The sequence below is a fragment of the Nelusetta ayraudi genome, unplaced genomic scaffold, assembly GCF_046127955.1.
Source record: "Nelusetta ayraudi isolate G7.1 ecotype Tasmania unplaced genomic scaffold, CSIRO-AGI_Nayr_v1 ptg000042l, whole genome shotgun sequence".
NCBI lineage: Eukaryota > Metazoa > Chordata > Actinopteri > Tetraodontiformes > Monacanthidae > Nelusetta > Nelusetta ayraudi.
In genome coordinates this window covers 1083279-1187500 of record NW_027466092.1, presented here as the reverse complement: position 1 = coordinate 1187500, position 104222 = coordinate 1083279, and the positions used below count along the sequence as shown (strand labels likewise).

General features: G+C 47.7%; 7 protein-coding genes across 10 annotated transcripts in view; 3 read left to right on the top strand and 4 right to left on the bottom strand.

Annotated features, from left to right (window-relative positions):
* The window catches only part of LOC142893191 (melanopsin-A-like), a 22976-nt gene extending 9834 nt beyond the window's left edge, over nucleotides 1–13142 (top strand). The window contains exons 4-11 of the mRNA XM_076033509.1: nucleotides 942–1145; nucleotides 3552–3723; nucleotides 4330–4491; nucleotides 5634–5741; nucleotides 8274–8445; nucleotides 8532–8720; nucleotides 11505–11576; nucleotides 12514–13142. Of these exons, the coding sequence (XP_075889624.1) occupies nucleotides 942–1145; nucleotides 3552–3723; nucleotides 4330–4491; nucleotides 5634–5741; nucleotides 8274–8445; nucleotides 8532–8720; nucleotides 11505–11576; nucleotides 12514–12735 (1301 nt within the window). The 3' untranslated portion in view covers nucleotides 12736–13142. The remainder of the gene's footprint in view (nucleotides 1–941; nucleotides 1146–3551; nucleotides 3724–4329; nucleotides 4492–5633; nucleotides 5742–8273; nucleotides 8446–8531; nucleotides 8721–11504; nucleotides 11577–12513) is intronic.
* Nucleotides 13143–17394: 4252 nt separating this feature from the next.
* On the top strand, nucleotides 17395–27529 carry ldb3b (LIM domain binding 3b). 2 transcript variants are annotated; one of them, XM_076033507.1, is made up of 9 exons: nucleotides 17395–17867; nucleotides 21091–21242; nucleotides 21691–21766; nucleotides 23748–23770; nucleotides 24403–24600; nucleotides 25408–25431; nucleotides 25929–26095; nucleotides 26234–26270; nucleotides 26889–27529. In XM_076033507.1, the coding sequence occupies exons 1-9, from the start codon at nucleotides 17760–17762 to the stop codon at nucleotides 26983–26985; spliced, it is 882 nt and encodes a 293-aa protein (XP_075889622.1). In that variant the 5' UTR covers nucleotides 17395–17759; the 3' UTR covers nucleotides 26986–27529. The 2 variants fall into 2 exon arrangements, with proteins under 2 accessions (XP_075889622.1, XP_075889623.1); XM_076033508.1 differs by lacking the exon at nucleotides 25408–25431.
* Nucleotides 27530–28624: 1095 nt separating this feature from the next.
* On the top strand, nucleotides 28625–35282 carry sncgb (synuclein, gamma b (breast cancer-specific protein 1)). Of its 2 annotated transcripts, XM_076033569.1 has the most exons (6): nucleotides 28625–28935; nucleotides 31032–31061; nucleotides 31950–32065; nucleotides 33167–33184; nucleotides 34410–34451; nucleotides 35005–35282. In XM_076033569.1, exons 1-6 carry the CDS (start codon nucleotides 28815–28817, stop codon nucleotides 35011–35013), a joined length of 336 nt encoding a protein of 111 aa, XP_075889684.1. In that variant the 5' UTR covers nucleotides 28625–28814; the 3' UTR covers nucleotides 35014–35282. The 2 variants fall into 2 exon arrangements, with proteins under 2 accessions (XP_075889684.1, XP_075889686.1); XM_076033571.1 differs by lacking the exon at nucleotides 33167–33184 and having other exon boundaries at nucleotides 28637–28935.
* A 2861-nt stretch (nucleotides 35283–38143) lies between these two features.
* glud1b (glutamate dehydrogenase 1b) lies at nucleotides 38144–50639 on the bottom strand. Its single transcript, XM_076033499.1, has 13 exons — nucleotides 50076–50639; nucleotides 46552–46632; nucleotides 46304–46359; nucleotides 45707–45770; nucleotides 44630–44724; nucleotides 42569–42748; nucleotides 41462–41599; nucleotides 41221–41358; nucleotides 40991–41071; nucleotides 40763–40886; nucleotides 39958–40049; nucleotides 39692–39754; nucleotides 38144–39090 (listed from the first exon to the last, which is right to left on the bottom strand). The coding sequence occupies exons 1-13, from the start codon at nucleotides 50470–50472 to the stop codon at nucleotides 38971–38973; spliced, it is 1629 nt and encodes a 542-aa protein (XP_075889614.1). The 5' UTR covers nucleotides 50473–50639; the 3' UTR covers nucleotides 38144–38970.
* A 6208-nt stretch (nucleotides 50640–56847) lies between these two features.
* Nucleotides 56848–63446, bottom strand: epas1a (endothelial PAS domain protein 1a). 2 transcript variants are annotated; one of them, XR_012927657.1, is made up of 10 exons: nucleotides 62224–63446; nucleotides 61371–61537; nucleotides 59641–59867; nucleotides 59361–59445; nucleotides 59135–59235; nucleotides 58866–59029; nucleotides 58190–58296; nucleotides 57782–57950; nucleotides 57246–57577; nucleotides 56848–57004 (listed from the first exon to the last, which is right to left on the bottom strand). XR_012927657.1 is itself a non-coding variant. In XM_076033495.1 (9 exons), the coding sequence occupies exons 1-9, from the start codon at nucleotides 62247–62249 to the stop codon at nucleotides 56947–56949; spliced, it is 1104 nt and encodes a 367-aa protein (XP_075889610.1). In that variant the 5' UTR covers nucleotides 62250–62550; the 3' UTR covers nucleotides 56848–56946. The 2 variants fall into 2 exon arrangements, 1 of the variants encoding a protein (XP_075889610.1); XM_076033495.1 differs by lacking the exon at nucleotides 57246–57577 and having other exon boundaries at nucleotides 62224–62550.
* Nucleotides 63447–63582: 136 nt separating this feature from the next.
* Nucleotides 63583–90760, bottom strand: prkcea (protein kinase C, epsilon a). Its single transcript, XM_076033494.1, has 15 exons — nucleotides 89421–90760; nucleotides 77695–77758; nucleotides 73270–73435; nucleotides 73010–73044; nucleotides 71963–72051; nucleotides 71749–71878; nucleotides 71495–71637; nucleotides 71184–71286; nucleotides 70194–70414; nucleotides 69145–69318; nucleotides 68893–69047; nucleotides 67898–68036; nucleotides 67045–67233; nucleotides 65195–65341; nucleotides 63583–64982 (listed from the first exon to the last, which is right to left on the bottom strand). The coding sequence occupies exons 1-15, from the start codon at nucleotides 89763–89765 to the stop codon at nucleotides 64833–64835; spliced, it is 2250 nt and encodes a 749-aa protein (XP_075889609.1). The 5' UTR covers nucleotides 89766–90760; the 3' UTR covers nucleotides 63583–64832.
* Nucleotides 90761–93006: 2246 nt separating this feature from the next.
* On the bottom strand, nucleotides 93007–96059 carry six3b (SIX homeobox 3b). Its single transcript, XM_076033493.1, has 2 exons — nucleotides 95103–96059; nucleotides 93007–93824 (listed from the first exon to the last, which is right to left on the bottom strand). Exons 1-2 carry the CDS (start codon nucleotides 95795–95797, stop codon nucleotides 93686–93688), a joined length of 834 nt encoding a protein of 277 aa, XP_075889608.1. The 5' UTR covers nucleotides 95798–96059; the 3' UTR covers nucleotides 93007–93685.
* Between the last annotated feature and the right edge of the window lie 8163 nt (nucleotides 96060–104222).

Genomic DNA, 104222 nt, shown 5'->3' with positions numbered 1-104222 from the left:
CAATTGTGTTCTGACTGCTCAGCTGACTGTTTTTGGGTCTTTTTGGTCATTTCGGTGCTGAATTGGATTTAAACCTGCGTTGAGACTGTTGTAAGATCATGGCAGAGGCTCCTTGAAGCAACAACCAGTCCGGGTTGTTGTCCTGCTGGACAGACACTCCGACTCTGGTGCCTGACGCTGAACTCGACACAAAAAAGCTGCTGGAGGAGTGTCAGACCGCTGTCCCTCTCTGGAGAGAAGGTGCGAGCTGGTCTGGACTTCATTAGCGTCAGCAGAGAGACTGTCAAACAGAAGAGGGAGGGGGGGGGGGGGGTAGGAGTGGGGATAACGAGCCAATGAGGTGACGGCATGAAGGGATGGACACCTGCGGGGCTGCATTCAAATCTGCACTTTAGTCTTTTTTTGTAAATTCACAGGGTGACAGCCTGAGCAAAACCAGGTGTGGTTTGTTAGCACAAGCTTCACAGTAACCTGCTGTAGATGTTTTGTTTATTGAACATTCATAATTAATATGTTCACACTGAATCGATGTTGCACACCCAGTAGCCTTGACTTCTCACCTCGTCCTCTTTCCTCCTGAACTCAAGCCGCAGTGCACCCGACTTTTATTGATATTTCAGCCTCATCTATTAATTTCCACCCGGCGTCATTATCTTTCCTCTTCTTACTTTTAATCCAAAAAAGGCAATTAAAGCCACGACAGTGTCCTGAATGAGCAAAACTCGCTTCAGAAGCATCAGAAAATGAAGCCGAAGGCCGGTGAACATCTCCAGTGTGAAAAATCTGATGGTGATGATGATGATGATGATGACGTTGAAGGTTGTGATTATGTAGATGGTGATGATAATGACGATGACGGTGATCATCGTGGTGGTGGTCATGGTGACGATGGTGACCATAATGATGCTGCCTCTGCACCTCTGCTTCTCCGCCCCCCGCAGGTTGCGAGCTGTACGCCTTCTGCGGCGCCCTCTTTGGGATCTGCAGCATGATGACGCTGATGGTGATCGCCGTGGACCGCTACGTGGTCATCACGAGGCCGCTGGCCTCGCTGGGCATCATGTCGCGGCGGAAGGCGCTGAGCATCGTGGCGGTGGCGTGGCTCTACTCCATGGCCTGGAGCCTCCCTCCCTTCTTCGGCTGGAGTGAGTAGCACCTCCCCTCTAGAGGGGTGGGGGTGTGGGGGGTCCAGTTCGTCCCGCTGCTTCCCCCTCCTGCGTGTGGCCGTGTCAGACCGCCGTCACAGGGTCCCCATCAGTTTTATCTGCTAATTCTAACTTCATCCAGTTGAACGTCTTATCAGCTCAGAGATGGACCGGCGGCGGCCTCCCGCAGGCCCGCCACGCCACTTTTTCCACTCAACATCATTACAATCATCAACGTCTTCTCAGAGAAAAACTCCGTCGCTCCTTCTGCCGGCTGCACTGAAACAGTCAGTTTCCTGAAATCAGCCTTCTGTGATGTCACAAAGGGCACCGATAGCGCCCCCTAGGTGAGTGACCATTCACCGAGGGGTGAGTGACCACTCACCTAGGGCCAAATGTAGGCTCCGCCTTCTGGGATCGCCCTCTTTTTGTCCCCTTCCACGCATCCAACAACGCAGCAGGCGGTTGTAAACAGAGGGCTAAATACGTACTTTTCCCAACATGTAGAGAGACTTTCCTTCCTCAATGATTTTTGGCTGCTTCACTCGAGTCTGCTGGTTAAAAAAAATCAAAGTCTGGAAAGCCGTTATAACACGAGGTCGCGGTTTGATGCCCCTCCGTGTTTATTTTCCTCTCGCTGGCTCCCCTCGACTCGGCATAAGGTGAGTTTGTTTGAAAACAGACGTCAGCGAGCGGGCAGGTCGGTTCCTCAGAGCCAAGAGTTGGACTGGAACCTGAGCCCAGGCACTGCGTGTCCGAAAATGTTCTGAGCGGAACGACAGGAAGTCGCTCTTTGTTCTCAAGAGTGAGACAAATCAGCGGTCCGATCCAAACAGGAAGTCCATTATGAAAGAGACAGTGAGTGATCAAAGCCCAGCCGCCGCTGGCAAAACACAGGAACTGCACCGCGACTACAGTAAATATAATACTCGGAATTATTATTATCATTATTATTATTATTATTATTATTATTATTATTATTATCATTATTATTATTATTATTATTATTATTATTATTATTATTATGAACTTGATAAATCCTGCTCTGAGGAGGCTAGGGAAGCAGTTTTCGGCGGGACAGGAAGAGAACCTGTTGTGAGGCTCCTGCTCCGTCACCTTCATGAACTCTGGATTCTCTGGTTGTTATTCTTGGGACCCCCGCTGGTCAAACAGCTGCATAACACGTAATAAAAGTGACATACAGCTTCCTTCCACGCCGTCGATTCTTAGAAAAATCCTGCGTGTGCGCATTTGCGCGTGCTTTCTGTTTATGCATATGAATTTTCTTTGCTGACTTGACGCACAATCAAGTCCTTGGAAACGTCCCCCGTCTGCTGCATGTTAACTAGCCTGAGTGAAGCTGCAGCAGCAGCCGCAGTAGCTCAAATTGTTTTCTGACACTTTGTCCATCTGCACGGGTCACTTACCGCGCCGCTGTCATTCATTAAAGCCTGACAGCGGGTTCGATTTAAAAATCTGTGGAAGATTCCAGTAGACGTGATGAGTTTCTGTGATGCATTCACAGAACCTCGGGATTCTCTGCATTGAAAACTCTCGCAAATTCTTCTTTGCGCTGACTGGCAGGGCAACATTAACAATCATCCAGTTGTGACAAAATGTTCCATGCCAACGAAGCAACATATCAACACGCCAAGCAAGCATGTCCAGCTTAACAGATGAGTGATGATGTAGCGCCGTAGCGAGGAACGTGTTAGCCGCTAGCTGGCTAACCGTGACATGTCGGTTGAGGTTTGAGGAGTTATATTCATTCAGTTTCCACTCAGGTTATCGCCGTGCTGGACTACATAGTGGTGGGAACACATGAAGAGCAGCACACACACACACACATATATATATATATATATATTTTTTTTTTTAAGGTCATACGTACGTAGGGCGCTCCCTGGTGGCACTGTTTTTTTTTTGTTTGTTTGTTTAATTCTGTAACGTGTTATTGATGTTTTGTTGGAAGGGGGTAGGTACAAAAAATACATTAACTGAGTGAGTAAGTGAGTGAGTCAGCCAATCAATTGAAGATAAACCAGACAGAAACCATCTCTGGAGGCATTTCCGTTTTGTTTTGTTTTGTTTTGGCTTTTTTTTGTTTTTTATTCCCTGACTGTTTTAGTCATCAGCGCTCAACTTCCCTGCAAAAATAAAAAAAATTGTATCAGTGTTAAGTTTCCGAATGCGGCGGAGGCGGCAGCGTCCGGATGGAAGCAAGGAGACTGCTGATGAGGGAAGTCGAATTTCAGATGAGGCAAAAGTGAGAAATTTCAGCTGAGCCTTCACCCTCATCAGAGGAGCGAGCTCAGAGGTCGGCAGGGGGGAAAGCGGAGGAGGCAGTAAGGTGGGAGGGGCCACACAACTCACCTGGTCTCATGGTCTTTGTTGCCTCTGCGGCAGGCGCCTACGTCCCCGAGGGACTGATGACCTCATGCTCCTGGGACTACATGACCTTCACGCCCTCCGTGCGCTCCTACACCATGCTGCTCTTCACCTTCGTCTTCTTCATCCCCCTCTTCGTCATCATCTTCAGCTACTGCTGCATCTTCAGGGCTATCCGGCACACCACGCGGTTGGTACACACACACATACTCAAACACACACAGGCATACATGACACACACTGTTTGCCGTTAGTCACGCTCCTGTTTGTTCGACCCCAGCAGACAAACACACAGGGCTGCTCTGATACTGACGGTTGACGGCGCTCCAATTGATTTTTTTCCCCCTTTTTTCCTGCTGATGTCTCCCTTCACCTCCACGTCAAAGCTCCCAGAATCCCATCTGCCAGTGTTTTCTCTGCCTGCAATCAGGGTCTCTATCCCACAAATGAAATGTCCGACCGTGGCTTCCACTGCACCACATTTCGGAAAATCTGCCCTTTGGTCTCCTTCCAAATAAGTAGAAAGTCCAGCAAACCATCAGGCGGCTACAAACAGAGGGCTAAACATGCTGTTTTATTTACATCTAGAGAGGATTCTGGGTAATTAAGCGTAGTCTGAATGTCCTAACATGGATCTTTGAGCTGCATCAGCGTCTATCCTAAACAAACCAGAAGATCCAATGAACCTGGTCGTCAATAGAAACCACTTTTGAAAAGGATTTAATTCTTCTGAAATTATGATGTGTGTGTGTGTGTGTGTGTGTGTGTGTGTGCGTGTGCGTGCGCACTGAAACAGAGCCATAACAAAGATCAACTGTGAAGGAACCAGAGACTCGGCTAAAAGGTTCCATAAGATGAGGAGCGAGTGGAAGATGGCCAAGATCGCCCTCATCGTCATCCTGCTCTTCGTCATCTCCTGGGCTCCCTACTCCTGCGCTGCACTCACCGCCTTCGCCGGGTAGGTCACACATGTTTGAGTGCTTGCTTGCAAAAAAAAAAGAATAATAATAATAATATATTTAGTGTCAGAACGTAGAAGGTCCACTGAGTGGTGAAGGTCCAGGAGGTCGGACGTGAAACTTCTGGAATTCAAAACATCTTGACTGAGAACTGGTGGTTCTGTTAGAATGCAGTGTTTCCAGCATCTCCAATGATTCCAGTGTTTCCAGTTTCTCTATTGTCTCCAGTGTTTGCAGTGTCTCCAGTGTCTCCAATATTTCCAGCATCTCCTATGTTTCCAGTGTCTCCAGTGTCTCCAGTGTTTCCAGTCATTTACCTTCATCGCATCAGAGCAGAACTGCAACATTTCGATTCATGCAACATTCAAACAAAAATTGGGTGTGCAGTTTCTCCGACCCTTTCAGACGGCTGGATCTCTCGAGTCTAAGCTTCTCTAAAAGCTTGTTTTTTTCCAGTTCTGCACCAATCAGCATTCTTCAGACAAAGGTGGAGCTACAGCCTGTGACATGAAATAAGAAGCTGCTGTTAGCGTGTAAACAGTTGAGCAGCACAGAACTAATGGCACTGAAGACGGTGGACCTGCTTTAGTTAGGCTCCGCCCAACATCACCGATTGGTTTATTGAAAATGAAAAATCAGAAACCGTCCAGCTATTATTTCTCTGATCTCTCTGAGGGATGTTTTTTCAGTGAGCTCTTCATCAAATCCAGCCAATAAACCAGGGGAAGCAACACCCACAGGGGGCGCTGTGCAGGACGAGATCATCGTTCCTTATGATTAATTCCTCAGTAAAAGTTTAGTGGTGTTTAATCTGAGGTCAACACAACCTGCAGTCAAGTCAAACAAACCTGTGAACAATGCAAGTCTGCTGCTCAGGTGGTGGAATGTTAATCTGAACTAAGATTAGTAAGAGCTGGTTTTACAGCGGGATTACACGGCGCTTTGTGCTGGGGGTTTTTCTCCCTCCTCCTGCTGAACACGACTTCAGCCTCAACACAAACACAAACTTTCCTGACATCAATCCTGCAGACCGAGAACAACAACAGCAAAACGCCACTTTCTCCCCTCTTCTCCTCATCAACGTGTCTCCTTTTCCTCTCTTTGCCCCGCCCACACCTGCCCCACCCCTTCCCTCCTCCAGGTACGCCCACCTGCTGACGCCCTACATGAACTCCATCCCAGCCGTCATCGCCAAGGCCTCGGCCATCTACAACCCCATCATATACGCCATCACGCATCCCAAGTACAGGTAGGGTGCCGAGCGGACGCACACCTGGAGGGGCGTGGCCTGCAGGTGCACGAGTTAGCTATGCTCATCCTGTCTTCCTGCGGAGCGGCGCCACCTGGCTGCCACCACATCAGCATGCACACCTAAATATCGATACCTGGCTACCTACTGAAATATTTTGGAGTATTTTTATTTTTCATGTCTTGTTGATAAAACACTCAAAGATACACAGCAGCAGCGCGTTACACAATAATGAACCCCTTGTGACATCACAGAGGGCCCACCGACTGCTACAGTTGCAGTATTTTCAGCACACACGCGGTGTGAGCCAGCAGGAAGAGTGGGTGAGTGAGTGACAGATTTTTTTTTTCTCATATCTGTTGGAGTTCAGCTCCGTTGATTAGCGACAGGAAACACAGACGGAGATGATTTTGGAGATTAGGAGACCTTTAATTTCAGCTGTCTGTCATTGATTGGCTGAGACAATCTGATGGGGTGAATTCAGTTTGATTCCCTCTGACTCTCCGACAAGCGATGATAGGACGGTCAGGGCAGATCCTGGGGGGAAGGGGCGTGCGTGTCAGTTCGATTGGCAGTTCGAGAGTCGTCTTCTCTCCAGCTGCGTTTCCATCACCCCTTGAATTGCGCAAAACCTAAATATCGCAGTAATGCAATTGGTAACGTAAACACCTACATTTTGAAATACCTCTCACATATGGCCAAAAGGTTTTGCCGCTCGCTTGAGGTGCTTTTTCAGACGTATCAATAGAGAGGTATAAAAAACATTTACATGTCCCCGGGCGTGACGTACGCGGTCACGTGGCCAGTTCACTTCAAGTGAAAATGGCGTGTTATGATTGGACGGAGGATGAAACGGAATGGTTTTTTTTACAAGTAATCAAAGAGAAAAATATAACAACCTTTCTTGACAGCAAACAAACATAAACAAACAGAAGCAAACAATTCTCGTAAATCTCAGGGGACAAAATTTTATGAAAATTACGATTATTACCATTCAACGGAAAAACCTGCAAATTGCAGTTGTACTGGAAATGCAGCCACTGGAGGAGAGACTTCAGTGTTTGTCGTCTGAGAGGCTTCTTGCGGTCCAACATTTTGTCACTTTGTTCAAAACCGTCCTGAAGTTTTTCCACCTTTCAGTTCAACAACAAGGAAAAAAAAAAAAAAGAAATAGACAAAAACAGTAAAAAGAAAAAAAGTCCCATTTTGGTTCTCGGAGCACAAATGCAACGAATCAAGGCGAAGCTCTCACAACGTGTCCAACTGCTGCCATTTGTGTTGACTTGTGGGCTGCGAAGACAGATTGGTGCTACATTCAGAAGCAGCAGCAACAACAACGATGGGTCAAAACATTTTTCCACTTCCAGTTCACAGCAAAAGACTTGACAGCTTCAGCCAGGGTAAAACTAAAAAGAAATGCGTGTGTGTGTGTGTGTGTAATTCTTGATTTCCCCATGGAAATTAACATTGACAACAAGTGTTTATGGTTTGTTTGTTTCATTGAAACACTAAAATATAATATCAGGTAATTTATCCAAAATTGTCCACTAAGTGTGATCAGGATAATTTATTGATACACTGAGTTAAAATAACAAAGGGCAAAAAAGAGACTGATTTGTCCCTGGCCATTAATAGTCAACATGATGCTCTCAACCTAATGTTTAACTGTGGGAACTGTGTTGTTGGGTTGAAGGCCTCTCCCTTTTCCTCGCCAAACATGAGCAACGTCCATTCTGCAAAATCACAATTTTTCTAAAGGTTTTTTGGTTTTTCATGATAAAATTTGAACCATCTCGTATTTCCTGTTCGCCACACCGTCGTCCTGGAGCTCCACCCACCGCACCAGTCTGCCGTCATTTATGGTCTCTTCAAACTATCTGCAGCTTCAGCGTGAGGAGCAGCCACTGCTAATGTGACTCATATGATTAATCAACGATTCCTTCATCCATTTCCGATTTTTCTTCTCTTGGCAAACCCAGGACAACTAATGTTACCCAAGGGTCATTGCCATTAGCGTGAAATTAATGTATTTAATAATCAAAGAAAATTAAAAAGTCAGCTAAAGGTGAAATTAGAAAACGTCCTCCTGATCTTGTCTGAGATTTCTCCGCACCACCGGGTGGAAATATCTCTTAATTTCTTTAGATTCATCTCAAGTAACAGCAGACAATCTGCAGACAGCCTGGAGAGACTGGTTCCCGCCAGTCCAGGCTGCTAAACTGAACTAAAGTCTTTCTAAAGCCAGTCATTTGTTTCTTAGTTCTTTCAATCCCTTCTAGTTTGGATAAAAAAAATCATCTCTACTCAAGCGTCCTGGCTAATCTCCTTAGCAGCAGCTAGGCTTCAGTCACATCTTGCCATTTTTACATCAAGGGGCGGGGTTTGAGCAGTCTAAAGTGAATCCTAAGAGCGAGCAATAAACGCTTTCTGCAGGGAGGCTGCAAGCTGGACGACACGGAAGAAATTCCAGGATGAGAAATGCTAGCGCTGTTAACGTTAGCGGCGGGTCACATTCCAAACCTTTTTTCTCAGGTCGGCGCTCAGCAAGTACGTCCCCTACATCGGCGCGCTGCTCTGCGTCTCCGGCAGAGATCGTTTCAGCAGCAGCAGCTTCCAGTCCACCCGCCGCTCCACCCTCACCAGCCAATCAGAGAGCAAAGGCGCCGCCAGGGCCCGCAACTCCTCGGCCTCCGACAGCGAATCGGTGAGTGTGTGTGTCGGGTCTCTCGCCCTTCCACTTCCTGCCGCAGCGTCCGACCCTGCGCCACCACCGCTCTGCCTTGACCGCAGGCTCGCTTCTCGGACATGGAGGAGGAATTCTCTTGCCGCTCGCCGATCGGCCGCCAGGTTTCCACCGACGGCAAACAGGTTCGCCATGCCAGCCAGAGGTCAAAGGGCAGAGTTCACAGCATGAAGTTTGACCGAGCCGCCGCCCAGAACCCTGCCGAGCCAGTCATCTGTCTCCTCACACAGATCAGGGTGAGCAGCTGTGAGCCAATCATCCTCTTCCTCCTCCCCACTCTTTTTCCTTTTCTTCGTCTTCCTCTTCTTCTGCTTCTTCTTCTTCTTCCTCTTTTTTCACCATGATTTAAAGCTCTCAACTAATGCAGTACTTAGCCAGTTGTAGAGGTTATCTTGGCTATATGGTCCCTGAAGTCTCCACTTTACTATTTTCTTGTTTCAGTCAGCTGGTGATGGAAAGGGTGAAACGAGGTGAAATGTCCCTTTATTTTCAGTCTAGACCTGGAAAACCAGCCCCTCCCAATATTCAGGGTCTATTTAGAGTCCCAACCTTGATGCTGAGTGCAGGGCAGGGAGCCACTGGCTCCTGTTTTTAATATTCTTTGGTCTGACCCGACCAGGAGTCGAACCCATGACCTCCCGGACTCTGAACGCCTTACTTCACCTCAGCCCTTCATCTGTGCAGGGGTCACGACTGAACCAATGCAGTGCATGAGCTCAACAGCCGTGTCCTCACTTCACACCACTCGTTATAATTGATGACGTGACTTCAAAAGCAATCAGACAAAGCTGATCTTTTTTTTTTTTAAATGCAATGCACCTTGACCTTTAACGCCCAAGCACAGCTGCCTTTGGGCTTTCCCAGAGTGCACTCTGACCTGCAGGGGGCAGATGTGACCCTTGACTGGTGAGTCACTGCTGGACAAGTAACTCCAGAGATTCTTTTTTCAAATCTGAGGATTTCAGGAGGTTTTTAAAATTGTGCGGTTGATGGTTTAACACATGCACTGATATCATCCCTCTCTGTTATGGTCAACTTTGGCGGATCTTGATGTGTTTTCAGTTTTTAAAGAGTCAAGCTGTGAGACAAAGTTTTGCGGCCCGGCAAGTGGAAAGCGCCGGGTCATCCTATGTGGGACACCCGATATATAGAGCATTTCCGTCTCTGTGTAATCATCTTAGCAGAGCAGAAAAATACAGGCGAGCCACGTCAACACACGCGTGCATGCACGCGCGCGCACACACACACACACACACACGCACACACACACTCTCGCACACACTGGGGGCTTTGTGGCTGGCGGGCCAGACTCACCCAGAACTCGATTGCACAGAGTCCGAAGATTAATCCAATAATCTGGGTTGTTAATCTGCGGCTTGCATGATGCTGCGACATGTTTCAAAGTAGCGCTGCTGCTGCGGTCGCCGGCAGAAGGTGGAAGATTGTCGAGGATTCTCTGACCTCCATCGTCTGACCTCGTCTGTAGGTCCCTGCAAACAGCACACAAGCACACTTTTGCTTTTATCTGCCGGCAGACTTTTCTGTTGAGCTGCCGCAAAAACCATCAAAAAGGGAGGAAAAAAAGTTTAAAACCTATTTATCGCTGTTATGATTCAACATTCGACCATCTGTGCAGAACCTGACCAGAACCTGGTTTCTACAGTTTTTGTTCACATTTTAGAAAACTGGGTAACTGTTTTTTCTTGCAGGTATTAAAGGAGGAAGCGGAGGTGAACGCGAGGTCGGTCGCTTCACTTCGCTCAATCACTCTGCCTGCCGCAAAATAAAAAAATCATCTGTCAAACAAATAAAACATCAGTCACACTGGCTGGGTTTCCACAATCTTTGAAAAGGTGCAAAAAAATAAAAAAATAATGGCACAATAAAAAACTGCCCCTCAAATATTGCTAAAAAAAGGACCTTTTACAGGCATTTTGATATGAAAAATACATTGCATGGAATGGAAGCGCAATAAGTGCAATGGAAACAATTTTTTTTGCATTTACACCACAAAGGATTCAACGTATAATACCCAGCCAATAGCCAGTCACTCACTTCTGTGTAGGCACCAGTCAGGAGCAACCAGAGTCGCCACAGCGTTGCACAGATCAATAAATGTTGCCTGGGTTCATCTGGAAATGTCGACTCCTCTGTTCATCCGTGAATACCTCGTTCATAACCCTCTCACAGAAATTCTTTATACTTGGCCTTAGACACACACACACACACACACACACACACACACACAGACTTTGAACTCTCAATCGTTGTTGTCTCTTATTCAATATTATCGATTCGACCGCATCAATGTGATGAAAAGCCGCAGCAACACAAAACGCATCTCTTCCAGCAGCAATTTGACTCAAGCCAAAACACAGCTCAATTAAAAAACGTGGAAAACACAATTATACTTTCTTGAAATTGCAGAAATTATTATTATTATTATTATTATTATTATTTTGCGGGGGGGGGGGGTTGGGACTGTCATGGTAACCTATCTACAGTCTCACATTTGTTGTGCCAATCGTGAACATAATTTAATTTTTTTCTCCGAGTTCAACCAGTCCCACACCAGTCAGCGCTGTTAGAAACTCTGCAGCAACCTGAAATTGGCGGAGTGAGAAAAAATGTTTTTTTCAAATCTTGCAACGTCAGTAAAAGACCAAACAAGATGCTAAAAATAACCTGTGTAAACTGCACTTAACGTTAAATATGTTCAGGCTCCAACAAAATGTCAAATGAACAAAATGAAAGTGAATATTATGCTGTGAACATTCCAGACACTCCTCCTTCCGCGGCTGCCTTTGCAAACCTTTGTGCGCTTCGAAAAGGCCTCTTTGTCGCTCGGCTAGATGTTTGTCCCGCTGCCGGCGGCCCGTGTGACCCAGCAGAACAGGCCGGGAGGGAGGAAACATCTTCTGACTGGTTGTTTTTGAAGTCAGACGGTGAGCTGGAAGGCTCCAGCGGTCCTGTGACGGTGAGAGACACTCAGCCGCTCTGTCCCTCTGCTCTCTGTCTAGACGCTGGCGGAGACTGAAGACATCTCCATGTCCGACATCAGTCTGCAGCCCAGCAGGCACCTGCCCTCAGCGGTAAGACCTCGAAAAAAGGAAGAAAACATTTCAAAAGCAAATGCAAGCATCTAACGAGCAAATTTTGCTTTGATGGCAGGACAGATAAAAACGCTAATCATGAAGATTTCAGGATTGGTAATGAAGAAAGTTCTATTTATAAAGACACAGCATCTATTGATTTGTCACCTGACGACGGTCCAAAGGTGAAGGTCAATTTTTAATCTTGAGCATCAGAAATTACAAGGAAGAAAATATGAATTTGGTGTCATTGACTTCATGGCTACACACTCTGCACCACCTGATGGCGGTAGTGCACCAATAAATGATGTGCATTAGAGGTTTTGAGCTGGTGTTTAAAATTAGCCAGGGTCAGTGAAGGCACCACGTAGTTCAGGTGCAGAGGAATGGAAAAAGCCTGCTCACCCCACATGCTGAACTTTGACCCCCAGGACTTCCAACATAAGGGAAGCTGAGTACCTCAGGGCCCTTCTTTGAACCTGAACTTCCACATGCGGTGGTTTAAAAGGCACAAAGCACAAATTGTTTTTGAGAAAAATCACTTTTAACCTCTGCAACAGCAGGATCAGATTCAGGACCAGAACCAGGATCAGAACCATGACCAGAACTTGGTCCACAACCAAGATTAGAACCAGAACTAGAATCAGAACCAGAATAGTTTATCAATCTCCAGGAGAAATTTCTGAAGTTACAGCACTCTTAGCTAAACGCTAAACGCTTTTGTTCATTTTTAATATACATTGAAGAACAAAACAAGTCCAGTTGCCCAAACTCAAGATGACCTGGATGGCTGAGAACCTTCACAGATTGAAGAACATGTTTTCTATAAATCCCATGATGTAGTTTTTTCCTCCAATGAGGTGGGTCACCAGAACACTCGGATCGAGAAAAAAAAAAACCTTCAACATCTTCCTTCTGTTCTGCTCCCTCGGTGCAGCTGGAAGGCACAGCGAAGGCGGCGAAGGAGGAGGAGGCGGAGTCAGACTCTAGCAGCGGCCGGAGGACCTCCTCCTCGGTCATCGTCACCTCCATCTCCAGCCCGTCCATCCTGCACAGCCCGCCGGCATCCCACGGCAGCCTCAAATCAGCCAAGACCTTCTGCCCGCTGGTGAAGGAGCCGCTGGACCTGGTGCAGCTGGAGAGCACGGCGCTGCCCTGAGCGCTGACTCACCATCCTGGAAGAAAGACAAAAAACACAACCACAACAACCACAACAGCAATGTGCACAGACACTTTTTCTGGACATATCACAACAGGGCTGGAAATCAGAAACATTCACAGTGAAGAACTCAGATGGTTGATTTTAGAAGCTGCTGTTGAAGGTCCGCAGCTCCAGGAAGCTTTTCCAGATCAGCAGGATGTCGATTGGACGGCAGATTGTTGCCTCTACTAGCCCCGCCTACCGATTCTAGCTGACCGTTGGCCTATTGAGGCAGTGGGTGGATGCCGGGGGTGGAGGCTGGAGGTGGAGGCTGTGGGTGGAGGCTCTTGGTGGAGGCCGTGGGTAGAGGGAAAGGGGTGGAGGCCGTAGGTGGAGGCCAGGGTTGAGGCTAGGGTGGAGGCTGTGGGTGGAGGCCAGAGGTGGAGGCCAGGGGTGGAGGTTGCGGGTGGAGGCCGTGGGTAGAGGCCGTGGGTAGAGGGAAAGGGGTGGAGGCCGTAGGTGGAGGCCAGGGGTGGAGGGAAAGGGGTGGAGGCCAGGGGTGGAGGTTGCAGGTGGAGGCCGTGGGTAGAGGGAAAGGGGTGGAGGCCGTAGGTGGAGGCCAGGGTAGAGGGAAAGGGGTGGAGGCCAGAGGTGGAGGCCAGGGGTGGAGGCTGCGGGTGGAGGCCATGGGTGGAGGCTGTGGGTAGAGGCCGTGGGTGGAGGCCAGAGGTGGAGGCCAGGGGTGGAGGCTGCAGGTGGAGGCCAGAGGTGGAGGCCAGGGTAGAGGCTAGGGTGGAGGCCAGGGTAGAGACCGTGGGTGGAGGCCGTGGGTAGAGGCCATGGGTGGAGGCCAGGGGTGGAGGCTGTGGGTGGAGGCCAGGGTGGAGGCCGTGGGTGGAGGCCATGGGTGGAGGCCAGGGTGGAGGCCGTGGGTAGAGGCTGTGGGTGGAGGCCGTGGGTGGAGGCTAGGGTGGAGGCTTGGGTGGAGGCCAGGGTGGAGGCCGTGGGTAGAGGCTGTGGGTAGAGGGAAAGGGGTGGAGGCCAGAGGTGGAGGCCAGAGGTGGAGGCCAGGGTAGAGGCTAGGGTGGAGGCCAGGGTAGAGACCGTGGGTGGAGGCCGTGGGTAGAGGCCATGGGTGGAGGCCAGGGGTGGAGGCTGTGGGTGGAGGCCAGGGTAGAGGCCGTGGGTGGAGGCCGTGGGTGGAGGCTAGGGTGGAGGCTTGGGTGGAGGCCAGGGTGGAGGCCGTGGGTAGAGGCTGTGGGTGGAGGCCTTCTAACCATCATCCTCTGTATGCTGCTTGTCTTTACCTGGTGCAGGTGACAGTGGGCGGGTCTAGGAGTCACTCGAAGTGTCCTCATGCTTCCTCGCTGCCTTGCCAAATGATAACCAACCGACGACTCCTCTGTCTTTAGACCTTTTGAGCTCCTCCCACACTCTGACTGGCTTCAGGGAATCCCATTGGACGACAGGAAATCACGGTGCTGCCCTGTCAGTGAGTCTTACACCTGGACTGCCGGGGGTTCTAGTCCCGCCCCTGCACTTCATTGTCCAGCCACAAGGGGTGGAATGTCGTCGATGCAGATTTGAGGGTTTTTTTTGAAAATTGCAAAAAATCTTTTGTCGCTCTGCCAAGAAATTAGAAAAAGGAGCAGACAGACAACAAAAAAAGGAAACAGCTTGCAGACACTGCCGGAGTCGAGCCAGCACACACACATGCAGCAGGAGTGTTGGTTCAATTCCCTCACTGAAAACACCAACTGCTGCTTTTTGTCGAGTCTTTTTTCATTTTTTTTTTAAATATCTACATGAAAACGGTACTGTGAGGTGTTTTTGTTCTGTGATTAGTTTTCGTCCTGACGTCGTCACATCCCCACTAGATAGAAACCATCCAAAGGACATTTTTCTTTATGAAGCAGGTAAAAAATTAAAAAACATTTTTTTTAAATAAAATCCTTTTATAGCAAGTGACGGCTACCAGGAGCTGGTTGCCATATCGCTGCCCCCTAGTGTCAGGAGGCGGTTCTCGCGGCCTCCTGGACGGCGGCTCTCGGCATCATCGATATTTCTTTCCACCAGAGGGCAGCGCGACACACCCATCTGACAAATCAGGTCACAGAATGTGTGACCAGGAGTGATGCGAGGCCACAGGGTGAGAGTGAGTCCGCCCCCCCCACACTCCCCCTGACTGATCCCCACTCGGCCGGATTAAACTGACCTCCCTCTCTCTCTCTCTCTCTCTCTCTCTCCCCCCTTCTCTCCTTCTCTCTCTCTCTCTCTCTTGAATCAACGCTTTCCTCTGTCACTTCTGTCCCTTGCAGTTCCCCCACAGGGTTTCCTGTGAGTGCTGCACCAAATGACGACGATTGTTAACAATATCAATGTTCTTGTGATTCAGATATAAACTCTACGTGTTTCTGCTGCCACGTGGTCAAACTGGAAGTTCGGCGAGTCGACCGGCACGTCACTCGCTCGCTCGGCCCACCCACTGCCATGAATGTACCAAATGACCCCAACAATGACTTCCAGTTGTGGGATTCGGATAAAAAAAAATCACAAAAAAATATATATACACAACATGAAATGACATGAAATCCAGATTCTATGAAGTGATGTTGATTTTTTTTTCTTTGTTCAAAATGGTTTTGTGTTGTTATTTATTTTTCTAAATAAATTTCTTGTCCTAAAAGTGTGGAAATATCATTTATCAAATCTATCAATCTATCTATCTATCTATCCATCCATCCATCTTTCTCATCTATCAACCTATGTATCTTTCTCTCATATTTATCTGTTTACAGCGTCTGTTTTTCTGTTTATGTATCCATCTGTCAATCATCTATATGTCTATATGTCTATCTGTCCATCTATCATTTGTCTATCTGTCCATCTATCATTTGTCTATCTACCCATCCTTCTATCTATCTACCATCTAATCTATGAAATAAATTATCCAACATTGTTGGTGCCTCGTGGAGGTCAGAGGTGTGGCTTTGAGTGATGGGCGGAGTCAGTTGCAAAGTCAAATCACCCAAATTCAGGGAGGGAAGAAGAAGAAGAACGCTAGTTTTACCATTGTGTGTCGGTGAGCTACAGCGTGTGTCATTGTGTGTCAGTCACATCATCTCCATTTCACTGCCAAAGATGATTCTCATTATAAGTCTTTTTCAGATTTCAGTTCAGTTCACGACAACAATTGTCGAACCATTTCAACTCCCAGTGTGTGTCTGTGGTGAGACACGTCCTTCCTCCACTCCCGCTGCCCCGGTTCCTCAGAGCTCCACAGCCTCCAAACCTGTGGGACTGAACTGCCATCCTCTGTCAAGCCGTCTGTCCATCACTGAAGAGGAAAACAACTGGTGGAACAACTTCACCTGACGGAGACGCCGGAAGGAGTGGTTGTCATCGCACTTTTTTGGAAATAAAAACTCTGGTGGGTGGGGGCTGGAGGGGTGGGATGGGAGGGGCCTCAGGAAGGACTGGAGGTGATTGGATCAATGTTCTGCCGCAGTAAAGAAACAAAAGACTGCCTCCAGACAGTTCCTCCTGATGCCAGTGGTGCTGGTGGGTGGAGTCTAACTACATCGTGTCCACAGCCAATCAAAAGCCTTTAGTTCCTTTCTCTTCTTCTACTTCTTCTACTGAGGATGTTGTCATCTATGCCTGCAGCATCCAGACACTGTTCACCCCTGCAGCAGCTTCCTGTTCCTGTAGCTCCGCCTCTTCCTCCTCAGAGGACACTGGCTGCTCCTGGAATAACACTGATTGGCTGAAGGAATTTCATCTCTCAGTCTGGATGATGATAAGAGAGCCTCTTGGGATCAGGTGTTTTAAAGGTCCCACATCCATTATGATTCCAAACACAACATATTGACAAAAAGACTTGAAGGTCCCTGAGGTTCCATGTTCCCAGTGGAGCAGCCCTGCAAATCAACCAAGAGCAGATTTAGCCCTCAGTTTCCAGTTTGGGGGTGTGGTCACTGACATTGGTGAGTGGGGGGTGGGGTAGAAGCACCCTGTGTGACATCACCAAGGGCATGGATTGTAAAGGATGGCCTTTCCTCATACATTGGGTGTTTAAGTGACAGGTAAGTGGTAGAAAATACTGGAAATGTGAATTTGGCTGAATTTGCCACTTTAATCGTCAAACCCACAGTATGATGTTTGCTGGCGCCCTCTCTGGTGGCTGCGGCTCGCTGCCAGCTGAATCTCTGAATGTCTCAATGACACAAGGCAACGGTTCGTGCAGAGGTCGTATTCCTGTGGCTCATTTGGCCGCCACCTCTCCGGAAACAAAAGGCTGGCGGCGCCGAACAGCAGCTGACGGCGGCCTGCAGATAAGAAGGTGCCGGCGGCGGTGATGGCAGTGGCGTGGAACGGCACCGAGCGTCAGGAGAGCGAGGACAAGAGGAGAGGGAGAATGTGTTGCAGTCAGAGAGGTCTATATTGGCGAGGTGAATCGGCACTGAGGCATTCTGGGAGCCTCATGTTACAGGCCTTATAAGGGGGCTGGGACCCCGCGGCTCGGCTCACCTCCGCTATTCTTAGAGCGAGTGTCCTTCCACCTCAGCAACCCTGCAGGCAAGAAAAACTTCCCTCCTCTAAAACTTTTTGTGCCTAAAAAAATAAATACTAAACTCTTTGCATTCTGCAAATTGTGTTTCCACTTTTGGCTCCGAGCTGATTTTCTCCTGCTGTGCGTCTGTCCGTCCGTCCGTCTGTGCGTCTGTGTGTGTTTATGTCCCAGAGGTTCCACAGAGGATCCTGACCCACCCACCTCCACCTCCTCCACCTCCACCTCCACCCACCACCTCCACCCCAGGGTGTTTGTCCTGAGAGCTGGGAGCAGGCACGCTGCTGAAGCCCGGAGGCTCACCGAGGAGAAGAAGCCGACCAGCCGACGTGGGAAGAGGTGCAACCAGCGGGGCGAGTACCGGACCAGACCAGACCAGACCGGACCGAAACGGACTAGACCAGGACCTGGCAGCAGGAGAAACCGCCGCACTTTGTTTGCCGTAGAGTTTTTGTTTCCACCGTTTCCCCACATGGAGGCGAAGACGAGCTCGTACACAGTGACTCTGAACGGCCCGGCGCCGTGGGGCTTCAGGCTGCAGGGAGGGAAGGACTTCAACATGCCGCTCACCATCTCCAGGGTAAGGACGGACGGACGGACGGACTGACGGACGGACAGACTGGGTCGTCGATGGGGGAGAGGGGACAGCTACCAGACACAAAACCGTGCACCTGCAGTCGGCCCGTATGCATGACAAAACAAAACACATCGACTAATGGGTCAGGTCATAAACAAAAGAGCTGGGAAGTGAAGAGGGGCAGCAAACACAAACACAGAGGCTGATTTGCTGCTGCGTTCAGCCTCATTTTGAGTGATTTTTTGGTGATTTCCTCTGGAAACATTTCTGAGGTTGTGAATTTTTTTGGGGGTTGAACTTCTTCGTTCCTCCGTGCTGACATTTTTTGGAAGAGTCGCTGTGTTGACAGACCTGCTGCACTGTGAGGCACATAAACCCCTTAAAAACCTAACTTACAGCATCTCCATTATTTACAGATTTATAACAAAAACAAATCTTTGTTGAACCTTTGGACTTGTGTCATGGCACGTGCACGCTGGACATGTGCACGAGCAGGTGTGATTGGAGCAAACGCGCCACCAGCCCTGTTACGTAATGTTGCAGGCTGTGGGTGACGATGATGGTGGCGGTGGTGGTGAAGGGGTAGGGGGGCGGGGGTCTCCCTGGGGAACCTTCAGGAATCGAGCCGATGGAGAGTTTTTCTGCGGTTTCTGTTTGATAACCTCACATCCATGTTTAGAAAACCTTTTCTTGATTTTTATGGTGAGGCATTAAAATGAGGTTGAGCCATTTCTGAAAGATGGACTGGTCAAACTGGGAGTTCTCTCCTCTCTGGCTTCACTGCTGCTAATTGAACCTCAGAGTGAAGCTGCTTTTCTTAGATTTCCAAGTTCAGCTCTTGAAAAACTCCAATCTGAACCCACTTCAGCTGGTCTGAGTGGAAGTGGACGGACCAATCAGCAGTGTCTGAGGGAAAAAATAGAGACGGGAGAACTTAAGAGGCAACCAATGGGAAGTGACCTCCGCTTGTTGTGCTGTAATGTGATTGGTGCCTGCTGAAGGTGACACACAGGTTTGTCGAATCAGACAAAGAAATCCCAAATAAATGGACAGGCAAGTCGAATTTTGTGTGTTGTAAATTCAAGATGTGTTGGATCGACTAAGAGAGAAAGAAGTTCAATGTCAGATGGTGATAATGGTGGTGGTGGTGGTGGGGGAGGGGGTTGTGATTCGTCTAAGAAGAGCTATTAAGGGGGGGGAAATAGGAGTTTTTCAGCAAAATGAGCAGCAATAAGATCCAACAATTTGCCAGTGGACTGATTTGACTGAGGCTGTAAAGTATCTGAGGCTGCTGGTGTATTTCCAGTGTTTCCTTTAAATAGCCCTGCTAGGAGTTCTGGCCGAGAATGAGGAGGAGGCTGTTCCCTGCAGAGAGCTCCATTCCAGCCTGGACCAGATTGAGTTTCACCCAACCAGATAGAGAGGAGGAGAGAGAGAGAGAGAGAGAGAGAGAGAGAGGGAGAGAGAGGGAGAGAGAGAGAGAGAGAGAGAGGGAGAGAGAGGGAGAGAGAGAGGGAGAGAGAGAGGAAGGTGGAGCTCACCTGAGAACACCTAAGGCCTCTGTGCAAATGGATGCCCGGCTCGGCTCAGCTCGGCTCGACCTGGACCGAACCAGGCCAGGCTGGAGTTCCTGGATTGGCCTTTGTTCTGTTGCTACACGGAGCTCCAAGCTCCAGGTTCACAAGAAAAACCAGAGCGTCATCACGGTTTGACGCCAACTCCTGCTAGGAGAGGAGAGAGAGGGATGAAGGGTCCTGGTGGACAAGCTAACCTAAAGCTAAGCTAAGGCTAAAGCCAAGAAACAGTTGTCCCTCCCCATCCTGCACGAGCAAAACCTCCTCACGTGCCAACTTCCTCATCTTCATCATCCAAAAGTGTCACATCGATCTTTCCCTGAGTCTGATACAAACACTTCTATCTAGATGAGTGGAGTGATGGAAGGGCGGCACAGGAAGTGGAATCACCGAAGGGCCTTTTTTAAACCTCCACGTGAACCAGAACTATTTTTAGTAGTAGCAGCAGCAGCATAATCAGCCTCTTATAATAACTCTGTTTTGTTGAGACGCTCACGTGTTCTGACATTGTTATTCAAAAGTGGAATTCTTGAAGCTCCAATTTCACCTCTGACAGGTTCTGACGAAAATGAAGTTCAGGCTGAATTAGACTTGAACGTCCAAAATTCTGTCATGAGTGAAGTTGGCTACATAAAACGGAAAAAAAAAACAGTCGCATCCTCTCAGCTCGACTCCACAATTAGAAGAGCCAACAGGGGGAGCCACTGAAAAATAAACAAACAATTCTGCAGCTGTTTTTGTTTTTTTCAGGAAATTTTTGACTGCTGGGTTTTTTTCTTAATCTGAAAGCAACAATGTTTACAGCATTTGGAAAGTGTAATGTGGAGATTTTTTTGTATGACTAAACAACATTTAATGAATAAACTCACCAACAGATGCTGCTGGTTTCTCACTTGTAAGGAATCCACTTCCTGTTTGTTGACAATCTTGTCTGAAGCCTTGGAAGAGAACAGAGCAGCATGATCGGCCAACATAAACTCTTAGCCTCACACACACACACACACACACACACACACACACACACACACACACACTCACACAAGCTGACAAAAGTGTGATTACTGTAATTTCAGGAGAAGAAAGACTGAGTTGCTTTCTGCATCGAGGAAGTCTTGTCTGAATGTCAGTGGCAGGTGTGTGTGTGTGTGTGTGTGTGTGTGTGTGTGTGTGTGTGTGCCTGCCTGCCTCCATCAGGGCCATCACCTATTTTTAACTCTTTACGAGTTGACTGTAAACTAAGAGCTAAAAGCTTCTCTGGGGCTGCTGGTTGGTTGTGGAGATGAATGAGATGTTTTGGGTGAGGCAGCTGGAGAAATAATAATAGCATAATTACTGTAAGTGCAGTTTTGAATTTGGCTCGTTGGATTCGAACATTGACGTTGCTCCTATTTTTCTCCCAGCAAAAAAATTTCACCTATCTTTAATTAGTTTTTTCTCACCTCCACACTTTCCAAGACACAACTATTTCCCTTAATTTGAAAGAGACTGAGCTTAGCAACAGAAGGAATCTGTCCCTCGTTCATAACCCTCGCTCTAGCAGCATTCCTGCTCAGGTTTGCTGTAACTGCATATGTTTTTTTTCCTGCTGTGTTCCCTGAGGAATCTGTGGCAGTCCCAGTGATTCCCCCCCCACCCCTCTCTCTCCTCTATAGATAACTCCGGGCAGCAAGGCGGTGGGCGGCAGCCTGGCCCAGGGTGACGTCATCTCGGCCATCGACGGGGTCAGCACCGAGGGGATGACGCACCTGGAGGCCCAGAACAAGATCAAGTCAGCCACGAACAAACTGACGCTCACCATGATGAAGTAAGTGGCCAGAAGGTCCCAGAGTGGGACCTTTAAAGGGGCCGGGTGGAGTCGATGCGGTAGAAAACACAGAGCATGTTTCTTCTGTTTTGTAAGATAAAGTCGTTGAAGATGAAATCGTTCTTTTCTGTTTGTTTCAAAAGAGTAAACCTTTAGGTGAAGAACAGCTTTATAGCTGAAAGGAAGTGGCCAAACACATTTCTTCAGTAGCCCAGCAGGTGGAGCTGCTCAGTTTGGTGGTTTTACTCTTTCATCACAGCTGCAGTGAGCCTTCTGACCATTACATGGTGCTAAAATCATACATGAAAGGCCTTTAAAGGCTGAGCTGGCGTGTCAGCAGTTACTCCCAGAGAAAAATTATGCCGCTTTATTTTTTTCTGGTGGGTAAAAGCATTAAAAATGATTCACCGGCAGTTTGTTTCATCGTATTTCTCCATCCGATCCTCAGATCAAGACGTCCAGCACCGGTTCCCACAGCCACTCCCAGGATGGATTCACCAATGCCAGTCATCCCCCACCAGAAGGTACACACACACACACACACGCACGCACGCGCACACACGCACGCGCGCACGCGCGCACACACACACACACACACACATCTGCACAAGTCAATGTGCAGCTTTGTAACAGTCAGTGGAAGAGTCCTGCTGCCCCCTAGTGCCAAATTTGTGAAGTGCAACAATGTGGACACTATATTCCATCTTTCTTCAAGATGAAAAAAGGGAAAATAGAAGTTGCAGAATGTTTGGTGACACTCCACCGGACAAAACCACAAGATCTATGGTTCTTCTTGAAGGTTCCTCCCTCCTTCACTCCACAGTGATGTAGAACTGTAGAAAACGTGGTCTTCAGAACCACGTCCAGTGCATGATGAGAGTCTGGTGGGAGTTCAGCCACCTCAGGAGTGATGGTATGAGGGTGTAACCTCAGACGGAGGAACTCCTCCATGTTAATTAAGGGCACCATCTCCCAGAAGCAGGTATCAGTCCTGCTAATTCCTCCTCCCTCTGGAGCCCGGCGACCGAGCGCCAGTCAGGTTTCAGGGAAACGTGCTCAGGGCCACGTGGCGGGACGATGAGGTCAGCAGGAGATATCCGGGAGCAGCTGTCCGGCTCGGCTACCGGAATGTTCCGCACGCCGTGATCCCTCCGATGGAGGTTCTGCCGAGCTTCTGTCACCACAAACTCCCTCTTTATCTTCTGCGGAGTTGATTCTGCCGATACCGAGCTCGCCGGGAATGTCAGATATGGCGCCAGGAGCATCGAACCAGGCTGGAAATGTTTGGTGGTCGACCAGCAGCATCAGATGGAGCGCCACACGCAAAATCATTTTGGATTTGTGTGTCTTCTTGCATGTTTAAATCGGGTGCAGAATTCGCAGAAAGTGTTAGAGAGCTGAAGGCTAAAGTGGGAATGAGACTGGATGGACTGGATGGACTGGACGCCTGTCCAGTTTAAATCCTCCACAAATGTCCCTCAAAGCTGGTTGGTCATGGAATCCATTGCAGTTTATCTCTGTTGAGGTTTTCTTTAAGATGGATAATCCAGATTTGAGGGTTGAAATCTTAGCGATCCAGCTGACATATGAGGTGATGAAAGTTTGATTCTTGGGCCACACAAAAATCACCTCCAAAAAGATTTTTGCTTCCAATTTCACTCTGACCTCAAGGGTTTTACTGCCGTGTGACCTTCTCAGACAGGAAATACTGGCGGAACCTCGGTGTGACAGTTGCCCCAAAGGATTGCATTGCAGAGAGCGGAAGGGGCTCTTACCTGGAACATTTTTTTTTTAAACATGGACATGACGTCCAAACATCACATCCAAAGTAATAATAAATATGGAGAATTTTAAGTGTTTTGCCGTTTGATGGCCAAGTTTAAAAATTAGCAACAACAAAACAACAATGAGAACAAAACCCTGAAATAAAATAATATCCATTCATATCTTCAGAGTCATCAGCCAAATCCTGTTGTCTAAGACTTCTCAATATACAACACGAAAGTGACATGTCACTTTTCTGAGTACTTTAAAACATGTTAGATATTCAAAGCTGAGGTTAAACAGTTCTAAAGGCGGCTTGTCAACTTCCAACCCCGGCTCAAATTCCTTCATATGTAACAGCAGCTCCCCTGACGCAAGTGGATCAGGTGTTGCGCGTACGTGTGTGTGTGTGTGTGTGTGTGTGTGTGTGTGTGTGTGTGTGTGTGTGTGTGTGTGTGTGTGTGTGTGTGTTCAGTTGTGTATATTTGTGGCCATTCTGTACTAAATGTGTCACTGTCCCGTCACGTGACCGAGGCCCCTTTGCGGCTGTCAGTCAGCAGCAGTGATGCAGGAAGACGACAGACTCCTGTTATTCCCACCTGCACTCGGATTAATGCCACAAAGCTGCATACTTTCCTACAGACACAGATGGCGCTATTGTTACCAGTAAATACCGCCCAACCTCACCCCTCTCTCTCTCCATCTCTCTCCATCTCTCTCTCTTCCTCTGTGGTGTCGCAGGTCATCGCCAACACAGCAGCCAAGTCAGTACCAGTTCAGCCGCTGGCTGTTTTCGGCGCATGATGTCTGACTAAACTAAACTGACTGTAGCTGTGATTCTAAATTAGTAACGTGGTTAATTTGTATGTATGTGTATATATACATATATATACATATATACATATATATATATGAATATTTATATATAGATATATATAGATATATATAGATATATTTATGCATTGCACTGTGATGACTGAAAAGTTTCTTATAAAATCGTGCTAAATTTTTCATGTTTCATGCTGGAGTTTATTTTGAATATTTTTTGACTGTGTAGTTGCATTCTAACCTTGCTGTTTGCATGTTTTCACAGCATTGTGATGCATGTGACACAGACTTTGTGTGCGTGTCTGTGTGGGTGTGTGTTTCTCAGCTGTCATTTGTTCAGAATCACAAACAAAAGCCAACAGTTTGTGTTGTGTTTGTGAAAAGTTGTGATTTTGTGAAGTCTGACTGGAGTTGTGATGAACTCCCCTGACAGTGCCACCTGTCTGCCAGCTGTCACACAGTCACGCTGATCCAGTTTTTTGTGCTTTCTCTGAACCCGACCGCTCATCCTCCACCCCAAAACACCTGGAAACCCCTCTGGGCTGACCTCTTGACCTCTGACCCACAGCATGGAGTACACCCCCAGCTTCAACCCCATCGCCCTGAAAGACTCCGCCCTCTCCACCCACAAGCCCATCGAGGTGAAGGGCCCCGGCGGGAAGGCCACCATCGTCCACGCCCAGTACAACACGCCCATCAGCATGTACTCACAGGACGCCATCATGGACGCCATTGCCGGCCAGTCGCAGGCCAAGGGCCACGAAGGGTGAGCAGTCAGTGTCCTTGGTGGGCGGGGCCAAACAGAGCGCTGTGGGGTCGCAGACCAAAAGCGGAATACTTTCTCACCTGTTGCAGATGGGTAGAGCTGAGAGAAAAACACAAATCGAGATGGAGAAACACGCTTCCTTGCTGCTGGTGCAAGCAGGCAGAACTCAAATCACACCAACTGTAAACGTTTTCTCTGGTTACTTCACACATCCTGCAGCTCTTGTAGAGGGCAGAAACCTCAACCTCACTACAGCCTGAGAGGGAAACCACAGCATGAGGGAGGAACCAGAGCTGCACATAGCAGGGGGGAGGAGCTCAGTGCATCATGGGAGGTTCCGCAGGCAGTCTGGACCAATGGCGGGGTTGGTTCACAGGTCACCTGGTTCAGTGTGAGCCTCATCAATGCACAAACCCATCCAGGATGGCAGCCCTTCGATCTTGACTTTGACTGCTGCGTCACGGCCTCTAACTCCCATGATGCTCCAGAAAGCATCAGCCAATCAGAATGAACCCAGACACAGCATGTTATATGTGGCCTTTAAAACATTTTCAGAATGATTAAAAGTCCATCACTTAAAAAATGTACTACATGATGATATGAAGCAGCAGCAGCAGCAGGTGAGAAAGTGCAGCAGCCGCAGCAGCAGCAGCAGCTCCAGTAGAACCTCCAGTCCTGCTGTCCAATCACGTCGCAGGCTTGTCTGTCCGTGTCGTCCCAGTCCAATCAGTGTTCTCTGCCTCTCTCCCTCCACCTCCACCTGTGGCCTCCTCCTCCTACTCCCACCCTCTCCCGCCATGACCTCAGAGAGGAGGTGGGCTCCCCACTGGCGTAAGTACAGCAACAAACCTTGCGTCTCCCTCTGCTAACGGCTTGTTCGCCGCTTCACCTGCCGCGCCAACTAACATTTCACCGTGAGTGTGTGTGTGTCCAAGGTTTGACCAGTCGGACTGAGATGTTCCTGGGACAGAAGCACTAACCCATCGTGAACAGAAGGACTTTAATCAACATGCGAAAGTGTTTTGTCGTTGTTGTCGTTGTCGTTTTCTTTCTTTCCCTCCATCAGCCGTATTTTAACCAAAGGTTTTAGATTCTGTGGATTCTGTTTTGTGTCTTGGCATGTGAAACGTTCTGAACGTAACTTTCTCTGGATTTGATTTTCACTGACTCTCTTGATTTTGATTTTTTCCTGAGTGTGAGTTCCTCCCCCTCCTCCTTCTCCACACACCACCTCTTCCTCCGCCACCTCTTTCTCCTCTCCCAACTCCTCCTCCAATTCCCTACCTCCACCTCCTCTGCCTCCTCTAATGCTGTTGTCCCTCCCACAGTGGTGCTCTTCCAGTCAAGGACCCGGTGGTGGACTGTGCGTCTCCAGTCTACCAGGCGGTGATCAGGCCAGGAGAACCTCAGGACATGTCTGAATGGGCCCGCCGTGCTGCCAACCTGCAGTCAAAGAGCTTCCGGATGCTGGCCCACATCACCGGCACCGAGTACCGTCAGTACCTGCCTTCCCTCCTCCTCTTCCTCCTCCTCCTCATCCTTCTCCTAAACTTCCTCCTCCTCTGAGCCCCACTTCCTGCTCAGAGACACATTTCTCAGGTGTTAACGGCTCCTCTCGTTTCTCCCCATACAGTGCAAGACCCAGACGAGGAGGCCCTACAGAAGTCCAGGTGAGCGGGGAGGGTAAACTAGGAGCTAAATCTTCTGGTGGGTGAGTGTGTCCTCTACACTGAGCACGCTGGTGATGGTGTCACATTTACATGTAGTCGTGCACTCCATATGGAATATAAAAACTGTCCAGAAGGCCCATATAAATCCAAACAAAGTCCCATCACACATATTGTTTTCAATATTTTTTCCCCCTGAAAACTAGCATGTTACAGTAAAACAAACCTTCATCTACTCTTACATGATGACAACACTGAAAAACACACTGATAAAGATCATCCCGACATCAGTGTAAATGAATTTAATTAAAGGAAAAAGAAATAATTATTGATAAAATCCTACAAGTCATGTTCACGCGTGACACTACTACAACCAGTGTGCAAAATACATGGAATCCAGGGGGGTTGCACCCTCCAGATGTACCCATGAAACCCCCCTGAAAGCCTCAAACCAATTTTTTAATGAGGTCTCATATTTTTTTCAAAAAGTTGAAAAGATATATACATTTTTTCAAAGTGCTGTGACAAAACCACCTCTCCGCTGCTAGAGAGGTGGTTTCTCATTGGTCTGAGTGTGTCACCTGATGTCTCGACCGCCGTTCTTCTCCCGCCTTCTCCCAGAGACAAGTTTGAGTCGGAGGTGAAGGGGCCGCGCTTCGCCAAGCTGAAGAACTGGCACCACGGACTGTCGGCACAGATCCTCAACATCCAGGAGTAGAGAGGAGCAGAACATGGACAGAGAATAGCTGAGAAGACACAAGGAGGAGCAGGGCTATAATCACTGAGAGCAGGACAAGGAGGAGAAAGAGGAGGAGGAGGCTCCACGGGGGGGGCGCTGTAGGCTAGCCGATTAGCAGACTGTGAGACATTTACTGTTAGCGTGAGAATGCTACGTGTTCACCGGCTTGATTAACTGTTACCTGTCACTGTGTCTGTCAGCTGCTAAAACCTAAATTTCGCTTTTTCTTTCTTTCTTTCCGTCTTTCCTTCTTTCCCTGTTTTTCTTTTCTTCCTGTTTCCTGGGTTCAGTCCCTCTAAAACCTAAAAAAGAGGAATATTGTAAAAAGTGTTCAGGGGTTTGGATGGAGTAGCACACTGGCCACCAACAGGGGAGTTTGGACACCGTGTGTGAGCGTGTGTGTGTTGCTTGGTTGGTTGGTTGAACAGACAGACACACAGCGAGATGCACAGATGTAAAGGGGGGAAATGCACTCAGACGATGTACCGATACGGATGTGATTAAATCTTTTCTTTAAGCCACACCGCCCAGTGTTTGTCTGCTTTGCAGCTGTGAAGAAGAAAAATCCAAAACAAAAAACACAAATACATCATCATCAAATGCCATCAGTTTTACCACGGTAGCTGCGTCACAGCGCAATGCGTGCACCAGCCACCAGAGGGCAGCAGGAACCTGCCTCACAGGCAGCCTGAGGCAGGGCGACACAGCGGCGAAGTGATCCTCGGCCGACAGGAAGTGTCAGATCCATCCCGCTCTGGTCCGCCTGCTGACATATATATATATATATATATACATATATATATATATATATATACATATATATATATATATATATATATACATATATATATATATATATACATATATATATAAATATATATACGTGAGTTATATCCAGAGAACTGCTGAGTCGGGACGTCTGAGGGAAGTGGGGGGGGGGGGGGGGGGCAAATGAGGGGGAGATATGAGTCACGGAGGAGGTGATGACGAAGCATATTCCCTCCAAATAGCTGCAGGTGATCTCCCTTTTCTCCCCTCATGCAATTTAATTCAGCTCAGTGAGTGGAGAGAACAACATACAGAGAGGGAAATGATGAGGATGAGGATGAGAATGAGAGGGGAGAAATCTGCTGGATATGTGGTGCAAAGACACGACAGGCAGACAGAGGGTCTCACTGGGACTTCAAAATAAAGCATCTCCTCTGCTGGCTTTTCTTTTTTTCTTTTTTCTTTTTTTTTTTAAAAAAAGGTGTGTCTAAAGCAGCAGCAGCAGGAGCAGCAGCAGCCGCCAGTCATGTGGAGTCATGCAAGCGGCAAACAGGAGGCTGAGCCGAGTGAGAAAGGGGATCACTGGGTAGGGATGGAGGGATGAATGGATGGAGGGATGGACCGACGGACGGACGGACGGACGGGCAGATGGATGCAGGAGCATGCAGCGTGACTTCAAAAAAATGCTGCAGCATCCGCTCGACTCCACCCCCTCCTGTTCTCGGCATCTCGTGCATACTGGATGCTGCGCCTCCTCCCCTCCCCCTCCTCTCCTCTCCTCCTCCTCCACCTCCCCACCCAATCAGGCTGCGTGCTGTGCAGTCAGAGCACTGAGGGGTGGGGGGAGGAGGAGGAGGAGCCAGTGCCGAACACTCACACACACACACTCACACACAGAGTGAAATCTCCTGTCATCTCCTCTGCACGCTCACTATAAGCAGCAGCAGCAGCAGCATCACCAGCAGCAGCAGCAGCAGCAGCAGCAGCCAACCAGGCCCGATCAGGAGCAGCAGGACATCCCAGACGTCTCATCACCCAAAATGGATGCACTGATGAAGGGCTTCTCCATGGCCAAGGAGGGCGTGGTAGCCGCCGCCGAGAAGACCAAGGCTGGCATGGAGGAGGCGGCGGCCAAGACCAAGGAGGGGGTGATGTATGTAGGTAGGTGGCAGACTTCCTTCCTGTCAGACTGGCAACTCGGGGTGGTGGTGGTGGTGGATGCAGGGATGGATGGAGGTCAGGCTGAGGGGCGGCGGCTGGGAAAAAGTCCGAAGCAGGGAGCGGGACAGCTGGTGGTGCAGGGCTGCGGGGGTTCGGGGACGTGACGGTGGATTATCCAGGTCAGGACGAGCTGCTGCTCAATCTTTCATGCAGGCCTGCCGCCATTTATTCACACCTCAGTGGTTTGGCTGAGCGCCGAGAGACGCCGGCAGCCAGGAACACGTCTTCACTTAGAGGAGCTGCACAATCATAACCCCCAACCTACCCACCACCACCACCACCCCCCGACACACACGCACACCCTCCAAAAATTAAAAAATGATATATATAATTTGCAAATGTGTCCTTTTTACAAGAAGCTCCTAATGTTTTTTTGGGTGGGGGGGGGCTGCTAGTTCCTGCAGCTAATGCGACACATCTCAAGGTTACCCGCAGGCCCGGCGGAGGGAGAAGGGAGGGGAGGGGTGGGGTGGGGGTAGGTGGGGGGGCGAGGAGCAGCCGCTCGTCCCGTCGTCACAGAACCGCTGTGACATCACAGCAGGAAGTGGAAACAAAGATTTAAAGAAATCAGAAAGGATGCGAAGACGAGGAGGGAGGGTCAGCTGAGCACTGCAGGACACCCCCCCCCCCCCCAAACCCCCACCACACCCACCCAGACACACAGACAGGGGTGAATGGAGGCTGTGGCTCTGGTGGTTCCTGAGTGGCAGATTGAGGGACAGAAAGAGACGGAGGGATCACGTGACGGGACGATGGTGGAGGCGGAGGGGTGGGACTCAGGTTGTGGGGGGAGGAAGGGGGGGAGGTGGGGGGTACACCCTGTGAGAGCAGACAGTCTGTCACAGACCTGCTGTAATTTAAGGTTTGAAGGGTTTTGGGGTTTTATCCCATTGCAACAGATTCAAAATGCCATCTTCAAATCTTTACTTTACGAAATGATCAGAATATTGGAGGAGTGGAAGCATCTATGTTTGGATTTTGTTGATGACACAATTTGAAAAATAATTTTCATCAGTTTGATTTCAAGATTCTTTAATCATTCGCCTCCTTTCTGCTTTTCTACATAATAAACCTGAACACAGAGGAGGGTAAAAAAATGTAAAAAAAAAAAAAAAAAAATCTATTTCTATCTAATCTTTAATTACAGGATTTATTCATGAGCTTCAGAGCCGCCACCCTCTTAAATAATTTATTATCAAGTGATTCCAGAAGCTGAAAACGCAGCTCTCCATTGATGTCACAGTCATTTCAATAAATCTCAGATTATTCAGTAGCTGCGGCGACAGAAACCTGGACGGGAAAGAAGCTTTGTCATTGCAGTGTGTGTGTGTGTGTGTGTGTGTGTGTGTGTGTGTGTGTGTGTGTGTGTGTGTGTGCGTACTGCAGCACTGCTCAATACTCAGGCACGTGTCTTATGTAGCGCAGGGAGCGTGCACAGTGGAGGAGGAGGAGGAGCAGGAGCAGGAGGAGGAGGAGGTGCAGACGGCCAGTCTCTCGGTCGCTCGGTTCCAGCAGAGTCAGCAAACACACGTCCAGCCGCTCCTCCTGAACCTCTCCTCTCCTCGCTTCCTGCTTTTCCTGCCGTTGTTCCCTCCATCGTCTCTTGGAGCGAACGTGCTCCTCCGTGGCTCCTGCGGATTATATAACCAGATTTAATCTGCTGGGATCATACTGTCATAACCGGCATGGCGCCGGATGGAGACGAGCTGCTGCCCAAAGGCTCTTAAATTCAAAACATGCACGTTGCTCATCCAGGGATGAAAAATTTTAATATCAAATTTGAAAATTTGAAATCATTAAATCAGAAGATCCAAATCATTTCAGACTGCAGCTTTTCAGGAATGTTAACGAGTTTTAAGATTAGCATCCGGGTCCTAAATATTTTCCATCACTGTCCAAATTAGTATTTATTATTGGCATTTACAGCATTTTTTATTAATAAACGTCTGCTGGGCTCATTTAGTTCACGGCTAATAATTCAGATGAGTCATTTTTCCTGGATGAATTTTAATTCTGACCTTCTGTTTGACTCTTAGGCAGTAAGACGAAGGAGGGAGTAAACACAGGTAAGAAAACATCTTTAAACAACCTGTAAATAGACTGAAGCTGTAAATCAAAGAAAACAAGTTGGACTTTAATTAATTCGCCTCAGATGTATTTTTTGAGACGACACGTATTTGCTGCCATTTTATTTTTTACAGCTTTCAGTCCCACGTCACGTTTTTGTGGCTTCACTGTGGGGATTCTCTTGGATTCTCTTTTGATTTTGTGTCGCTGGTCGTGCCAGTTGAAACTCCAAACCAGCCAGCAAATTTCACATGTTGTGGTTCTGACTCAGATAAGATGTGGACTTTTGAGAGAAAAACAGAAATATTTCCTAGGTGGCCTACTTGTTAGTGGCTGTATTTACCCAAAATAGCCACATGGGGGTGTAAACTTTAAGTCCGTGTAAAATCGTTTTTTGTTATTTTCCGAGTGAGGTTTTGAAAATGTGGTTTAAAAAAAAAAAAAAAAAAAAAAAATAATTGTGCTAACGGCCCCTAAAATGGCAAGACGTGTTTTTAATTGAGCTGCTTAAGCTGCTTTTAAGTCAAACCTTAAAACAGAGGCGACTTTCCTGCTGCTTTATTTATTTGCAACACGCAGATTTATTTAAATGGTGTGATGCATTATTTATTTTTTCTATTTATATACCTACTTTCTAAAAAATATTTCAGGGTAACCATACCAGGGAAATTATAATTTAATTAGAGTTTTTTTTTCCGAAGGTGAACTTGTTAGCCGAGTGATGAAGGCCGACTGTTAAAGTCAATTTTGGATGTGAGTGACACAGTGTCCAGTCTGTCAGCACGAGTGGGGATCGTAGACGTGTGTTTCTGCAGAGGACTGTGTTGTGTTGTGTTGTGTTGCATAGTGTTGCGTTGTCGCTCACGCTCCTGCCTTGCTGTCGTCAGTGGCCAACAGGACCGTGAACCAGGGCAACGTGGCCGGGGAGACGGCGGTAGCAGGAGCCAACGAGACCGTGGAGGGAGTGGAGAACGTGGCGGCCGCCACCGGCATGATGAACCCGGTGGGTGGAGCCTCCCGACCCGCTGATTTAATGCAGCGGATAATAATCCTTCGCTGCTCATTTATCAGAGAGCTGCTGGGATTAGAGCCGCAAACAGTCACCTTTAATACGATCTATAAGCACCATCAGGCGTTTCATCCTGGTGCTTTCACACTGAGCAGTTACAGCACGCAGCCATTTAAAGGTCCCGTATTCTGCACCAATCCTCAAGTGCTCCGCCTTTGACAAAACAACAGCGCTGAAAAGAATCAGCCCTCTATGATGTCACAAAGGGCACCAAGTCTCAGTCACTCAGTAAGTGACCACGCCCCTAGGGCAGAGTTTAGCTCCACCCCCAGAGATCACCCCGTTGAAGGTCCTACAAAGCAACAGTTTTCAGCAGCAGGCTGTAAACACAGGGCTAAATTTGCTGCTGTCTGAAGATTCAGAGGATAATAATAATCAGAAGTGATTGGCTGCTCCACTGGAGTCCAGGATAGAACATAAGGGTCTCAAGCTGTTGTACAGTACATGGGCTCTTTAATAGCTTTAATTGTAGCTGGCAAAACTTTTTCAGACATTTTAATTTTATCTATTGTTTTATTTTTCAGCACCGTTAGAACAAGAAAATCAGGCTTGTCTCTTTAACCTCATGGACAATTTGGGGTGTTGTGGGTGTCAATATTTATTTTTGTTTATCACTGCAGTGCCTTGAGACTTGTTTGTCTATTTCACACTCCTCAAAAACAATAAAGACAATTTAAAAAGAAAGAAAGAAGCAAGGCTTGTTAAACTCACCCAGACCTGAGGAGATAGTCAGCAGCTGGAGATCAGGCAGCACAGTTCTGGTCCAGACTTCACACACTGCCGGTAATTAAAATATGGTTCAGCAACATTGTTTCCACTGTGTGGCCCCATTTCCATCACCTGTTTGTCAAATGTCAGATGTCACTGCAATATTCAAGGCACACATGATGTTCTGTGTGTGTGTGTGTGTGTGTGTGTGTGTGTGTGTGTGTGTGTGTGTGTGTATTATCACAGTGTGTTGTTCACTGATGTCACTCACCTTTTTGCTGATGATGTTGTTTGTGTCTCATCTGTGTTTTTTTCCTCATCCAATAGGAGGAGCCTGTATATGAGGTGCCTATTAGATAGGGCAGCGCGTGTGCTTGTGCGTGTGTGGGCAAGGGAGGACTGATGTGAATGTAAAATTTCTGCATGTCAGCTGCTGCAACAACAATAACAACGATGACAACAGTTTGTGAAACAGTCTTACAGTTGATTACGGCTCTCTAGAGTCGTTACTGTAAATGAATAATTAATTTTTAAAAAATAGAATCACTGGAAACAGTTCATCTGGAAAACAGCTCACAGACAGCTTTTGGCCAGTAGGGGGCCTTAATAGTAAAAAAAAAATAAATAAAAAAATAAAAAGTGAAGGTTGGACAGCATGTATGTGAAACTGGTAGCAAGCCAATCAGATTTCTAGTCAGCTCAGCCGATAGCAGTGATAATGTTCCTTACTGGCAGCTTCTCAGAGACCAACTGACCAGATGAAGAGGTTTCAAGACAGATCGGCAAGATTTTTAACATGATATCTATAAAAATCAGGCTGCCTTGTGGTGATTTTCACAGTTTACGTGGACAAAAACTCTAGATAATAATAGTAACATTGTCTCACGTATCATGTCTCAATGTTTATTAGTGGTTCCATCAGGGTTGAAAGTTGTGCAATAGATGAAAGAAAAGTTCCACTGCTGCCTCCCAGCGGCTGTTTCACAAACTGCTGCTAAGCAGAACAACAGTAACGCCTCCGCAGTACTAACCGAGCGGCCGGCAAGTGCACCTGCTCAAACTCCCTGCACCGCTCAGCCGCTCAACGTGCTCCGCGACTCCTAAACTTGGGCTGGGATAACATGACAGCGAGCAAATACTGCGTTTAAACTGATAAATTACCACAGCTATAGATGTGCTTATGTATAAATTCACCTTTTTAAAACCAATTAAACTGTTTTCTTGTAATGAGACTCCACACTTGCAGGGGACACTGTGGCTACTGTGATATGCGCAGTGCATAGAGAACCGGCTTCTGTAAAATGAATGTTAAATTCTTTAATTCCTGACGAATTAAAAACAACCTAGTGTTACTGTTCTTAGTCGTGTTGCATCTAAACAATGTGAAAAACTCCATAAGACCTGCGACAATCCAGCCAGACAGAAACTAACCGCCTGCCAGACACCCAGCGGTGAAAACGTTAAAGCATGTTTCTGCTTTGCCAACATCTCATCCTGGCTGCCCGAAACCTCCCCCAACTCTTGCCCTGACTCTGACTCTTGTTCCCGTATTTCTTTCTGTGTCCTGCAGGGGGAGTACGGCGGGATGGAGCAGGGCGGCGAGGGAGGAGAGGTAAGAACGTCTGAAATCGAATCGCATCAGAGCGGCTTCACTTTTCACATGGAGCTACATCGCTGAGTCATGAGTCACGGACTGTGTGAAAAGATGGGCGGAGTTTCGCCTTTCAAAAAAGGAGGAAATTGCGGAAGTACCTGAAAAAAAAAAACTGCATTCTATCATTTAGTCAGCAGCGGCCGCCAAAGTTGGTTGCAAAAGGACTAAAAATGAGTGGCTGTGAATACGGAGAGGAGCCCAAAATCCACACCTTTACAAACTGGTTAGCATGCTTTTTGGAGGTCAAACAACAGCTCAGCCAATCAGTTCTCATGTCAACAAAACCTTTGACATTTTTTATTCGTTCAATAAAATTGTGAGGTTTTTTTAAGTGAAGTGGCTCCTCCCACTTCAGGCTCGGCCAGACGTGAGGTTGCTGAGATCAAACTGTGAACCGTGAATCTGAGCCGAGTCGCTCATCCTCACTGAACGTTAGATCAGGAAGTCACCGATGACAGGAAGTAAGAGTCTCCTTCTCTCTTTCCTCCCACCCCTCTCTCCTCCTGTGCAGGGATACTGAGAGTCCTTCGGGAGCTCCGCCCACTCCCCAGTAGCCCCGCCCACCCAGCTTCCCGTGCCTCGCCGTACCAGACGTATCCAGATGTTCGACATATTTTTTTGTGACTTTACAGACGGGAAAAAAACGAATCGACAACAGACTCTTGAGAATTCTACGCCACCACCATCACATTCCCACCCACCTCCCCCCGTTTCCCATACCGTCACTGTGCGATAGCGCCCCCTAGCTGCGGACACACACACACACACACACACACACAAACACACTCATCCACAACGGTTTCTGCTAGTCCCCCCCCTACGTTTGTTGATGTCGTCCTGCTGTTGACCCCGCCCCCTTCCACACCTGCTGACCTATGTGGCAGCTTTACTCACTCGCACACACACACACACACACCTCAAGTCATGAGACACAGTTGCTGCCAGCACACACATACACACACACAGACACACACAAGACAAGAACAAGTCAAACTGTGAGTGTGTAAATACAGCAAAACCGAGACAGAGTTTGTGTATCAGTGTGTGTGTGTGTGTAGGTGAGGTTGTGTGTTAACCGCCATCTGTGGTTGGTGAGCGCTTTGTGCATGTATGGGTAGTGGGTGGGGGCCCGGGGGGGGCACAGTTGTCACTGTGGCGTGTGTGTGTGTGTGTGTTTGCATACGTGTGCTTGCGTGCGTGTGTGTGTGTAGTAGCCACTTAGCAATGATAGAGTGCATGAACAGCATGTAGACAGAACCGTGTTGTGATGTTGCAGTGTAGCGCCAGCTTGTCCAGTGTGTAGCTTTTCAGTGTGTGTGTGTGTGTGTGTGTGTGTGTGTACGCGTGTGAGACACGTGGTTTTTTTTTTCTGTTAAGCACCAAGCAATAAAGCAGTGTTTCAACTAGAACTGTGCGTTTGTGCAATACAGGCAACTGCAGTCAAGAGCCGTTCAAGCGTGAATGAGTCAGTGAGTCGTCACTCTGTTCCGACTCTTTTAATCGAGTTGTTCGGATCTGCAAGATTAACGACCTGAAACCGCCGAAGAGGTGAGCAGGAAACCTGGCCGTCAGATCAGCCCCAGTAAGGACCACAAAAACACATTGTTTTTTTCTTTAGCTGATCGCTGAGTCGACCCTGCAGTGAAGATTGTGGTTTCGGTTCGCGGCGCCGAGTGGTTGCGTGTCGCTGCAGCTCTCCACAAGGGGGAGTCGAGGGTCTTTCCTGCAGCAGGAAGCAATAAACGGTCGTGTCCTTTTTTCAGTGCGAGTTGTGCATATTTGAGAGTGCAGGCAGACACGCTAGTCACTCAGAGATTACAGATCAAAACGAAAAACCTACACAACACATCCACGGTGTCGGCAAGGACCCAGGAACCTGATTCGTTCCGTCCTGATTGGCTGTTAAAACTTACAGGAACTGGACGGTTGTTGTTGTTGTTGTTGCTGTTGAAGCGTGGTCGACATCCTGTAATTGTGACCCGGTCACATGGCCTGGTCACATGGTGCAACGACAATCACCCAAAGCTGGATATCAACCAAAAAAAGTGCACGTACGGCGATGTTCTAAACACGGATGTTGCTGCAGAGAAGATCCGATCCCTCAACACACACACACACACACACACACAACACACACAACACACACACACGCACAACACACACACACACGCACACAGGAAGAAGGGAGATTGCGCGATTTTGTCATAGCACCAGACTCCAGCATAACTTCATCAGCACCAAAACAGTTTTTGGCCCAATTTCTTCTGGTCAAAGTGGAACATCCGAATCTAAAAACAAGACCAGCCATTTTGCGTTTAGGTGAGCAAGGAGACGATGACACAACCTCCGTCCAATAAGGTCAAAGGAATTAGAGCAGGAGAAAAAAGAAAAAAAAGAGAAACCCCAAGCAGCTCTTACTGTTGTTGCTTCATTGTGTTTGTGGAAAAAGTGCTTTGCATGCTGTCAGAAGCAACTTATATAATAAAATATAAAATGTAACGAAGGTGTGTGTTCTGAAAAGTGAAAAAAAAAAAATCAGACTTCGGCCTTTATTTTATTCTGGAGGTGTTTCAGTTTCATGTGTAGCTGTGTTTTCAATTCTATTGGCCGTTGTTGTTAAACCCCGCCCATCCACTGTCTCAGCCAATGAGATGAGCCCCTTCTAAACCAGCACGACAACACCATCCACCGAGTTTCTGCCTGGCATCACTGTTTGTGTGTGCGCGTGTGTGTATGAAGTGTATATGTGTGTGTAGTATATATATATATATGTGTGCGTGCGTGTGTGTGTGTGTGTCTGTGTGTGTCTTTCCACAGAGCCCATATCTGCCAGCAGAGGGAGTGTGTGAAGTGAGGACCATTAAAAAGGAAAAAAATACACAATCCAACCGACTGCATGTTGCCTTACCACGCAACCTGTCGCACACACCCACCCCAACACAGCAGCCCAAACACACACCTACATAAAGACACAATGTTTAAGCTGGCATCAGATTTGCTGATTTTATAAGTAAAAAAAAAAAAAAAGGTGAACAGCGACGGTGAAATTAAAAAGGTTTTGTTGAAATCCACAAAGTGTGTGAAGTCTTTTTGAAGAGCACAGCCGAGTGTGTGGCAGCAAACAGACAAAAACCAAAGAGAAGGTCGAAAAGATTTGAAGTCAAAAATGTTCTCAGACACAATTCAACTGTCAAAGGTTCATCATGTGCAACATTGACAAGGATAACAGATGCAAATGAAAATCAATTTGTAAGTTAAGTACACAAATGCTATCATCATCATCATCAATAATAACAACAACAAGAACAATAATGATAACAATCGAGTCTTCGCCTTGCGAAGACCTGCTCGGATTTGAGCAGGACTTCGCTGAGGCTCAGCCCCGAATAATAACAATAATAGCAGGCAGCCATATTTCCTGTCAAGATCGAATTTCAGTGTTGTTCCAGTGTCTTTTCTGATAGTCATACAATAGAAAAAATAAGGGTTTCATTTTTTGTAATATACATTCCTGACACTAGATGCAATTAAAGCCCACAGACTGGAGATTCAATGTAAACTACCATTCAAGACGCTGTAGAATCTGCTGCAAGGTCTACAATGAATGTTTTGCATATGTTGTTTGTGACGTAAATGAAGCAACAAGACTGTTTGTTCAGATTTTTCCATAGAATTTTATTCGTTCCGAGAAATGCACCAAATAAAAACATATGAAGTCATAACTCCTCCAAAACAACTCTGGCATTGAGGAACAGGACGATTTTACACTGAGGAAAAAGAAATTTTGGCGAGAGGATGGGCGGAGCCTCGGCTCCTCCTCTTTTTGCATTCAGCAAGCAGGAGGAGGAAGAGGAGGAGGAGGAGGAGGAGCAGCAGGAGCAGCAGGAGCAGCTGGAGGACAACAGCACAGCTAAAGAGGGAACAAAAATCTCCATGCTCGGGATCCTAAACACTGCTGACTTCTAAACTAACGTTTGCGCCTGAAGAGTGAGGAGGCGAGACGAGGCTCTCTCTCTCTCTCTGCACATGGACCGCAATTTCAATTCCCTTTTAGTCAAACCGCGGGTTGGGGGGGGACGGCGGCTCCCTGAAATAAGGCATCTGTAGTTCCGTCACGGAGACAGAGGGGAGGGGGGGCAAGCGAGCGTGACAAACATAGCTGGAAGAACACATATAAAAAGGGCTGCGGGGTGGACGGGGCTCTACCTTCGCTACTCTACACCCCTGGGACGACCACGCCCACAGGGGGCGTAGCGGCGGCGGTGGCAGTGCTGGCGATGGTGGCAGCGGCGGCGGGGACGACGCGAGGACGGCCGCCGTACGTGCGTGCGTGCGTGTGCGTTTTCAGGAAGAGCCGAAGAGCAGCAGGAACACAGTGATATGTTCTGAAGGCGGGAGAGGCTGATTGGCGGAGGGAGGGGCGGGGACTGGGAGTGGGAGGGGCATAAATCAAGTGCAGGTGACTGGGACTTCCTGTTTATGTGAGGGTCAGCCCAGCCTCGTTGTACACTTTGAAGACCTTCTCGATGGCGTTGACGTAGGCGGCCGTCCGCAGGTCCAGACCCAGGTTGTACTTGGCGGCCGTGCGCATGATTTGCTGCAAGAAGGGGGGAGGAAGGGGACAATCAATTAATCAATCAATCAATCAATCAATCAATAGGCAGAGGAGGCATTCAGAGTGTGCGTCAATGTTGAAAATAATTAGAAAAAAAAAGGAAAATCTCAAAAATTAGAATAAGTTGTAAAACTTAAAGATAAGGATAAAAAAATGTAATTCTATAAAAATAATATTTTACTTAAAATACTCTGTTCTTATTGTTCTTCAGACAAAAACTTAAAACATTAATAATACACATAATTCCTCATAGTTATTGCTGTAATTATTATTTTCATCATTGTCATAAATATTGTTACTATTAAATCCTGTTTGAGTTTGTATTATAAAAAAAGAATCTCTTACTTATAATAATAACCGTATTTTCACTGTTCTCAAGACAAAATCAAAATTAATATTCATATGGATAAATCCACATAGTTACTGTTGTAATTATCATTTCGTCAAGTTAATAATTATTGTTACTATTAAGTCCTGTCGCATTAGTACTTTTAAAGACGATTGTAAAAAAACAAACAAATCATCTACTGCACACGGCGTGTGATGTTGTGCGACAGCGTGTGCTGGTGTGTGGGCCACTCACCCGGGCCGACCTCTCCATGGTGTAGGCCAAGCCAGAGTGGACGATGTCCTTCTCAGACGCACCCTGCAGAGGCACAGCAGTGTCAACGACAGCGGCACTCAAGCGGCTCTACCATCCTCCAGCACCTTCACGATGGTCCATCTGATCAACCTCCCACCAGCGAACCACCTCACGACTCCAAAAGCCACGATACATCGTCATCCGCTAAACTCTCATTGTGTGCGTTTTCAGGCGGCTGCGCATGAGTGACATCACAGGTTACTCACAGCGACTCTGGCCTGGAAGTCGGCGGTGGGGACGACGGGGATGGGTCCTCCCTGCTTACCGAACTTCCTCTCTAGACTCTCCTGCACCGACACTGGAGCGCGGAGAGGAGGAGAAGAGAAGACGAATCAGCAGCCGTTTCAGTCAACCAAAGGACAGAAAATATGTCAAGTGGAAACGTGTCAGTTTCAAAACTGCATTTGCAGGTCCGTTGATGTACAAGAGGAGTCATGTGACCTGGTCTCCAAACCGGACGCGTCTTGGTTTGTATAAAATGAGGTGTGTGTTTACAGAGGAGATCAGTTCTGCTGTTTGGGTTTCTTTTATTGTTTTTATTCTGTGATTGTCATTTTATTGTTTTTATTCTGTGATTGTCATTTTATTGTTCATTTTCACTTTGCAGCGCCCTAGAATACACCTGGTTTAGAAACGGGCTCATCGAAGATGGAACTGAATGTTTTTCTCTGAACTTAAGATTTTTTTTTAACAACTTTTTTCATTTTTTTTTTTTTACCAAAAACGGAACAAAGTAGAGTTATCTGTGTATATCTGCAAGTCTTTTTTTTTTTATAATTTCTCTAAAGCAATGCTGTGTTTATTAGTGTTAGCTTAGCACGAACAGCGCTTCCTCTGACCACAGTGTAACCATCAGACTAAACGGTCAACCTGGGGCGAGCTGGTGTAAAACCAACAACTAAACTCAGTGGACGACAAACAGCACTATGGACGTGGGGGAAAATTCCAAATCAACGCTATGTTTTGTTTTTTTTTTCAACTGTGTCCGACTGAAACCGAATCTGGACTCACTGAGCAGGTGGTAGTTGGAGTCCCTCTCGTACTTGAAGGTCAGTCTTCCGTAGCTGACGTGGTTCAGATTCTTCAGCCACTCGAAATAAGACACGGTCACACCACCAGCGTTCAGGTACATGTCCTGCAGGGGGCGACACAGCAGACTCAGGACACAATTTGCCTCAATGCTTGGACTGAGTGTGTGTGTGTGTGTGTGTGTGTGTGTGTGTGTGTGTGTGCACCTACAGGAATAACCATGACGTTGTTCTCCAGGAAGATCTTGTCAGCATCAGGGGTGGTTGGACCGTTGGCTCCCTCAGCGATGATCTGATCCACACCAGAACAAAAACAACTCAAACTCAGCCCCTCGCACAGCTGCAAACACTCGCTTCGGGCCATTCTGAACAACTTGACCTCAACGGGCCCTCGGAAAGCAAGGCAGACGATTGCTTGACCTTCAAGTGACCTTCGCTCACCTTGGCCTTAATCCTGCGAGCGTTGTTACGGTTCAGCTGCTTCTCTCCGGCGGCGGGGATCAGGATGTGGCAGTCGGCCTCCAGAATGTTTCCTTCGTAGGGTTTGGCCCCTGGGAAGCCCACAATGGTGCCGTGGTTCTGCAGGAAGCAAAGTTGTGAGGAGGAGAAAGGATGAAGCTCAAGTCCAGGGACGTTAACGGAGAAAATAAAGTGAGGAACAGAAAAAGAAACTAAGCGGTACCAGTTTGTAATCCTCCAGCTGTTTGGGGTCGATGCCTTCCGGGTTGTAGATGGCTCCATCGATTTCACCGACGCCAACACACTTGGCCCCGAACCTGTGCAGGTACCTCATGGAGTGCAGACCCACGTTACCGAAACCCTGAGGGAGGAGAACAAACAAACGCGTGAATAAATAAACGCCATCGACGCAGTGATCTTCATCGCAGCACACAGCAGCAGTTGGCCTCCTCACATTGACACCAGGCACTCTGCTGCCACCGTGTGGCTGATTTGGATTACAACCTCCCTGAGGTCTTTGACTGTAATCAATTTTAACTTGTCACAACTTCATTTGGCCCACAGGCCAATTCAGTTTAAAAGCTCACACAACCACTGCAAATGCAGTGAAAAAATTATTTATTAAAAAACCAAAAACAAAACAATGTCAGAGAAGCACGTAGGAGCTTCTTGTGCCCCAAACCAACCGAAGAGTATCAGAACTAGAGGTGTCGTAATGAGCCCAACCACTGAACCTGAACTGAAGGTTGAAAAGCCTGATGGAAGGTGGGATAAAAGACTTTGAGCGACCATTTGAATAAACCACTGTATAAATGGCAACAGCATAATGCGACATCCTCCATGGATGATGCATTATGTCACCCATGTGACATCACCACCACCACCACCACCACCAGCAGCAGCAGCAGCAGCAGCAGCAGCCTGGATCCAATGAAAGAAAATGCCCTTGTTCAGACGCGGATTTCAGATCTGCTCTCTCTTCACCCGTCGATAAACCTCCAAGAAAAACTAATCAGAGCAGGATCTAATCTCCACGCCCCACGCTATCCAACACACTCACACAGAGCCATAATCTTTTCCACACTCACGTCACACACTTGAGCCGCTGTTGTCGGATAACATCCTCGCGCTACGTCAAATGTGACCCTTAAACCCAGAAAGTTCCCTCCACGACGTCGTTACAAGACCGAGGGCTTTTTTTTGGCTCAACAGTTTTTTTATGAAAACAAAAAGGGATCTTCATAATAAACGACACAGATGTCGCGGCTTCAAAACCCTCCTGGTGTAGCCGAGCTCAGACTGCATGAGCGAGGAGCGACTGCGCTGGTACCTGCACGATGAAGGTCTTGTCCTGGAAGCCTGGCGTCAGGCCCAGCATGCTCATGTAGGAGGCCTCGTTGATGAAGTTCTCAATGCCGTGGAAAACCCCCCGACCGGTGGCTGAGATACGGCCGTGGATTCCCCCCTGGCTGATGGGCTTCCCCGTCACACAAGCGTGGGCGTTGATGTCCTGCATGGAGGAGGAGGAGGAGGAGGAATGTCAGGAGCTGATGTTGTTGAGGAGAGAAGGAATTTCCCCCTTGGCAGCAGCAACACAAACAACACAAACACTGGCAGCCGACGCTTTTTGACCTCTTCGACAGAATTTCAAGGAGATGAAGTAGCTTTTTAAAAATGTATATGCACAGACACTACCAGTCAAAGTTTGTTTTTCAATTCATTTTCATGACTATTCACATTGCACATTCTCACTGAAGGCATCAAAACTATGAGTAAACACTAAATCTTTTGAATTTAATTCATTTAATTTCAGATTCTTCAAAATAGCCGTTTATGTAAAGCATATTTAGAGTCATTTTGCAATTTCTTTTGCCAAGTAATTGCGTATATCTTGCTCATATATTTGATGTCTTCAGCAAATTACTACAAGGTAGAAAGTAGCAAAGAAAGAAAAAATGTTGCATCATAAGACGTGTACAAGCTTTTGACTGGCAGTGGATGTAAATATTGAAGTATCAAGGCAAAAAGATCTCCTCGTAATAAATAAAGTGAACATCTTGGAAAAATCAATAACGTGAGGTGGAATATTTCATTGGGCAGTAATACAGATTCACTTTTAGTCCAATTCTCAAGGCACTAAACCATAACGTTGCCTTTTTCTTTAGTGCTTTCAAGAGACTTCCTGTCTGCACTCTGCACGATACAGCACTGGAATCTATAACAAGCTATTTTATTGACCGCTAATGTTCCGTTGCTGTCATCTGGACGGCCTGCATGGCCGCACTGAAGTGTGCGAGTCTGACTGAGTCGCTGCTGTTTGTGTTTGGCAGGTCAGGAGGAAGCAGGACCAGCAGGTCCATTGTTAACACTGTGAAAGAGCTCAGCATAAATCAAGTCCCAGTGATCCCAGTGCATCTTTACCAACCAATCCATCAACTGGGCCGGACAAAGAACTCCACCTGGGTTCTTTGTTCGGTGAGTAGAAACGTTTTGAAGGACGACGATGGAATTCCAGAGACTGTGAAGAACGAACAAAGCTGGACTCTAAGCGATGTTGAGTCCACTTGTTTTTTCTCTCTGCATGCATGTGTGTGTGTGTGTGTGTGTGTGTGTGTCCTCAGATTCCAGCCGAGGCGTTAACGGATTGACAGGCACTGGTATCGCTGCTCGTGACGCCTCACCAGCTACCCTGAGTCCTCGGCTCCCCTCTGGATGCCCACAGCAGGAATGCCTGTGGAGTGCACATGGCCAGCAGGGGGTGTCTGCGGGTACCGAGCAGCAGTGGAGGAATGAGTTTCCTGGAGCAGTCTGGCACACAGGACGGGGCACGCCCAGATTTGCTTGGCTGGAGTTCAACGCTTGTATCGCAACAGAAATAATGTTTTTGAGGGGTTTTTTTAGTTGTGTAATGAAGATTTTTCTGCACTTTGTTTTTCAATCTTTCTGTGAAGCGAATCTTTGCCGTAAAGATGCAGAAAGTTACTCACTAATGTAGTTTTGTATACATTAAACCTGGTCCTGCTCGACTGACTCCGCAAATCAATGTGCGATGTTTTGTTTTTACCCCGTTTTGTTCTTACCCTGGTATGGAACACCCAGTTTGTGTTTCTGAGAAGCAACACACACACACACACACACACACACACACACACACACACACACACACACACACACACACACACACACACACACACACACACACACACACACACACACACACACACACACACACACACACACACACACCTCAGTGTGTGAAGCTGCCGTACAGACAGTGGACAGTGTGACTCAGACGCTGGATGGAGAGGGGAGGGGTCACAGACCGCAGCTCATGTGACTCATGTGCCGCTCGGGCTTTTCTGTCCAGGGGGGGGGGGGGACAAGAACTCACCGTGTGTGCGATGGTGTTGGCGTAGGTGTCTGCGATCCAGGACATCTCCCTCTCGCCGGTGCTCATGTCGGGGGCGGGGACATCGATGCCGGGTCCTGGTCGACACACACAGAGACACACGAAAGAGGTTCACCAGGCACCAACTGCCAACACACTCATATCTCCTTCCTGTTGACAGCTCTGCAGTCAGCTCCAGGTCATGTGACTGCAAGGAATGAAATACGAGACCTGGGCTGTGTCTGCGTCTGTGTCTGTCGCCCCCTGCTCGCTATATAGTCACTGTATAGGGGCCGGGCCAGGCCAGTTTGTAGTGGTGTCTGAATTCTGAGTGATGGCTGGTATTCACTGTATAGTCTACTCAGTGAAGGTAGTGTGCGACCAGTGGTCGCTAACCGGCAATATATCCCATCATGCATTGCGCTCACGCTGACCCAAAGGTTGCAAAGACGAGAGGCGCCAAGCTATACATTTTTAAGAGGGCCGACACTGCGAGCGCGATGACGTCATTATGGGGTGGGTGATTTGGGACACAGCCCTGCAGCGCATCTGCAGATGGAGGCTGGTTGATGGGGCTAGTGAGTGAGTGAGTGAGTGAGTGAGTGAGTGAGTGAGTGAGTGAGGGACAGAGGGAGAAAGGGAGAGAGAGAGAGAGAGGGAGTGAGAGAGAGAGGGAGACTGACATGCAGACCTCCAGCGATGCAAAGACGGGCCTTTAAATTGCACCCACTTTGTGTTGACGTAGGAGCTCTGACCATGTGACCCACAGAGCCTGGTGGCCACCAGTACCAAACAGGAAAACCACAAACATTGGTTGCTCTTTCTGCTGCTGTGTCCGTCTGTAAACGCGCAGCTCAACTCAAATCTCTCGCAACATGGAATGACTCATGTGGAATTCCCCACATGAGTCATCGGAGCAGAATGTTGGAGAACGTTCTTTTTTTTCCTTCTCGGTGAAGGCACTCCTCTGAAGTCCACCAGCAGTGCGACAGACAAAGTGCTGGTGGCAGTATGTGGAGATCTCTGCGCCGATTTTTTTCGACACGTTTGACGAGTGTCGACACGCCCACGGAAACTCACCAATGAAGCCCTTCTTGGCCAGCTCGATGGTGAATCTCCTGGTGATCTTCTCCAGCTCGTTGTCCTGCAACACGAGAAGGAGCACAGCCAGGACGTTAAAGGAAAGACAGACAACACCTACCATGCTGCCTCTAACTAAAAACAATGCGGGTGATGTTTCAGAGAGACAGCGTTGTGTTTCCATCGATATGAAGAAATTACCTTTACATATTTTAAAAAGAACATTTTCATTCATGTCGTGTAGGCTTTACAGTCAAACACCGGTAATAACCCTTGGTGTGGTGCCCTGCCCATACTGCTGTCAGTGGGGGAGGGGCAATAGAGAGGGAGAGAGATGTGTACATGTGTTTTGCATTGTTTTCAACTGTTGTCAAGCACTTTGTGTTGCGTTTCAGTCGTTTGAAAAGTGTTTTATAAATAGAATTTTGACTGACTGAATCACTTCAACCTGAGCCTAGAACTGTGATGCAAGGAGAAGGATAAGCCACAGTCGTGCACGTTATGCGAAAAGCCGCAGCCACGGCGTGCAGCGGCTGGCGCTCCGCCACACTGGCACGACGGTATTATGGGATGAGAGCGAGACAGGCGGCGGCTTACGGAGTAATTCTTGGTGTTGATCTTGACTCCAGCTTTGGCTCCACCGAAGGGCACATCTGGAAACGAGTAGAGTCACACATGTTGCAAATCACAGCGGAGGAGCAGAGGAGTGAGAGAGGATTCAGAGATTTACACACAGGTGGAGGAATATGGGGTGGGGGGGTGGGGGGGGAACATACGCACAAATGGATACATTCTCACAGAAGTGATGTTTTCTGAATAAAACAAAAGATTTGACTTCTACTTACCAACAACAGCACACTTGTAAGTCATCAGGGAGGCCAGAGCTTTGACCTCGTCCACAGACACATCGGTGCTGTAACGGATACCTGAGGGCAACACAGTCAACACATGAGCGTTCAGACAGGAAACAAAATATATACATATCAATACAAACACATTGGAAATGACTTTTTATGTTGCGACGCTTTCAGGTCTAAAAAATAAGCAGCTGGGGAAAAAAAATAAATCATCCCAGCACCATCAAAGCCCCATAAACAGGTCAGGGATCACAGACGGAGTCTAACAGTCACGGTAGCGGCGGTAGGCGGGTGGAGACGCTATCGTCCAATCCCTGCCCTCCGTTCGGACCCCCGCCCCGGAGCTGCAGCCCCTCCCCCTCCATCAGCTGCAGCAGTACAAGACAGTCGTCCTGCAGCGTTACATGAGACTACGGAGCCCTTGTGTGTCTGTAAGGGTGTGTGTGACGTACCAGCTGTGCCAAATATAGGCGTCCCAGAGTGAGACCTCACTCAGATACCCAAGGACACACACACACACACACACACACACACACACACACACACACACACACACACACACACACACACACACACACACACACACACACACACACACACACACACACACACACACACACACACACACACACACACACACACACACACACACAAAGAATGCCACTGGGTTTTTTTTCTGTCTTTTTTTGGGACTGCAGCCGACAGACAAAACGACACTCAGACTTGCAGGATCTCAGTGGAACAGGAAGGTCCAGCCAGCAGAAGCTGGAGCTGAAGACTGAGAGCTCACTGCTCAAATTGAATCTGGAGGAGGAGGCGGGCCCTCACGGCCCATCCCCCCCCCACACAGTGAAGCGAACCCTCGGAGCGGGAGGCCTCTCCGCACCGCAGCAATAGGATCCACCACGCAGCAGTAAACACATTCCTGCCAAACAAGAGAGGCAGAACTGGGGGACGTGTTGGAAATCTGCTGGGAACGTGAGCTGCTGCAGCCGTCCCTGAACGCCTCATCCCGACAAATAGCCCAGAAAAAACCCAACCAGATCCAGTGTGAAAGTGAGCGGCTGAGTGGGACGACTTCACCCACACACTCGCCGTTAGTGCAGTCACTTTTCTCCTGCAGTGCTTCTGTTGCTGCCCCGCCGTCAAAGAGGAAAAAGCTCGGAGGAAGCGCGGCTTCACTCTGACACACGCTGCCCGCCGCTTTCCATTTCAATACAGTCACATGACTCAGGCAGCCAGCCGATGGTTTTCACTCCTGCGCAGGAAAAGAGAAGTGTGCTGACCGTTCTGCAGACTGAACAAAAACAGCAGGCGGCTGCCAGTGACAATGACTCTTTGTTGAGTTTCCCCGTCAATAGCAGAGAGCTGAGCGCAGGTGGGCGCAGTGAGAGCAGGAGGGCGGCGCCCAGTGGCCGTCGCTCCAGACCGGGATGCACAAACATGGCTCGTGCGAATGAAAAAACAGCCTTGCACTTTGTAGTCTGGACCCGGCACAGCCAAGGGTCCCTGCACCGGCTTAATAATTACCCATGAAAAAAACTCAGAACTGTAATCTCTGTCCACCCCCCCCCCACCCCCAGCGTACGAAGACTTTGACATGAGCCACAGATCACGTGTGCACGACAAGAGCCTTCAAAAAAAGAAGAAGAAGAAGAAGAAAGAAAGCGGTCATATCAGTGGACAACAAAAATCATTTATGTATTTTTTGACTTAATAAGCAGGTCAAAGGCAATTCAGGTTTTTTCCTAATTGTTCTTTTAAAAACATACTTCTGCACAAACCCCAAGTTCATCTTGTGAGTGCACATTCAGAGGACCCAGTTGGTGTATATCAAAATGTCAAAATAAAAATAATGGTCTTAATTATTTGGCTGACAATTCAACTCAAACAATGACCAACTGTATGGAATTCTCTCTTGGCCTTTCTTCGTCTCCAAGGTGCAGAAGCAGGCTTGTGTGCTGGTAAATGTGTCTCATCGCTATTAGATCTGCTGTCAAACTCATTTCCCCCTCGTGCTCACAATAAAACGCCTTGATTTGACTTGCATCAGATAAGACACACAGAGACACACACAGGTCATCTTTTCTTGTTCCTCAACTTCATTTGTTCTTCCGCAATTCAAAAGTCTTCTATTTTGTTACGCAATAATTCTTTATATCATGCTCTGACCCTTCTCATCTACGCTGATCCTGCTCACTCATCTTCCCATCATCAGAGAGAACCAGTCACTCATTTAAAATGTCGAGAGCGAGTCACTACTCTGCCCCATTTAGTCCAGTTGAAACTAGTTTATGGAAATTTCAGAAACAAGGGTCGTCTGTAGACAGAGCCTTTCTGCATTTATTATAAATCCTAACCTTGCAATAAACATTCTTAGTCTTTCATACAAAGTCTTTCTCATGTCTTTCATGATCTACTTTTTGCTTTCAACAGCTCTGCCACACGATTCCCCCCCCCCAAAAAAAAAAGCCGTAAAATGCCTTCAGTACTGCCCCACATGCACACGCCCGGCAGAAATACCCCTCCCCAGAATAGGGCCAGCCGCATGTGCAACAACAGCAGGCAGATAAAAGACACAGAGCTGGTGAGGTGTGTTAACAGCAGGCCAGGCCACCATCCACCAGTCACAACAGCCAACGTGCCCTTCTGACTTTCTGGCTGCCTGAACGCCATCACGTCTCCCACCACCACCACCACCTGTCACCCTGCTGACAAATGGCAGCGCCTCCACAGGCGGACGCCCCTCTCCCACTTAGCTTCCTATACATCACATCCGACTGAGCATTTACCCACAGTGCACTGCATCCGTGGGCCCCCGCTGCCACCTTGTTCCTTTAACCTCTGCTAGGTGTGGAGTTAAAGGGGCCACTTTAGAGTTTGTCAAGTCAAAAGCCAAATTGCATGATGATGCATTGTGCTTTAGTTCGTGTCTTTAGACTTGAATACTAATGACACAATAATAGGAAAGACACATATGACAAAATATGAAGCATGAACGAATGAATGAATGATTCTGAATGTAATAGAACCCTGGAGCCATTACACTCTGGAATGGTGCCAATAAACTGGTTTGAGAGGAAGAGGCGATAAATAAGGGGGGTTTCAATAAAAACATTCAAAATAGAAAGGCAGCGGCTCAGCGACCTTTTCACCAGGTATATGACGACGACTGGGGGTCTGACTGTGGTGCTCGTTCTGAGCTACTAGCTCGGCGGCTACGAGCTAACAGGTTACGGTTGACAGGTGAGCAGAGGGGGACTGGGAGGTCACGATACAATCTCACGGTGAAATAGGAGCAGCTAGCGGGGTTAGCCACCGTTAAAGCGGTGACGTCACCAAACGGTTCTGGCCCGCTTAGGAACCGTTCGGTGACGTCAGGGCGAACGGGAGCCGCTGCCTACTGACGAAAAGCAGCTGCTTTTCCTGGCTGTCTGCTGCGAGCTAAAGGCTAAAGCTAGCTGTCACTGGTGGGGGGGAGGTGGGCTGCGGCGGGGGGCTTCCAGTCTTACCTCCTTTGCACGGGGTCCGGTGCTGGCTGTGTTGGGCCCGGTATCCCTCCACCACCTCCCATTCGCCGTTGTCCCTCCGGATGGGGAAGGAGACGCTGAGGACGTGGTTGCACGGCTTGATGATGCGCAGGATGCCCCGCACTCGGTTCCTCTTCTGCTCGGCGGTCTCGCGGGTCTTGAGGTCCTCCACCAGCTTGTCCTCCACGATGGAGACGCCGCGGTCGAAGAAGCCCTCGACCATCTTGAAGAAGTTGGGGTCGTCGGGCTTCTCCGCCGCGTCGGCGTAGTGGCGGACCCGCATGAGGGACGAGGACGCCGGCAGAGCCGAGTCGACGCAGCCGGAGGCCAGGGCAGTGCCCGCGGAGCGGCTCAGCAGCTCCCCGAAGTAGCGGTACATGACTGCTGTTTGCAAACGAACCGCGGCAGGGAGAAATCAGTGACGGTGTCGGGAGGTTGGATGGAGGGGGGGGCGACAACAGGACGAGGGGAGGTAGAAGGAAGAAAAAAGAAATGCGCGACACAGCAGCTGCTCACCGCGTCCCGTCCTCTGGCCGAGTGGGGAATGACACCGGCGCTCCGCTTGCTTAAAAAGGCAGCGCGAGCCAGCCAGCAGGAGGGGGCTCCTCGCGGCGGGCGCACGCGGAAGAGGAGGTCCCGAGGGGCGTGGCCGCGGCGCTCCTGACGAGTTGCCGTGAGATGATAGGAATGTTTTTGTTTTTGTTTTGATTTTGTTTGGTTTTTTTTTACCAGTTTCTAGACGTGAAGGAGTTCCCAGGCAACAAGTGGAGCTGTCTGAATTCTGCTGTTGTGTTGTGCAATATTAAAGAGGGAGATTATTTTAGAGTATCCCGGCTTTCGTGGTCATTGTTCAGTACGTTTTTCAGTGCAGTGAAAATAAACATGTAGAAAATAACATTGGTTATTGTTATTCGACGTGTAAACATGTATGTTAAAAAAAAAAAACAGTACTTTTACATTGGAGTATTTTTTTTACCCAAGTATCTGTTCTTTCGCTGTACAGAATGTGAATTTTTCTGCCACCTGTGGTTGGTTGTTTACATATATACATATATATATGTATATATGGGTGTGTGTGTGTATATATATATGTATATATATATAGAGAGAGAGAGAGACAAGACAGTTTCACTCGAAGCACTAGAAATGTGTTAATGGTAGAATTTATTAACTTTCTAGATTCCATTCTACCCCTTGGCTTGTCCCAACCTTCCATTCCCCTCTGTTCCTTCACATATAGATGCAGGGCGCACTGAAGGGGCTGGGTGAAGTGTTGAGGCTAAAAATAAATACCCAGAATGCCTTCCAAATCAGTGGCAAAAATGAAAATAGAATACAATACAATAGAATATTGCCTAAACAAAGTTTTTTTGTTTTGTTTTTTAATTATATGAACCACTATGACTACCATTGGTAATGTTTTGTTTATTCAAAAACATAAAAAAAAATAAATAAATAAATATATATATATATATATATATATATATATATATATATATATATATATATATATATATATATATATATGTATATATATTGTGACTGTAAACTGTAAAGACTGTAATTGGATAGTCACATGGACAATTATTCAAAGTGGACCGATCAGATTTCACTGCCAGAGGCTACAGACGAGGGTAGCTTGAGGTTTCCTGTTTGACATAAACAGCGATTGACTATGGTGGTGAACTAAAAGCCAGTCAAGAGTGACAGGAACACATGTTGACCGCCAAAAAAGCTCTCAGTGTTTTTTAGTTCTCCTCTTGATATGTTAACACAGTTTATCGAATAATACCATTTGTCAGCGTAAATTTATTCAATTGCTGCAACTGCACAATCCACGCTAATGTCTTTAGCAACCGCTCCCTGTGATTCCCTGTATTTTGTACAGCTTGATTGTTTATTTGTTTGTTTTAGATGGATGAGCGCGATTCAAGACTAGAAAAATCAGAGATCCAGCTGGTCGACGTGCTGTGAGGGGGGCAGGGCTGATGTTTTTCAACAGAGAGGATGGGGGAGGGATCAGTCTTGTCCACCAAGCCGCAGCACCAGCTGATGTGCGCAGCAATTTAGATTGGAACTCAGCAGAGGAGGAAGGTCACGGGGATGCAGGTCAGCTGGCCAGCAGAGCTCCTGGTCACAGCAGGGGTGGCTGACTGTCACCGAGCAGCACCACCAGAGATCACATCAGCTTGCTGCTACTCTCCAAGAAAAGCAGGTGCTGCTCTGCACAGAACCAGCAGTCACAACAGTGGAAAGTGGATCACAGCGCCCCCTGTTGTTCTCCTGCTCTTTGTTAACTTGAAATCCTCTTTTCCTCTCTGGCATCAGACCTCATGCTGCTCCGCCACCGACAGTGTCCATGCTGACGATAAAAACTGCAGCCACTGTCATTTACAGGGACAACACAACAATCCAACAGTCCCTCAGAGCACCACCCTCTGGCTGCAGCGTTCTGAACCTACTGGACTTGATTAAACAGTGAGGCTCTTGTCATTTTAAAAACCTTTTATATGAATGCTAAATATACTCCCCCCCCCCAAAAAAAAAAAAAAATCACCTGCAACCTGCTCTCTAGTGTGTCCTTGATCTATTTCTAACAGGTGAGAGATTCCTGCACTGCAGGGATGCTATCATCTGTCACAAAAGGCTCATTCTTCTTCTTCTTCTTCTTCTTCTTCTTAGGGTCGTGCATGAGCGATCTTCGCAAAACAAGTGATGGTTGGGTTATTTTCCAGCACTCTCGTCGCTCTGCTTTGTGCCCTTGTGCCCTAAAATCAGCCCAGATCATACGGCACTTACGTAAGACCGGTTTAGATGCATCGCTGCTGGTTTTTCGTGCTGAGCTGGTCTGAGCGGAGGCCCTGACCTGCGCTCACACCCGTGGACTCTGCACGGGAGATAAGATTAGATCGTTCCCCTACACACACACACACACACACAGGCACACACACACTCACTACTGTGCGTCCGCACAGCGGGAAAAACACCCTGGTTGCACAACTTAGAGAACACATTGAACCGTGGACCCTCCAGACGTGCCTGGCGTTAGTGAAGACGTGCGCTGTGGATTCGGTTGGCCAACTTCTCGTACCCCTTATACGTCGGTGTGATGTCAGCAGGGACGGACCGATCAATGGTGCTGGTGTCTTTTTTTTAGAGGAAGTTGCGCCAAGTCAAGGCCCCATTTGGCTGGTGCTAATTCAATTACGGCGGCACTTATGTGGTCATTGTGCCATCAGTGTTGACGGAGCCCGGGCGCCACTGTGCTCCACTGTCTCCTCAAAGCTGAGCAAGGGAGCAAGAGACAGACTCATTCAAACACTATCAGATGGACAATTCATTCAATTGAATTGAATTGAATTCACTTCAATTCAAATCATTCCTTGCAGGAGTGATTTGGGAAATGTGAAGTAAAATATCACAAAACTGGCCTCAGTTTTCTCTGTTGGATAAAAGGAAACGCAGTAGAGGTTATCAGAGGGCGGAGGCCTTATCACACAACCAGGAAGAGTGAGTTCAAAATACTGCAACTGACACTAAAGATGTAACCCACCTAAAAAGGTGGGCGACGGCCGCTACAAGATGCGTCTGCGATGACATGTAGACTTCAAAACTGGAGCACGTTTAAAACAACTCATGTCATCTGTGCGACAACTAATCTGTGATTAAAGGCTTTTGCATCGTGTTGCCACCAACCAGCGGTTTAATACATTTGAACTTGCAACATGACGTTTCACACTGTGGTGAAAGTGTTGCTTTGACTGCAGTCAAAGCCACTGCACATCGCCAGGCGGCAATTTATCTTATCGGGGAGACGGAAATCTCAGAGTCCGGATTGATTAACGACGGTGCAGCCGGCACACACGGAAGACGACGCGCACAAGGGAAAATAACAATAATGAAGGTGAATCTTATCTTGACTTTTACACTGATTAGTATTAACTGATCAACCTGCCAGATGAGCAAATGACCACAGGAACTGAACTGGGCTGATCTAGTGGCATGTGAAGAGCAACAACACGTTCAACCTCCTGCACTGTTGCCTGTTTCTTGAAAAAATAAAGTCTTTAAAGGTCCATCGTTTAAAATTTTTTAAGGAGGCGTGTTTAAGGAAGCCTGCCTGCCTTCACGTTTTGTATTTAGGTCACTGTCAGGTGGGCTTCCTGAAAAAATGGTGGCTGAAGATGAAGTGACGGCCACGGCCACAACCCCTTTGTATAAAGCCACACTCACTGGATGTCTATCTATGCATGAGGAAGGTTGAAAGGACCAAAAGCTTGATAAATAAATTGTCAATTTGCACAAGTTACTACTAGTGAGCAGCCACTGTTTTATTTTTCCTACTGAAATTAAAGTGGATTTTTCTTCACGTTGTTTTCCACACTGAGTCCATGATGACGGTTGAATTTTGAACTCTTGTCCATATTCGTCTTGATTCCCTCCAGCAGATGGAAATCCATTTCAAATCTGTCAGAACTGCTGAGGGTTTCTTCCAGAAATTCTGCAGGTTTCCAGGATTTTAACCCCTCGTGCCCCTCCCCCTTCTCCCCGACCCCTCCATTACCTTTTAACCACCTCCTCCCCCTCCCGGGGTTTTTCTGTCGCGGTGATATATCACGTCCGCGTGTTTCAAAGGCAAAGAGAAGCGGCTCCTCATTGGTGGAGAGGAGGACAACACCCACTGTGAGGGGGGTGGGAGCGGTCACGTGCACACCAGAGCCCCTCCCCCTGTTGCCCGCCCGGGATAATAGTCACAAGAAATGAAACCCTGACCTCGCGCGCGCGCGCGCGCGCGCACACACACACACACACACACACACACACACACACACACACACACACACACACACACACGGTGCCTCAGACTCACTCTGACTGGACCAATCAGGACCCACAAAGACCTTTAGCACCGCCGGGTCACCTTGAACACCTGCTGCACGGCCACAGCCAATCAGAGCAGCGCTTTTGGACAGACAGGAGAGACAATAAAATCAAGTTAATGAATCAGTGAGACCTCCGTGATTTGGTCTCTCTATCACTCGCTGATACCAACCAACAGGAACAATCACAGGATCAAAGTGTGAACTGAATCAAGATAAGAAGATAATGGGGGGGGGGGGGGGGGGGGGGAACAAACATAATTTCGCTCAAATCAATTTTTTTTTCTCTACTCCAAATAAAAATGATTTTACCAATTGAGATTTTTTTTTTTCCTAAGTCAAATGCGAATTCAGGAAATACGTTTTAATACCAAGACCAAATGAACTGAACTAATGGGAAAGTAGAATGATGTGAAACATTATTATGCGTGCGTTTTACGCTACAGCTGTATAGGCGAATTAAGTTTGGCCGCGTTCAAAACTTTCAACACTAGATGGCGCCAGAGTGTTTCCGTTCCCTGCAGTGCTGCCAGCGCTGCAGCGATGTGACGGTGAGAATACAAATCTTTAACTGACAGGTGTGCGGCGGATCGTTGCGTGATTCAGGGTGCGGGTTTGATTGATATGGAATGATACATTTATAAAAAAAAAAATAAAAAATGAAAAGATAAGAGAAAAAGCAGGGTCCCAACATTCTGCAAACGTCACTGCACTTGTTTCAATTTCAAATCACTATTTTGTTAAAAGAATATTTAAAAATGATTATTTTCGGACTGTTTAGATATTTAAATTCTTACGATGTGACCAAAATAATAATCAGGGGAACTGATTTTTTTAATTTTATTTATTTATTTATTTTTAAAGAAAGTATCGATTATTTTCATTCCGATTTTTGTGTTATTTACAACTATTCAATATGACCACAACCTGTTGATGTGACTATCTTAATTCATCATTACATAACTAATAATGTTAGGCTGCTCCAGGGGACTCCGCGATGAGAAATGAAAATTGGGAGAATATGGGAGCTATAAAAGCGAAGTTAAAACATTACTACTCGATTTATTTTCCTCTCTGACTGCAAAACGTTCAACTCTTTGCTCACGTTCATATTAGTCAGGAGAAAGAAAAGTGATTTTAAAACGTATTAAAGGAAGCATTGAGAACTAGGAAAAAAATAGAGATTTGACAGTTTGCTTATCCATTAACTAACAGGAATATTATTTTTCTGTTGCCAGTTCTGACTCATGATTCAATTAATTAAAAAAAACAAAACAAGAGCATTTAATGTATATTGTGCGAATATTTCCTGCCTTCGTACGTGTTTCTGTTTTTAGCAGCCGAGAGGTAAAAAGTTGACAAAGTTCCCACGAGAACCTTCCTCTCAAGCGTCTCCGATCAGGAAGCTGCGGCTTCAGCTGCGTGCGCTCACAACTACTCATCAGCACTGCCTGCACGCCCGCTTGTGTGTGTGTGTGTGTGCGTGTGCGTGTGCGTGTGCGTGTGCGTGTGCGTGTGCGTGCGTGCGTGTGTGTGTAGACAGACTATCACCCCACATGTCAGGTGGCTGCGATGGAAACCCCACAGGAAGTTACGACAGGCCCCAAGAGGTGAGGAAAAGGTCAAACAGCTTTCACTAGTTCACGACACCTCCTCAACTGCCTGCAGCTTCGTTCACACACTGCCTGCACCTACTGCCTGCACCTCCTCACAGACTTACAGCCCACACAACGGATTTAGGACTGTTGAATAGCGTATATATGATAGACACCATAAAACATGAATTTAAAAAACTTTAAAACTTGGCAAGTATTAAACTGTGTTTGGCTCCAGAGGCCAACAAAGACAAGAAACAAGAAACAGAGAGACAGTGCTGATTGGAGGAGAGACTTTATTCGGAGGGAAGTGCACTAATAAATACAGGAGGAGCTGGCGGAAGGAGGTAGCTGGAGGACAAGGCTCCGGTTTCACATCTAGTAACGGCAGGCGGCCTGGTCGAGGGACAGCTGCAGGGAGGGCTGCTCCACCCCGCTGTCGCACAAACAGAGAGAGAGAGAGAGAGAGGGAGAGAGAGAATGTTGAAAACACGGTTGGCTATAAATGACTCAGCGTGCAGAAAAAAATAAAACCTCAGCCTGCTTTAGATCGGCCACCTGGCCGCTTTTAGCCGTCAAACCTCAGACAGACCCACACTGGTCACGCTGGTCTGAAGGTAGCAAGTTCTGCACTTTGCATTCTTGCATCATCGTCAAAATTGATCAAATAAAATCACCAACAGTCTCGGTTTTGAGTTGACTGGACTTCCTCCGTGTTTACGTGAGTTTCATTCAAAAGGCTCCTCCGTGTTCTTGCGGTAGACCATGGAGGTGGACTCATTAGGGGAACCACTCACTGAGCTCTCAGTCTGACAGGGTGGGACAAGTTTTAGGACCAACTCTCAGGCGTCTCCCCACCTGGGATGAACTGCAACTTCTTCTTTTCTTGAACCAAAGAAAATTTTGGATGGAAAGTGGAACATCCAAGAAGGGGGTCCTCTCATCCCCTAACCAGGCGTTGGCCCCGCCCCCCTCTGAGACTGCCTGGTTTTTGTCCCACTGCCACACACTCGTGGACGAGTCCAAAAAGCATCAGCTTCAGTACGAGCCTGCAAACACAGGGCTAAATATACTGCGTCCTCCACGTGTAAAGAGGTTTTTCTGGGCTGATTGTGAAATGTTGTGTAACATTATGATGACAACGGGCAAATCTAAGGACTGCGCAAACACCACACACACAAACACACACACACACACACACAGACACACACACCTCAGGACGTAGGTGATGGAGAGGACGCACGGCTGCTGTTGGGCGGTGGACTTGAACTTGTTGGCTCGGTTGTTTGGTATGACGGCGCTGTGAGTCTCCGCCCACACGTAGCCACCGCCTTTCACCAGCATCCTGTACTGGCCGGTGACCGACTGAGTCTTCAAACACACTGCAGGGGGAGCAGGAGGGAGGTGGGGTGAGGGAGGGAGTGTCACACACTGGTTAACAACACTGGTTTTATGCCTCTTGCAGTTCTGTTTGGACTTTTTCTCGGTTTCAAACTAAAGCTAAACTAAAACTGCTGGGTTAAACCCTCCTCGACACACACACACACACACACACACACACACGCACACACGCACACACGCACACACGCACACACACACACACACACCGTGCACGACCTACAGTTGGTGTGATTTTTCCGCAGATACTCGTAGTCCAGAGGGTGACAGAGGTCGTAGACGGAGCGACCCAGCAGCTCCTCCGGACGGTAACCCAGCAGCACAGTCACTCTGCAGACACACACACACACACACACACAAAGAGTAGTTCATCAGTGGGAACTGAAATTAACAGTGTCTATTTGACTGATGTCAAGTTACAAAAACAACTGACCACCAAAACTAGTCAACATATTACAACACACTGGTGATAAAAGGCGGTGGCTGATCTAAAGTATTTAAAAAACAAGAATGGAAGGATGGACATCACCCTTTCAGCAACAGATATTTTATACAATAATACAGAATACATATCTACAGTATATATAATTCTATAAAAGCATTCATTATAAATAAGTCCAAAGTTTAGCAAAATTAAAAGAAAATGAAGCACAGTGTCATTTGCTTTCTTGGGAATCCAGGATTTAGAAAGTTTATAACCTTGAAGTGTTTGAAGTGAATGAATAAATGAATAAATACCAAATATGCTTTGGACGCACTGATTAGAATTTAATTTGCTGTGAAATATTTCATCAAAGTGGCAGTTGGAGGTTAAAAACCAGGGCTTCACAGTTTTAACTGTCAACTGGCTGCAAACCAGCAAGACCGTGTGTGTGTGTGTGTGTGCGTGTGTGCGTCACCTCTGGTCACAGTGTGTGATCCTCAGGTCCATGCTGTGCTGGCTGGTGAAGGTGTGTGTGCTGAGCAGAGTGTGTGTGAGCGGCAGCGGCGTGCAGGTGAGCAGCAGGCAGGAGCTCAGCGTCGGCGACACGCGCACCTTGGCCCGGCCGCGGCAGTGGAGCACCTGCAGGGTAGGAGGAGGGGTGGGGGCGTGGGGGGGTAAAGGGTGGGTGGGGGTTGTGTTTGGGTGGGGGGCGGGGAGGTGGGGTCGGGAATGTGCAGCACCGACCTTCCAGGTGGCCGACTTGAAAGTGGCGTTCCTCCCTCGGTGGCTCAGGGCGCTCTTCACCCTCATCACCACGTCCCTCTTGACACCGCAGCACACCTCGTCTGAGGAGACACAGACTGTGAGACAGGCTGGAGACACACACACACACACACACACACACACACACACACACACACACACACACACACACACACACACACACACACACACACACACACACACACACCTGCCGTGAGACGCAGGTTGCTCTTGATCTCCTCGTGGTCTTCTGGGTGGGTGAACTCGAAAATATTGTGTCCCATCAGCTCTGTCTGTCAGAGACAATCTGGAATCATCCTCACATCCTGCAACCTGTGTGTGTGTGTGTGTGTGTGTGTGTGTGTGTGTGTGTGTGTGTGTGTGTGTGTTTAACACCGCAGTTTTAGCTTTGAGCTTTGTCACTTTAGTCTGAAACCCTGTTGTTCACTTGTGTGTGTGTGTGTGTGTGTGTGTGTGTGTGTGTGTACCTGCGTCAGGCCCATGTGCTTGCTGACGTTGTCCGACAGGAAGATCATGTCTCCGTTGCTGGACAGGACCATCAGGAACCCCTGCAGGACGTTCAGGTACATGTCGGCCTCCTCCGAGGCTTCGCCGCTCTCCACCCACTTCTCCTCCCGCCACCTGTCGCAGCCCCACAGCTGCTCCACGCCCGCCACCGCTCGCTCGTACGCAGGCGCTCGACTGGCTTCACAATCTGTGTCAGGATTATAAATATATATGAATATATATATTTAAAAAAAAAAAAAAAAAAAGTTTGTTTTTTGCAAATGTCTTGGTAATATATTTTACCAAACCTTGAGGTTGAGAGGTTCCACGTTCTTGTTGTAAAGTCATCTAAATATTTAACCCTGGCCGCCAATGAAGCTGCATCAGGTGAGTAGTAATCCCCAAAATTTTGGAGCACAGATAGCCCTGTGTTTGCAGCCTCCCAATAAAAACCATGCTGTCTTGAACGTCCCGCACATTTTTATTTATTTATTTTTTCCACATTACACAGTCATTTTATTGCATGCTCCCGTTTGCTAAAAGGTAAAAGTGGCAACATGAATGTAAAAGCACTGCCTGTGGAGGAATATAAAAAAAGTCTGACTCAAAAGAAAGTCTGACTCAGAAAGCTGTCTTTTGTTTTTCCTAAACAAACTGTAAGTTGAATCAATGTTCCCGGCATTGGCATTGCTTCTTAGTAATGCATCAAAAAAAAAAAGAAAAAAAAAAAAACCCACTTCTTCCTGTGCTCAGGCTCACTGGAGTCTTTTTTTTTCTTCCCCCCCAGCACATTTAAAACAGGGCTTCCTGAAAAGGGCGGGGCCAACACCTGGCTATAGGTGTGGCCACTAACTTGTTAGAGGCGTGCGTGCCCTTTGTGACATCATAGAGGGCAGAGACGGAAAATTTCACTGACGGGACTGAGACTGAGAAGTCAATGATGTGGAATTAGGGACCTTCAGAAAAATGTGGTCCAATGTAAAAACTTGATTGGTTCAAGTTGATAATAATAGATATTTTCGATGCACACATAACGTGTGTGTGTGTGTGTGTGTGTGTGTGTGTACACATGTGTACACATGTGTGAGCTCCAGTTGCTGCTGTCTAGGACTTCCTTCCTCTGTCTGTCACCTCCTCTGAAGCACAAACCGTCTTGTGACGGCAGACGACCACAACATTCACTCCACCGCACCAACCAAAGATTGAACAAACAAAAAAAACTCGCCAGTTTTTCACGGTTCAGGTGTGTGTGTAACATTTGTCTCTCCTGATGCAAATCAGTTTTTCAGCAGCAGCTCATGGGAAACAGACACATTTACTTCTTGGTGTGCCAGAAGGTCCCATGAAGTCATATAGAAATGCCAAGATTCTATTTTATGTTTGTGTTTTCTTATTTCAAATGAAATATTCATAATTTAAACACGAAAGGACAAATTTGTCAAAGGGAGTTCAGCTTTCTTCCATTTGCCTGGCTGTAGGCATCTCGTTACTTGGTTTTCTGTGTTCTTGTCACATTTTCATGCAAATTGTTATGACACTTGAAAAGGTCCCAGGTTTCAGATCATAGTTTCAAAATCATAGGGCGCACGAAATTAATCGGAGGTGTGAAAACAACATCAGAGATCGGTTTGATTTGTTCACAGAGGAAAAAAAAAAACTTGAGACCAGAGTGTGTGTGTGTGTGTGTGTGTTCTGGTAGTGTGTGTGTTACCCCTGAAGAGCGAGCGCGTGCGCATGTAGCTGAGTGTGAGGCGGATGATGGAGGGTTTGTCCAGGTGAGCTCGCACCGACGGCTGCAGCGGCAGAAGTCGAGACAGATCGCCGAACACGTCGGACTCCACGCGGCGCCTCCTCCTGGCGGCCTCGCGGCTAATGGCCCTGTAGGGTTGAAGGAAGAAGGATTCAGTAGAAGAGCAAAGATTTTGATGGATTTGCAACTGAAAGTTTCATCCTGAAGAAGCTGAAGTATAAGTAAATACCAAAAAATTAGATTTTTCTTGAAATTAGATTGTTCTTTCTTTTTTTTTTATGACTAAATGAAAATCGTTTGAAAGTTTTTCATTTTTACAAAATGTGGCTGAAATATTACTTAATATTCAGTTCCTGTGCAGCGAGCGTGTGACCTCTTAACCCCCGCTGGAAAACAGCAGAGTTTGGGGAGAAATTGGGGAACTGCGGCCAATGCTGCAATTTCAGTGATGGAGGAGAATATTGAGGCTTTAAGGTCGTTATTTTTCCGCTTAGCTGAGCACAATTACTTTCATTTTCAGTCAGAGCTTCCTGCTAATCATTTTTATCCTGTCCATCTCCTGGCATTTATATTTCAATTCAATGGGGAATTTTTTTTTTTTTTTTACATTACATCAATCTTCTTAAACATAGTGAAAAAATAAATATATGTATCATGTCCAGATAAAATATGGATATGATGTTAATTTTTTTTTTTTTTTAATCAACTTGGTTTTATTCATCCAAATACAATTTAACTGCAGGATGAGAAGAAACTTCTTAAAGTTTGCACAGATGTGGTGGGAGAGTGGTGACCCAAAGGTCTGAGGTCCTACCTTCTCTTCTCCTTGTCGGCTCTCATCTCGTCCACCAGGTCATGGCCAAAAAATAAAATAAAGTCAAGAAAAGTGGGCGGCGGGAGGGACGACGCACATCTCCACCAAACAGCAACGACGCCGGTCGGGACAAATTATCCGAGAAGGAGCGGGTCCGGCGCCAAAAGTGATGGGGGGGATGGTGGGGGGAGTGGCTCAGCATCACCTGCAGGAGATCCTGATTGGTCAGCCAGGGGGCCAGGAGGAGCGTTGTGATGATCTCCACCCCCTTTTCCACCCCGCTGGGTCACCCTCTTAGAGAAGAAAACCCCAGTGAAGAGAGAAGTCTGGAGCTGCAGCAGCAGCCGCAGCCACAGCAGCAGCGGCGGCGGCAGCTCCAGACTCTGCTGCCCTGACGTGAAGGAAGGACGACTCAGAGGAGGCGGTGGCCTGATGATGTAGACAGCTCAGTGTTTTATTGGAATGAGAGCAGACGGGACTAGCCCGGCCGTTGCACTACACTTTGTTTTGGCACAGAGTAAAGATAGTGTGAGCGGGAAACAGCGACTCTACTGCAACACAGAGCAACAAAAACCAGCTCGTCCTCAGATCACTGCACAGAAAAAAAAACAAAAAAATACCCACCACAGTCCCAACCCCCCCTCCCCCCACCCACCCCAACCCCCCCCTCAGCGCGTACGTGCAAGAGTGTGTGCACATCTGTGTGTGTGCCTGTGTGTGACAGAGAGTGTCAGAGAGGAGGAAGAGTAGAGTCTGCTGTGGTGTTTCGATCATGAGAGTGTGTGTGTGTGGGTGTGTGTGTGTGTGTGTGTGTGTGAATTCAGAGGTAACTCAGATGCTGGTTTCTCCAGGTTTCTGTTCCCGAACCGGCTGTAACAGACCGATGATAGAATAACAATAGTATAATACACAAAATGTTTTTTTTTCTCCAGATACACTTTACAATAATAATAATTATTTTAATAACAATGATAATAATAATATTAATAATAATAATAATAATAGAAAAAAGACGGCAATATGAAAGAGAAGCCATTCTTGAAGAAGCCAGAGCGAGTCAGCGCTTCCTGGCCCAGTGAGGAGGGGAAAAGGGGAAACGGGTGAAAACACTGATGGTAACTAGAAAACAGAAATAAAAACAAAGACGCCGCATCTCCACCAACAGGGTGCAAATGCCAGAACCACTGCGTGCTGGTTCCATTCAAAATGGCTCCACAGGAACCAGTCGCTTATACATCTGGGGCTGGTGGGGTGGGGGCGGGGCTATTGTGTCCCAAACGGCCAGTCAGTCAAGCTAATTGCGGCACAATTGTTACGCACTTACCAGAAGTGACAATTTCATAATTTTTTTTCCAATAATTTTTCATGACAAACTGCAAACAGACGACAATTTATCACACACACACGCACACACCAAACACGACAATGTTAAAACACTTTTAAAATGTGTCGGCTAGCCAATGTTAGCTGGCGTGCTAACAGCCGTTGCGCCACTTCCGAGTGTTTTTTTTTTTGTGCTGTTCAATACTCAGTAACACGAGAGTAACAGTAATACAAGAGTTTTTTTTTTGCCATCTGGGACACAAATAACGCTGACAGACGTTTTTCATTTCAACAAGCTGCAGCCACAAACTGATTCTGGGCCCCTGTTGGTCGAAAGAGTGGCGAGACGAGGCAGACAGAGGAGAGGGAGGGGACGATGCATTCACGAGCAGGTAAAATGTACATTCATGAAGACGAAACGGCGCCCCCTGAGGCCGGCACATTCTGGCCGGTGGGACACACACGCGAGCAGGTGGAGGATGAGGGACCACCCGCGTAATTAGCCGACTAGCCTGTCACTGGATTGATAGCACAGAGAAGGGGTGGGGGGGGGCGAGAGTTGTGAGCACAAACTGTCGAGTCATCCAACAACAACAGAAAAAAAAACAACAAACAAAAATAAAAATAACATTTGAACAAACAAACAAACAAAGAGTAAAATATATATATTCATATTTATATATATAGATAGTCAGGGTATTGCACAAGGGGTATTTGGCCCTAACTGGTCCACGACGAGGACACAAAGAACACGGTGGGGTTGTCGTCCATGCTGTAGCCAACACACTCCGTCACTAGCAGACAACACCGACACGATACAGCCACACCACACAGGCTATGTACAGGCGGCCCCGCCCAGCGCACACCCGACTGTCCTCACGGCTGGGGGGAGACCAGTAGGTGTGTGTGTGTGTGTGTGTGTGTGTGTGTGTGTGTGTGTGTGTGTGAGAGAGAGAGAGTAAGCGTGTGTGTTTGTGTGCCAAGTTGTGCTTGCAGTGTAACAGCATTAGTGTCAGTGTCAGTGAATATGTGTGTGTGTGTGTGTTCATATTCTTAGTCATATTTTTTATACTATATTTCCAGGCAACAAGAACAGCACAATGCAAGTAAAGAAGATTCTAAAAGTAACAACAACCAAGAGCTTCAAGGGAGTGTGTGTGTGTGTGTGTGTGTGTGTGTGTGTGTGTGTGTGTGTGTGTGTGTGTGTGTGTGTATGTGTGTACGTGCGCACGTGCGTATGTGAGTGTGTTTGAGTGTGTGCATGCATGTGCGTGTGCGTGTGTGTGTTAGGTGTGCGTCTCCTCCGGCGCGCAGTAGGAGAAATCTTTGAACTCGTCCTGGTTGATCTGACGGACGATGGCCTCGTCGGTGGGCGTCAGCACCGGGTCCTCTTTGGTGAAGTCCTGGTCAAAGTTGTTCACGTCCCGCTTGGTCTTCTGCAGAGACACACAACACACACGGGCACAGTGGGGGGGGGGTCGTCAGGAGAAGCGCTGTGCTGCCACCTGGTGGTCGTGAGGGAACTGTATTTTCCAGATGTTATGCAGATGAATTGCGTCTTCGTGTTTCTCAGCAGTCAGGACAAAATGTGTGCGTCAGCTCAGTGTGTGCGGAGTTGTGTGTGGGGGAGTTTTGCGTTGGCTCTTACGATGCGAGGTTTAAAGGGCGGTTTGACTTTTCTCTGCTCCAGCAGGACCCAGTCGATCTCCCGGAAGAAGGCGTGAGTCTTGATGGCCTCCTCGCAGCCCTGGCTCACCACGCAGCCCAGGCGCTTGGCCGGGTTCTTGGTCATGAACTGGACACACGACACGCACACACACACACACAGACATACAGAAACACACAGGTATGTTAAATAAATGCTTTTCAATTGTTATTATTATTGTAATTCCGCCGCTGTTTATTTCAATCCATTTTCACAATTTTATTTTGCACGCTGCCCTCTAGTGGAGCAGTTTAATCAGTATCCGAAAAACTGCACACAGCTCGTTTAGCCCTCTGCTGTCAGCCTTCCGCCGTACTGGACAAGAATTCCTCGAGGGCAGAGCTAACACCTGGCTGATGCCCCTTGTGACATCACAGAGGGCTGATTTTCAAAACCTTGGGTCTGATTCTTGAAACATCCGTGAGGCTTTTTGCAACTATTCCACAAAGCGCCATAGTCGTGTTTCTCTCTGCTGTGGTGCAGACTGAAAATGTTTTGGTTTTTAAAAAAAAAAAAAAAACTGATGTAGAAATCCTGCCGAGTCATTCAGCTCCAAAAGATCAGCCCTTTTACTTAAGAATATCTATAGCTGCAGGAAGTAGTGGAACTATCATCTGTATTGGAGAGGAACCATGGCGGATTATTTACGACAAATCTACCGCACGAAACTGATATTAGCGAGTCTGGGACTCGAAAACCGTAACCTACATTCACTTCCTGTCACCACGGAGCAGGTAGAAGAAGTGAAGACACACCAGGGAACACATCTCGCTTCACTGCGGGAGTTTTCGGAGACACTATGGAGAGTCTGCTGCAGTTTAAATCCAGCAGACGGCCCGGGACAGGAACAGCCAGGCGGCCTGCCGGAGCCAAGCAGGAAGCATTTGGGTGCTAATAATAGCGCAGCGACAGCAGCGGCGGCGTGGATTTCGGGGTCAGTCGCTCGTCGCCGTTACTAACTGGAGCCTCTTTGTTCCGCCGCTGAAGAGCACTTTTGTTACCCACCATGGTTCTGCGATCGCTCTCACCTCGCTCACTGACTCTCCCGCCGTCATCATCAACATGGGATTTTTTTGTTGTTGTTGTTGGCACCACAACATAGTGAATGGCCCAAACCTGAGTGTCAGTGGCAGCAGCTGATTCACTGGCTGCGAGCGTGAATGACGGGAACAGATTAAACTGTTTCGTGATTTTAAATAAGAGCTGATTTGAGGGGAGATAAAGGTTAAAGTCTGGAAACTCAGTATTCAGTGTCCAGCCGTAGTCAGCGTACACAGCTGCTTAAAGGCACTATATTATATATAATTTCACCACTAGATGTCACGCTTTTACGCAGTGCTTTACCCCCCCCAAAAAAAACCAATAACAGCTAAACAATTCAACATTCTTCCTGCTTATCAATAAATTCACATTCTAGAAGCCTTTTTTTCAGGGAAGTGGAACATCCTCACGGCCTAAATCTTGACGTGTGTGAAGAGTTTGACTGAAGGCGGCTTGACGTGCGCTCAGACACAAACAATAGCAACAAAATCTGTGTCTGATGGATCCATTTTGGTGTTTTTCTATCTTCATATAATATTTTTTTTTCCAAATTCAACTTCAAAACACAAATATTTGCAAATACAAAAAATTCGGGTTGAGGACAGATTCACACTCTTCTCCACGGTGTGTGAAGCTGCATCTTCAACACCTGAGCCCTAAAAATCGTAGCCTCCTGGACGGCGTTTTCACAGAGGAGGCAGGAGCAGGAGGACTGAACTTAACTGTGCCAATGCAGGGAAAAAAACACCCACCGCTCTGAGGATGGACACGGCCTCCTTGCTGAGCCACACCGGGTAGAGGACGTCGTCGTGCAGGATGGACTCGAACAGGTCGTCCTCGTTGTCGGCCTCGAACGGCGGCTGGCCGGCCATCATCTCGTACATCAGCACGCCGAGGGCCCACCAGTCCACAGAGGCTCCGTACTCCAGCTCCTGCAGGATCTGAACGACACCAGCAACACACTTTAACAGCCAGGAGGGAAAAGAGGGGGAGGAGAAGGTTGGAAACCACAGGAAGTCTGGGCACTTCTTCTCCAGGAACGTCCCCAGAGGGCTTGAATCATACAGTCTGTGAGTTACAACTACAGCAAGTGAGAAGCAGAAGAGAGCTCTCCAGAGTCGTGTAGGATGTGGGACTTTGTCTGCAGCTGAAGACGAGACGGAAGGACGAAACACGGCAAAACTTTTCCAGGTTTACTGCTACAGTCAGTGTGTTAAAGCCAAAGTTTGACGTCCAATGACAAATATTGGTGAGAAAAGATGAAGGCAACAGCGAGAGAAACAAACTGCTTTTTTAAAAAGAAAGAAAAAAAAATAACACCAAAGTTCTAAATTCCATATATGAATATCCACTAAGGTCCTCGATCATCCAGGTCTTGGATTGGAGAGCAAGGACCAAGAAACAGTCCAGCTGCTGCTTTTCACTCAACTATCCAAGACCCTAAAGATGAACATTTGTCTGTTTTTCTGCTACGAAGCTGAATGTGCAACGACTTTGAGAGCAACGCATCTGAAAATGCAGAAAAAGCCTAAAGCTTCCTGCTGATGATGTCATAAAACTCCTCCCAGTCCCTGCAGCCCTCAGGATGGAGGAGGCGGCCCTCACCTCAGGGGCGATGTAGTCCGGCGTGCCACAGAAGGTGGTGGTGGTCACGCCGTTCATGATGCCCTCCTTGCACATGCCGAAGTCGGCCAGCTTGCAGTGACCCTCGGCGTCCAGCAGGATGTTGTCCAGCTTCAGGTCCCTGTGGCGGGAGGGAGGAGAGGGTGGAGGGGGAGACAGGACACAGTCAGCGCCACCTGCTGTCTGAAGCGCGTCGTTCTCATTGGACAAAGCAGGTCTGAGAAAGTTGTGAGGAGCAAAGCTGAAGTGTGAAGAGCGTCGTCATCGGCCTTCTGGAGGATGGAACTGTGTCATCATCACCACCGTCACCATCACCATCATCATCATCATCATCAACACCATCATCATCATCATCATCATCTACACCATCATCACCATCATCACCACCACCATCACCATCACCACCACCATCATCATCATCATCATCATCATCATCATCACCACCATCATAATCATCATCTTCATCACCACAATCGCCACCATCATGAACATCATCTGTGGCTTCCTGTTTCCTGTGAACTGCAGCAACTTCAGAACTTGTCTGTATCCACACACACCAACGGCAGGTGATGAGGAGAACCTACACAAACTAAAGAAAAGCACTCCTTGATCGTCCCGGTTGTCTACCAGGTGGAAGACCAGCTCTTCTTCTTCTCCTTCTTCTTCTTCTTCTACAACATCTAATTCTGTATGTGCACTTAGTTCATTTTAGAACTTTAAAATTAGCGGTAAAGTTGTGCGGAAGTTGGGTTTTCTTCTTCATCTTTTTTGACTTTCTTCTTCTTCTCTCCTCATCTTCAGATCTTACAGACCCCACCTGGACCTTTCTGCACCTGTTGTCATTGCGTTTATATGAGGACTGAAGACCTATTTGAATTCCAGTGTTCTGCAAAAAATGATCCTCATCACGCATGATGATCCTTCGCCTTGGCTTCGTCCGCACGGACGAGTAGAAAACACACGGGGAGCTGGCTCACCTGTAGATGACGCCGTTGCGGTGCAGAAACATGAGGGCTGAGGTGACTTCGGCGGCGTAGAAGCGGGAACGAGCCTCGTCGAACTTCCTGGAACGCTGGATCTGGAACATCAGGTCTCCTCCGTTCACGTACTCCATGACGAAGAACAGGCGGTCCTGCAGACCAGCAGACATCAAGGTAAGAGGCCCGAGCAGGTGCGTGTGTGTGTGTGGGTGTGTGTGTGTGTGTGTGTGTGTGTGTGTGCGCACCCACCCGTGTCTGGAAGCAGCAGTGCAGCTGGGTGAGGTAGGGGTGTCGGCGGGCCAGGGCCAGGATGCGTTTCTCCGTCATGGTGCAGTCCACGTCGTCGTCCTGCAGGATGACGTCCTTCTTCAGGACCTTGACGGCGTAGACGTCCTCCGTCCCCTTCAGCTCCGCCAGCATCACCTGCGGCACAGAGCGACCCAGCCGGTGCAGAACTGAATTGAAGGCTTTAAAATGAAGTTTGGATCCAATTCTGATTTGAATTCTGAGTGTGTTCTTAGTGGGAAAGTGTGGGGTAAAAACAACTAAGAGAATTTTGTCTTTTCTTCAGTGATTAACATGCCTGAAAACACATCACTCACTGGAGGAATGACTGGAGGAAAAAAGCTGCATTCTCTACTTTTAATAAGAACTTCAGAGACAAAGGGTTGTTTTGCTGCATGAAAAAAAAGTATTTTAACACTACAACGAAGCTGTTGCTGATCAATGGCATCATAATACGTCAGACTATCAGGAGCTTTCAGTCACTTCGGCAGAACAATCAAAGGCAGCAGCTGAACAAAACATGCCAGTGGGAAACTGAAGCCTTCAAAACACGACACTTTCGGAAACTTTAAATTTTGAGTGACGACCGAGGTCTTTGACCCATATCTAGATCCAGATCCTCCTTAAAGGTCTAACACATGCAATATTTTAGCAGCTAAACCGGATGGAATGTATGCTTTCTGAAATAGAATAAAATAAAAAACTGTAGCAACAGCTCAATATCCTCAGGAGCATGGCATTAATCCAACCTCCTATTAGTCCAACAAATTGCCCATTGGTCCGACCTCTCCCAACCCCAACCCAAACCCTAATGGGCGGTCGGACTAATGGGCAGTTCCAAATATCTTCATTAAAGGTCCAGATAATTTTTTTTTGTCAGTCATAATATTATTTTTGTCTGTGTTGATTAAAAAAAAACAACTAAAAAACAGCAACAACATCTTCAGTCATGAGGATGACGCGTGATACACCAAGAGGCCACGCCCTCACTCAGAAGCCTTTTCCCCACCCACCTTGCCGAAGCTGCCTTTGCCGAGGACTTTGATGAAGTTGAAGTCCTTGAGGCTGCGCCTCTGCACCTGGCCGTTCTCCCTGCCGGCCGAGGAGGACGAAGAGGAGGAGGAGGAGTTGGTTGAGGTTGAGGAGGACGAGGACGAGGAGCAGGAGGAGGAGTGCGGCGCCCCCTGCTGGTCCAGCGTCAGCGCCCCCTGCAGCCGCTCCAGTCCTGCCAAGTCTGTGGGCGGCGACGGGGGAGAGGGGTGATATAAAAAGAGAGGTCAATCAGACGTGAGGAAGCAAAACCACTTCCTGTTAGTTGCTTCACATTTGTTTCTGGTTGGTTTTTCATAGATTTTCAGGCGGTGAGGACACGTTTCGTTTCAACCCAGAAAATGTGATTTTTTTTTTTTTTTTTTCACCTCCACAGCACGAAAACTTCACTTGTACTTCACGGCACACAGCGAGTGAGAAGAAGATGACTAACTGTGATGACCAACTGGTGGAAGTGGGCGGCTCGAAGATTTCGCTTCGGCCTCAGAATTAGGCAACAACTACAGGAATCTTTAAAAAAAAAAAGAGTTTTCCAAGGAGCCGTACGGTCCAAAATTCTCCAAAGTTGTTCCACTGAATCAATATGTGCATCTGTGTTTGTTGGTCATTTAACACACGAGGCTGCTATACAGGTAAAATAAATATTTGATACATCACAAATATATAGGCAGAAAAAAACGTTTTTGGTCACGCTTAAATTTTTTACTAACTCTCAATTATTGTCATTAAACATTTGGCAGACTCGGCACACAAACAAACAGATAGAGAACTAATATTGTTGTTAATTTTCAATCAGACAAAATAAGAAAACTCAAATCACAAATGCATACAAGTGTCCAAATACTTTTTTTTCTTCACACATGTACAGTCCAGCTTGTGTGTGTGTGTGTGTGTGTGTGTGTGTGTGTGTGTGTGTGTGTGTGTGTGTGTGTGTGTGTGTGTGTGAGAGTTACCCTGCTGTGAGGGGGAGGTGGGGACGGCCGGCGGGCTGAAGCTGCTCTCCTCAGACTGGGAGAGTTCTGGAGGAGACTGAGGAGGGTCCTGCCCTGGAGTCAACTGGACACACACACACACACAAACACACACACACACACACACACACACACACACACACACACACACACACACACACACACACACACACACACACACACACACACACACACACACACAAATCCGTGATGTTGTGTTGTGTCTTTTCACACAACACTGCTACAGAAGAGAAGGACGAGGCGTTTGCATTTCCCAGCCAATGGTTGCTTACCTTCCTCCTGCGCTGAGCCGTGTTGGAGATCTTGTCAGGGGTCACTCCAAGGTCAGACAGAACCTTGGCGATCCCTCGGGCGTCCACGCCGCAGTTGGGAGCCACGTTGGTCTCGCACCGTCGGTGCACGTTCATCTTACACACTGTGGGCAGTGGGAAAGACGCAGGGAGTCAGTTTCAGGTGTGCGGCTGTGTAGAAGTGCAAATGTGCAGGTGTGCAGGTGTGCAGGTGTGCAGGTGTACATGGCACTCACCCTTGCACTGCAGGCCCTGCCGCATGAGGCCCCACAGCAGGGAGCCGCAGTGGTCGCAGAACGTCGGGACCTTGTAGTTGTGAATACTGAACTTGTGAGGCATGTTAACACTGAAGCGCTGCGAACCCACCTGCAGGGGGCGACACACACAGAGGGTCACAGAAGGTCACAGAGGCCACAGTGCAGTTTTGAAAGGTGTGTGCAGACTGAGCACCTCCTCTGACGTGTCCTCCTGCTTCTTCATCCCGGCACACTTGGTGATGATGAGCTCGTGGCAGCGCTTGTGGACGACGCACGTGCACACTAGAAGAAGAAAAGAATGCAATAAAAAAACAACGACAGCAATTGAAAAAGAAAAGGCATCAGATGAGCTGTGTTGTGCTCTGGCGGCAGGAAAAGACAGGGATGTGTCTGGCATCACTCACAGAAGCCAAAGAACAAAATTTGACTCGAATTAAACATGACTGAAGTTAAAACTGACTGGAATTAAATTTCAACAATTAAAGCAAGAATTGTAATCAGTTAAGAACACCAATTAGAATTCATTCTTTTGGTTCAAGCCGATGGAAAAAAAGTGGAAAATCTGCCTTGTGTTTTATAACAGCGGTAGAGGACAGAAGAAGAAGAAGAAGAAGAAGAAGAAGAAGAAGAAGAAGTGGGGGAAAGAGGAGGAGGAGGAAGAGGAGTAGGAGGAGAAGAAGACGAAGAACACAGATGTCGTGAACTGCTGTCTTGGACACATATTGATGTCAAACTACAGTACAAGTTCAATTAGATCTGCTTTGCTGTCAGTATTTTAAGTCTGGCAGCAGCCAAAGGTGAAAGAGAGACACGAGATTTGTTTCATTATTACAACATTAACGCTGTTTTGTAAACATTACTTAACAAACACTGTGAAAGGAAAATCTGAGCTGGGCAGCAGCAGCACATTTCGATAAAAACCAAAAAAACAAAACAAAGGGAATGTGCACCAGGGTGAAACAGAAGACGTTCAGTTTGCTGAGTTTTACCCTCAGCGCTGCTCCTCTTCTGTCAACAACATCCCACTGCAGCTCCTTCTAATTTCAATCTCAGCAAAAACTGAAACAATGGACGGGAGCTGTGGGTTGTTGTTGTTGTTGTTTTGTTTTTATTTTGTTTTTGTTAATATACAGCCCTTTGTGATTTGCTGTCACCCACTAAATCACAGCTGTCACTCAGCCTTTAATCCTCCCGCTTACATAAAAACACGACACAGCGTTTGAAAGGGAAGCAAACTCACCCTGACACTGGTAGCCCTGCTTCCCCAGCACGCCCCTGTCAAAGACACACACACACACACACACACACACACACACACACACACACACACACACACACACACACACACACACACACACACACACACAGAGAGAGAGAGAGAGTCAGCGTTTCCTCTGTGGTTGGTTAAGTCAACCTAAGACAGAGCTGTAGCGTGTGTGTGTGTGTGTGTGTGTGTGTGTGTGTGTGTGTGTGTGTGTGTGTGTGTGTGTGTGCACCCACCAGATGAAGTCCCTGCAGTGGGAGCAGTAGGTGGGCTGTCTCAGGTAGGTGGCCATGAACTTGTGCCCGTTGACCTGGTGGACGCGGCGGCGGACGGCGCCTTGTCTCCGACGAGGACCAATCCGCTCGCGGAACACTCGCTCCTCATTGTCGTTAGTACCCGACGCTGCAAAAAAAACAAAAACATGCAAATATCTCAGATTTATTGGCATAATTGGTGATGGAGAAAAAAAGAAGAAGAAATGACGCAAATCACACATTGGCTGCAGCTGGAAGGAAAAGAACGCTGGCGATGTCCAACTGGTGAACATATAAGAGTTAGTGACAGCAGAGGGCGCCAGAGAGGCCAGAGAGGCCAGAAGAAGAAACAAGTGGACAGGTGCGTTCAGCAAGATGTTGCTGGCCAGGTGGCTGGCGCTTTTTGGAGTATTATATGGAGTCCTGCAGAAGGCCAGCAGGGGGTGCTCTTTCAAAAGGTCACTGAACTACACAAATAAAACAAAGATCTCAAGGCTGATAAATGAACTAACTGGACTGGGCGGGTTAAACCTGCCTGGATCAGCCAATAAACACCCCCCACCCCCACCCCCACCCCCCCACAAAAAACAAACAACAACACAGAATTATAATGTAATTAAACTGACACAATCAGTGTTTGCTGAGCAGGCATGGTCAAACTATGGGACCTGTTGAGCTTTCTAATCCGGCCCGCAAAACTAGAAGAAATTATAATAATAGTCACTAAGTCATAAAATAGCTGTACTTCATCCATTCTTCAGTGTTTTGAGAGTCATTTCATAAAAGAGCTAAACACCCTGGTGGGGCTTCAAAGACACTGATTGGGTTGTAACTTTGCTCTGTTCATTTTCAATTGACTTTAAGGCCCATGTTTTCTACACACCCCATGGTATATTTTTCCCTCCTACGAGGCGTATCACCAACACACTCCATCCATCTGCTGCTGCTCCGGCCACTTGGTCACATTTTAAAACCCATTGCTGGCCACCAGTCAAAAAAAGTTTGCACGCAGGCATCGGCATCGCTGCAATTGTGCTTGAGAACGAATGTTGCTGTATTATAAGTGGCTGAGGAGTGTCGGCCCCGGAGGATGATGGGCAGGTGTGGACAGTGGCACCAGCAGGCGTGCACAGTCACCCTGGGGGTGTGTTGGTCATCACTAATAGTTGAAACCCAGCAAGGTGTCTGTTGGCAGTCAGGCGCACTGCTGTGGTGGTGTGTATCTTGTTTTACATCCTGTGCAGGTTTGTTTAAAAATGGAAGCGTGCATCATGTTGGTGGAGAACGGATGGATGGTTAGATGGATGAATGGACGGATGGATGGACGCTCGCTCCTCCACTTCCTTTCTCCTCCTCCTATTTTCCTTGCAGACACCCCACACCCACCAGAGCCCTGTGCATGCATATGTGTGTATGCGTGCGCCCTTCTGCCTGTGTGTGTGTGTGTGTGTGTGTGTGTGTGTGTGTGCGTGCATACTGGCTATTTATACTTGCATGTGTGGGCAACTAAAAATGAAGGACGGCGTATTAAAACACTCCTCCTCCTCCTCTGAGCTGGTCGCCGCTCTGCTGCTGCATCTCCCCGGAAACACTAAACGCTTTCGGAGGGCAACCTCGAAACGAGAGAACCACCTCCACTCTGACTCCCACACACACACACACACACACACACACACACACACACACACACACACACACACACACACACACACACACACACACACACACACACCACAGTCATCCTGTCCTACTTTGTCTTCCTCTCCTGGGCTTGTTGTAGATGTGGTTACTGCCGAGACTCTCCAGAGTTTGATTACAGACAGCACACTGTCTAGGGACCCTGCGTGTGTGAGTGTGTGTGTGTGTGTGTGTGTGTGTGTGTGTGTGTTCGCCACCAGCAGCAGCTTAACAGGCCATTATTGGGATCGCTTTGTTTTACATAATACATCATCCATCTGTCCAGGAGCTGCCGGCGACAGCGTGAAACACAAGTTCACCGACTCAAACTGAAAAAAAAGCAACAAAAATACACAAAAAAGCTGAAAGGCAGGTGGTGATGACGACGACAAAATGTGACATAAAAAAAGAGAAAAAAACAACGATGCTCCTTCTGCTTACAGTCAGAGCCGAAGGAGGACAAGAAGAAAAGTGCCAGGTTCCACTTCAGCACTAATAAAGGTCATTTAAAGGTCACACCTTCTGTCAACTAGTCAGTCACAAAGAAGCATCAGTTTTAGCAGAGGTTGACTGTAAACAGAGGGCTAAATGCACCGCTGCACTCTGCATTTAGATACATTTTTCTGTTTTTGATTTTTTTTTTTTTTTTTGTCGTTTTTGTGAGGCAGTTTCACCGGAAATCAGAAGGAAGCGGGTGGAACGCAGAGATGATTTGATGATTTATCTATAACGTTGCCGTTATTCGTGACAGGATGAACTCAGCGGGAGTGAAAAGCTGCCGAGGTGCTGACGAGCCCAAGAGATTAACCATTGACCAAAAAAAATAAACAAATAAAGAACGTTCCAGAAGAGGAGGGAGAACAGCGACAGATTGAGAACCCTGATTGTGATTCTAAAAGGGGAAAAGGAGAAGAGGTGGAGGAGGAGGAGGAGGAGGAGGAGAAGGGGGACGAGGAGAGGGAGGAGGAAGAGGCGGGGCCTGGAATGTGGGAAAAGAGAGGGAAAGATTACAGATGGTGAGATTAGGTCAGATTATTGCTGTTTGCTTCCCACCGGACGACAAAAGATGGAGGGGCAGGAAAACAGAGGAGAAGGAAGAAAGAAAGAAAGAAAGAAAGAAAGTAAGAAAGAAAGAAAGAAAGGATGAAGGATGAAAAACGAGTCCTCGGAGCTGCCGAGGGGAACAGATTGCAGGCAGGGAGAAAAAAGTCAGTCTGCTAAAAATAACACCTCCTCTAGTTCTTTCACCCTCCGTCTCTCCATCCTCCTATCAGCAGCGTGCGCACACACACTCACGCAGACACACACACACACACAGACACACACATACAGCAGTGCAGTTTTATCAGCGTACATTAGAAACACAAGGAGCTCTCCAGCCTGCTGAACTCTGCAGGGAAGTTCAGCAGTGGGCGGGCAGAGGGGCGGGGACAGGGCCATGAGGTCACAGCAGAGTGTCCAATCATCGACGATGAGGGCACGACACGGACGCTCCAGTCTGCGTGCGTGTGTGCGTGTGTGTGTGTGTGTGTGTGTGTGTGTGTGTGTGTGTGTGTGTGTGTGTATAATCCGTGGCTCAATCTCACCTGCTATTTTAAGATTCTACTCTCTCTGTTTGCTGCTGCTGCTCCTGCTCTCTTCATTTGCTTTCACACACACACACACACACACACACACACACACACACACACACACACACACACACACTCAACTGTCCACTGTGCTACAGAGCAACACAGATATACGTGTGTGTGTGTGTGTGTGTGTGTGTGTGTGTGTGTGCGTGTGTGTGTGTGTGTATACACGCATATACAAATATACATGTATAATTCTATGTTTACAAATATATTATGTATACTTCTACGTACAGGTATTTATACACACACACTCTGGCAGCTGCAGGGCAGAGGGCTGTTTCTATTTATAAGCAGTTATGATGTCACACACGGGTGCAGGTGAAAATCCTTGGTGCCGAGTCTCGAGTGAGCCTTTGTGTGTGTGTGTGTGTGTGTGTGTGTGTGTGTGTGTGTGCGTGCGTGTGCGTGTGCGCTGGATAATTAAGATAGCAGTTGCTGTGGGTGTTTATATCCGCTGAAAACAAAGGGAGGGAGAAAATGAAGGGAGTGACGAACTACACTCTTAAAAAGTGGCTCCTGTGACCAGCAATAAATCTGTTTTTAACGTTGGAGCATCGTGGAATTGTGATGGAACAGCTTCCGGCGAATAAAAAAACAATTAAAAAAACAAAACAAAACAAAACGAAATCCTGATGTCAGCTTCGACCTTCTGCTTGTTTGGAAGGGGGCATAAACAGGGCGTTCTCAGAGGGCGGAGCCAACACCTGGCCCGCTGGGGGTGTGGTCACAAACCTCCGAGAGGTATCAGCAACCTTTGTGACATCAGCAAGGGCTGGTTCCCTGAGCTGTGCGTGACTTAGTGCAAACTTTGTTTGGAAAGCAGCAGGACGGAGTTTGTGTCGAGTCACTGCCGGGACAAAAAACCTGCAGCTGGCTGTCTGAGGCTCACACGTCACCAGAAACAGGCAGCAAGTCTCTCCCTCTAGAGGCCTGGGGAGGTACTGACGGCGGCTCCGCTCCATCGGACAGCGAGTGCCGTCAACCGGGAGCCTCCGCCTGCATGGCAGACCTGGCAACCCTTCACTGTGTTTGTTCTCATTCATCCTGGTTCATTAGTGCTGTGTGCTGTTGTGTTGTGCTGTGTTGTGATTACCTTCTGTGGAGGACCCGGACAGGTCGATGACCACGTACACCTTCCCCTCTGGCTCCAGGTCGATCTGGGGGAGACACAGACGAGTGAGTGATGGGGTCAGGGTTCTTTTTTGCTTTTATTTCCGTCTGATTTCCCTACTGATGGAAGCCAGAAGCGGGCGTCACTGCTTGTGATTTGGGTTCTGACCTGGAATAATGACGTCATTTGCAGCCTCACTGATGAAATGTGAAAGATTTGTACCTGAAGGAGCTTTGACTCCTCCTGCTGGTCTCACAAATTCAAATGAAAATCTCTTAATGCAGAAACTCGTTAAAGTTACCGAGAAGGAGGACCAATCGGCTTCGCAGACGCACAATTCCAGGAAACAATCAGTGACGCATGCGACGCAGTTCAGACTGGGCGGCAGCGGGTGGAGAGGGAGAGCAGCAGCAGGGTGGCAGAGAGAGAGAGAGAGAGAGAGAGAGAGAGAGAGAGAGAGAGAGAGAGCTGGAGGAGAGTTTAAATCCTCCGCTAAGCTGCGGCGCTGCAGCCGATCCTCTTATGCAACAGTCGCACTCGCACACGGGCGGCGGCACAACAAGCTGCCGAGGGTCGGCGGCGTGGACGAGCGGCGCAAAGTGAAGGAGAACAAACGCCGATGGCGTGGACCACCGTTAGCTTGTAGGCCGCTAAACACGCCAGCGAATAAGTCACTACTTGTGATGTCACAAGGGGCCGGTGACCACAAGAACCCTTGGCTCAGCCCTCTGAGACCGCCACCTCGTTTTTTAGTCTCCTTGCAAACATATGGAAAGTCCAAATGAAGGTTATCAGTTTTGGCTGCAAACAGAGGGCTAAATCAATTATTCCAGGATGGTTTTTGTAGTTTATGTTGCAAACAGCCCTCTGTGTGCAGTTTTAGCTGCAACCAGAGGCCCAAATAATAATTGCTGGACCTTTTTTTTTGCAATTTTAGCTGCAAACAGAGAGCTAAATTGATAATTGATCATTTTTTTTGTTGTTGCAGTTTTAGCAGCAATCTGAAGAATAAACCAGCTGTTGTGTGGAGATTTTTGGGGGTTAGTTGATGGTGTGAGGCTGACGCTGCTCTGCTGCAGCTCAGGATGAAAAGCGAAGATCTATAAATGGACAGAATATGAAGCGCTTCGCCGCCGACGTCCTGTTGGCAGACGGGTCCAACGGCAAACAAAAGTCGTATCATCCGTTTATCGCCGGCCGGCCGTCGACGTAACAGCGGGATTTGTGACCCATAAACACCGGTGGGATTCTTCGTGTCTACCCTTGAAAATGAGGCGCTAATCCACAAATGTCACCTCTTGCGTAACGGTGCAGGAAAGATGGAACTGGCTCTTTTTTGAACCAAAAACAAAAAACATGCTTCGCAACAGCGTCATTCAACACACCAGTCACTGGCTTTGAGTCTTTTTACACTGAAAGTCCACATTTTGTACATTTAAGTTGTAAGGTTTCAGCAACACAGGCAGTTAGCGGATAATGCTACACGCGGTTAGCATCCACCGTGTGGGCTAGCAGCAGGCAGTGATGTGTAGCAGGACTTTTGTGAGGTTTTGCCTTTCCAACAGCTTATTTTTCAGACGTGTTTCTGAACAAACAGGTGAACGTAATGAAACCAAAACAAGCAGCTTGGACAGTTTGGGGTCACGTGACGCCACAAGGTCGAAAAACAACAATATTTTTTCTCTTCTCTTTCACTGAAGGTCAGAAAGTCAGAGGGCAGAACCTGCTGCAGTGTGACCGCTTAATGTTTAGTCAGAACCTTTGGCCAAGTTCAGGATCTGCTCCCACAGTGGCTGCTATACGCTCCCCTCCACCTAGTGGCTGGCTGCAGTAGTGCGTGTTCTACTGCAGCGGGTGGAGGGTTCTAGCCTGAAGGTCTCTGCTGTGAAACATCGCACTGAGGCCGCAGAGACGCAACTGTGTAACAGTGTTGTCGACTGCTTTTAAACCGACAGTTGTGAGACCTTCAGCGCCACTGTCGCAGGTGATCTTGGCCACGCCGGCCACCTCCTGTTCCGGCGGCATGGAACTCGTGACTTGGATTTAAGCGGGCGGCCTTCAGGCTCACTCACACGCGTGCGCACACACACACACACACACACACACACACACAGAAGTGCCACAACACAAGACAAGAGCACGAAGGGACTGAGAATCTAGTTTAGCTCATTAATCTTGTTAGCCCAGTTAGAGCGCTGATACAGCCAGACACACACATACACACACACACAGCAACACACATACACGTGTGTGTGGGTGCATGTGAGTTAGTGTCTGGGTTGGGTTTTTTTTAACATGGACTTCAGACAGAGTTGAGCATTAAACACACATGGAGGTTTAACACACACACACACACACACACACACACACACACACACACACACACACACACACACACACACACACACAGTGTGCAGCAGCACTCAGCCAGGCAGACGTGGATACTTGAAGCCACTCGCTCTATCAATACTGGGGACGCAACTCCCCCGCCCCCCACCCCCAATGGTCCCTCCCACTTTGCTTGGGTTCCGCGCTCTGTCCAGACACACACACACACACACACACACACACACTCGCTGTGTCTCTCTCAGGAGCGTTTGGGTTCGGTGACAGCCTCCCACATCCATCTGTCAAATAACACATTTTCAGGCTATGAGAGAGAGCGAGAGTGAGCTTGACCGTGTTCGCACCCTAACACTGGTTTGTGTGTGTGTGTGTGTGTGTGTTTGCACGTTTGTTCAGCGAGTCAAGAATGTCCACACGCACACTGAGGGGAAAGAGGAGGCCCGTGCTGAGTGACACAGCATGGGAGTCATGCAGTTTTAATGTAACATCACAGACGGCTAATAATGTAACAGGAGCCGAGCCGGGCCGAGCCGAGCTGTGTGCCGGCGCTGCTTGTACCCATGGTGTGGATCCCAGCATGCTGATGGTCCAGATTAGAGCGAATTAAAATATTTATCAAAGTGGTAATCAGCAGAGAAACAGCGCAGACAGTTAGCAGATAGTGATAGTGAGAGCACAATGCTACAGACAGTTAGCAGGCAATGCTAGATGCAGTTAGAGGACAATGATACACACAGTTAGCAGACGATGCTACATGCTGTGAGAAGACAATGCTGCAGACAGCAGACAGTGCTCCATGAAGTTAGCAGACGGTGCTACAGGCAGTTAGCAGACAGGGCTACAGGCAGTTCGAGGACAATGCTATAGGCAGTTAGCTTCCACTGTGTGAGCTACTGGTGGTGGTGGAATGTAGCGTAGCAGCAATCAGCAGCAGGATCTTTGTTTCACTGGACAGAGGTGTATTGTGGGTTGTTTTTTTTCCCTTTCCAAAAGCTTATTTTTCAGACATGCGCACAAAATCTTTCCCTTCCATGAAACAGGTGAATTTGACCAAACAATACCATGAAACTTTTGACAGACCACCCAATAAAAATTCATACTTTGGTGGCCGAGGCTTCTTTAAATATATCTGTGTTCCGGGCATAAGCTGTAAACATTGTTACGTAAAGACGTATTATATTAATGGCGTCCCGAACAGCGGAGGACGCCTGTGTGTGTGTGTGTGTGTGTGTGTGTGTTGTAATCCGAGCCGCTTTGTGCTTTATTTTTGCAGCCGGTTACTGGCCACACGTTAATGTCACAGCATGTGACATCCGGCCGGGAACAGCAACCTGGAGACCTGCTACCGCTGAAACTGCATGATGTCCCATCAGGAAGAGCTCAGATTTTGTTTTGTTTGTTTTTAATGGACAGGTTTAAATCTTAAAAGACTTAAACTGTCCTTCAATCAACCACGACAACAGTTTCATGTCTGCGCACACTTGACACTTGTCACATGCATGCGAGGGGTCGTAACCCCAACACAAGCGCCGTGCCTCCCGCACCCCCGCCTCCAGGCCCCGGCCACTGGCTTCCCAGCACGCACGGCACCAAACTGTTGACCTGATTTGGCAGCGGAGGGTGAAGCCGCCTACCGTCTTTGTCTCTTTATCACGGAGGCAACAACTTAAGTCCAGCATGCCCCACTTATCGGAACGCTCACAAAAGGGGCGGAGCCTTTGATGTAACCACGGAGTCTGGGGCACAGGATATAAAAAAAGAAAAGGGACAACCGGGTCAGGACCTCGCAGGACGGTCTGGTCCTGGCCAAGGACGGCGGTTTCGCAGAGGCGTTTTTCACCCGCAGCGGTTTGAAAATGAATTCAGTGTTAATAAAGAAAAGGCAAAAACACAATTTTCAGCTTCTTGTTGAGTGTGAGGTGGAGATGAACGGTTCCCCTGTGTCAGGCGATTTGTTTTTCCTTTTTGTTTGTTTGGCTTTCGCAAACTGGGTCAAATGGATGTTCATTTAAAACAATTACTGCATTTAATCAAAATTGAACTGGGAAGCAAAATGATACAATTTTCTTTTTGCCCTCCCACGGGACTCACTCGAAGGTATCGTGAAAGCAAGTTTTTTTTTAACACCCTTAAAATTGTAATCAATCCCAATTGTTGTCATTAAAATATTTGCCAGAGTATTTTTTTTGCATGTGTTTCAGGCATCAGCGGCAAACAAACAAATGGAAATGATTGTCTGGGGGTTTTTTTTATTGCTGAGAAAGCTCAATTCTTGTAGTTTTTGTCTTGTACTCTGGATGCCTTGCCATGGACGTCATCCTGCTGAAACATCCACTTGCGAGCTGGACGGAACAGTGCAGCACGTGCAGCATGTGGGTCAATGTTTGTGTCTGCACTGAAACAAACTGGAGGCTTCAGACCAATTCTTACAACAATACAGTGCATCCCAAAACTTTTTCCACCACTGTATTAATGATGATTTATCAATACCTGGAGTGAATTCCACTGATCAGTTTTCAGGTGGATTCAAACAAATTTCAATCAAAGCTTCACTTTTTTTTTTTTTTTTTTTTTTTAAATGAGATTATCATCTTCCTCTTTTCTGTTTTCATTCAAGTCCTTGTCCTCTGACTTCTAATGGAAACTCCTCAGTCGGTGTCTGACAGGTCGCCTGAGCTCGCCAGAAAACGCTGCAACCACGTGGTCAGCGATTCCCACAACGAGTCGTCACAACCTGCAGCCTATTGTGTTGACATGTACACACACTTCCTGTCCACAGCTCACCGCCGCGTTTGTCGTGAAGCTCAGCGCCTGCAGGTCAGAAAGAGCCGAGCAAGAAGATTTTGGCTTCAGCAAGCTCGTCACGTCTCGAATAGCTCAAATCGGTCATGTGACTGCAGTGGCACACTGCCGCGCTCCCCACAACACAATCAATTGAGTCGGAGGAGAGGTTGTGTTGAGAGATCGTGGCTTTTTTGTTCGCTTACATAATTGTGCACAGCGCCACACAGGGGCCGGGACAAGTGATCACATTAATCGGAACTATGAGTGAAGTGGATTAAAAGCCGTCCGTCTGCAAAACAGGTGGCTGCAACCCCTTCACCAACTTTCACCGGTACGACGTGGCGGCACTGAAACGGAGCCGACAATAATAACAATGACTTTGGTGTTAGCTTGAGGAGGCACATTAGCTAGCCAGCGTGCTAACAAAGTGATTGCACCAGGTCGCACCCGGAGAGCCGAAGCTGAGAAAGCTGACGAAGCGTTGGACCGGATAATCCAAATCAGATTTCTCCCTGAAGCTGTACCTCAACCGAGCGCCTTTCTTCCAGTGGAGCCTGCCCGTGGTTTCTGCCAGTTCAAAGGCAGTGGGTGTGTTACCTCAGGCGGGTTTTGTCACTTTTATAATCAATGGACTGCCCTTGCTGTTAACCAACCCAGTGGGTTCCTGACACATTATGCCAAAGGAAACAAAGGGCCCCCAACCCAAAACCAAAACACGCAACAGTGCTACAAGTTACAACGACCACCGGCTGCATTGGCAAAAGACGGGCGCGTGCGGGGCGTGGGGGGTCAAACATTCATCACATAGGCGTTGCTCAGTGTTTTCTAACCAGCTTGTTTAGGGGTGAAAGGCAGACAACCGACTTCCTGTTTGGACAGTGTAATCATCCCTTGCATTGCTCAGTCTCTGACATACCACAGCCTCCGCAGGAAAGGCACCGAAGCAGCTTTGTTTACGCTGGCACGCGGCTAACCTCTATATGGAGGCCGTGTTTGTGAAACACAATTCTTGGCAGGTAGCGTCTTTGTGTTTGAAGGACAGACATCAACCAACAGCAGCGTCTCATTGTCTTATAAAAAATTGGCGCCGTTGACATTTTTAGATGCCAGTTTGTGACATACGGCACCGACCGAGACATATATTGCAAACATACAAACATACCCGCCCTTTCCAAATCTGTCTCAGCATAAACCCGATCCGGAGAGGTGGGGGTCTGTCCTGACAAACACTGGGAAGGAGCTGACAGGGTGGTGAGGAGTGGTCGGGGCTGGAACCCATGTGGTACAGAAGGGTGATTGGCGGTACAATCGTGCCACCAGGGTGCCGGCACAGTCCGACTAGTCTGAACACGCTGAAGGCGTGAGTACGGAGGGTTTGAACCGACAAACTGCCACAACAGGTTCGGCAGTGGCGCTGGAGAGCAAAAAAGACTGTGAGGATCAGGACATTAATGATGCAGCGGTGGATTGCTGATGTAACGCGACCCCTAAATCTCATCAGGTCCGTCGTCACAGAGGTTCAATCTGAGGCAGGTTTTGGTCTGCGCTTCCGTAAACAAAAGACAAAAGTAGGAAGTGGCTCCGGCAGGCTTTCCCTTTTAGAAAGCGCAGAAGAAGACAGGTGAAACACAGGAAATGACCAAAAGCCCAGCCACTGTCACAAACTGTTAGCAAGGATGCTGCCGTTAGCCGTTTTATCAGACTGGATAAAGTTTTCATGCCAAAGAAGAAAGAACTAAAGTACAGAAGGCTTTTCTTCGTGCAAAATATTTAATAACTAGCTGCAACTGGTTTCAACTGGTTAAAATTCTAATGGATTTGAACAGTTGTGTCCAATCACGATCCCTCTACTTTTCATAACATTTTTCTTTTCCTCATGAATATGTGAAACATTTGGAACAGATTCAGAAAATCCTCTGATGGTTTCCCCCGGGTGCTGTGATTCGAACACCTTCATTGCGGAAGGAACCAAATTCCTCCCCAGGTGCTTCTCCACCAACTCCCCCCTTCTCCTCTTCTTTCCCTCTCCGGTGTTTTTGTGGGTGAGAGGCTGTCGCCAAGGGGACGGCTGCCATTGTCGCCATGGGGACGAGCTCCGCCGAGCATCTCAATCACCGAGCGGGACAATTAATAGGCATCAAAGCCTGGTTAATATTTCACCGCTAGCACAGTGCAGCAACCTGGCCCTGGGGTCCACATGAGCATGCATCACGGGGCAAGATGGTGGTGGTGGTGGTGGTGGTGGCGGGAGACAAGAGGGAACAGAAAGTGGGTACTCTCTGAGTAACGGTGCCGGGATGAGATGAGATGAGATGAGTGAAGCAGCAGGAGGGCGGAGGAAGTGAGAAGACAGACAAGGTACAAAAAAAAGCCTCAGTCGTTGTAGTGTCTCAGCGGCGGGAGGTGCAAGTCTTTGATCAGAAACATCCTTTTTTTTTTTCATTGAAAACATACAAGGTCACAGGTCATCCTGAGCAGGAAGTGCCAGGTGGCAGCCCATGCAATCACGTGAATGTGCATCGGAAAGCGCCACAGAAAAAAAAGTTAGTCGACAGTCAATCAAGTCTTTCACTGGATCTAATGATGACTGATGGGTGCATATAGGTCAGTTTGTGACAAAAGCAAGAAGAAACTGCTACACCACAGACGACCAGTCATCTCTGAGTTATAATAGTTGCCAAAGATGTCGACAATTCTATCACAGTTTGGCTGCTTTTGTATTATAGGGGAACTTCTTAAAGGACAGCGAGGGACTTCCTTTGTCAGCAAGTCGCAAGAATTACGTTTGACGCGGCAGAGCACAGCAGGTAGCCACAGGCCACAGTTCACGTGATGAGCAATCCTCAAGCTGATGCTTCACCTCACAGCAACAGAAGGAAGCCTCAAGCATGAAGCGGCACAGCATAAACTAACAGCGTTGCAAATCTGGCTGGTCGGCTTTCGGTACGTTGGCAGGATGTTGATTCTGACAGCCTTTCCTGATTTGCCTCCTCTTCCAAAACGCTTCCTAGAAGATTTTTAACAGATGGATGCGTGACAAAAATACAGGGAACCGGGAAACACTTTCCCACGGCACGTCAGGTCAGGCGAAGAGGCAATGTAGCCATTTCTAGACAAGATATTTTGGTCTGTTGAAAACTGATGGACTAATCAACAGTGGGTTTCGTGGTCCATCTGTTATCCACACTTGGCCGCATGTCACCGTGCCATGGCTTCACAAAACCCTCGGCACAGCAAGATAACAAAGCCAAACAAGGCTGTAAACCAAGAAAAGCTGACAGTGCTGAAGATTCAGTTTATCTTGATGGCCATATTTGCACCAAGCATCCAAGGAAGATTTTTTCGTTCGTCGTGGAAACAGATTTTCCTGTGCAAAAGAATTATTATATGATGCCTGTTTAATGTATTTTTGTTCTTGTTGTTTTGCTGTGGTGATACAAACTGTCAAATAATAATCACACAGTGTACACTACTAGACACATTTGTGTCACTGAACTCCCAGGGGTAACTGCAGTGCACCCGGTGACTGGGGTGTAATTCACATATTAACGACAAGTGGACAATGTGTGAATGTCTCTGGACCGCTCGCTGGCTCCACGCCGAATCCGACATCCTTCCCACTCTGCAGATGACTCATGCACATGGTCTGTGATAGTATGGGATACCGGAGGAAGCTGCTGAAAGAGGAAGGGAGGAAGGAAGGAAGACGCACCACATAGGGAGAGGAAGACGATGGAGACGGAGGGGATGAATGTAAGGAGGATGCAAGGGGAATCGATTAGGAGTGTGTGTGTGTGTGTGTGTGTGTGTGTGTGTGTGTGTGTGTGTGTGTGTGTGTGTGTGTGTGTGTGTGTGTGTGTGTGAGGAGGGAGGCAGGACAGGGGTGGGGGAAGGGTGGTGTGGGACGGTGACGCTGTGAGGCAGCAGCATCGACGACCCCGGCTGGCTGATCGATGGGATGTGGTCAATCAACAGAGTGATCTATACACACTGACCTTACTGTGTAGACGGCTGGCTGAGGGATGAGGTGTGTATGCGTGTGTGTGTGTGTGTGTGTGTGTGTGTGTGTGTGTGTGTGCCTGTGTACGTCACACTTGAATAACAGTTGTGTTCGGGCAAGCGGTGGTGGGTAAATTTCTCAATCTTAACATCTTACACTTTTAAAAAACTTATTTTTGACAATATGATCCTCCATCCAAATCATTTTCATTTTCACTGCACGTGCAACACTGTGTGGTTTTTTTTGTGTTTTTTCACACAAACTTTGTGGATTATTTTGCTGGTTCTGTCTGGGCATGCTGACATTGCATGGGACGGGGAGTGTTCAACGTCTCCGGGGTGGGTGGGTGGTGCACTGCAGTGGCACCGCCCCACTGGAATGCTCTCCCCTGATAACTGTTCCCCTGGACATTCAAAATGCAAACTGACAGACATTTCCATGATATTCTTGATATATTTTCCACCAAATGCACGATTCTATCCCAAAAACCGTGACTGCTGAACTTACAGGGCCCTAAACATGAGCACTAACCATCACGATTCCACGAACGTGAGATCTTGCATACATAAGTTAACCGACGTGACTTTACAAATACACAACTTCTAGTGGCTCCCACTGCCAGTCTGCTCTTTCTCATTTGCTATTAAAGGTCCTTCCGTCAGGGCCAGAGAGGTGCGGGGCCGCAGATAACAAGAAGTCTTATAGTTAGGATTTGTGATCCAGGAGTATTTGGATAAGATTTTAGAATATTAATTAATAATATGTGGAACATAGTATTAACTAGAAATAATGACACTGATATGATTATAATACTGGATTACATAACAATTCATTGATCCAAACAACCCATACTGTTGTGTTTTGGTTTGACCTACATTTGTCCGCAAACTTCATCAATGATTTCACGTCACGTCTCTACGATCCATTCCCAAAACAGAACGACGCCATAAAAAACGGCTCAGTCCAAATTTGAGAGCTGCAACGATGAGCGTTTTTTGTTTCCTCTATCTTTCAGATTACGTCACGGTCATATGTTAATCCAACTGGCAGCGGGGCCTGTTTTTTAAGCTTCGGCACTGCAAGGTCTTCAAAACAACATTAAAAACATTTAGACAACTGTTGTGTTATTGAAGTCCCTGGAAATAACCTCTGGCAGTAATGTGATATACCGCACAACCGCTCAGCCTGAGTGGGTGCCAACGTCACATGGTAAAACTTGAAACAAAACTTGCAGAGCCCTGTAGTGACTGATCGGTCATATGGTTTCTTTCTGTGAAGGGATGTTTAACATGAGTTATACATGTGATCTGTGCTAATAGGGGACACTCCTAGGCTGAGGCTGGTCAGAAGAATGACCCTAAGGGTCACAGGATGTATGGATCTTTGTTCAGAGTAACAAGAAAACTGATAGGAAGAACATCTGATTGTAACCGGCCCTATATATGTGAGATGTTGGACCTTTAAATTTGGAGTCGTTGATTGGCTGGAGATATGCCTCGGCCAGACCTGGGTGCCTGGCGGATGCTAGAATTCTTTGCAACAAACTGACAATGGAGATTCCTTTATCATCTACACATCATCGCTTCATGAGAAACCAGAACAGCCCAAAACAAATGCCTCTTTATCCCTGATATAAATGCAGCTCCATGTGGCTGGCAAGCATCACAGTCTCAAAGCAAATCAGATTACATGACAAGAACACAAAGGTGGGGTAAAATGCTTTTAATGCTACTGTGCAGGGGCAGAAGGAATTTGAGGAACTACGAGAGGACGATGGTATGGTGGACCTGTGATGTCCAAATCTGATCAGGTATGTATCCAAGCAGCTGCCATTAACAGAGAGATCCTGCAGATTAGGAGACCAAAAGCTGCAGAATAACACAGTGTCCATCTGTGTAAAGGTAAAGTCAACTACACTGCGAAGGAAATGAAGACAGGTGGGAGAGAAGCAGTCTAAGTGGCAGATACTCCTGGAATCTACTGCCAAAGCAGCTAAATATCCTGAATGGTTAACAAATATTGTAATCACTGAGGGGCCCACTAAAAAAATGCAAATTGTTAGGGGTTTGGTATCATTCATAATAAACTCATCCAAAAATTGGGGTCCTTTCAATCTAGATGGAGATTTGATCCAGAGCAACTGTGTGGAGACTGAGCATCCGCAGGTAGCGCAGACTGAGGGTCATCATGGGAGTCCATGTCAGGACCAAACCAGAACATTTGTGTACATGTTCTCTTCACACTTTTCCTGATAGAGCGTGGGGACAAACTCTCCACCCCAAACACTTCACTCACCCCAACTCTGTCCCTCTGACACGTTGTGGCTGTAGGTCACAAAAAACATACCCTGCCTTGCCCCATGTTTGCCACAGAATCAGCAAGAATCACTCCCACACTGTTCATACTGTAGTATGACCCAGGTGGGTCTGTAACATCTCACCTGACCTTTGTTACCACATGTTACTACTACCTGCTGCAAATGTAATACAACCTCTCACTTTCAGGGCCAGGGGAACCTCCACCCCCCCCCCGTGGTTCCAGCAGAACAAACAATAACAGTCACACACAGAGCACGTACCCAGTCTTCATAGTGCCTGGTGCCATTCTGCAGCAGGTCTTCCAGCTGGATGGTGCAGTTGGCCACAAAGTCGTCGTATCCGATGGGCGCGTCATGGAACACAGACAGCTCCAGGCTTCGTCCCTCGCGGACCTCAGTGCAGAACTCCTGGTGCCAGGCGGGGCTGTTGGTCTTGGTCCTGGTGACCGTCTGGCCGAGCCGGGTCTGGTCTAGGTTCAGAGCCAGGTAGGGGTCCAGGAGGAAGGAGCCACTCTTGCCCACGGCGTGGCGCAGGGCCCACGGGGTGGGCTTCAGGTCTACCGCCTCGCACACTCGCACCTTCAAGAGGCCGCTGAACACCGGCATGGCTGCAAGCTTCTGTGTGTCTCCGAGCAAAGGTGTGTGTGAGAGAGAGAGAGAGAGAGAGAGAGAGAGAGAGAGAGAGAGAGAGAGAGAGAGAGAGAGAGAGAGAGAGAGAGAGAGAGAGAGTGTGTGTGTTCAGGCTCGCCTGCCTGTTCCTGCTCCTGTGCACGGAGTGTTTCCTTCCAATGAGCAGGGTCACTGCACAGTCCTGCTACATCCCATAATGACGCTGGACTCCTTCGGGCTTCTCAGTCGACTACAGCCATGGCAGAACACCGTGTCCACACACAAATCACAAGCACACACTCGCGCCTACAGGAACAGCTGATGGGAGACTGGGGGGAAATGGCAGAGAGGCGGCGGACAGACTCGCAGCGCCGCTCGCTCCGCCAGCCAGCCAGCCAGGCAGCCGGGCGGCGGGCGGCTACAAGGTTTGTTTACGGTCCGTGTCGCGAGCCAGACAGGAGGGACGGCGGAAACACACCGTCCGAGCGGGACGGCGGCGGCGACGGGAAGCTGGACGGTTCGCCAACTCCACTCGGCTCAGCTCGGCCAGGAGAACCCGCAGCCTGGCTCTGGTGAATGGTGTGCGGGGTCTCGCCCGGGTCAGGGTGGGAGAAAGAGCGAGCAGCCGCGCCTAGCCATCCGGGATTGGAGCTCCGTTCCCCGCCGCTCGCTCGCGGCTCCTCTCGGGATAATCTCCCTGGCGTCGTCCTCGCGCCGCCGCCGCGATATTATTGCGCGTGCTCAGCGGAACCCAAAGATCTTTTGGTGTCCTGGTCGCCTGTTTGACGGGCTCGGCGCCGCCGCCGAGAACATCACGATGCTTTCAAACCCGTTTGGAATTTTTTTTTTTCTCCTCCTCTTTTCAGTCCTTGCGCGCGCCCCCCTCCGTTTCCCGTCCACTCTGCTCTCGTGAGTCCTGTGAGTGAGCGCGAGCTGCAGGAAATGCGCAAAACGCGTCACCCTCGCTGCCGGGCCCTGCGCCGGATGAGAGAAGAAAGACACGGAGGTGTGTGTGTGTGTGTGTGTGTGTGTGTGTGTGTGTGTGTGTGTGTGTGTGTGTGTGTGTGTCCAGATAGAGGAGGTGCATTTTGAGCGCAGGAGACGGGAGGAGGGGGTTGGAATTCACCCGTAGACTTGGCTAGTGTGTGTGTGTGTGTGTGTGTGTGTGTGTGTGTGTGTGTGTGACCGTGCATAACGACTGCCTGATTGACTGGATTTATTGGTTGTCTAGCCATGACACACATACACACACACACACACACACACACACACACACACACACACACACACACACCTGCCGGGTCTCCGTGTCCTCTGCCTCTGAGTGTATGTGTAACATACCTTGTTCCAGTGGATTATTACATAACTGATTTAAATGGCAACTAGCCCAGATGTTAATGCATAAATGTGACGTTCCCACGATACAAACACACATTTCATTGACTCACACTAAAAATACGTATTTTTGTTGGCTGACTCATCGAGGCGCCTTAAGAGGAGCGTTAATGCTTCTTTTTTTTAACTTTATAAATTCACCATTACGATCCTGCTTGTATAATATCAGTCATAATTCATTTTCCCCCTGATTAAATACATTTAAATCAGCTAAGAGGGGAAAATGCTTTATGTACTCGGAAATTCAGGCGCCCTCACGTGTTAAATCTGGTCAGCTGCGCCATCTACTGGCTATCGAGACGTATTGCCAGGGTTTGACGTCATCAATGCGGGTTTTTGTTGTTTAGGTTGATTTTTGCTGCGAGTGTCACTGAAACGTCAGTTGAATGAGTCTGATTAAGATTGTAGACGATCTGGTCCACGTCACCAGGCTAAACCTGGACCTTTTGTCCTCAGAACTTCCTTCGTTCCTGCTCTTGTAGACGCAAGGTTCTACAAACATTCCTCAGAGGTTTTTGCTCTGTAACGATCTGTTGCAGATTCATCAGCTGCACATCCACATCTCCTGCTCCCAAAGGTTCTCCTGGACTGAGAACAGCTGACTGTGGAGAACATCAGAGTCCAGTGAACTGAAACTGAGAGAAACCAGTATGAGATGGCTGGAGCTCTGTGACCTGGACTGTCATCCTGCTGGAGGGTGTCCATCAGAAGATGGTCCACTGTGGTCAAGAAGGGAAGGGTCTGGGTCTGGGTCTGGTCTGGTCATCAAAACTCGGGGAGGCTGAACAATGATCAGATAGTTCTGAGCAGCTCAAAATGAGACATGAACATCTCCCCCACCACCACCACTATCACACCAGAGGCAGACCGAGCTGATGATACGAGACAGAATGAATCAATGTTCTCGTGACATTCACACCAAATTCTGACCCACCAACCAAATGTTGCAGCAGAAATCAGACTCATCAGGCTAGGCGATACTTTGCTGCTTCATTCTGTCATCTGCGGGCCAGTGCGGTGGTTTTCCTCTGACCTCTGACCCCTGACCATCTTCACGAAATTCTAGAAATGTCTGCCTCTAGAAACCGTACAAGATCATCTCTACCTTCGCAGCTGCGGGTGGTGTCAGAAAAAGAGTAAAGTTTTGGCCGCCAGATGGCGACATTATACCCTCTCCAGAGAAAACCTGTGCAGCGGCCGAACATCACAGAGGGATTATTGCTGATATAGTTTGGTTAGTTGGAATATAAATGAAAAGCGTTGTGCGCTTATTCATTTATTTGATTTTTTTGTTTGTAGGTAGAGTAAGTACGAATCACTAACTATGCAAAACTGAGGCATAAATATCAAAGTAAAATGACTGTTTGTTTGTTTGTTTGTTTGTTTTTTAAAGAAATGAGTCATGCACAGAGTTTTAGTGACGATACATTAAAAATAGCTTTCTAATGTAAAAAAAAATAAATAAATAATTGAAAATGAATTCCATCATTGATGTGCTGATCTAGTTGGCTTGTTCATGGTCGAGTTGTCTTATGAGTAATGCATTCATTTATTATTAATTAATTAATATAAAAATAGGCTGAATTATTTCTTAATCAAGTAAAATCTTCTTTTTATATATAAATATAAATATTTTTTTTATTATGAAAAGATGTGCTTCATTGTAGAACCTGCAGTTTGGAATAACGACTAAAGTGCACATTAACAATTTGTGAGTGAAGATGGCTTCATTGAGACGTGATCTCACACACACACACACACACACACACACACACACACACACACACACCCACACACACACACACACACACACACACACACACCAGCAGCAGCAGCAACACCGTTGTATGTTAAATAATTTTATTTATACAAAATACGTACACAGTTATTCAGCATCAGATTGAAGACATGGGGCGGACATCACAGACAGACAACAGAGGAGTGAGAGCTTTAAATAAAGTGGACGTGACGGTAGATCAAACTAAGAGGAGAAACAGCCGTGCGGGGACAGAGGTAGGTTTCATTGCACTCTGATTGTCTACAGAGGTTGATCTCCGGGGGTCCGAGGAAATATTTAGCTGTTTTTACAACATTTTTTCTTAAAAAAAAAAACAAACAAAAAAACAAACAATAAAGAGACAAATTTAACAGGAAGTGTTAATGATGATCTCGCTGACAGGTTTTGTGGTCACTAAAGTTTCTCCGTGCGTCGAGCTCCTGGTCCACAGATCCAGCGAATGAAAAATAAAGAAAAATTAAAAAAAAAAAAAAAAAATGTGGCTCTTCTGGTGAAAACGCGCAGCGCCGACATAAACCTTTCCAAAACAAAAAAAAACCCAGGCAGAGAGCAAAAACAGAATGGAATCGTCTGTGTAGGTGAAAGTCTGAGTAGGAGGATGAGGTTCCTTCAAAACGGCCTGAATGTTCAGTGGAAACCCTGAGCAGCACCTTTTATTTTCTTTCATCCTCGCCGAGTAAAAACTCCCGTCAGGTAAATCCCAGTCCAGCAGAGATTAACGATCCTACACGTCCAAGTCAGAGTCACTGTCCGTCACCGACAGCAGAGTCTCTCCGTCGGCACGTTCTGCACTCTGGTCGGGGCTGCACTCTCCTCCGCTGAAGGACCGGGAGCCGTCGGGACACATGCGGTGGTGCTGCAACCTGGGAGCAACAGCAGAGGAAACAGACAGAGCAGAAGAATGTGTTAACCTTTGCAGAACAAGGGCAAGAAGTTTGGTGATGCATTTAAACAAGTGAAAACCCCCCAAAAGATGCTGATGTTTCTCTCATCTCAAACTTCAGAAGCTTCTCCAGGCATCACGGCTCCTCTGATGGGGAGAACGGAACTGAACTGAGGCCGAGAAGAGCTCGAGGAAGAAGGTCGGAGTTTTTGTTTTGTTTTGTTTTCAACCTTTTGGTTATGCAGAACTTCAATAATGACGATTTTGTGTTTACTTTGTCAGCCTAAAGAAAAAAAAATGCAGAGCTTCATTCAGGCTTCAACTGGACGACCGGACAGTTAGAACCAGAGCAAACCAGTGGAAGCAGCATTTCCCCCCCAAAATTATTTTACAGTCACATTAAACGCTGAATAAAGTCGAAATTGCTGTTTCTCAATGCGAGAGCTGGAACTGTCCTGTGTTCCTGTTCCTCACCGTTTATGTTACTATTGTGTTTTTTTTTTTTTTTTTTTTTTTTTTTTTTTATCATTATCAAATAATTTATTGTAGATTGAAGATGCCCTTTCACTGCCTCAGTTGTGTACATCAATGTACCAATAATCCTTCTATCTGTGGTCTATGGTGAAGATGCAGAAGAAATTCAAGGAGTCGCAGCTTATTTCTCTTGTGTGATCACTGTTGTCTATCGCCGTCTAACTTCCTCTAAAATATATATATATATATATATATATATATATATATATATATATATATATATATATATATATATATATATATATATATACACACAGAGCTGATGCACATTAAATCATTGATCTCATACTCATAATTCTTTCTTGGTGTTGTTTAAACATTGTTTTATATTAGTTTAAGTAACTTTTTACACTGGAAAACAAAAAATAGTTTTAAATTGACCATTTTATGTGATTAAATTCTGATGATTAATTTGCTAATGTTGTGTGTTGAGTTGATGACACCGACGAAGCCGCTTGACCCAAACACTGAGCCGGGAGAAGGTGGCAGTGAAGAGGAGAGGGGAAGAAGAGCAGGACCAAGTCGGGCTGAAACCTGAGCGCTGAACGGACGCGCTTTTACGCGTGAATGGCTCATTACGCACAAACCCGTGTGGAGCTTCAGTTGCCTCGCAATCAATCAAGTGATTAACTGATGCGGTCAGTCTCGAGTCCAACACACACACACACACACACACACACACACACACACACACACACACACACACACACACAGTGTCGCCCACCTGTTCTTGGCGGCGGCCGCGCGGTCCCGCTGCCTCCGGTTCTTGAACCAGTTTCCCACCTGGGTGGGCGTGAGCCCCGTGGCGTGCGCGAGCTCCCGCTTCTTGCCAGGGTTTGGGTAGGGGTCCTGCAGGTACCACTCGCGCAGCAAGCCGCGCGTGCGCTCCTTGAAGCAGTGCGTCTTCTGCTCGCCGTCCCAGATGGTGCGCGGCAGCGGGAACTTCTTGCGCACGCGGTACTTGTCGACGGGGCCGAGCGGCCGCCCGCGCAGCTTCTCCGCCTCGCGGTAGTGCGCCTCGAGCCACATGGCCTGCAGCTTGCCGTGCGAGGCGCGCGTGAAGCGGTGCGTCTCCAGGATGTGGTAGAGCTCGCGGAAGCTGCCCGCGTGGTACGCCACCACGGCGCGCGCCCGCTGCACCGACTCGTGCTCGGAGATGGAGTCGCGGCCGTCGGCGGTCACCGGCAGCGACCAGAGGAAGCGGGCCAGCCGCTCGATGTCGCCGGTCTCCTCCAGCGTCTCGCACACGCCGGCGATCTGGGAGGCGGAGAAGCAGAGTCCCGGCAGGGCCAGCGGGGGGCAGGCAGAGGGCGGCTCCTCCGGGGACTGGGAGCGGGCCAGGACCGAGGCTCCATCCGGGAAGTGGGGCAGGAGGAGGCGGGAGGCGGTGAAAAAGTCGAGCGGCGACCTGAAGACCATCTGGAGGAGCGCGGCAGGACGAGACTCGCTCGGTCTGAGGCGAAGAGCCGCCCGGGTCCGAGTCTTTAGCTCACCTGGGAGGTCGGGGAGGGTCCCAGGAGCTGGCTGCTGATTGGACGGCGTGGAGCTGATGCGGAGACGTCACGGTAGCGCTGTCAATCAAAGGCAGGGGATTTATCTCCCTGGCACGGAGGGCTGCTGCGTGGAGCAACTATAAGTCGAGTCTGGAGTGAGCCTACTTGACGAGACAGGAAGTGGATTGTGCAGCCAAAATAAGAACAAAACCATTTTATTTTATTTTTTTTTTCAAATTGTTTTTCTTTTTTTTAATCTTAACAAATTTACCAATTTGGTGATTTTGACATTTAGCACACAAATATGGAATCTGAAAAGAGGAAATGTTATCGTCACAATACCAGTACGCAAACATTAACGAGTGATGTCGCAAAAAAACAAAAACAATAACTAACACACCAACAAACAAACGCATGGTCTCCTTCTGTCTGCGGCTGGAGCTCACCGGCCCTCTGCCTGTTAAGCTGCTTGCATCATTAATAGCGACAATGTGTGATGCCGAGTCTCACCCGGACCTCGAAGCGTATGTTTCTGTAAGTGGTCTCCACTCTAATCACCTTCAAATCACTTTCCTGCTCTCTAATATCCATAAACTGGGGGCTAAGCTGAGCCGCGGCTCCATTATATTACCCTGGATTAGCATCGGGGCCTCCGCCGCCTGCAAACATTAGTCTGATAGAGCCGTGATGTCCAATCTGCATTAGCAGGTTTTGGGCTATAACCTGAGGTACCGGCCATATGCTGGGGAGTGTGGCAGCCCGGGCGGACTCGGTCTCCTCAGCAGTTTTATAAGCAGGAATTTGATTGTGGCTGATGAACGTCGCTCCGTCGTCGCCACTCTCTCAGGTCCTGTTGGAGCGTGAAGAAGAGGGCCAGCGGGCAAAAAAGGGTTAATGCCAATTAGCAGGACGGGAAAGATGTCTGTGCAGTGGGGGACACTTCCTCAGCCCTCATCAGGACCTGGAGGTGGAACATGTAGAGCCGACTCCCCATTAATGCATCACATCAGGGATGAATTGTGCAAAAAAAAAAAAGAAAAAAAGAAAAATCAAATCAAATGGTTAAAAAAGTGACTCAAGATAAGCAAGCCAAGTGTTTGTTTGCGAAGTTTGTCAAGTGGATGTATGAAATAGTAATGACAACAATGATTTTGGGTGTGTTTTATTGTGACGAGTCTGGACGGATCAGATGGAGCAGTCAAATATTTAGTTTGGTTCCCCGTCCAGCAGATAGGAATCTTTTTGCAGGTTACCCTTGGGAGCTGTGTCACTTCAGCACCTGTTTTTCCTCAGCCACGCACACACACACACACACACGCGCACACACACACACACACACACACACATGGCTCCACTCGAGACGAGTCAAGTCTTGGTGGCGTCGCGGAAGCAGGAGAATTTGGACAAACAGCCTTGTGAGGGCCAGTGGGCCAGCGGTGGCCACGCCCCCTCCAAGCTGAATGGATATTTTTTGTCCCAACTTATACACAGGAAGGATGCAAACACATACACACACAGTCAGACACACAAACACTCAAAGGTACACAAAAACTAGTATTCAAGGTGTGTGTGTGTGTTGTTGTGGCGATAATGGCAACAATTAAGTTACTTGAGCGACGTCTCCTTTCAGGGGACGACACTGGCGGGGCGGCTGATGACAGCGAGCGCCGCACCCCCACCACCACCCCGACCCCCCCCCCCCCGATACTCCCCCTCCCCAAAAAACAAAAGCTCAGCTTCTAATTAACCTCTCCACTGACCTGCACAACTTAACACCGACCTCTTAAGCCCTGGAACTTTAACCCCGCCCCCTCCCGGCCTCACTGGAGGAGGCTGCGTGGCCCCCCTGCACCACACCCCACCCACACCCCCCCACCCAAACCGCTAGCAAAGCCTCGTCCTCGTTAAGCCACTAATCACTTCCTGAGTCTTTGTTGTGCTTTTGTGCTCTCGCCGGGCTCCAGGAGGGACGAACGCACAATGGTGGCCAAAGAAACAGGAAGTGGTTCGGTTTGAATTGAGGACGGCGATTTACAAGTGGAGAGGGTCTCGGTTTTGTTATGTTTTGTTTTGCTTTGTTTTGTTTTTTTGTCCAGCGGCCGACCAACCGTATGTTGAAGACGAGGAGGTTTTGTACCCAGGCAGATAATTACTCCCTCTTCCCACTGAGAAAGTGATCCAGCAGAGCGGCCATGTTGCCATCAGCACCGCTGTTCCCTGCGGGGGGCGACGGTGAGGGGTCTCCGCCGTCTTTAGTGAGGTCGCCATCCAAACTCAGCGGACTTCTACTGACTCTGCAGCAGGGGAGGAAAAACACATAAAAACAAGCCACTCTTTGTCTAGAGAAGCAAAATGAGACTGAGAAATATTACCCAGCAATCATTGCACCTTCCTTTGGCGCTAATAACAAACCATGTGGCCCCACAAAGGAGTTTATAGATGTTTTCCAGCTGTGACTTGACTCACTTCACATTATTCTTATAAGTTTTTTTTCAAAATGAGCAGTGGATGGAATGGTCCATCACCGGATGGCAAAAGCTATGGGCAACTGTTAGCTAAACTTAGGCTAGCTCCTTAAGTTCAATATTGCTAAATTCTAGCATTAGCTAATAGTAGCTGCGTCCGTGGTGGCCCAGCGTACCAAACACTTCACACCCTCAGCAGAGGCCGTAGTGGCAACACATGGCCAAGGCACGGCCGCGTTAGCCTAAGCGCTAACATTAGAATCTACAGCTTGCTAACAGGTTTCTAGCCAGAGTGCGAACTTAGCTTATCGGACCAACTTCCTGTCCATCACATTTAAAACGGTCAAGTCAAACTTCAGTGCCGGTGGAGCCAGTTGATTCCGGTAGCTTCCTGTTTTTTCTTCAACGACCTCAAAAGAAGCTGATTGGTCCAATAATCATTAATAATCACATAGGAGTATCTTTAAGATGGATTTTAAACATTCTCAACTATTCAGCTACATCACTAACGTACAAAAAAATACCACCAATTTGACGTCATGACTTTGATTTTTAAGTTCTGAAAAACTTGTGTTAGCATCCTCCACACACAAAAACCATTGTGTTGGGCCCGAGCCAGACTGTGTGTATGTGTGTGGTCGCTATCTGACCACACCCTGACCTCCGCCAGAGCAATGTGAGCAGGCCAGCTCCTGAAGCACCTACCTGCTTGGCTAATCCTGCTGCCTCCTGACTGGTCTGTAACAGAACCCCGCAGACTGACTCCGGCCACTTTCAGCAGTGACAAGAGGCGTCGGAACAGCTGGAAAGGTCTCCGGCGACGTGTCTGCACACACGTGGACGCTCGCAGACCTGATGGGGCGTCGCGAAGACACAAACACCTCGGCGACACAACAACACCGTCGGATAATGAGATAATTTGACTAATAATCATCTAATAATTCCCCTCATGTGACGCACCTCGGGGCCAGATGTTTGTCGGGGTGCTAATCGCATTATTATCCAGTGTTTCAGTGTTTGTGCCACGTTGCATCGTCGCCGCCGCACCTTTTAATTAATGGCTTGTAAGACACAAACACAGCAGCTGGCCGACAAAACGAAACCCTCCAGCGGCTAAAAATACAAACAGCTGGGGGCTCGACACACGCCGTCTAGCACCCAGGTCAGCTGTGACATACCCAGCAGATTTGCGTTTGTAGATTATAGATGGGAAAACAGATCAAAAATGTAAACAAAAAACATAAACATCGTTCGGCCTATCAGGGTTCAGGCAATAAACAGTAGGACTTTAAAAAGTAAAGCTGTGATGTACAATAACATTTTCTAGTTGTTCTCCTCACTCTCGTCGGTACGTTAAAACCTCAGTGGGATTTTTTTTTTTTTTTTTCAGGCCTTTAAACAATTTCATTTGAGGAATTTCAGTCAGGATTCATTGAAGCGTTCGGCTTGGAATGAGAAGTCATACTGAATTTAAAATTTATTGAAGTTTGAATGTTTCTAGTGCTGTTTTTTTTAAATGATATCTAACAATCTCTTCAGTGTAAAAAAGTGAATTTCATAGTTTTAATAAAGGACTGAAAACTCAATCAAATTGGCCCGTACACACTCATCCCAATCTAATTAGTCCACCGTGACTCCACAGGCCGGCGTGGATCCATGTGTGCATTATTGAATGAGAAGATTTATTGTGCTTTAAATATTTTTTGGCAGATTTCCACGGTGCCAAACGAGGCACACTTTCCAGCTTGACCCAGTAATTATTAAAATTCCAATCATATCACAATAAAATAATAATCTGCCTTAATCGTACAAAGGCAGCCTATTTGAACGCGGGCAGGCGGAATGTGAATAGAAAACTGCTCATTAATAGCGTACATCTGCGGTGGCCTCGTACAATAGACCACAGATGTTTGTGTTTGCGGCAGGCGACGAGGTGATGAGATGGACTCCGGACTCCGCCCCACCAGTCATGTGACCAGCGCGAAAATGAGATGTGAACAAAACGGGAAATAAAGAAGACGCGAGTGTGCGAGTGAAATGAAGATTGGAGTGAAAAGACGAGTGTAGAGAGGGGTGGTGGGAGGGTCGGGGGGGGAGGAGCCCAGTCTGGTGTGGTTGGGGGTAATCTGCTCTAATCTGCTGCATGTTAACCTATCTGAGCAACGAGAGCCGGATTATCCCTCTAACAATGGCCACACGCTCATCTGCTAAATTACTCCACTCAAAGTCATATGCTGGGGGGCCGCGGAGACACGCAGAGGAGAAGAATGACCCTTTAAAGGGGCAGCACGCAATTTTCATCACGGTCAGTTCTATGAAGTTGGTGTGTGACGCTCCAGTGGTTTTATTTCTTCTAATGACATCCAGCCCTTTACGTCGGACCGGCCACCTGTGCACCTTAGTGCACGTGAATCTCTGCCTCCTCCGGCCCATCGGAACAGCTGCCCTCCCACCGCTCAAAACAGAGAGAAGCATTTTCTTTTGCTTCAGAAAACACATGCAAACAGTGAGCAACAGTGTTGTAGTCAAGACCGCACCAACCTAGACCAAGAAATTATCAAGACTGGAGAGTATCGAGATCGAGACAAGACCAAGACATTTGGAATTCGAGACCAAGACAAGACTTTATATATCAAAGAAAAACAACAACAAAACAAAAAAAACAAAAAACGACCAGTATCTTTTTAAATTCAAGTTTGCTTCTAAATCAAACAGCAACATCTCTTTTCAACAACGCGTCTTTTAAATGATTTTCTTTAACATTTTGCCTAACTATTTTGAACCATTTTGATGAACTAGGGATTCGTCACTCTGGGTGTCACCAACAGAGTGTAAACCGGCTGCAGGTGGATTATTTTGTTCATTCGTTCATGTAATTGTAGTGTTGGCTGAGTCCTAACAGTTCTTGATCAAAAATCCAAGTCCAAGACCAAGACAAGACCCAGTGAAAATGCCTCCGAATCCGAGATGAGACCGAGACCCTTAGAAAGTAGCCTTCAGACCAGGATTGGTCTCCAGTACTACAACACAAGTGAAACAGGCTCCAAATGAATGCTAACGTTCGTGAAAACTGGACTAGATGTAACCCGAAATGGGGAGACTCGCCTTCTGTTACCAGAACTGTCTCAGAACTAGCTTTGAAGGGGTGAAATTAAATAAAATTAAATGGAAGCAGAATTCAGGAAAGTCTGTCCTTTACCAAGTACTATCCCTTCTTAAATCGGCCCCTTGTGATGTCACAAAGGGCCCTAATACCCATCCTGCAATATCGACATCAACAACCTCAGCCAAGTGCTGGCTCCGCCCCCTGAGCCCGCCTTGTTTTTCGTCTCATTTCAAACATGTGGTGGGTCCAGCAAAGTGTTAATCTTTAGCTGGGGGCTGTAAACAGAGGGCTAACTATGCTGAAGGTTCCCTGTTCTTAACTGTTCATCCACAGAGGTCTGAAGGTGTGACAGTACGCAGGGAGAGCAGTCTCTCTCTCTCTCTCACACACACACACACACACACACACACACACACACACACACACACACACACACACACCCCTTCCCTCTGCAGAGGTTGATTTCTCTTCTCAAAGGCTGCAGCCAGAAGAACGACACGTCTCCGGATTTGAGGAGAGCAGAGTGGGCGGGCAGAGGAAGAAGATGAAGATGATGATGAGGAGGAGCTACAGCGAGGAGCCCCGAGGATGAGGAAGAGGAAGAGGAGGAAGAAGAAGAGGAGCCACGGGGTCGCCCGGGTCAGCTGACCTCAAGGTGAGGCGAGCGAGTAGGCAGCCGCAGGAACACAGCTCCTTCACAGGCTTTCAGTGAAAACACACACACACACACACACACACACACACACACACACACACACACACACACACACACACACACACGCACACAAACACAGCGCTTCTGATGTGTGCAGCAGCGGCAGATCGTGTGTATGCGGCAGCCGCATAATGCAGGTTCAGTATTAGCTGTGGAGCGAATTCCAGGGTCAAAGGTCAGAGCTTGAGGACAGGGAGGTTTAAGGGGAATCACAGTGGAGAAGGTAAAGAGATGAAGAAGCCGAGGCGGCGAAGGCTAAGAGTCTGGAAGTCATTTCAGCTGCGATCATTCAAGCAATAAAGACAATAAAAACTCTAACCAACATCCATCAGTCATTTCTTCTGCTTTTTTTTGCTGTAGCTCAGTTTGTTGCCAACAAGGTGCAAAAAGAACATTGGTTTAAGCAGGAGGCTGTAAACACAGGGCTAAACCCACTGCTCTCTGCTCTCTGGCAGGACTCTGGGATTAGAAACGCAGATCTGAAAATGGGCAGAATATGGGACCATTAACCTCCCTCTGTTCTCCACAGAGCCTCTTGCTGCTGCTGCTGCTGCTGCTGCTGCTGCATGTGTACATCCACTCACAGAAGTGGCAAAAAGTTTTTGGACACCTTGTATATTTGCAATATTCTGCTAAGAATCAATGCAAAGTCTCCAGATGCAGTCTATTTCAGTGCAGGCACCAACACTGCCCCACAATGCTGCCCTGTTCCATCCAGCTCACTACAACTGGATGCTTCAGCAAGACGACTTTGTCCCTGCAAACTCTTCCAGAGGACAACAATCTAGTTTTCTCATTTTGTCTTATTATTTGTTTGTGTCGCTGATGCAGCCAAATATTTGGAAACGCACACAAAAATGATCATCTTATTTCATAACAACAATCTTAAACATCTGAGAAACCTTTCTTTTGTATGTAATGATATAGTATAAATATGATGATTTTGTCAATATTGAAACATATGATGCTGCTCAGTCAGTTTGGGAGGAAAAATCTATCACGACGTCATGACTTTCATTGTGTTGTTTCTGTGTTATTCTCAAAGTATTTTTGACAAAATATTTTTGGTATCTATGAGACAGTTGTGAGCCAATCTGAAACCAAGTCTGATGAGAGAAAGAGAGACGAGACGCGGCAAAATTTCAAAATAAAATCTCAATAAAAGCTGCATCAGAGTGGATAATCACTGAAAGCCGTCGATCCGGCGGTGGCGTGCGTGAGATGTGTGTTGGTTTAATCACCGACACTTTCCAACCAGCCCCAAAAGGGCCACCAATAGGCTGCCTTTCTTGGATTTGTCTTGTTTTGTTCCACAAAAAAACAAATTAAAGTGGCGGCCAGATTAAGTGGCGGCTGTGTGAGCAGTTTAACAGGTCAGCCTCTATTGTCTGCTAAGATCAGGCTTAGAGTGGAATCAGCCAGCCAGTGAGAGGGCGCTGTGCACCATCACCAAATTAAATTCTCCCACTGTCACCCCCCTAAACACACACACACACACACGCTGTGGTAATATATTTGGACCGCTCATTCACACTAACACTCGCTCTGCAATCCTATAATCCCACTCCAGATTGAGAACACCTTTAAAATATGATTAGGGATTATGATCAAATTATGACAGAGTGACAGATTAGACAGGGGTTTGTGTGTGTGCGCGTGTGTGTGCAGCCGCGTACATACAAAGCGCGTACACTAGTTGATCAGAAAGTCTTTCTTGACGACCAGAGTTAACTTCAGTCACCGGAGGAGGAAAAGAAAGAAGGAAAAGTCATGTGATTTTTGAGGGGCCGCCAGCATAAAGTGGAACAGAAGTAATTGTTTTAGTCAAAGTACATGACGTCACTAAAAATATGCAACCTATGTGTTTGCATTAGCTAATAATCAGTGTTCATTTTAACAGGCCAACACGAAGCTACAGCGGCTCTGGGTTTGGTGATGTGAGGTCCAGTTGGACATCAGAGAACAACAAGATATCGGCAATCAGACATCAACCTCATTTGCAATGTGCTTTCTTACCACTAGATGCTGCTAAATCTCACACGCTGACCCTTTAGCAGCTGCAGTG

What these genes read in the sequence shown, in the direction of transcription:
- sncgb (XM_076033569.1), top strand. Translation starts at nt 28,815, where the DNA reads ATGGATGCACTGATGAAGGGCTTCTCCATGGCCAAGGAGGGCGTGGTA. An exon ending in GGAGGGGGTGATGTATGTAG is followed by an intron (nt 28,936 to 31,031) that starts GTAGGTGGCAGA and finishes TTTGACTCTTAG; the next exon opens with GCAGTAAGACGAAGGAGGGA. An exon ending in GAAGGAGGGAGTAAACACAG is followed by an intron (nt 31,062 to 31,949) that starts GTAAGAAAACAT and finishes TGCTGTCGTCAG; the next exon opens with TGGCCAACAGGACCGTGAAC.
- prkcea (XM_076033494.1), bottom strand. Translation starts at nt 89,765, where the DNA reads ATGCCGGTGTTCAGCGGCCTCTTGAAGGTGCGAGTGTGCGAGGCGGTA. An exon ending in CACTGCAGGGACTTCATCTG is followed by an intron (nt 73,045 to 73,269) that starts GTGGGTGCACAC and finishes TGTCTTTGACAG; the next exon opens with GGGCGTGCTGGGGAAGCAGG. An exon ending in GCAGGGCTACCAGTGTCAGG is followed by an intron (nt 72,052 to 73,009) that starts GTGAGTTTGCTT and finishes TTCTTCTTCTAG; the next exon opens with TGTGCACGTGCGTCGTCCAC.
- glud1b (XM_076033499.1), bottom strand. Translation starts at nt 50,472, where the DNA reads ATGTACCGCTACTTCGGGGAGCTGCTGAGCCGCTCCGCGGGCACTGCC. An exon ending in AGCTGGAGGATTACAAACTG is followed by an intron (nt 41,359 to 41,461) that starts GTACCGCTTAGT and finishes TGCTTCCTGCAG; the next exon opens with AACCACGGCACCATTGTGGG. An exon ending in CTCGCAGGATTAAGGCCAAG is followed by an intron (nt 41,072 to 41,220) that starts GTGAGCGAAGGT and finishes GGTGTGGATCAG; the next exon opens with ATCATCGCTGAGGGAGCCAA.
- six3b (XM_076033493.1), bottom strand. Translation starts at nt 95,797, where the DNA reads ATGGTCTTCAGGTCGCCGCTCGACTTTTTCACCGCCTCCCGCCTCCTC. An exon ending in GCGGCCGCCGCCAAGAACAG is followed by an intron (nt 93,825 to 95,102) that starts GTGGGCGACACT and finishes TGTTGCTCCCAG; the next exon opens with GTTGCAGCACCACCGCATGT.
- ldb3b (XM_076033507.1), top strand. Translation starts at nt 17,760, where the DNA reads ATGGAGGCGAAGACGAGCTCGTACACAGTGACTCTGAACGGCCCGGCG. An exon ending in GAGGTGGGCTCCCCACTGGC is followed by an intron (nt 25,432 to 25,928) that starts GTAAGTACAGCA and finishes TCCCTCCCACAG; the next exon opens with TGGTGCTCTTCCAGTCAAGG. An exon ending in CATCACCGGCACCGAGTACC is followed by an intron (nt 26,096 to 26,233) that starts GTCAGTACCTGC and finishes CTCCCCATACAG; the next exon opens with TGCAAGACCCAGACGAGGAG.
- epas1a (XM_076033495.1), bottom strand. Translation starts at nt 62,249, where the DNA reads ATGAGAGCCGACAAGGAGAAGAGAAG. An exon ending in GCCGACAAGGAGAAGAGAAG is followed by an intron (nt 61,538 to 62,223) that starts GTAGGACCTCAG and finishes TCAACCCTACAG; the next exon opens with GGCCATTAGCCGCGAGGCCG. An exon ending in GCGGAAAAATCACACCAACT is followed by an intron (nt 57,951 to 58,189) that starts GTAGGTCGTGCA and finishes CTCCCCCTGCAG; the next exon opens with TGTGTTTGAAGACTCAGTCG.